The sequence below is a fragment of the Lepus europaeus genome, chromosome 3 (genome assembly GCF_033115175.1).
Source record: "Lepus europaeus isolate LE1 chromosome 3, mLepTim1.pri, whole genome shotgun sequence".
Lineage (NCBI taxonomy): Eukaryota > Metazoa > Chordata > Mammalia > Lagomorpha > Leporidae > Lepus > Lepus europaeus.
The window spans coordinates 72,109,075-72,230,970 of record NC_084829.1 but is presented as its reverse complement, the minus strand read 5'-3'; the positions used below and the strand labels follow the sequence as shown (position 1 = coordinate 72,230,970).

Sequence of the window (121,896 nt, the reverse complement as noted above, 5' to 3'; positions counted from 1 at the left end):
CTACCTTCACATGCATGTCCATTGTCCAGGCAGGCCCTACCCTCCAGTGGTGGTCCCTGCATACAGTCTCTTGGCACATGCGAGAGAAAACAACTTCATTCATACATCAAGGGTCCAGAGTCACAGCAGGACAAGAACACCAGGTCCTGGGGACAGGAAACTGGACCGTGGCAAACCACAAGCAGAACCTTAGGAGAGAAGAGAGGTGGTCCACATTGGAGAGAAGCCCTGGGCTCAGGAGTCGGTGGGACTAGGCTTCCCAGGCTGTGGCCCCCAGGATGTCTGCAGAAGCAGCACCAGGTCTGAAGGGGGCAGAGGAGCTGCCATCCTCAGTCAGGGTCCGAGTTGAGATGGGAGGAGAGCTGCCCAGCCATGGTCTCATATATGGTCTCCTGCAGGGAACGTGAGGCGACCCTGGGGACTCATTCCCTTGGACTGGATGACTCTCTGCCTGCAGAGCTTGTCAAACATGTTCACCAGCTTCATGGCCTCATGCTCCTTCTGCTCATCTGTGGTTGGAGTTGGGTGGCTTTTCCTCCATCCTCCTAGTCACTGGGTTTATGCTGGCCTTGGCTTCCTTGTACTCGTCTGGGTCCGTTTTCCCAGTACAGGCCCTCAGGTTGGTGTCCTGCTATGAGGCCCTGGCAGGCAGGAGACCAGCAGCATTCCTGTATCCCGTGTACTTGATGATTTGGGGCAGTCTTAGAGCACAGAGCAAACGAGAACTTAGTAGCCACCCTCTTCACGTCCTTGTCCAGGTGTGTCTTGAGGTGGACAAACTTGTTCCGTAGCAGCTCCCCCACCTCGATCCGGGTCCTTACGTCCCACGGCAGGTGCAGCACTGGGGCCATAAGGAACATTTGCATGCTGGAACACTCAAGTCAGCAAGCTCAACACGCTCAGCCCTACCCTCCTTCAGCCTGTGTGGTGGAATGAGAAGGCCATGCTAAGATGGCCGCTGGCAATGGAGCCTGCCTGGCAACAGGCTGTCATTGGATGGCTTCAAAAACTGCCTGACAACAGGCTGTGATTGGTTATGGCATACACTGCCCCTTGACCATATTGGCTGCCTTGGCTATATAAGCAGCTGTAGCAACTGAAATAAACAAGTCTGCAGGCTGCTAGCTTCTGGCCCGCTTTCACCTGCTCTCGGGGTCTGTGTGATGACTGCGCGCCTCTTGCCCCCACCACGCTCCTCTCAGAACGAATCCACAGCAACAAGCCTGTGTGTCTGGCTGAGGCTCCAGGGCGAGCAGGACATCCAGACTCCTGAGGGGCAGGTTCCCCAGCAGGTTCGCTGTGTGGCCACGGAATTCCTCTGTGCGTTCTCCAGTTGCATGCAGTAACCACCAAACAGTGCCATAGAAAGGTCCCCAGGTTCCCGGAAATGGCAGCGTCTTCCTTGTCCACTTCCTGCTAGATGGAGTGTAAGGTGATGTTGAAGAGCACTTTGAGGATCTCCGTGGGCTGTCCGGTCTCCTGGGGAGGAAGGAGGGCAGGCGGGCTCTCTTCCGGGATCACTCTAGCCTTAGCTGCAGCGTAGCGCCGTCAGCAGGAAGAGCAGCTGCTAAGTCAAGGAAGCGGACGTCGTGCGGGAGGCGCGTCTCCCGGCACAGCCCCGCGCGCTCCCGGAGCCTCGCTTGTAGGCAGGCCTCCGCTGCCAGCACCTGCGACGCGGGGCTGATCAGCACGAGGAGGCAGCACAATCGTCTGAGGGCCTCGAGGACAACGTCCATACTGCGCACTCCGGGATGCGCCCCTCGGAGGGGACGACCCCGGCTTAGCGGGCCAGGGCCGCGGGCTTCAGGCAGCTGCGGCCCCGGACAAGATGAGGACACTGCAGCCAGGTGACGCGGTGGGTGGCGGGCGAGCCCCGCTCCAGGACTAAGACCAGCAGCTCCGCGAGTCTCTGGTGAGGCGGTGAGAAGAGCATTTGCACCTGCCGCAGCCCGCACTGCCTCAGTTCCGCACTTAACCTTCCGGTCCTCCCACGGGACGTGTCTGAGGCGAAGGTCTCTGAGTGCTCGCGGTTGTCCACCTTCCACCTGCAGACCTCCACTTCCTCGCCTCCACGGCGTCCGCCATTGCTGGGGCTCCATGCCCGGAAGACGTGAGGTAAACCTCTCCCCGCGCTCCGGGCCTTGTCCACCAGTCCCGCCCTGGCCCCGGAAGCCCGGCCTCCGGAGCGCGCGGGAGGCTGGGACCCGGCATGCCCATAATTCTTTTTTTTTTTTTTTTGACAGGCAGAGTGGACAGTGAGAGAGAGACAGAGAGAAAGGTCTTCCTTTTGCCGTTGGTTCACCCTCCAATGGCCGCCGCGGTAGGCGCGCTGCCGCCGGTGCACCGCGCTGATCTGATGGCAGGAGCCAGGTGCTTCTCCTGGTCTCCCATGGGGTGCAGGGCCCAAGGACTTGGGCCATCCTCTACTGCACTCCCTGGCCACAGCAGAGAGCTGGCCTGGAAGAGGGGCAACCGGGACAGGATCGGTGCCCCGACCGGGACTAGAACCTGGTGTGCCGGCGCCGCAAGGCGGAGGATTAGCCTAGTGAGCTGTGGCGCCGGCCCATTAATTCTTTTTAACTTGCTTTTTCTGTCCACACACAAAAGTAGATTGCCTAAAAACAATATTAGTAATTAATATAGCCAGTATAAAGAACAGTGTGGCAATTTCTTGAGAAAATAAAAGCAGGTTTCCTGTAAGAGTTCCCTATCCTCCTTCTGGGAATTTCTGAAGAAAATAAAGTCAGTGTGTGAAAGGGATACCTGTATTCCCATGTTCAGTGCAGAACTATTCACAGTAGCCGAAATATGGAGTCAAGTGACTATCGGTAGATGCATGGGTAACAAAAATGTGGTATGGATACAAAAAATTTAGTCATAAAGAAGAAAGAAACCGTGTTAGGTGGAGCAAAATGGACAAAACTAGAGGACATTATGTTAAGTGAAATAAGTCAGGCACAGAAAGACAAATGCTACCTGTTCTCTCTCATGTATGAAAATTAAAAAAATAAATATGAATATGAATAGCGAATACTAGAGGCTAGGAAGAGTGGGGAGGGGGAAAGAGGGAAGTTGGTAAAAGGCACCAAGACATAGCCAGAAGTAATAAGTTCTGATGCTTTAAAGTATGGTAGGGTGACTACCGTATACAATAATTATTATTTTTTTTGTGAAGAACTGAAAGGAATTTGAAGGCTCCAAACATGAAGAAATGATAGAAAGGAAAATGATAATTACCAAGATTTGATCAATAGGCACTGCATAAATGCATTGAAGAGTTTGGTGAACCAATTCCTATGGATATAATTAAGATATTATTTTTGATATTTATCATAGATTATGTGGAAGTTCTAATAATTCTTTATTTCCCTAAAACACTAGAATAATTAACTCTATTAGGAAATGTAAATATTTTCTAGTTATTCTGCTGCTATTATTTTCATAGAAAAGATATGTGATAATCATGACAAATGATCTGAAATGAATTTCTTGAATCCCCAAGTGCCTCGGAATCTTTTTATTTATTTATTTTTTTATTTGACAGATAGAGTTATAGACAGTGAGAGACAGAGAGAAAGGTCTTCCTTCCATTGGTTCACTCCCCAAATGGCCGCAGTGGCCGGAGCTGCGCCGATCCAAAGCCAGGAGCCAGGAGCTTCTTCCTGGTCTCCCATGTGGGTGCAGGGGCCCAAGCACCTGGGCCGTCCTCCACTGCACTCCCGGGCCACGGCAGAGAGCCGGATTGGAAGAGGAGCAACCGGGACTAGAACTGGCGCCCATGTGGGATGCTGGCGCCGCAAGTGGAGGATTAACCAAATGAGCCACGGGGCCGGCCCCAACCTCGGAACCTTAAGTTATAGTTTCTTAAGACCTTTTAAATTGTGAGCTATTGTAATTTTTGGATAGCATTTCATTTAAAAAATTTTGATAACACCTACTGGCAATAATGAGCCCTCCAGTATTTCAGCTGTAAGTGAGCACAGAAACCATGTGGTGGTTTCAGATACAATGCATGATATCCAATATGCAGCTCAGCTGAAAGTGATATTGTACCCACCTTAAATACTATGTTGGGTATTGATGTTTCATTGATGTTATTGTTTTGATAGGATTCTAAAGCTTTATCAATTCAAAGAAAATTACTGAAGATAGAGTTTAGGTATCTCTAAAACAGATAAAAGTACATTTAATACAAAAATTTAGACTCATTCTGTAGGTCACAGGACAAACCAATAAGGCAGTATCTTTAGGATTTTACTACGTGCTCAAATTACTACACTGTGATATCATGAAGAGATTTTGGTTTCCTAGAGAAACGGTAGGGTTGGAAGATGGAAACACTTGTGAAAAGATTTGAAGAAATATGAGAAAGGGAGACAGGTGGGCACAGGGGTGGGTTGGGAGTGGGAAACATGAGCCAGGTGATTGAGAAAGGGTCTTGCTGTTAAACTGAGAAGTGCTTGTATTGAGGATGAGTTTGAAATGGGGAGAGGATTAGGGATACTTTGCCTGGAGCATGAGGTGGTCAGAGGGGCTTGTTTATTTAATCTTGGCTCTTTTCCTGGCACAGCAGGAAATTCTGGAATTTTTCTCCTACAGTCATTGGCTAGGAAACAAAAAGAGCCATGAGCCAGAGTGAAGAGATTCAGACTGAGGGCACTGGGTTACTTAAGGATTTTTTTTTTTTTTTTTTTTTTGAGATGACTACTTTCAAAGGGGAGGCAAAATTTACTTTTAAAAGTTCTATCAGGCGGGGCTGGTGCTGTGGTGCAGTGGGTTAAGGCCCCAGCCTGCAGCGCTGGCATCCCATATGGGAGCTGGTTCGAGTCCTGGCTGCTCTTCTTCTGATCCAGCTCTCTGCTGTGGCCTGGGAAAGCAGTGGAAAATGGCCCAAGGTCTCAGGCCACTGCACCTGCATGGGAGACCTGGAAGAAGCTCCTGGCTCTTGGCTTTGGACCAGCTCAGCTCTGGCTGTTGTGGCATTTGGGGAGTGAACCAGTGGAATTGAAGACCTCTCTCTCTCTGGCTCTACTTCTCTCTGTAAATCTGTTTTTCAAATAAATAAAATAATTCTTTAAAAAAAAGTTCTATTCGGCAATTTGTCAACATATGTTTGTACAGAATCAGTAGGCCAAAAGAACAACAGATTTTCTCCATCAGGCATCTGTCTTTGTGCCTTTTGCCACACTTTAGACAAATCTTAATTTCCTAACCATTTCTAATTAGGTGAAAACTCAAGCTCTATAAATCCCAATGGAAGTGTTATATTATTATTTAGGGATTTTTTTTTTCATGTGCTTCTGACTCTGATTTTTATTAGGATTATGTAGATAGACGTTTACCATGAAGCTGCTCACTGTTCAAATGGGCAATTACTCTTCTAAACCTGTATTATCTTAAGGGAAGAGCATAGACAAAAGGAGACAAGAAGATACAGTTCTTGCTCCAGGTACAGCATGTTTTCATTTGAGAATATATCAAGACAACAAACTCAATTGTTGTCCCAGTAATTGATGTATTTAGATTATACTGAAGAATAAGTGAGATTATCCAGACAGCAATCAAACAAAAAAGCTTCTCAATCAGTACTAATGAAAATCCATCTTATAGGTATATGTTATTGTTAAGACATGTAGTACTTCTAAAGGGTACTTCAAGAAGATCATGGAAAAAATGGAATTAAAGTTAAATTTATTTGATGTTAAAATTTTTTAAATCCATGCAGTTTTTCATACTCTGCATTTTCCATTCAATTTTGGAAGATCCCTTGTAGTATTTGTTGTATAAATGATTGAAAAATACACTCCTGATAAATGAGTGACTTACCTTGGACATTTTTTTTGGCATCAAAAATTATATCTTTTAATTTTCCATGAGTCTTTGGAAGTACTCTCACAGAGTCCGCTGATAATTGACAAAGGAAGAAAGGCAAAGTGACGGGGGAAAATAGTATTCTCCCAATAAATGCTGCTGGAAAAACTTGACATTCAGATATAAGATATTAACAATTTAGACAGACATTATACTTTTCACAAAAATTAGCTGAAAATATAGTCCTAAACATAAAGCACAAAAGTCTAAATTGTATAAAAGATAAAAAGTAGAAAATTTAGAAGTTCTTTACCATGGACATTTGATGTTCCCATATAAAGAATAAACTACTAGCATATGTCTCCCCATGGAATTGTCACAGCTTTGGTTAGTTTGTTTTTGCTTTTTCCTGTTTCTGTTTGCTTGGTAGGGAATAGGGAAGATGTAAAATCTGAGGATTCCCAAGTGCAGTTTGTCAATCTTGAGGCCTTTATTTCAATGGAGCACGCTTAAAATATTGTTTTGTTATTAGTTTATTCAGAGAAACTATGCCTTTTTTTATGGTAAATTTACCTTTTTTATGGTAAATTGATTAGTAAGACACACCATGCTTTTCACAGGTTATCAAGACATGATACTAGTACAGGAAAATAGAAAATGTGAAAGTAATACAATTTGGAGCACAGCAGAAATAGTAGCCAATTAATGGGCCCCTTTATCTGGAGAGTTCTCATGTGTGGCAAATCTAATTATTTCCTGTCTGTCTATAAGCATCAAATTTCTCCTTAGAAAAATGTATTTCTTTAATTACCTTAGCTCATTCTTTCTTGTCACTTCTTGACAAATGAAGTGTTCATTGCTTTCATTTCCTTCCCATCAATTCAAGCCATGACTCTGGCTGCATTCCCATGACTCTGCTCAAATAGCCCCCTCCAATGTCAACTAATGACCGCTGTATACACAGAACTTTTTTTCTGAACATTCTCTTTGCTATTTACTGTATAAAACGTTTTTGGTCTCCCTCTCTTTCTTAAAACATTTGTTTGTTCTCACAATGTTAGCATGTTGCACTTCTGTTACCTGAATGGTTGTTCTTTCTTGTTTTTGATGGTTCTACTCTCCTTTGTTTCCTAAATATGTTGACACCCACAGGATTGTCTTGCTCCCTGTTTCTGTTCTTCAGTTTGGATCCAACACCTTGCAGGGTTCCCTTCAGACCATCAGCTTGCATCTCACCCTTAGCCATGCAGTCCTGGAGGGGCTGACCTAGTTCACTGATTCCGAGGCACAGCACCTGGCTTTGTGCTGTCCATGTAGCATATTCCATTCCATTCCTCCCACCTCACTATTGACACAGTGATTGGTTGAGTAATGGTTATGTGGCCTCAACTGAACAAATTAATATCAACCCTGGAATATTTACTAGAACTAATGGAAACAAAGTTTTTGTTTTTGACAGTGATGACTTCTTAAAATACAAATACAGGTGTAGTTTTATCTTTACAGAGGAAGTGAGGTATGTTTTCACCTATGAGGAAGGTGCCTCGAGTCCAGAGAGAAGAATATATCTGTGTAGAGTGTCAGGTTCAAAGAAAATGAGTATATACTCAGAGTTGTACTGGCTTGGACTGGGGTGTTTAAGCCTAAATCATGAGCTTTAAGTATCTTTTATCTTAATGAAATTTATAAGGATTGTACCTTCATATAATTATGATACAATAATATAATGAAAATTATGTGCAAATTATACAATGAGAATTTAAAAAAAGGATAAAAATCACAATTGAAGATTTAACAATGATTCATGCCTCTAGTTTGAATATCTGTTGATGTTTCTTGGCTGAATTAATTAGTACTGTGTAATTTTTACAATTCAGTGTTCCTTCCACACTTATTGGTTTGCATTCTAGTCTACAGAGAAACTTTATTTATTTATTTGTGTTTGCTTATTAACTTATCCAGTCATTTATATTAGCGTGGACTCATTGATACTCATTTTGCTTACTGAATTTATAATCCATTAATATTGCTTTTTGATGCTCTAATTGTCCACAGTGTGGTGAGTGGGAGGCCCTTCAAGCTGTCCTTAATTGCCTTTTAGGCTATATTCTTGCTTCTTTTCTTCTAAGATTTTAGGATCTTCTAAGATTTTAGTTACTTTCTGTTAACAACAAGAACATTCTCTGCATGCTGACTTATTGTCTCAATCTTTGTTACCTCAATGTATGTGACCACTTTCTTATTGTCACTGTTTCCTGTAACATGGTAATGTTTCTCATTTGAGCCTATGTAGTCCGCTCCAGGCCACTGTAACCCTGTACCTTCTGCTTTTCTGCTTGGACCCTAAACACCCTGTGTGGATTTGCAGCTGTCCTTGTCCTCATGAACAGATGCTGTCCTTACCCTGCTTGAGCTCTGACACTCTCCTCTGCTTCACTTCCTCCTGTACAGACTTGCACAGTATGTATTTTATGGTTTGTATATTTTGGACCTGAGTTCTTATAACTTTGTTGAGGAATTTTGCATCTATGTTAGGAATTGGCCAACTATATAGTAAACATAATGGACTTTCAGGACATAAGGTTTCTAGCATATATGCTGTGCTCAACTCTGCTGCAGCAAATGGATGGATATGGCTGCATTCCAATTAAATTTTATTTATAGAGGGCAAGCCCAAAGAGTCTAGCTTGCTGAAGTCTGTAGTTCTGGTCTGTAATTTTTCTTGGTTTATGTTCATGAGGTCTGTTGTTTTGGTTTGGAATTTTCCTTTACTGTAATGTCTTTGTCTATTTTTGTATCAGGGCAATGCTGGCATGATAAAGTGAGTCGGGAAGTGTTACTCCTCTTTTATTTCCTGAAAAGATTAGACAGAAATGGTATAATTTCCTTCTTAAATATTTGGCAGAATTCATCAGTGAAACCAGCTGGGTATAGGATTCTCCATCAGTTCACTTTAAAAAATTTATTTGAGACATGGAGTTATAAACAGAGAGAGGAAGAGACACACAGAGAGAGGTGAGAGGTCTTCCATATACTGGTTCACTCCCCAAATGGCAGCGATGGCCAGAACTGGGCCGATCCAAAGCCAGGAGCCAGGAGCTTCCTCTGGGTCTCCCACACAGGTGCAGGGGCCCAAGGACTTGGGCCATCTTCTACTGCTTTCCCAGGCCATAGCACAGAGCGGGATGGGAAGAGGAGGAGCCGGGACACAAACCGGTGTCCATATGGGATGCTAGTGCCACAGGCAGAGGCTTAGCTTACTACGCCACAGCACTGGCCCCCATGAGTTCACTTTTGACATTGCTTTCACAAACTGATCTTTAGAGACCAGGAACTCCTAACAACCAGGAGAGATGCTTCAATGATAATGGCTTTCTAACCAACTTTTTTTTTTTTTAAACAAGTAATTGACTACTGAAAGTTTTTTTTTTTTTTTTTTTTTTTTTTGCATACAGTATGAACTTTTCTCAGAAATTCCTAGATGGAGATTTGGTTCATTTATCAGAAATAAAAAGGCAATTTTTTTCTTTTTCTTGTTGAAAGAGTAGCATAAGAAAAGACTATGTATAGGGTATATATACACACACAAACACACCCTAGTGAAAAGACAATATAGAATATATTCTGCTTTAATTATATGACACTATCAGGTTTTAGGTTAACATCTTGGACAATGTATGTTAACGTCTTGTAGTGACATATCATCACATAATCATGAGAGTAGGATGTCAGTTGAGACTATTTTTGAAATATTCCATTGAAAGGAAAGGCTGATAGTTTGTCAACGGCATACACAGAAAAGTAATTCTTCTTGGACTCATGGAATAATTATTGATTGAAGTGGAGAAAATCACAATACTCTTACCTACACGAGTAGCAATGTACATCCACATGCTGAAAACAAATAATGTTTAGATCACACACACATGATCTATAATAATACTAAGGACATTCAACATCCCTGCATTATGCCCATTCTCAGTTAATTTTCTGTCAGCCACCACAGTGAAAGCAGATGAGGAAATGGGGATACAAGTGTATGTTGATCTTGCAAATGTGGATGCTTGTGGTGTACTTGTTTTCCAACAAATAAATTATGAGAAGCAAATTCCAAAATTAATGATCCTTCTGTTCTTGTGAAGGATACATTCCCTAGCAGTGAAGGAATCCCTGTCTTTTGATCTCACTGCCAAAGGCGTGTTTATGCTGTTCCGTTTGCGATCTGAATGAAACATTTTTGTTCTGTGGACTATGTGAACAACAGATTCTGTGTGCTTTCTTTACTTTTAAATATCATCATCTTAGCCTGTGGCAGCCATTGAGTTTTAAGACAGATGTTGCACTGAGTGTCTTACATTTGTCCCTCCATTGTTACTCTCACTCTCAACTGTATTCCATGCCAAGCAAGCTGACCTTTTAGCAGTGCATTAAGGGTATCCCTTTCTCTCTGTCAGTTGGATTTGGCCAATAGGGAGGTACCCACAGAAGGTCATAGTCAAGAAGAATCCCAGACTCCTCTTGTGTATTCTTAACTGGTTGAATATGTCCCTCAACTGAAGATCACAGCTCCTTTAAGGTGATCTTTTCCATACAGATCTGAATTAGTTAACAACTGCTTCCCCTTTCTTGCTTAGGAGTGGTAACTGGAATTTCTGGCCCTGAGGCTCTGTGGTTTCCCTATACCCTGCCCGCATGTCTGTAAGCAGCTGTTCTGTTAAACTCCTTCCATGTTTCTGTATTTGACTGTGACCTCTGTTTCCTAGTGAGCCCTAAACTGATACAGAAGCATCATTACAACAAATCTCTTTTCAATCTTTATTTCTCTGCTGCCACATTGCAATACTTCTTAGCTTGACTTTTCTTGATGGAAGTAATTTCATTAGAGAACTTGCACAGGCAACAGAAAGCTATGAAGTCAATCACAAATTTCCAGTAGGAACTTAGCTCTGTGTATCGGTAAAGATAATTGAATACAAGCTGCTTACATTGTGTTTTCCCAAGATTCTGTCTGTAAGTTTTTGGAGTTCTTCTTGTCTGTGGCTGTGTTCTAAAGCAACTTACTGCCACATTTGACCTTCACAATCTAAGTAGAACAAACTTCTCTCCTTAACGATATTACCCACAAAAAGAACTAAGTGAGGAGAGTCTTCTGAGCTACTCTGTGTGCGAAAATCTAGTTCAAATCTAGGGAATATTCAGGAATGGTGGTGGTCATTTGATTTTTAAGAATTTTTAAAGATTTATTTGAAAGAATAACAGAGAGGGGGGAGGGAGAGAGAGAGAGAGATAAAGAGAAACTCTTCAATCTATTGGTTCATTCCCTAGAAGGCCAGAGGGCCACAATGGCCAGGGGTAGGCCAGGCCAAAGCTAGTGGCCAGGAGCTTTATGGGGTCTCCCACATTGGGTACTTGGGCCATCTGCTGCTGCTTATCCCAGGCTATTACTGAGAGCTGGATAGGAAGAGGAGTGGCTGAACCTGTGCCCGTAAGAGGTGGTAGTGTTGCAGGCAGTGGCTTTACCCCAGTATACCAGAATGTTGGCCTCAATGATTACTTTAAAAACAGGGTAAACATGGGGCCGACTTTGTGGCTTAGTGTGTTAAGCCACTGCCTGCAGTGCTAGCATCCCACAAGGGCACTGTTTGGCCGCTCCACTTCTGATCCAGTTCCCTCAGAAAAGTAGCAGAAGATGGCCCAAGCACTTGGGGCCCTGCCACCCATATGTGAGACTAGATGAAGCTACTGGCTCCTGACTTCGACCTAGCCCAGGCCTGGCTGTTGTGACCATCGGGGGAGTAAACCAGTGGACAGAGGATCTCTCTCTCTCTCTCTCTCTCTCTCTTCCTCCTTCCCACCCTCCCTCTCTCTGTGTCTCTCTCTGTCTCTCCTTCTCTCTCTGTAAATCTGCCTTTCAAATAAATATTTTTTTTAAAGAATACAAAGTCTCTTTTCATGGGCTTACATTAGGAAAAAAATCATGTAAATATAACAGTTACAATAAAACATTTTTGACATTTAACCCATCCAAAGGAAGATCTTGTATTTATGTCAACTACAATACAAACCTTCTATTGGTTTTCTTTTTTTTTTTTTTTTTAATTTTTGACAGGCAGAGTGGACAGTGACAGAGAGACAGAGAGAAAGGTCTTCCTTTTGCCGTTGGTTCACCCTCCAATGGCCGCCGCGGTAGCGCGCTGCGGCCAGCGCACCGCGCTGATCCGATGGCAGGAGCCAGGTGTTTATCCTGGTCTCCCATGGGGTGCAGGGCCCAAGGGCTTGGGCCATCCTCCACTGCACTCCCTGGCCACAGCAGAGAGCTGGCCTGGAAGAGGGGCAACCGGGACAGGATCGGTGCCCCGACCGGGACTAGAACCCGGTGTGCCGGCGCCGCTAGGCAGAGGATTAGCCTAGTGAGCCGCGGCGCCGGCCTTCTATTGGTTTTCTTAGGGATCACATGATACTGGCTATTTTTTCCCTCATTCTATTGCTCTAGGACTTGGGGTAATGTCTCCTATCACTGCTCATTACCTCTAAATGTGTCTACTGCTGGTTTCCTTCTGGAGGCAAAGTGCTGTTCAGATCAAAGATTTGTTGATGCCTCATATTCTCCGTGTCGTATGGAACTATTAATGTTTCCATTTACAAATGGTGTTTACCTGCTCATTTGTCACAGTTCCTTCCCCTAGAATTTAGATAATGAAGTAAAAACTACTCTTTGATTAATACATGGTTCATTGTCCTTGAATCAAACATATGTACCCTAAGAAGGTGGGGATTTTGGCATCTGATTGGGTACCATTTTATAGTTTTTTTTTTTTTTTAAAGAGTTTTTAACCTCAGCTTCTTCACTTATAAAATAGAGCATATAATAATATTTGCCAAATAGAATTGTGATAATAAAATGAGATATGAATATGAAGAGCTTAGCAAATATATGACACAAAGTAAACTTTCAATAAATGTTAATAATTTTTTATCATTACAAAAGTGCTTAAAATTTCAAAACTTTTGCCCGCACTTGGGAAAGTAAAACTTTATGTAGAAAAATACTCACATGTCAATGGATGTACTTTCAAAGAATAATTTGGTAAATAACTGAGCTGATTTGAGATACCTTTCCTCCAGACCTACATTTTTGTAATGAATTAAACACTCCAATCACAGATTATTTTCTGTAATTTCTCAGAACTAAAATACCAGAAGTCTGGGTTATATCTACTCCCATTTATTAAATACTGATAAAATATTTTTATCACACTAAGTCCTAGAACTATCAGTTTATCTGTGAGTGACCTGGTTTATCTATGAATTGACAGTGGTAGGAACATGTATAGGCCAAAGGAGTAGGTGAAGCTTAGGATTCAGGGTTCTCTAAAGAAACAGAGCCATTACAAAAAATTTATTTTGTGGGATTGATTCACATAATTATGGAGGCTGAGAAGTTCCATGCTCTACCATCTGCGAGCTGGAAGCCAGGAAAGCTGGTAGTGGTGTTCTAGTGCATCCCTGAAGCCCCAAAAATGTGGGAATCAAGTTCTAAGTTCCAGTTTGACCTGAAAGTCTGAAAACTAGAAGTACTGATGACCAAGGATAGGAGAAGTTGGATATGATCTAGTTCAAGAAGGGAGTGTGAATTCACTTTTTTTTCACAATTGTGTTCTGTTTGAGCCCTCAAAATGTTAAATGATGCCTGCTACATGGGTGATAGTGTACCTTGTTGATTCAGTCTTCTGATTAAACTGCTGTTATTTTCCAGTATGATCCTTATAAATCACATCAAGAAATATAGTCATGAGCTGCATAAGGATGTTTTAGTCAAGGACAAGCCACTTAAACCAAGATAGTCCCACAAGATTTTAATGAGGCTGAAAAATTCCTATGACCTAGTGATGTCATAGTCATAACAATGTAGCATAATGTGTTACTCGTGTGTGGGCTGATTCTGTGTCATGTAAAAGTATAGCACATCTGATCATGTATAGTGCATAATACTTGATGTTGACAATAAATGACTACTTAATAGGCTTTTTATCATTATCATGGAAGGTATTCTTTCTATTTAGAAAAAAATGTTACTGTAAAACATGCTATGTTATACCAGCAACAGCCTTATACATTTTGTGCTTACCTTATCAATTACATAATTCTCTCTTGTGCTTGATTTAATCTCATTTTGTCTTGTTTATCATGGTCCTGGGAGCAATAGTCTACCATATAGCCTGTAGCATCTGTTTAAGAGTCATATAATGATAAAATCACTTAATGGTACATTTCTCAGAATGTATTCCTGTTGTTAAGTGTCACATTACTATATTGTTTTGTATCCACTATCTAGAAAATTCTTAGTCGACACACAAATTAACCCTCATGTAAAAATTTAGATGGAGAAAGCAACAGTGAACAATGACACTATATCACATTTAACATATGCCTGAGTTTTTAAGTAATGAGTTTTTAAGTATCAAAGTAATGATGCAGCAATTCAAATATTGGCTTTTTCTTCTCTTTCCAATCTGCAGTTCTTCTATCTCTGCTCTTTGACATTAATGTTAGCCATTTGACATATGTAGTTCCATATTTTTATGCTTATCTGCAAATGTACCCACAATATAATGAACCATTAAAAATTGTACTATACAAATTATTTGGTACCCTTCATTTTAACATAAAAATAAGCAGTGAGTATATTTTCATGTCATCGCATATTTATTAAATTTATTATTTTTAATGGCTACTACATACTCCATAGATCCTCTGGTATGATTTTTACTATGGTTTGTCCAGCTTTCTCAATTGAAGAAGCTGGAGGTTACGAGCTTTTGGAACATATTCATGAACATTCATCTTTAGGTATAGATCATCTAATCTCTATGGACAGAATTGCAGACATAGAATTGCTGGAACAAGGGTTATTCACTTTTTAATTTTGATAAATATGCTAAGTCACCTTTTAAAAATATGTCAGCTCACATTTTCACAATTAGTATAAAACAACCTTTGCCAATACTAGATGCTATCAATTCTGAATTTTTCCCATTGGTCAGTAAAAAGATGGGCTTCATTGTTGTTATTTTGTTTTTATTCTTTGCATTTTCTAGACTCCTAGTGAAATTGAACATTTTTAATATATTTATTGGTCATCAGATTTCATTTCAACATACTGTCTCTTATCCTTATTCTTCTAACTACTACACAATTTGAGGGGCCTTTGTGTATAGCTATTTAGTGAAGGTTAATTTTAATGGTTGAAAATTTTTTCTTTCAGTGAGAGAAAATGTAACCTTTACTGCAGGGACATTTTATATTTTAGTGAAGTTACATTTATCTATTTTCTTTTCTGAGAATTCTGAGTTTTCTTTGAAAATGGTCTACGCATACCTTGAACTCTATTTTAGCATATTTATGGATTTAAAATCTAAAGCTTTGATTCATCTGAAATATGACTTTGTTTTTTTCTAGATATGTGGCAATTGTGTCAATACATTCAATTAAAACATCTATTAAAATTTAAATTCCATTTTTTCATATATTAAATATTTCTTTGGATTTTCTACTCAGCTTCATTTATTTATTTGTCTATTTCATGTCAAATATATTTTTGATTATACTGTCTTTATGTCAGTTTTAATATTTAGTAGGGCAAGTCTTTTTTAATTGCTTCTTTCCCATCACATAAAATATATAATTGTTTTAATAAATTCCAAATAAGGTCCCATTGGGTTCTAATTGCAGTTTTCTTAAATTTGTTTTATTTTGAGATAAATTGACATTTTAATAATAATAAACTGTCCTTTTAAGAGATATGGTATATCCTCTCTGTTAAATCATTCATCTTATTTTAAAACCTTCAAGTAATCCTTATGAAGTTATTGTAATATATTTGTTTTGGTGAAGATTTTTTATTTATTTGAAAGGCAGAGAGAACAAGAGCAAGAGAGAAAGTGAAAGAGAGAGAGAGAAATATTTTCCATCTGCCAGTTGACTCTCCCCAAGTGGCCACAACTGCCAGGTCTGGGCCAAGCTGAAGTCAGGAGCCAGGAATTTCATTTGGGTCACCAAACTGAGTGTCAGGGGTCAAGCACTTCAACCAATTCCATCAGGTCTTCCATATGGATAGCAGGGACCAAAGAACTGCTTTCCCAGGCACATTAGCAGGGAGCTGAATCAGAAGCACAGCATCCAGGGATTGAAGTGGTGCTCCAATATGGGATGCCAGCATCTTAGGTGGAAATTTAACACACTGTTTAACACACATTGTGTCACAATGCTGGTTCCTTCAGTATCATTTTACAACTTGGAAATAAATACATGAAAGTCATAATTTTTTGTTAATTAAATAATGTTAGAAAGAAGGACTGATATTGTTTTTTCAGAATGTTGTGGTTTAGAGATTGTTAGATGATGGTGTGCCTGTGGTGCCATATACTTAATTAGTCATAAGCTTTTTCAAAGTGTAAGGCCAGAGATGAAGTTCATTTCACTGGAAAAATGCTTACATCTCTGATTCTGAATGGAATGCTACGTTTGCCTAAGGACTGTAGAATGCCAACTTTTGATGTGTGTTTTTTGGAAGAAGAATGAATTTCTTCCACATTAATTCCTTTTCAGCAGGACTTTTTCCTGTCTGGTTGAATATTTTTTGGGTACATTTATTAAAAGCCAGCATGTTCTATTTATTTACCAGTTAATATTACTTGGAATATAAATCATTTTTCCAGCATCTACTTATGGTAATGGTTTGTAAGTTTGGATCTAAATAACAAAGTGTTATATTTTATGGACTTTTATACTTCATAATTTCATATACGTTATTTCTTTGTCATATTTCTTTTTTTTTTTTTTTTTGACAGAGTGGACAGTGAGAGAGAGAGACAGAGAGAAAGGTCTTCCTTTGCCGTTGGTTCACCCTCCAATGGCTGCCGTGGCCGGCGCGCTGCGGCCAGTGCACTGCGCTGATCTGAAGCCAGGAGCCAGGTGCTTCTCCTGGTCTCCCATGGGGTGCAGGGCCCAAGCACTTGGGCCATCCTCCACTGCACTCCCGGGCCATAGCAGAGAGCTGGCCTGGAAGAGGGGCAACCGGGACAGTATCCAGCGCCCCAACCGGGACTAGAACCTGGTGTGCTGGCGCTGCAAGGTGGAGGATTAGCCTAGTGAGCCATGGTGCCGGCTCTTTGTCAGATTTCTAAGAGGCAACCATTGCTGTGACATAAAAAGATTGTAAGAGATCTCAACCAGGAAAATAATTTCTCCTGTGAGAGTCATTCTCATACATAGAATGAACTATGCATTTGTTCTTTTTAAAAAAATATAGGATAGGGAGAGATTTTTGAGCACTTAGGTTTGTGGGGTAGCATCAGCAACACTTCTTTTTTTTCCCTCAAATTATGAATATTAGTTTAAATTGTCCCAAGCCATTGCAAAATATTCCTGAGTGTGCCTTCTTTACTATTAGAGACATGGATTTGCATTGCTTTTTGCAGTCACATTTCCTCAAGGCATGTGTGGTTCAAACCACACATGTAGAGTTTTATGGATTATTTTAAACAACATGAGGAAGTGCTTACACCAGCCCAGTTATAAGACCTCATTTATTATAATAGCAACAGTAACCATCACTTTCATTGAAAACACTTTCTGCTCTCCATAATCATGAGTTTGTCAGCATCTTTATTAATGCTATTTAATGTTTTTTTTTTTCCTTAAAGTCTTAGATAATTGAGTACTGAAGTTGGTGGACCATCTCTGCATTTAATTAAAATAGTTGCTTTATGAGACTGAGAACTTAAACTTAGACTATTGTTTGGGGTCTTTAGGGGATTCTTTTAGTTTTGTGCAGAGCAAAAACCAGCTCCAGACATTTGTTTCCATTTTCTTGGGAGAGTGTATTTACTTTGTCTTCTTTAAATTAATGAAATCCTTGAACTGGATGCTAAGCTTCCTTTTCTTAAATAAGTACCTTTACACAAAGTATGTCTTATACATGTATCATATATTATTTAAGAAAATATTTGGTCCTGACAGTAATCAAGACACTCAAATTTCATAGACTTAAGTCATCAGTGTTCTGAACAATATTCAGATAAAGAAGTGTTCAAAATATTGTTAAAATATGTTAGAAACCTGTTACCAGTTAACTCAGGTTTCCATTGCAACTTATGTAACTGATGAACAATCCATGGTCTTGATCTAGCAGATAGAGTGTCTCTAGTAGAAATGAAAACACTTTTCACCAGGGCCTATCCACCTCTGTTAAGAATTTATGAACCAAATAACAAGAGAGTTTTCCTTTGTTGAAGTTGTTGTTGGATTTGATTGGCCAGAATTTTGCTGAGTATTTTTGTGTCTGTTCATCAGGGAAATTGGTCTGTAGTTCTCTTTCCCTATTACATCTTTTTCGAGTTTAGGAATTATGGTTATGCTGGCTTCATAGAAAGAATTTGGGAGGATCCCCTCCCTTTCAATTCTTTTGAATAACTTGAGAATTGGAGTAAGTTCTTTAAATTTCTGGTAGAGAATGAGCAGTGAAGCTATCTTATCCTAGGCTTTTCTTTTTTGAGGTCTTTATTACTGATTCAATTTACATCTTTGTTCTGGGTCTGTTTAGGTTTTCTATGTCTTCATGGCTCAATTTAGGTAGGTTGTTTGTGTCCCAGAATCTATCCATTTTTTCTAGGTTTCCCAGTTTGTTGGCATACAGCTCTTTGTGCTAGTTTCTGATGTTTCTTTATTTTCCCTGTGGTGTCTGTTGTTACATTTCCTTTTTCATCTCTAATTTTATTGGTTTGGGTCTTCTCTGTCTATTTTTTTTTTTTTTTGATTAGCTGTGCCAGTGGTGTGTAAATTTTGCTTATTTTTTCAAAAAAGCAGCTCTTCATTTTGCTGATCTTTTGTATTTTTTTGGTTTCAATTTTATTGATTTCTTATCTAATTTTAATTATTTCTTTTTTCCTATTGTTTTGGGTTTGGTTTGCTGTTGTTGGGGATGTCAGGAAACGGGACATGTATGGCGATACTGCCCAAACGCTGACAGACGGGGCAAGCCCAAAAAGCTGTGTCCCAGAAGTAAAAAAGGCTTTCATTGGGCAAAAGATTGCAAGACCAAGTCTTTAAACTCCCAGTGGGGCAGCCCTCAGCCCATCAGGTAAGAGGGAGTCCTACCACCATTAACTGGTCAGTGCCTATCTTCAATCTGAGGCCAAAATTGATCCTATATTTAGATGACATTGCCTTTGTGGGTTTAATTGAAATGGGGGCAGATGTCACGGTCTTAAAAGCTAGGGACACAAGGAAAATGCAACATTGGAAGACAGCGCCCAGGCCCAACCTCCAAGGCATTGGAGGATTAAAATTGGCTGATCAGGTCATCACACCTGAATCATTTACCCACTTGGCCACAATGCTGGCCCCCTAGTGTTGGATTCTAATAAGCAGAGCTATAAGATAATAAATTTGCTTCCTTAAGCTTCACATTTTGAGGTAATTTCTTAACAGCAGCAATAGAAAATTAACATAGCCAGCATGAAAGTACTGCTGTGTCTACTTTTTTTTTCTATAATCACAATCTTTTCATTCCTGATGGTGAAAGTAAAATTGTTTATGACTTTTTTCTGATCCAGAACTCAGAAGGTCAGAATGGAGAGAGGACCAGGTCAAAAGCTGAGATATTTGGGTTCAAGTTCAGGTTCTGCTACTTGGTAATTTTATAATGTGGTGTTTAAAGCCATCTGGCTCTCATTAAAGTTGACAATATGTTTGGACTAAGATAACCTCTAATTCCTTTTAGTGCAGGCCCTTGGTGATTTTTCCGAGTGCCTTCCTCATTCTGAGTGTCAATGTTAATGGGAGACTGTCTTTTCTGACTCTATCTACCAAGAAGTGGCGTTTTAACCAAGGTTCTGTGAATAAGAGTTTTATGCATTGTCTTTAATTTTGAAAAGTAGTTTTCTTTATTAGACAGAGTGTGGATGTTTAAATGTATTTGCTACAGGGAAACATATTACCCTGATTTTTATGAATCTTTAATAGGGAGTGAGAATCAAGCATGTGATGTGAGAGGATGAAGATAAAATCTGGAACCCAAAACTCTCATTTTAATTTTCAGCATAATATAAATCACCTATTTTACAGTTATCGGAGGGTAGAATTAATTGATTACATAATCTTCTTTCAATATGAAATACATATTCTTTGATAATGTATTTAAAATTTTTTTTTATCCCATCAAGAGTTTTGCTTTTCAGGTTTGTAAAGTGATTCTCTTGTTTACTTAGAACATTCTATGTTATATTTTTGATGTGTAATCTACTTTATTCTGCCTCATAAACTTTTTATTCCTTTGATTACTTTCATTAACATATTTACTTATAAATTAGAAAACCATTCAACAAGACATAAACTTATGTCCTTATTAGTTATTTTGTTAATAACAATAAGGCCTGTTAAATGATATGTTTATTATATATTAGATAAGTTTGGTTACTGAGATAGACAAAATATGTTTGTTTTTAAATTATTTTGCATGTCAGTTATAAAACCTTTACTTTGCAATTCACATTCTGCTTTATTGTCAAGCAAATGATTAGGTGATTATACACATTAGACAACATTTTCACTTTATTTTTTCATCTGAAAATCAGAAATTTGTGTGAAAATATGCCTTCAAGTCAAGCTGAGTTGTGTAAACTGATACGTAACTTTCAAGAACACATATCATAGAATGTTAGAGTTAGAAGGGACCTCAAACTATTGCTATCATCCTTGTCCTCTTCGTCCTCATCCTCATTATTGTTACTTTAAAATTTTTCTTTTACTATGGTAAAAACAGTTAACATGGTATCTAATATCTTAAGATTTTTAAAAGTCTCAAATTGTTACATGTAGGGACAATGTTGCATAGCAATCCTTTACAACTTCTTACTCATTGCAAATAATTGTGATTTTATGCCCCTTGATTCTCAACTCCCCATTCCCCCCTCCTTTGAACTTTGCCAGTCACATCCTACTCTGATGAATTTGATTATTTTGGATACATCATAGAGGTGGAATCAAGTCAGATTGGTTCTGTCACTGGCTTATTTCTCTTAACCTAATGTTCTCTAGGTTCATTCATGCTGTCACATGTTGCAGGATTTCCTGTTTTTCTTTTTTTTTTTTTTTTTGGCTTGTATTAAGTGTGGTTTTATTATTTATTCAATTCCTTCCTTCTCCTGAAATGTTCGTTTCTGAGAGCAGAGATGATGTCTGCTTCATTCACTGCTGCTTTTCCAGCCTCTGGAACTTGGCCTACCTCAGTGTGTGCTCAGTAAGTGTATGAGGAAGGTGTGGCTCTGTGTTGAGAATCCACTGAAGGAAAGACAGACTTGGTCTGCAACTTCTATAAGTGTAGCCTCTGATGAGGTCTTTGCTGTTTTTGTTCACTGCTATGCTGACCCATGACCCTTGAAGATGTGATTCCCACTCACAGTTGGATTTCTGTGATGCAAGGTATAAATGTATACCTTATTTGAAAAGATTTGATTGTTTAGGATGATGCCTTTCCATCACAGAGGATGAAGACAATGCTGGAGGGTAGGCACAGTGGAACAGGTTACTGGGGATGAGCACATTGGACTTCTTCTGGATGTCAGCGCCTCGGGGTGCAGGAAGATGCCTGAGGCTTGGCATCCATGAATAACATTCCTGAGCATCATGATCTTGCTCTTGTGGATAGTACAGGTTATAAGTCAGGTTCCTGAAGTTGTTACGTTGTTGTTGTCTCCCATCTCGTTACAGCTGTAGGAGCAGATGAAGATGCCTCCCTTCCAGCTGTAGAAGAAGCACTTGCAGGCAAGGCAGCTCTGCACAGAGCTGGCCAGTGCCATGGCCTCCTTGTCTTTCTGTAGCTCCTCTTTCAGTGAGTTCAGCACCCAGGCAGCTTTACAGCTTCTCCTGGGGGTGGGGAACCCAGAAATGGGTTCCTGAGCCTGGGTCAGAAATGAGTTGCTGGCCCTGTACTGGGTAGGATAGTTTGTGTGAGCTGGTCCTCATCCTTATCCTTGCTGCTGGGGCTCAGGCCTCCATGGCTGATGCCTGAGGTCTGGGCTGCTTTGTCTCATCGCTGCCCCTCTCTGGCTCCTGGGAGCCAGCCTTGGAATCTGGCTTTGAGAAGCTGGTGCTGGGCGGGCAGGGCTCTGGCGGTGAAATGTCACAGGTCCTTGGGCTCAAAACCTGATTCTAATTCTCTGGGTCCAAGGACATTAGAGTGAGAGCCCTGTGTAGGGGGCAAATTCAGAGAGGACTTGATCAGTTCTCTATCAATTTCTGCTCTAATCTTTAGTGTATTCTTTCTTCAGCTAACTTTGGATTTAGTTTGCTCTTATATAATCCCATTAGGTATAAACTTAACTTATTTGAGGTTATTCTTTTTTATTATAGGTACATACTGTTTATAAATTTCCCTCTTAACTACTACTTCCATTGAATCCCACAAATTTTGATAAGTTGTATTTTTTTTCATTTATCTTCAGGTTTTTTAAAAATTTCTGCTTTGTTTATGTCCTCTGACCAGTTGGTTGTTCAGGATTATGCTATTTAATAGTTATATCCTATATTTGACAAGCAAATGCCAAAATAAATTTCCTAGGACAAGGTTTTCCATTAACTCCCATAATAATAAAACTTTTTGAAGATAGGAGTCATGGATAGGGTTAGATTACAGCATTAGGAGCTTTTCTGCCAAACCAGAATACTCCCTGGGCTGAGTCTGAGGTCACCAGACAATGTTTAAAGATAGCCTGATATCTAGACTGCTTCCCACACTGGGGTATTCTTTCCTTTTTAGCTTGTATCTATTATTAAACACCTGAAATGGTATTTCTACTACTCCTTTTCCAACTATTTCAAACTCCTATTTGGATTACCAATTATGGTGTGGGCATGAGTATATTAATTTCCAATCTAAGTTCTTGCCTCATGCAGAGGTAAGAATTTCAAGTGGAGACTAGTAATGTGCAAATAGGAACAGGATTTCTTTAACAGTGAGGGAATTAGCATACCTTTATATGTGAATTTGAGCTGATGCCCCAGTTGGGGAAATACCTATCACGAGTGGGCCAGAGGGTTGCCATGAAAGGGGGAGAGAAAGAAAGAATGGTACCTGTAAATGTGGTTCATGATGAAGAAAAACTACTTCCCACTCTCTTTTTATAAGGTAGGGTATTGTACCAAAATTGGATATGCAAACAGAGTGGGTTCTAAGTATATGCCATGGTCCCAGCAGAGACAGTGCATCCTGGGAAGGTGGGGGTATTAAGCTGACAGTTAAAGAGATCAGTGACAACTAACTGAACACCTAAAAGGAAACCTGTTGAAGTGAAAGGGAAACTATGAGAAACAATGACTTGATCAGCCCTTGTCCTGACTGTCGAGGAACAACTTACTATTTTATTCCTTTTAGTATTTTTTTGTTCTACTTAATACCATTGGTTGAACTCTTTAATTAACACACAAATATTCTTAGGCATTTAAAATTAACTGAAAAGTGATCCCTGTTAAATATAAGAGTGGGAATAAGAGAGGAAGGAGATGTAAAGTTTGGCACATGCTCACTCGGACTTACTCCTAATGGTAGAGCTACAAACGTGCCAGAGGATTCCAATTCAATCCTGTCAAGGTGGCATGCACCAATGCCATCTTACTTGTTAAAGTGATCATTTAAGTTCATAATTGATAAAAAAGATAGGATTGAGTGTCAGAGGGATTATATAAATAATATCAGTGTCTGAAAATAATAATTGATATAATTAAAAAGGAGAGAATGATCCTACATGGGAAGCAGGATACACAGCAGACTCACAGAATGGCAGATGTCTTAAACAGCACTCTGGCCTCAGAGTCAGCCCTTAGGGCATTCGGATCTGGCTAAAAAGCCCATGAGGCATGGAAAGTCAAGATACTGTGGCAAAAAAAAAAAAAAAAAAATGACCTAAATGAAAGATCTCTGTGAGATCCCAGTGGAAAGAACAGGCCATCAAAGAAGGAGTTACCATTCTCTGAAGGGAGGAGAGAACTTCTACTTTGACTATGGCCTTATCTAAATAAGATAAGAGCTGGTGAACTCAAGAGGCTTCCATAGCCTTGGCAGCTCATGACAAGACTCTCAAGTGATTACTGATTTCCTAAATAAGAACGTCAATTGTTAAATCAACAACAGGAGTCACTGTGCACTTACTCCCCATGTAGGATCTCTGTCCTTAATATGTTGTACTGTGCGAATTAACGGTAAAACTGCTACTCAAATAGTACTCTATACCTTGTGTGTCTGTGTGGGTGCAGTCTGTTGAAATCTTTACTTAGTATATACTAAATTGATCTTCTGTTTATAAAGAGAATTGAAAATGAATCTTGAAGAATGGGATGGGAGAGGGAGTGGGAGATGGGATGGTTGCGTGTAAGAGGGAGGTTAAGGGGGAAAAAGTCACTGAAATCCAAAGGTTGTACTTTGGAAATTTATATTTCTTAAATAAAAGTTGAATAAAAAGAGATAGGGTTACATTGCCATGTTGTGAGAATTCCAGCTTGCCTGTAATTTTACTAACTGCCTAGGTCTAGCATGTCACAGTTGCCTACAATACTGATTTCCTCACAGTTTCTATTATTTCACATAGATTTTTCTTTGAAAATATGTTGCCACTGAGCTATTATATTTTAGAAATTATAAATTGATGGTATATTTTATGTATACTTTTATGAGTATAATGTGACAACTCATGTTTTTGTAAAATTAGTTCTTTCTATACTTGATCTTAGCCAAAAGGCTGAGAAGTGATTAAAAATTAGTTCTTTCTGTCAAAGAACATAAAATGAATTTTCATTTGCCTACCTATTTTAAAAATGACTTTTAGTCAAAATTACATTTGTTTCATATATTTCTTGCAATAACTTTTTTCATTTTTCTTTTTTTTGCAATTACTTTTTAAGTATACTTTATTTCTTTATTAGATTTCTAGTAAGTCATTGTTCAAAGGCCAACCATTATACTGAATACAAGTTTTCCTTTGGTGCATTTCAAAGCACACAATGAAACTATACACAAATAATAAGTTATCTTTTATCTTCCAATACTGTATATATATATATATATACATATATATATTTCCTTTAATATTAGTTCAAAAGCTAAGACTTTCTTTACACTGTGGAATAAAAGGTGAGAGTAAACAATCTTCCATTTCCCAGACTTCTTGAATTATATCTTTTGCTTCATAATTAAATATAGTATTTGCCATACTTGTAGATATGTTTTGAAGTTAAGAACACTTCTTTCTGTATTAAACTTAGTTTTTTAAAAAAGATTTATTTATTTATTTGAAAGGCCAAGTGACACTGAATGAAGGTGAGAGAGAGTTATTCTGCCCACTGATTCACTTCCCTAGTGGAAACAGTAAATAATTCTGTGCCAGGATGAAGCTAGGAGGCAGGAGCTCCATCCTGGTCTCCTATATGGGTGGCAGGGGCCCAAATACTTGGGCCATCATTTGTTGCCTTTCCATGTGCATTAGCAGGGAGCTGGATCAGAAGCAGAGTAGCCTGAACTGAAACTGGCACTCCGATTTAGGATTCAGTCATGGAAAGTGGCAGCTTAAACCACTGCACCACAACCTGGGCCCTTGAACTTAGTTTTTCAAATTGGAAAATCAGGATTGATTAATATAGTTTATCAGTTTATCTATTTTTAGCATTTATTAAAATGATTGAAGGTTTAGATATTTTTCCTTTTAATTTCATTTATAGTTTTACCCTATATGATATATATTTATGCTCTATATATGAATGTGTGTATATAAATATATGTATATATATACATTTACGCATTTAAAAATTACTGAACTTAGGGACTAGTTTTGTGGCATAGCAGGTAAATCCATCACCTGCTACAAAGCATCCCATATGGGCACTGGTTTATGTCCCATATGCTCCACTTCTGATCCAGCTTCCTGCTAATGACCTGAGAAAAGCAGTAGCAGATGACCAAGTGTTTGGGTGCCTGCCATCCATGTGGCAGACCCAGATGAACCTCCTAGCCCCTGGCTTCGTCTTGCCCCAGACTGTCCATTGTGACTATCTAGGGGCTGAACCAGTGGATGGAAGATCTCTCTCTCCCTCTCTGTCTTTGTAAGTCTGATTTTAAAAATAAATAAATAATTAAATATTTTTTAAAAATAAAAAGTAGTGAACTTAATCTTCTAGTATGCTACATAGTGATTTTTATAGTATGCTAACCATGAGAACAGAATATAATTGTAGTACTTTTCCTAGTGTGTGTGTAGTACTTTTCCTAGTCTGGCTTTGGTGTAATGGTTATATGACCCATTGTGAAATGTTGTTTAGATGCCTTATGTATTTTAATATTATAGAATGGTTCAAATAACACCTGATTTGTTTTACAAATATTTAGTGGAAATTTCTCATATGCTTCTGGGATTACTGCATTTTTTTGAAAAGGGAAGATTCTTGACTAATTATTTATAGTGTAATAGATTGTCTACTGCTTTTTGTGTCAATTTTGCAAATTTGTACTTTCATCTTGAATCTTCAATTTCATTAACATGTTCAATATACTTATAAAAAGATTTATATATTTGTAATTATTACAATTTTAAAAAGTCGTCTTTGTTTCTGTAGTTAAATTCAATATAGTGTTGTTTTTACTTTCTTATTCTCATCTTTTTCTCTCAGAGACCTGCCAGATTTATGTCTACCTAATTTTAAAATTTGATTTTAGCAACCATTTCTCTTTCTTTTTTCATTTAGTTTCTTTTATAAACTGTTTACATTGTGCTGCTTTCATTTTTAATCATTCTTTTATAACAAAAGATATATGGTGATACAATTTTTTCTGTGACTTTATTCTTCATAGTTTTTGGTCCTGATGTATTTATTTATCTACTGCTTTCTCTCATCTTTCAGTGTTTTTTTTTGTCTTTATTGTTTTCATCTCTTCTGCAATATGAATAAATGTGGACTTTATTCTCTGAGTAAAGCTTGGGTGGCTCCTTCAGTTTGAGGAATCATTTCTTTTTTAAATTGTGGGACATTCTTTGCCAGCATTCTGCTGCTTTTCCAGTCTAGTTGGCAGAAATTGTATGGTTCTCATTTTATGGACAAACTTTCCCCAAATTCCATATTTAGTTCTAACATCTCTACTGCCATATTCCTATGGCCTTTTCACCTCTCTCAAGCTTATGTAGACTTATGAGACCTCTGTGAGCTGTTTAGCTTCTGTTCCTAATGGGAACTTATCTGGCTCCTGTAGATTTTTTCCTTTTTGCCTTTGAACACCTTCCCTCTGGTATTTATATTTGTTTCTGGTGATGGGATTGAGCTTTCTGCTCTGCAGTAATGACTAGATGCTCTATACTTTTTAACTCTTTATTTCAAATCACCTCTTGTTTTTTCCTGAAGATGGAGAAAATCAGCTAAATAAAAATAAAGGCTCATATGAGGATACTATCATGGGTTAGTAGGACTTGTCTCCCCAGAACTAATGCAAGACATTTAAACTATTGTTGTCTTAATGTAAAGAGTTGATGCATTAAGAGTACAGATGATCTGAATGTTGTGGGAGGTTTTAGGTATTGGAGGTATGTCCTTGGAGGGTGATTCTCATGAGAAGGTTGATTATTTGACTATTTGTGTTAATTTTTAGCCAGCTGTTCATCCTTTCCTTCCTGACTCACTATATGAACATGCCTCTGCACCCACCATAATCAGCCTCCACCAGACACTGGACTCTAGGAACACTGAATCTTGAACTGTAACTTCCAAACTGTGATATGAAGTAAATTGCAATTCCTGTGTGGACTTTCATAATATACAGTTTTCTTGAACTTTTTGAAGTATTCTTGAATGTTTTTTAACTAATCTGTCCTGGAAGGAAGCACATTTCTCCTTGGAGATGTTTAAAAACTTTAATCAATTAAATAATTAATTTAGTTATTTTTAAAGATTAATTTACTTATTTTAAAATCAGAGTTACACACACACACACACACACAGAGAGAGAGAGAGAGAGAGAGAGAGAGAGAGAGAGAGAGAGAGAGACGTCTTCCATCTGCTGGTTCACTCCCTAATTGGCCGCAATGGCCGGAGTTGCGCCAATCTGAAGCCAGGAGCCAGGAGCTTCCTCTGGGTTCTCCCATGTGGGTGCAAGGACTTGGGCCATCTTTCACTGCTTTCTCAGACCATAGCAGAGAGCTGGATCAGAAGTGGAGCAGCCAGGACACTAACCAGTGCCCATATGGGATTCTGGCATTGCAGTAGGTGGCTTTACCTGCTAAGCCACAGTGCCAGATCCTAAAAGCTTTATTTTTTAAAAATAGTTATTCACTTATTTGAAAGGCAGAGTTAGAGAAGGAGAGATGGAGAAGGGGGGAGAGATAAAGAGAGAGAGAGAGAGAGAAATATCCATCTGCTAGTTCACTCCCCTAATGGCCGCAATGGCTGGACTGGTCCAGGCTGAAGACCGAAGCCTGGAATCCATCTGGATCTACCATGTGGGTACAGAGGCCCAAGTACTTGGGCTATCTTCTGCTGCTTTCCTTGGTGCATTAGCAAGAAGCTGTATTGGAAATGGAGCAGCCAGGACTCGAACTGGCACTCACATGGGATGCCTGCATTGCAGGCAGCAGCCTAACCTGCTGTGCTACAATGCTGACCTAATCTAAAAGTTTTAATCACAGTCAGGTGTACTGGAAAATGCATGGTCTTTGAGAAGTTTAAAAATTTGAATTTTTTTTCTTTTTTTATTTGACAGGTAGAATTATAGACAGTGGGTGAGAGAGAGACAGAGAGAAAGGTCTTCCTTCCGTTGGTTCACTCCCCAAATGGCCACTACGGCTGGTGATGTGCCAATCCGAAGCCAGGAGCCAGGTACTTCTTCTGGTCTCCCATGTGGGTGCAGGAGCCCAAACACTTGGGCCTTCCTCCGCTGCCTGGCACCCACATGGGAAGCTGGCGCCACAGGCGGAAGACCAACCAAGTGAGCCACGGCGCGGGCCCCTCTTTTTGGCTTTCTAACAGCTGTTTTGTTTCTTGTTAAGTACAATTGATTTCTCTTCAAAGGAGGAATAAAACAGCCCCTCCGCCCAGTTGTTGTGAGGATTAATGTTCATGTATATGAAATAGACTGGTAAAAAGGAAGCACCTGGCTCCTGGCTTCGGATCGGCACAGTGTGCTGGCCGCAGCTCGCCGGCTCTGGCAGCCATTTGGGGGGTGAATCAACGGAAGGAAGACCTTTCTCTCTGTCTCTCTCTCTCACTGTCTAACTATGCCTGTCAAAAAAAAAAAAAGTGTGTACTAAATACCGATAGCTGCTATTTTCATTTCTGCCCATGAGTATGATAGTGAGCCCCTTTCCCTAATACCTTTGATGTATAGTTCATCAAGCCTTGGTAACTTTCCTTTATCTTGCAGTTTCTCTATCTTCAGTTTGATGATCACTAATCATCTGCTTATTAAAGATTAACTCACTAAATTAAGACAATGGTGCATGTGTAAGGCTAGTCCCATGAGATGCCATATCAAAAGACTCAGCATTTAATTATCATCTCTATAATTAATGTCTTAACACTAAAATCCATTTTGAGATGCTTGTAAGGAACTCCAGGCATAATTAAAGAGGGCAGTAGTCATCTACCTATAGAGCCCAGACTACTGGAGCTCACTTTGCTATCACGGAATTCTCAGTAGGACATATCAGTGTCACTATCATTGACCAAGGAAAGGATATGGATATTGTGAACTAACTAGAGATCTGCACATGAGCTGATCATATATTGGTCAATACTAATCTGATCGACATGATTCACCATCCTTTTTTTTTTTTTTTTTTTGACAGGCTGAGTGGATAGTGAGAGAGAGAGAGACAGAGAGAAAGGTCTTCCTTTTTGCCATTGGTTCACCCTCCAATGGCTGCCGCGGCCAGCGCATCTCGCTGATCCGAAGCCAGGAGCCAGGTGCTTCTCCTGGTCTCCCATGCGGGTGCAGGGCCCAAGGACTTGGGCCATCCTCCACTGCCTTCCCTGGCCACAGCAGAGAGCTGGCCTGGAAGAGGGGCAACCGGGATAGAATCTGGCGCCCCAACCGGGACTAGAACCTGGTGTGCCGGCGCCGCAAGGCAGAGGATTAGCCTGTTAAGCCATGGTGCCGGCCGATTCACCATCCTTAAGCCCTCAGGGAGTGCTAGAATTCAGCCAAGGCTGCTGGACTCTTTGTGCTATGTATTACAAGATAAACACCTATTTTGTTTCACTGCACGAGTGTCAGTGATTGGCTTGCTGTGTATCAGGAGAGCAGACACAGGTTTTGGAGTTCTACAACAATGATGAGACTCAGGCATGTGTTACAACTTCCTTGTGTCCCCAGTTTTATGCTACTTAAAGTTGATGGGGGCGTATTTATGTAATTGTGGTATATGTTGGGACTCAAAAATATTTAAGCAAAATTTCTTAATATTTTCTTTTGAAAGAACACCCAAATTCATTGTGTTACATAGAAGACTGGACAGTTTCCATGAGCTGTATATCATGAAGAGCAAGAGTAGCATTTGTGGGGGTAAAGAAGAAGAGATTCAAAGACCAGTTTTGAGGGGCAGACATTTGGTTCAGTGGTTAAGATGTCTCTTGGGATGCTCACATACCACATTGAAGTGCAGGGATTGGGTCCTGGCTCTGATTCCAATCCAGCATCTTGCTAATGTATACTTTGGGAGGGAGCAGGTGATGGTTCAAGTACTTTGGTCCCTGCCACCCATTTGGGAGATCTGAATTAAGTTTTGGCCTGTCTCAAACCTGGCCCAGGTTCAGCTGTTGGGGCACTTGGAGAGTCAATGAGGGACTGGAAGATCTCCCATTTTCTGTCTCACTGCCTTTCAAATAATATTAAAATAAATAAAACAAAGATCAGTGTTGATGGATTACTATCCTCATTTCTATCTGGTTCTGATTTTTGTTTAATGTCTGATGTCCCTTGCTATCCTTGACATCCCTTTCAGCACACTGCTCTCCCTGGCTCACATTATGCTCCATTCAGCTGGGCTATTGATTTCTGGAGGAAAACCATCAAGGGAGAGCTTTCACTCAAGATTTGCCTTTTAAACTTCAAAAAAGATATTTTATAAAAATGACACTAGAACAGAAATTTTATTTTCCTTTCTTTAAACACAGCCACTTTAAACAGAACATACTTTAGCTGATGTTTTCTAAGAGTACATCCTATTTATTTCATGTAATAGGAAAAATAATGTAAGTAAACTTTTTTTTTTTTGCTGTTGATAGACACTCCTTTCTTTTTTCTTTTTTTTTTTCATAAATGTGAATTTACAAAGTGCAACTTTTGTATTGTTGTGGCTTCCCCCCCAACCTCCCTCCCTCCCGCGGCCCTCCCCTCTCCCACTCCCTCTCCCAACCCGCCCTTTATTGAGTTTCATTTTCAATTACCTTCATATACAGAAGATCAACTTAGTATATACTAAGCAAGGATTTCAACAGGCTGCACTCCCACAACCGCACAAGGTATAAGGTACTATTCGACTAGTAGTGTTTTTACGTTTCGTAGTAAAACACATTAAGGACAGAGATCCTATGTGGGGAGCATGTACCCAGTGACTCCTGCCTGTTGTTGATTTAACAATTGGCACTCTTATTTATGACATCAGCAATCACCCGAGACTCTTGCTATGAGCTGTCTAGGCTATGGAAGCCCCTTGAGTTCACCGACTCTGAACTTGTTTAGTCAAGGCCGTATCACAGTGGAGGTTCCTTCCTCCCTTCAGAGAAAGGCGCCTCTCTCCTTGATGGCCTGTTCCTTCTGCTGGGGTCTTATTCACCAGGATCTTTCATTTAGATTGTTTTTTGCCACCATGTCATGGCTTTCCATGCCTGTGAGAATCTCATGGACCTTTTAGCCAGATCCGAATTAGACACTCCTTTAAAAGCTATCTTTCTTTCATTTGCTCTAATTTTCATGCCACACATTATATTGTCACATTGGTTGCATACTAATTGAACTAAAGAATGCATTAAAACAGCAGATGCTGATTGTTTATAGAATCCTAAGAGTTTTATGAACCATTCTATTCCATGGTTTGAAAAAATGGTTTGTAGGATATAAATGCTTAGTCAATCCCAAGAAACCTAGCATCCACATAAAGTGATGGAATTCTTAAAACTTATTTTCTTTAAGATCTTTGTTGGAATGCTTTATTATTTGACCCGATATGCTAATTTCAAGTATTGATTTACCCATTTCTCCCCTCCTAAAGCAATGAGTACCTGTCATTAGAATTATTCAAGCAGAGAACAGAAAGTTATATAAGGAGTGTAATGGATGTCTTTAAACTTACGTATGAAAACATTTTTTGAATTTCTCAATCAGTGAACAAGAAACTAGTTAAGAAGAGGGCTAAAACTTCACTGTCCCAATTTGTTTAAAATGGTCCTTTCCAAGGTTAAAATTTAATATTTGAGCATTTAGTATTTTTCTTCTTAATATGAAAACTTAAATTGTTTTCTTTTTTTTTTTATAGAGGCTGACAGAACCAGCTTTATTAATTTTTTTTTTTTTTTTGACAAGCAGAGCGGACAGTGAGAGAGAGAGAGAGAAATTCTTCCTTTTCCATTCACTCCCCAGTGGCCGCTGCGGCTGGAATACTGCGGACGGCGCAACACGCACTGATCCGCTGATCCGAAGGCAGGAGCCAGGTGCTTCTCCTGGTCTCCCATGCGGGCGCAGGGCCCAAGCACTTGAGCCATCCTCCACTGCACTCCCGGGCCACAGCAGAGAGCTGGCCTGGAAGAGGGGCAACTGGGACAGAATCTGGCGCCTCAACCGGGACTAAAACCCAGTGTGCCGTCGCAGCAGGTGGAAGATTAGCCTATTGAGCCATGGCACCAGCCAGAATTGATTTCTATCTAAATGCCAGTCAACCCCAATTCCTAACCAGGTCTTAGATCCCAATGTTGCAGCCAAGATGGAGGATCTCTCTCTCTCTCTCCCTCTCCCTCTCTCTCTCCCTTTCCCTCTTTCCCTTCTTCCCTCTCCTTCCCCATATCTCTGCCTCAATAAAAATGCCTGAAATTTTAGCGAAGAGATTTTGGAAGTCCTTTGGGATGTGTAAATTCAGTTCAAATTCTGGATAGGGCCTATATATTAACTGAGAAACAGGTGTCAGTTTTACCATCTGTGAAATGAGTATAATGATACCTGTCCTACTGGGTTGCTGTAAAGATTAAAGGAGGTAATGTACATAAAAGACCATAGCAAGTTCTGGCACAAGGTAGATAGTGAACAAATTCTAGGTTCTTCTTCTCATATTGTGTTGGAGTTGAAACAAATTTCATGAAAAAACCCTTTATAAAAAAACCCTTTATAAAATCTATGTTGACTATTAATAGAAGATGACTTACTTATTCTTGACATTCTTTAAGATTGTGATAATTCAAAAAGAAAGTGGTTAACTGTGAGCAAAGTTAGAGCTGAGGGAGAAATGGCTGGATGTGTGTGCATTTTGTTTTTATGAATTTTAATTATAAACCTAAGAATGTTCCTTTGGTTAAATATTATTATAAATTTCCTTGAAAAGATCTTTGTTTACTGACTCTTGAAAAGTAGTTAAATAACTGGTATTCCACATCTTGTAATAAGCTAAACCCCTAGCGAAAAGTACTCTAAGAAGAAAATCATCTACGAAGTGATTGTGTGGTGAAGTTGGCATATAATGGATAGATCCATTTCTTAGACATCTCTCAGATGCTCCTCCAGCAATAACTAGGTTGTTTATTTAGTTGAAGGGTTTAGGCATCTCTGATATCTAAATCTGAGGGCTATGAATAAAGAGAAGTGCAATTAACTCAGTGAACTTGAAACCACATTCTTCCATCTGTTGAGCCCAGTGTCAGACTGCGAAGAAGCCAGTGCTGTGGTAATAGGGGCAAACAACAGCTCGTGGAGAAATGTGCCCTTCTTCTTCTACCACTGCCCTTTAAAACAGTTTAGCTTGAGCATCTTTAGCATATCATGCATTTATCTGGATTGGATACATGGAAAAAAGTCAGCATCGTGCTTTGTGAGTCGCAGGCTGTGGGTTTGGCAGGACACGGGCATGGGTTCCCAGGCCACTTAAACCCACGTGAATAATGGTAACGGGACCCCTTTTCCATTTCCCACCCATAAACAAAATGAAAAGACTAAACAAAATGTTCTTTTTTTTATCCTAGTCAAAAACAAATACAAGAATGAGTGGAAGAAGGATCTGGTCAAATTTACTGTAAATGCCTCCAGTAAATGAGAAACCCTTTGTTCCCATTTTTGAAATGTCAGTACACTTTGAGTGCATATTTAACCTGTAAACTTTCATTTGCTGTTTTAGGTAAGAGGTGCTGTGGTCACAGTTGTATGAGGCTAGTCCATAAGGAGCTTGAATTTTTTTTTAATTTATTTACTTATTTGAGAGGCAGTTATAGACAGAGAGAGGGAGAGACAGAGAGAAAGGTCTTCCATTTGCTGGTTCACTCCCCAAATGGCTACAATGGCCAGAGCTGTGCTGATCCGAAGCCAGGAGTCAGGAGCTTCTTCCAGGTCACCCACTTGTATGCAGGGGCCCAAGGACTTGGGCCATCTTCCACTGCTTTCCCAGGCCATAGCAGACAGTGGGATCAGAAGAGGAGCAGCTGAGATTAGAACTGGTACCCATATGGGATGCAGGTGCCGCAGGAGGAGGCTCAGCCCACTAGGCCAGAGTCGGCCTCTTTTTTTTTTTAAAATTTAAATTATTTTATTTCAAATCGTATATATTTGTTTTCTGGGTGAATATGGCAGAAGTTAAGACCAGTGTTTGTATTTTTTCCCTTTCAAAACTCTACTAAAACACCGGTAAGATAATAAAACCAATATAAACTCCAGAGGAGATATGACAGAAGGAGAAGGTGGCAGTAGGTGAGATATGTCAACATGTTTTTGGATGCTAGGAAGTACACATTGGGGTAGTCACATGTATAAAAGAGCTATGCTGCTAAAGTGTCTAAAGAAGGGATATGTAGGAGAGCAGGATTTCCCTTTAAAAATCTAGAAAGGCTCAGAAGCTGGAGGCACCTAAATGGATGCAAATGTCAGTGGTGGCTAAAAACAGGGCATTCAGTCAAAAATTTGTAAATGAAGGTAATTCCCAGGTCTTTACTCCACCTGGAGCATTGATGAGTACTCCTCCTCTATTAATGTGGAAGCCTGCTGGTTTATTCTCTGCAGACAGTAAAATCCGATTGGTTCTTGATTTAGGGAGAGAGGAACGGCAGGACTGAGTTTCTAGGCTGAAAAGGGGAGTCAAGTGGTCATTTAAAAATTTATTTACTTTCATTATTTGAGAGAGAAAGGGAGAGAGGAAGGTAGGGAGGTAGGGGGAGAGGGCAAGGGTGAAGGTGAGGCAGAGGGAGAGGGAAAGAAGGTTTCTTATCTGCTGGTTTATTCCCCAAATGCCTGCAACAGCTAGGGCTGGGGTGCAGACAGGAGCTGGAACGCAATCCAGCTCTCCCATATAAGTGGTAGGAACTCACATACTTGAGCCATTACTGCTGCCTCCTAGGATCTACATTAGCAGGAAGCTGGAGTCCGGAGTCAGAAGTGGGAACCAAATCCAGGCTCTCTGATATGGAATGTGGATGTCTTATCCAATAGAATGAGTATACTCTCCTATCTCTCTCTCTCTCTCCCCCAAGTAATTTATAAATATGTTTATTTATTCATTTATTGGAAAGGTAAGGAGACAGAAAAGAGGAAGAAACAGATAATTTCAAATAACTTCAATTGGTTCAATTGATCTCAGGCACTCCAATATGAGATGCAGATATCTTAACCGGTAGGCTAAATATCCCTCACTAGTTGATTATTTTAACCAAAAGTTTGATAAGATTATATTAGGAAGATGGGGTAAGTGAAGTAAGGTTGTTATTGATGGTGGTGTAGAGTGATAGTTGCAGTATAATATAGTCTTCCTGTTTTGGGATATTAAGGAGCAGTGTTAAAAATTGATACACTAAGGGACTGACATTGTAACACAGCAGGATAAGCTGCCACCTATGGAGGCCAGTAGCCCATATCAGAGTGCTGATTCAATTCCTGGCTACTCTGCTTCTGATCCAGCTTCCTGTTAGTGTGTCATGGAAGGCAGCATAATGGCCCATGTTACCCAGGTTGGAGACCTGGACGGAGTTCCAGGATCCTGGCTTCATTGGCTCTGCCTGCTTCTTGTGGCCATTTTGGAATGAACCAGTGGATGGAAGATCTCTCTTTCTCTGTCTCTCCCTTTCTCTGTCATTCTTCCTTACAAGTAAGTATTGCAAAAGAAAAATGGAATTAAAAAATATTTAATACTTTATCCCTTTTAGTATTTTTTTCTAGTTAATACTATTGGTTGAACTCTGTAATTAACACACAATTATTCTTTTTTTATTTAATAAATGTGAATTTACAAAGTGCAACTTTTGTATTGTTGTGGCTTCCCCCCCCCCAACCTCCCTCCCTCCCGCGGCCCTCCCCTCTCCCACTCCCTCTCCTATCCCACCCTTCATCGAGTTTCATTTTCAATTACCTTCATATACAGAAGATCAATTTAGTGTATACTAAGCAAGGATTTCAACAGGCTGCACTCACACAACCGCACAAGGTATAGGGTATTGTTTGACTAGTAGAACACACAATTATTCTTAGGTGTTTAAATTTAACTGAAAAGTGATCCCTGTTAAATATAAGAGTGGGAATAAGAGAGGGAGGAGATTTACAATTTGGGACATGCTCAATCTGACTTGCCCCAAATGGTGGAGTTAGAAATGTGCCAGGGGATTCCAATACAATCCCATCAATGTGGCATGTACCAATGCCATCTCACTAGTTCAAGTGATCATCTTCAGTTCACAGTTGATCACACTGATAGGTCTAAGAGTCAAAGGGATCACATAAACAAGACTAGTGTCTGCTAATACTAACTGATAGAATAAAAAAAGAAGAGAATGATCCAACATGGGAAGTGGGATACACAGCAGACTCATAGAATGGCAGATGTCCTAAATAGCACTCTGACCTCAGAATCAGCCCTTAAGGCATTTGGATCTGGCTGAAGAGCCCATGAGAGTATTGTAGGCATGGAAAGCCAAGACACTCTGGCAAAAACAAACAATCAAACAAACGAACAAAAAAAAAACACCTAAATGCAAGATCTCTGTGCATGAGATCCCAGTAGAAAGAACGGACCATCAAAGAAGGAGGTACCTTTCTCTGAAGGGAGGAGAGAACTTCCACTTTGACTATGACCCTGTCAGAATAAGATCGAAGTTGGCGAACTCAAGAGGCTTCCATAGCCTTGGAAACTCATGATTAGAGCCTAGGGAGATTTCTGACACCATAAACAAGAGTGTCAAATTGTTAAGTCAACAACAGGAGTCACTGTGAACTTACGTCTCATGTGGGATCTCTGTCCTTAATGTGTTGTCCAATGTGAAGTAATGTTATAACTAGTACTGAAATAGTATTTTACACTTTATGTTCTGTGTGGGTGCAAACTGATGAAATCTTTACTTAATATATACTAAACTGATCTTCTGTATATAAAGAGAATTGAAAATGAATCTTGATGTGAATGGAATGGGAGAGGGAGCGAGAGATGGGAATGGTGTGGGTGGGAGGGAAGTTATGGAGGAGGGGAAAAGCCATTGTAATCCATAAAGTGTACTTTGGAAATTTATATTTCCTAAATAAAAGTTAAAAAAATGTTAAAACACTAAGGAATAGCAATGGAAGCACATTGTTTAGTGTTACAGAATTGAGTATGATAAAATTTGCTAAATTCATGAAGTAAGTTTCTTCTGGGGAATAGAGCTGTTTTTGGTAACAGTGAGGCAACATCATTTTTTTTTACAGCTTTTTGGCACTATTAAAAATTTTAAACTATGTGCTTGTATGAAATTTAAAACATGTATAAAACATTTGTATTATTGTTTGGATAGACTAAGTTATGTCACAGTGACAAACTAGAAAATTTTAATAGCAAAATGTAAGCACAGTATATTTCCTATATGTGTTTCATGTGCTAATGTGGGTTAGCAGAAGTCTGGTTTCTATGCTTCTGTAGTCACTCAGAAACCCAGGCATGGAAGCTCTGTGTCAACTGCATTGTCACAATCGTTGCAGCCATTGGAAAAGGGATTTTGGAGGTTTCTAGTTGGCAGTTAAGTGCTGTGTCCCAGAAGTGCCACATTGTTTTTCTGTTCACCACCGATATTACAGAACGACTCCCAAGATTCCACTCAACAAGAATGCAAAGCAGTTCGGGAGTTCATGGACACAAAAGGTGAGGAGAACCAAATATTGTGGAGCTGAATATGTATTACCTGCATCTTTCCATATTGCTTTGGTCTTCCCTTCCCACTGTCTTTCTTCTCTCAAAAATCTGTAATCTACCTCTCAACTACAGAAATCAGCCTTCATCCAAAGATTGTCTTTCTACCCTTTATGTCATAAAAATGCAGCCATAGTCTCATATGTTGCCCTACATTTTGCTCTTGTTACTTAGCAATATCATGTGAGTATGCTCCAAGGGCGACACATGTTGATCTTGTTAACTGCTACATAATGTAGCATGAATTAACTGAAATTTATTTAATCAATCTCCTATTAATGAACATTTGAGATATTTCTGGACTTTGTCACAATAAGCAGAACAGTAATGGACATTCTTAAGTCTTTATATATTAGGACTTTACCCTTTAAGATGATTCATAGAAGTAGAATTACTGCATAAAAGGGTAACAGAGATTAACGCTTTATCCAAGAAATTACTTTATTAACATTTTTTGATTAACATGCAACATTCATATGATTTATGAGATCTAGTGTAATATTTTAACACTTATATACAATAGAAACCAGTCGAACCAGGCAACTAGCATTTTCATTTCTTTATCTTTTGTTTGCACTTGGAGTTTCCAGCTCTAACTAGTTTCCTATAAAGTGATAAAGATCTATATTTCTACCAGTAAAAATCAGATCGCCAACTTATAGGCATACTCATAAGCACTATGTAATCTTTCTGTTTCTGAAGTGGTGGATTTCCAATTTCATTAAGAAAGCATAATGGGGTGCGGTGGACATTTGGTGCTGGGGTTAAGATCCTTGGCACACCTGTGTCCCCTATCAGAGTGCTTGTGTTTGAGCTCCAGCTCTGTTTCTGATTCTAGCTTCCTGCTAATGTACACTTTGGGAAATAGTAGTGATGGTTTAAGTATCTGGGTCCATGCCACCCACATGATGGACCAGATTGAATTTGGGGCTCCTAGCTTAGATCTGGCCCAGCCTTGGCTGTTGCAGCCATTTGGGAAGTGAACCAGTGGATGAAGATTCTCTCTCTCTCTCTGCCTATGCTCTTCAAATAAAATGAAAATAAATAAAAAAAGATATGATAAATGTACTTGAAGTGACAGATTTTTAAGAGAATATGTAAACTGGATAAAAATTGTCAGGGTAATAAACAATTTTTGATTAAGAAGCAGCTCTTGAACCAAAAGGAAGTCTACAATCATTCCGGAAGAGAAGAACATAAATAACCTCCAAGAAGCATGGGTGCTGCTGCCTAGTTTTCTGAACATTATGACTCACCCACTTAGAACACACATGGGACAGTGGTGGAAAAAATGTTGGGCTGGTTAGATTGAGAGAGGACAGAGCACGCATTCTGAGACTTGGAATGGAATACTCGGATGTCTTTACAGAAAAGTGATGTAACAGAAAGAGGTGCTTCAAAGAATATTTTGGTATGAGACTTCAGGTACATTAAGTGGAGATGTGCTGGATGCTTGCTGGAGTATCAGGCATAATGGTAGGTTTAAATGTCCCAGTCAACATTTTCTTATATTTAGCAGACACAATTTTGCTAAAAGTAAGAATATAGTAACAGAGTTTTTCTTTTAAAATCCTTGAAAAGTTGGAATGGTGGAAAACAAGATGTGAATGTTAAGAAAATAGAAGCTGTATTTACAGGTAAAGGAATGAATAAAACGAAATCACACCATGGGATTATGAATTGAAAAGAAAACAACTTTAGTCAGCAAAAGTTGACAAATTTGGCAGATATCCCTCTGGGCAAACACAGCTGTCAGAAAACGGGAGAACTTGAAGTAAAAGTATCTCCTAAGATGAGTAACATAATGTACAGCTGCCACATGAAGGAAAATTTTAATGTAGGTTACATTTTATACATATTTTTACCTATATATAACACTACTATAATTTGTTTGTGATTTAGATTGTTTAGATTTTTACAATTGCATATTTTTTTGGAAATTTTATTTCAGTCTATGAGGAAAGTAGGAATGCTGAATTTAAAATGTGGAGTTGGGGGTGGGGGGTGCTGTGGCATAGTGGGTAAAACCACTGCCTGCCATCACTGGAATTCCTTATGGGTGCTGGTTCATGTCCTGGCTGCTTCACTTCTGATCCAGCTCCCTGCTAATGGCCTGGGAAAAAAGTGGAAGATGGTCCAAGTGCTTGGCCTCTGCACCCACGTGGAAGATCTGGATGAAGCTCCTGGCTCCTGGCTTTGGCTTGGTCTAGCCCTGGCTTTTGTGGCTGTCTGGGGAGTAAGCCAGTAGATGGAAGAACTCTTTCTCTTTCTCTCTCTGTCTCTGTCTGTCTGTCTCTCTCTCTCTCTCTCTCTCTCTGTGTGTGTGTGTGTGTGTGTCTCCTTTTCTCCCTGTAGCTCTGGCTTTCATATAAATAAGTAAATATTAAAAAAAGAGTATAACTGAAGACTGGTTAAAGAAACTATGGGACATGTACACCATGGAATGCAACACAGTGGTAATAAAATAGATGAAATCCTGCCATTTGCAACAAAATGGATGCAACTGGAGAACATTCTACTTAGTGAAATAAGCCACTCTGAAAAAGGCAAATGCCATATGTTCTCCCTAATCTGTGGTAACCAACAGAGTACCTAAAAGGTAATCTATAGAAGTGAAATTGACACTTTGATTTTGAACAGCCCTTGTCTTGACTGTTGAGGAATAGTTTTTTTTTTTTTCATATTATTTGTTGAACTCTCTACTTCATGTAGGGTCAATCTTATATGTATAAAATTAATTGAAAATAGATTTTAGTAAAAAATAATAATAGGAATAGGAGAGGGAGGAAGAAGAAGAGTGGGAGAGAATGTAAGGTGGGAAGAATCACTATGTTCCTAAATTTTTATTTATTAAATGCATGATGTATGCATACCTCAAATAAAAGGTTTCTAGGTAAAAAGTAAGAGTGTAGAGTGGACAATAAAAAATAAACATAATCATTTTAAAAGCTAATGGGAGCAAATAGAAAGACAGATGGTATGTAGAGTTTATTCATAAAGAGGTGTATCACACGGGAAAATACACACAGAAATTCCCTCTTTGCTAATGAAGTACCCAAGTCACTCGGGCCAATAAAACTTGAGAAAATATAAAAAATGCCACAAAATCATGTTTTATTTAAATCTGAAATGTGCCAAATACCCTTTTGGAATTTCTTCCAGTTTTCTGCGTCTGTTTCTGCAACAAAACAGGAGGGATCATTTTGACCCTCACGTTTCACATTGTTGAGTGACAAGGACATCCTAATGAAAATTTCCCAATGAGAAATTCATTTTAGTAGGTAATCCTGAAAAGATTTCTTTGAATATTTTATTGCATTTTTTAAAATGGTAATGTAGTGTTTTCAATGACTATGTCTGGCTTTCCTTTCCCTGGACTGGTTTTATCTGCTTGTCTGGCCAGTGGTACAGGTAACATAGTATTTATTGCTTTACTTTCAGAACCCACATTGGAGGCATATTCTCCCTCAACATGTAGCACCTTGTCCTTTTCCATCCTTCTGCCTCAGTGTAATGACAGAAAATAAATGCTATACCGGTGCAGTTTTGTCATCCATCAGTTCATGCTCTAATTTTTGACAGTGGCATTAAAGGATACTTGGTGGAAAGCCATGCTTCCCTCCAAGGCACCAACATCAAAATATTAGATATTTAGGTTCCAAAACTAAACTTCCCCAAATATATTTTGATATTGCTCCCTGTAATTTGAGTATTCATGGCTTTATATAAACTATGTAGGTAAAATGCATAATCTGCTAAGAGAAAAAGGACAAAACAGAGGAACTTAACTTCTTTTCATTTCCCATTTTTGGTTCAGATTTTCAGAGTTAAAGTTCATAATTTTTTGTTTGTGTGGATAGTTGACTTTTATATAGGAACTAGGGCATTTTTTTAGATTATTTTTAACCTTTTTTTTGAAGGTTTTTATTTAATGAATACAAATTTTCATATGTACAGCTTTTAGGGATATAGTTTTTTTTTCCTTAACATTTATTTAATGAACATACATTTTCAAAGTACAGCATATGGATTACAATGGCTTTCCCCCCCATAACTTCCCTCCCACCCACAACCCTCCCCTTTCCCTCTCCCTCTCCCTTTCCATTCACATCAAGATTCATTTTCAATTCTCTTTATATGCAGAAGATCAGTTTAGTATATATTAAGTAAAGATTTCAACAGTTTGCACCCACATAGCAACACAAAGTGAAAAATACTGTTGGAGTACTAGTTATAGCATTAAATCACAATGTACAGCACATTAGGACAGAGATCCTACATGAGGAGTAAGTGCACAGTGACTCCTGTTGCTGACTTAACAATTTGACACTCTTGTTTATGGCATCAGTAATCACCCTAGGCTCTTATCACGAGTTGCCAAGGCTATGGAAGCCTTTTGAGTTCACCAACTCTGATCATAATTAGACAAGGTCGTAGTCAAAGTGGAAGTTCTCTCCTCCCTTCAGAGAAAGGTACCTCCTTCTTTGATGACCCGTTCCTTCCACTGGGATCTCATGTGCGGAGATCCTTCATTTAGGTCATTTTTTTTTTTTTTTGACAGAGTGTCCTGGCTTTCCATGCCTGAAATACTCTCATGGGCTTTTCAGCCGGATCCGAATGCCTTAAGGGCTGATTCTGAGGCCAGAGTGCTGTTTAGGACATCTGCCATTCTATGAGTCTGCTGTGCATCCTGCTTCCCATGTAGGATCGTTCTCTCCTTTTTTTATTCTATCAGTTAGTATTAGCAGACACTAGTCTTATTTATGTGATCCCTTTGACTCTTAGTCCTATCATTATGATCAATTGTGAACAGACTAGTGAGATGACATTGGTACATGCCACCTTGATGGGATTGAATTAGAATCCCCTAGTAAGTTTCTAACTCTACTGTTTGGGTCAAGTCAGCTTGAGCATGTCCCAAATTGTAAATCTCCTCCCTCTCTTATTCTCACTCTTATATTTAACAGGGATCACTCTTCAGTTAAGTTTCAACACTTAAGAATAACTGTGTATTAATTACAGAATTCAACCAATGGTATTAAGTAGAACAAACAAAAAAATACTGAAAGGGATAAAGTATTAAGTTCATCAACAGTCAGGGCAAGGGCTGATCAAGTCACTGTTTCTCATAGTGCACATTTCACTTCAACAGGTTTCCTTTTTGGTGCTCGGTTAGTTGTCACTGATCAGGGAGAACATATGATATTTGTCCCTTTGGGACTAGCTTATTTCACTCAGCATAATGTTTTCCAGATTCCTCCATTTTGTTGCAAATGACTGGATTTCATTGTTTTTTATTGCTGTATAGCATTCTATAGAGTACATATCCCATAATTTCTTTATCCAGTCTACTGTTGATGGGCACGTAGGTTGATTCCAGGTCTTAGCTATTGTGAATTGAGCTGCAATAAACATTAAGGTGCAGACAGCTTTTTTTTGTTTGCCAATTTAATTTCCTTTGGGTAAATTCCAAGGAGTGGGATGGCTGGGTTGAATGGTAGGGTTATATTCAGGTTTCTGAGGAATCTCCAGACTGACTTCCATAGTGGCTTTACCAGTTTGCATTCCCACCAACAGTGGGTTATTGCCCCTTTTCCCCCACATCCTCACCAGCATCTGTTGTTGGTAGATTTCTGAATGTGAGCCATTCTAACCAGAGTGAGGTGAAACCTCATTGTGGTTTTGATTTGCATGATCGACCTCTGCAGCTCATGCTCATCTCCTGCTGGAATCTGGCGTTTTATGGAAGATATTCTAAGAAATACTCACTTTATGCAACCTTTCTTCAGGCTGGTGTACTCAGGTGGTTTGTTCACAGCACGTTGTTCATACATCTTTTCCTTTCTTTATATTGCCACTCATTTTCAATTTCCAAATTCAACACCTTATCTAAAGCCCCAGTCAAACTTCTTCCACATGGTCTTTCTTATAGTTCTAACCATGGTGGTCTCACTTTCTCTGAATTCCTAGACGCTTAGCATCTGTTTCATTGAATTCACACTTCATTATTGGACAGGGTCTTACTGAACTCTGGATATGTCGTTAACATGAATCTTCTGACTTAGCATGCAGATCTTTGAAAGTGGAACCATTTTGTGGTAGAAATTCTAGGTACATAATAAGTGCATGATTATTCAATATTTTTTAAATGTTCAATATTTTCACTTAACCTCTGGAGCTATTTCAGATTTGTTTGGGATAGGTTCTAAGTTGCTAACAAGAAGAGAATAATTCTATCTGCCTTCCTAATGATGACTATACAAATTAGAAATGATCATCTTTGCTTTTAAGAGAGTGATTCACACTTTCAGTTAGAAATGACATTTTTGTAATATAAACTGTAGCAATTCTATGATTAAGCATATGGCATTTATACTAATTATAAATTTCATTAAGTATAACCATAGGGAACAGAATATACTCACTAATGTCCTATTTCTTTTGCTTCTTAATTTGATTACTAGGGTGACCTATTTCCTAGGCAGAGTGGAAAATATCTAGTGACAAAACTATTTCAAAATTGACTCATGGCTTTGAAAACTCCTTGAAGGATCATATTGTTTTCTTTTCCTGTTACATAGATATATTCCATTTATAAACTATGGAGAGATTAGAACCCATGTTTTTATAAGATTGGGTATAGCCCTAACAGGTATAATCTTTTTTAGACTAAAGAGTACTCATTAATTTCTCTACTTATTCAGCCTCTAAAAAATCTATTTGCTGTTATTTTGACATTGTCTGAGAAATGTGAATATAGGCAGTAGTATTTTTGTAAAAAATCTAAAATCTGGTTTTAAATGAAAAATATTATAAAATCAAAAATTTAAACAATGAAAAACCATTCTATAATACAGAGCATAAGTGACTTTAGTAAAAATTGTTCTAAAATAGAATGGAACTAGAAACTGGGAAAGTCAGTTAATGAATTGCTCTGAATCCTTGAAAGTGAGATTTACAATGTTAGGGACTAAATGCATGTGTCCTCCCAAAATTGATACATTGAAATTCTGACTTCCAAAGATGTGGATATTAAGAGGCAAAAACTATGAGATAATAGGATCACAAGGGTTGAGTCTTCACAAATGCGATTTGCTCTTATAAGAAAAACTCTGGGGGCTGGCATTGTGGCACAGCAGGTTAAGCTGCCACTTGGGAGGCCACATCCTATACTGCAGTGCCTGTAGTCCAGTCCTGCCCCCGCGTCTGATCCAAATTACTGCTAATGGAGGCAGCAGATGATATCCCAAGTACTTTGGTTCCTGCCTCTCTGGAAAATCTGGATGGAGTTCCTGGCTCCTGACTTTAGCTTGGCCCTGTCCCAGCTGTTGTGGGCAGTTGAGAATTGAACCAGCAGAAGAACGACCACTTTCTCTCTCTCTTTGTCATTCCCTTTCTCTCCAGTGCTCTGCCTTTCAAATCAATCAATCTTTCAAAAAGAAGGAAAAAGCACAGGGCTTCCTGTTTTCTGCCCTCCGCCATGTGAAATACTGCAAGAAGGTAGCCGTCTGCAAACTAGGACCAGGTCTGTCAACACCTTGATCTTGGACTTCTCAGCACTCGGGACCATAGGAAATAAATATTTAAATCCTTTAGTTCCTGGTAATTTGTCGTAGCAGCCTGCACAGACAAAAGTAACCTGAATATTCATTCTTGGTGTTATGTTTGTCCTGGTCTGAGTCTGGTATGCTCTAAAGACCTCTGGTTTTGAGAATTTTTTTTTTTTTTTTTTTTGCCCATGGAACATGCAGTTGTATATGCCTCTTGTCTCATGCTCCACAGCAAAGTGTTCTCTGTACTTCCTCATATGCCCATTCTCACCTTCCACTTGGCAGTGCTAGTCACAATATATAACAATTGCAATCAGACAAATTTTTCACATTCTTCTGGGTTTGACTTTCATACATGCAGAGGTTTCATTTATATCCCCAGTGCCAGATGCTGTAGAGGTAGAGCATCTACTACTTAATGAACCTCATAATCAGTCAACAGAAAATCATAAAACACATGAAGATGCCAATGTAGTGAGTGCTGGGCCAGTGGACTCAAGTGTTATGGAACTGAGAGAAGGGCCAGAAAATACTGCAAAGAATTAGATATTGAGGTAGAAGAGATCAGGTAGAAAAGGGCAGGACCTTCTGGGAAGTGAAAGCAGCACTTGTCAAGGCACCAGAACCTGAAACGTGGTCTTGAACAAAGAGCTGGGCAAAGATATGGGGGAGGGTTGCAGACAATTGGGAGTATTAATCAGAAGTTGAAGTCTTAAATGTCGATCAGATCCTATTTTTTTGTTTTACTATTTGTCTTTTACATATGCATCGGTATTAACTCTGTCTCCCGTAAATTAATGAAATGCCTGTAATTGAGAGATAGATGTCTACTTCCTCTGTATTTCCCTAGTGATCATGAAGCAAGTATTTGTTAGATGCTGATTATATGCACAGTATTATGTTAAATTCAGATTACTTGATAGGAGATTTCACTTCTCTAATAACAACTCTCTTTTAGAATCATTAATTTTCTGATAAAAAGATTCTGTTATTTAAAAATTAATTTTTTAAAAACATTTTTCTTTGTATATTAAGGTGTATAATATGATGTTATAGCATACACATAGATAGTAAAATGGTTGTCATATTGAAGCAAATTAATATCCACCAATATATTCTATTTTTCATTTTTGTATGTAAGAGCAGTTAAAAATCTCCTCTTTTAGCCTGAATTTCACACAGTACACTTCTATTATCTCTGGTCCTCATGTTGTGCAATAGATCTCTGTACTTGTTAATGCCACGTTTCTGCTACTTTGTATCCTCTGACCTACATCTCCCTGTCCTGCTATAATGATTGCTTTAGTCTTTATCTCTGTCAACAATTTTTATGTAAATAATTAGAATATTTTACTAGTAATATAATAACATGTAAATGTGTATTGTTCTTGTATATTTAAATTTGGAATACTCTTTTGATACCTAGGACAGGCAACTTTTATAATTTTGGAACATATTTTTTTTACTCATCTCAATCATCACAGTACTTGTTATTGTAGTCACGGTTTAGAGTCAACATGTAAATACTTTCCTGGAATATGTAATTATAGTGATTTAAGGAGACAGTAGTTTAATACCACTATGTAATATATATTATTTATGTATTTCAGAAGTGTAGTAGTTAACTCATGTTTTGCTAAATCAAAGTTATTGGAAAAACTTAACAGAAGTAAGACATTTAACAGGCTCATAGTTGAATACTTTTGTGAAAAGTCCCTCTCCATTTGGCATTTTTGAAAACGTAGATTTTTTAAAAAATATTTTATTTTTATTTATTTGAAAGCCTCACAGAGAGAGGGAGAGAAAGAGAGAGGGAGAGAGAGAGAGAGGGGTCTTCCATCTGCTGGTTCACTCACCAAATGGCAGTAGCAGCTGGAGCTGAGCCGATCTGAAATCAGGGGCCAGGGGTTTCTTCTGGCTCTCCCACGAGGGTGCAAGGATCCAACTTGGGCCATCCTCTGCTGCTTTTCCAGGCACATTAGCAGGGAGCTGAATTGGAAATGGAGCAGCTGGGACTTGAAGTGGTGCCCATATGGGACGCTGGCACTGCAAGCTGGGGCTTTAATTTACTGTACCACAGTGCTGGCCCAAGAAAATGTAGATTCTTGTCAGTTGCAATGGGTGGATGGTGCATATCCTCTTTAAGGAGAATCCGAAAGATTTGTCATGACAAAACACAAATTATATTTTAACTTTAGGATGTAAGTATACAGTGTATTTCTTTGGCAGATAAGAGTTGCATATCTTTATAGGATACAATGTGGTGTTTCAGTGCCTTTGTTAATTGGATATTGATCAACTTGGGGTTTTCCATCATCTCAAACATTTATCATTTCTTTGTGATGGCAATTTCAAAATTCTTTCTTTAGCTATGTTGAATTTTACAACACAATATTGCTGACTATAATCATCTTCTGCATAATAGAATATCAGAATTATTCCTTTTGTATGGCTATGACTTGGTACCTAATATTCCATCTCTCCTCATTCTCTGCCTCCTGCCCCTAGTCTCTGTTAACCAATAGTCTGATTTCTACTTCTATGAGCTCAGCATCTTTAGTTTCCACATGTGAAGGAAGTCATACAGTATTTTTAAAAAAATATTTATTTATTTTTTAAATTATTTTGTTTTACTTATTTAAAAGGCAAGTTATATATATGTTATATATACATATATACACGTATATACATATATATACATATATATGTATATACATACATACATGTATATATACATATATATGTATATACATATATATATATCTTCCATCTGCTGGTTCATTACCCAGATGGCCACAATGGCCAGAGTTGGGTTGATCCAGAGCTAAGAGCCAGGAGCTTCATCTGGGTTGCCCATGTGTGTGCAGGGACTGAAGGACTTGGGCCATCCACTACTGCTTTCTCAGACCATCATCAGAGAGCTGGATTGGAAGAGGACCAGCCAGGGCATGAACTGATGCCCGTATGGGTTGCTGGTGCCCCAGACAAGACTTAACCTAGATTTAATTTAACCCCAAATAATACTTAGCACTGGCCCCAGTATTTGTCTTTTTGTGCATGGTTTATTTCACATAACATGTGATCTCCTGATCTACCCATGTTGCTGCAAATGATGGGGTTTTGTTGATGGCATATAGACTAAATCCATTGTATTTATCTAAAATAAATACAGTAGAAATTATTGCTCAGATGCAGTTTTATTAATTTTTCTTTTATAAAGTTTTACTTATTTATTTTCAATTCATTTGAAAGGTAGAAAAACACACAGAAATCTTCTATCCATTGGTTCACTCTCCTAATGTCTACAACAACCAGGGCTGAGTGATACTGAAGCCAAGAGTCCAGAGCTTAATTTTGGTCTCCCACATGATGTCAAGGACGCAATTACTTGATCCATTATCTGCTGCCTTTCAGGATATGTATTAGCAGGAAGTTGGATCAAAATCAGAGGAGGGGAACTCATATTAGGCACCCTGATATGGGATGCTAGCATTCCAAATGGTGCTTTAACCATTGTGCCAAATGCCGATTCTGATTCTTCTCAAATAGATGTAAAAAACAAAAGACCTGAGCATCTCAACTCTAATGATGAGTTGATTAAATAGGTTGAACTACAGAATGTGATGAATTGTATTGCCATTTTCTGCAGCTGATTTCCATTTAAAAATCCTCACAAATTAATAAAATTAAAAATAGAATTAACAGCATGATGCTTTTGTTACCTATGTGCTTGACCTCCAAGAATAAAAGTCATTTGTCAGCCAGATGAACATTAGAAAAGATATTAAAAGTAATTGTTATCTGTGCAGAATATATAAAAAAATTTGTTTCACAAGTTCATTGATAATAGGGCATATTCAAAAAGTGTTTATTTTTGTCTGTTTATCTTTTTACCTACATATTATTACTATCAAATTAATTTTCTGAGCCTCTGTATGCTTGTTGAAGAGTAACTGCGTGGATGGATGATCCACTTGGTTTCTAGCTGTCACATTGGGAGTTTTCTTTGTGTGCAAGTTTTTTTTTTTAAACTAATTTATTTATTATTTGAAAGGCAGAGTTAAGAGATGCAGAGAGAGAGCGAGAGGAGAGAGCGAGAGAGAAAGAGAGAGAGAGAGAGAGAAGAAAAGAGAGTTAGAGATGTCTTCCATCCACTGGTTCACTCCCCAAATTGCTGCAACAGCTGGAGCTGAGCCAATCTGAATCCAGGAGCCAGGTGCTTATTCTGGGTATCCCACATGGGTGCAGGAGCCCAAGGACTTGGGCCATCTTCTACTGCTTTCCCAGGCCATAGCAGAGAGCTGGATTGGAAGTGGAGCAGCCAGGACTTGAACCGGTACCCACATGGGATGCCAGCATTGCAGGTGGTGGCTTTCCTTGCTATGCCATAGCGTTTACTCATTTTGAATTAGATATTCAATATATTCAATAGATATACAAATATGTATGTATTCTATTTCTTATATAAATTTTGGTCATTTTTCTAACTCCGTGTTTCACTTAACTAGTCTAATTTATTGACATGAAGTCAGATATAATATCTCATCTTTTTAAAGATATGTAGTTATAATTCTCTCTTTTGTGATATTGATAATTGTTCTCTCCTGGTATGTGTGTTTTTAATACTTTTGTCAATGGTTTATTTCAGTAGTGTATGTAAGAATAAATACTTGCATTGATTTTTCTCTGGGGTATTTTGTTAATCCATTTATCAACTTCTTATCTTTTTTGCCTTCTGTCCACATTTTTAAAAATTTATTTTCTGTTCTTTTTTAAATAAACTTGCTGACATCAGTTGTATATAACTGATTTTTGCCTTTCTTCTTTTCAAATATAGTCAGTTAAGGCTATCAAGCAGTTTCTAAATAAGGCTTTAACTGCAATTTACAAGTTAGACTGCGTTGTGTTTCCATTATTGTTTAAGTCTTTTTTTTTTTTTGGTGATTTCCACTGTGATTTTTTTTTTTGACAAATATTTTAGAAGTCTATTGTGGGGCCCATGCTGTGGCACAGTGGGTTAAAGCCCCAGCCTGCAGCGCCAGCATCCCATATGGGTGCCAGTTCGAGTCCCAGCTGCCTCTCTTCCGATCTAGCTCTCTGCTATTGGCCTCAGAAAGGAGTGGAAGATGGCCCAAGTCCTTGGGCCCCTGCACTCGCCTGGGAGACCTGCAAGAAGCTCCTGGATCCTGGCTTAGGATCAGCTCAGCTGTAGATGTTGTGGTCATTTGGGGAGTGAACCAGCAGAATGGAAGTCTTCTCTCTCTCTGGCTCTACCTGTGTCTGTAACTCTTTCAAATAAATAAAATAATTATTTAAAAAAATTTTTAAAAATGGAAGTCTATTGTGTATTGAATTAAGATTAATTTTAAAATTTACATTTCCTTTATTACTAATGTATATTTAGTTATATATTCTTTTAGTTGTTAATCCAGAGTTAAAAGGTTTCCTGCATTTTTAGTCTAATATCAGTGAATACATTTGTCAGATACTATGTAATGTTAAAAATATAAGAAATCAGCTTATCATCTGCCACTTTTTAAGCTATTGCTGCTTTTTGTTATTGTCTACTTTAATTCTGCATACATCTTAAATCCCATACAACATTATTGTTACTATTTTCTACCATCATAATGATTTAGACATTCCTCTTCTTTAATTGCCATATTTCTGGTGCAAATTATTATCTTTTTACCCAAGGAACTCATTCATCTTTTGTATTTTGTTTTGTTGTGATTTAAAGGTAACGTTTTCAAATATGTAGGTTTATGTGAAATATGACTATTTTCGTCCCATTTTTGAAGGCAATGATTCCTTTATTTTCTGGCTTCAATCATTTGTCTTATCTGGGATTCAGTCTTACTGTGGTTCCTTGGATATAATATTTTTATTGTAGTTTTAAAAGTATATGGCTGCTTTTATAATTATCCTTTCCAAGTAGTTTTACTAAGATGTGCTTGGACATTGTCTTGATTGTGGAGTTTTTTATGTTATTACTTAGTAACTTTCACTGTTCACAAAATTATTATCTGGTACTTCTTCAAATATTGCTTTTGTTCTACTAATTCTTTCCTGCTCTTAAATTTTCTTGACATATATGTTATGCTTTAAAAAATCATATACTAGGTATACTTGTATTTTCTATCCTCTTTTCTGCTCCATGCACCAGTTTGTATAATTTCTACTGAATTTATCTGTTTCCCATTTCTCTTACACTCAATCTGTTTTTTTTTTTAAATTTATTTGACAGGTAGAGTTTTAGGCAGTGTGAGAGAGAGACAGAGAGAAAGGTCTTCCTTCCATTGGTTCACTCCCAAAATGGCTGCTACAGCCAGCGCTGCGCCAGTCCGAAGCCAGGAGCCAGGTGCTTCCTCCTGGTCTCCCAAGTGGGTGCAGGGGGCCAAGTACTTGGGCCATCCTCCACTGTCCTCCTGGGTCACAGCAGAGAGCTGGACTGGAAGAGGAGCAACCGGGACTAGAACCCAGCACCCATATGATGCTGGCGCCACAGGCAGAGTGATCCACGGCGCTGGCCCTACTCAGTGTTTTTTTTTTTTTTCATAGGCAGAGTGGACAGTGAAAGAGAGAGAGAGAGAGACAGAGAGAAAGGTCTTCCTTTTGCCGTTGGTTCACCCTCCAATGGCCGCTGCGGCTGGCGCGCTGCAGCTGGTGCAACGCGATGATCTGAAGCTAGGAGCCAGGTGCTTCTCCTGGTCTCCCATGGGGTGCAGGTCCCAAGCACTTGGGCCATCCTCCACTGCCTTCCCGGGTCGCAGCAGAGAGCTGGCCTGGAACAGGGGCAACTGGGACAGAATCTGGCGCCCCGACCGGGACTAGAACCCAGTGTGCCGGCGCCACAAGGCGGAGGATTAGCCTAGTGAGCCACAGCACCAGCCATCAATCTGTTTTTAAAACACTATTATTCATTTGTCTTTTTTATAGTTCCAATTTATAATCAACTTCTCTATCTTGTTACTTATTTTCCAATAAATCAGTTACGATTTTTTAAGTCTATGATAATCTAATATATAGTTCATTTTGATTGTATTCATTTTCTTGGTTAAATTTTTAGATATTTTTGATAATGTTTTGCTTAATAACTGATTTTATGTATTCGTGAAAAAATCATAGAAGCTCTGGAGACTATTATCTTATTTCTGAGAGGATTTATTTCAGCTTCTTCTAGGTGCTGAAAATAATGGAAATTTATCTTTATATAATAATGAGCCAATTCAAGCCTGAATCTAAGACTTTAAAGCCTTCCTCTGTTTATAATTAGTATGTAGTCTTAAGATGTCATCCTTTACAATTTTTTTTAAAGATTTATTTATTTGAAAGGCAGAGTTACAGAGAGAGGAGACAATCTTCCATACTCAGGTTTACTCCTCAGATGGCTGCAGCAGCCAAGAGCTTCTTCCAGATCTCCCACATGGATGTAGAGGCCCAAGCACTTGGGCCATCTTCTGCTGCTTTTCCCGGGCACATTAACAAGGATATGGATTGGAAGTGGAACAGCTTGTTTTCTAACCCATGTGGCCCATATGGCATGTTTGCATCACTGGCAAAGGCTTAAACTGCTATGACATAGCACCCCCCTCAAGTTTTTTCCCCCCAAAGAAATAATTTATTTAATGAGTACAAATTTCATAAGTACAACTTTAGTAATACAGTGATTCTTTACTCCATACCCCACACTCCCACCCCCACTCCCACCCAACCTCCTCCTCCCTCTCCCATTCCCACTCCCATTCTCCAATAAGATTAAAAAAAAGATTCAATTTCAATTAATTTTATATACAGAATACCAACTCTAAACTAAGTAAAGATTTCAACAATTTGCACACATGACAAAAACACACACACACAAACTATTTGAGAACAAGTTTTACAGTCAGTGACTCCTGTTAATTTAACAATTAACAGTCTTGGGGCTGGCACCGTGGTGCACTAGGTTAATCCTCTGCCTGTGGCCCCAGCATCCCATATTGGCACGGGGTTCTAGTCCCAGCTGCTCCTCTTCCAGTCTAGCTCTCTGCTATGGCCTCGGAGGGCAGTGGAGGATGGCCCAGGTGCTTGGGCCCCTGTACCGGCTTGGGAGACCAGGAGGAAGCACCTGGCTCCTGGCTTCGGATTGGTGCAGCTCTGGCTGTTGGGGCCATTTTGGGAGTGAACCAACGGAAGGAAGACCTTTCTCTCTGTCCCTCTCACTGTTGGTAACTCTACCTGTCGAATAAACAAATGAAATCTTTAAAAAAAAATTAACAGTCTTATATATGACATCAGTGATCACCAGAGGCTCTTGATATGAGCTGCTAAGGCTATGGAAGCCTTTTGGATCCACAATCTCTGTTAGCATTTAGACAAGGCCATAGCAAAGTGGAAGTTCTCTCTTCCCTCTAACGAAAATACATCCTTCTTTTACGGCCACTTCTTTATGCTGGGGTCTTGCGCACAGAGATCCTTCATGTAGAACATTGTTTTTGCCACAGTGTCTTGCCTTTCTATGCCTGAAATTTTCTCATTGGCTTTTTAGCCAGACCAGAATGCCTTAAGGGATGATTCTGAGGTCAGCGTGCTATTTAAAGAGATTGTTATTCTCTGAGTCTGCTGTGAGGACTGCTTCCCTTGTTGGAACATTCTGTCCTTTTTAATTCTGTCTATTATCATTACCAGACACTTAATTTTATTTATATGATCCCTTTAACATGTAATCCTATCTGAATGATCACTTTAACACTTAATATGGTCACTTTAACACTTAAGATGACATTTTCACCTCCCGGCTTAAATGGTATTTGGGGTACTATGGCAAGTTTTTAAACTGTACCCTTAGAAGTATATCTGTAGGAATGTATGGAGAACTATGCAGCTTTACAGGTACAAACTTCCTCCTCCCTTTCTTATTCCCACTCACTTTTTACTGAGATGTATTTTCAGTTGACTTTATACACGTATGATTAATTCTATGTTAAGTAAAGAGTTCAACAAATAGTATGAGGAAGAAGGAAAAAACTATTCCTCGATAGTCAAGACAAGCACTGTTCAATTCATTGCTTCTCAAAGTGTTAATTTCACATCTACATATTTCCTTTTAGGTGCTGTATTAATTATTACAGATAAGGGAGAACATATGTTTGTCCCTTTGGGAATGGCTTATTTCACTCAGTATGTTGTTTTCTTTTCTTTTCTTTTTTCTTTTTGACAGGCAGAGTGGACAGTGAGAGAGAGAGAGAGAGAGAGAGAGAGAAAGGTCTTCCTTTTGCCGTTGGTTCACCCTCCAATGGCCGCCGTGGCTGGTGTGCTGTGGCTGGCGCAACGTGATGATCTGAAGCCAGGAGCCAGGTGCTTCTCCTGGTCTCCCATGGGGTGCAGGTCCCAAGGACTTGGGCCATCCTCCACTGCACTCCTGGGTCACAGCAGAGAGCTGGCCTGGAACAGGGGCAACCGGGACAGAACCGGCACCCTGACCAAGACTAGAACCTGGTGTGCCGGCGCCGCAAGGCGGAGGATTATCCTAGTGAGCTGCAGCGCCAGCCCAGTATGTTGTTTTCAAGATTTATCCATTTTAATTGCAAATGACTGGATTTCCTTTCTTTTCTTTTCTTCTTCTTTTTTTTTTAACCATTGTGTAGTATCCCATAGAGTACATATCCCACAATTTCTTTATCCAGTCCTTAGTTGAAAGACATTTAGGTTTATTCCATGTCTTAGCTATTGGGAATGGAGCTCCAGTAAACATGGTGGTGCAGATAATTCTTTTATTTGCTGTTTTCATTTCCCTTGGGTAAATATCCAGGAGTGGGATGCCTGGGTCATATAGTAGGTCTAAATTCAGTTTTCTTAGGTATCTCCAAACTGTCTTCCGTAGTGTTTTACCAATTTACTTTTCCACTAACAGTGGATTAGGGTACCTTTTTCCCCACATCCTCACCAAAATTTGTTGTTTGTTGATTTATGTATGAAAGCCATTCTAACTGGGGTGAGATAAAACCTCATTGAGATTTTGATTTGCATTTCCCTCATAGCTAGTGATCCTGAACATTTTTTCATGTGTCTGTTGGCCATTTGGATTTCCTCTTTTGAAAAATGTCTGTTTAAGTCCTTTGCAAATTTCTTAACTGGGTTGTTTGGTTTGTTTTTGTTGAGTTTCTTGATCTCTTTTTATATTCTGGTTATTAATCCTTTATCAGTTATATAGTTTACAAATAAATTCTTCCATTCTTGCCTCTTCATTTTCCTGACTATTTCTTTTGCAGTACAGAGCTTCTCAGTTTGATGTAATCCCATTTGTTAATTTTAGCTTTTGTTGCCTGTGCCTCTGGGGTCTTTTCCAAGAACTCTTTGCCTGCACCAGTGTCTTGCAGGGTTTCTTCAATGTCCTCAAATACTTTGAAGCTATCGGTTCATAGATTTAATTCATTTTGAGTGGATTTTTGTGTAAGGTATAAGGTAGGAGTCCTGCATCATACTTTTGCATGTGGAAATACAGTTTTCCCAGCACCATTTGTTGAAGAGACTGTCCTTGCTCCAGGGATTGGTTTTAGCTCATTGGTCAAAGATAAGTTGGATGTACATGCTTGGATTGATTTCTGGTATTTCTGTCTGTTCCATTGGTCTGTTCATCCGTTTTTATATCAGTACCATGCTGTTTTGATTACAAATGCCTAGCAGTATGTCTTGAAATTTCATATTGTGATGTCTCCGGCTTTTTAACAGAACTTTTGTAGACTTTACCAGGATCTTGCATGCCGTTAGGAATTGGCATATGCTGCTACAGAAAAAGAGTTTTTGGGCCAGTGCTGTGGCACGATGGATTAAAGCCCTGGCCTGAAGTGCCAGCACCCTCTATGGGTGCCAGTTCTAGTCCCTGCTGCTCCTCTTCTGATCCAGCTCTCTGCTATGGCCTGGGATAGCAGCAGAAGATGGCCCAAGTCCTTGGGCCCCTGCACCCATGTGGGATACCTGGAAGTAGCTTCTGGCTCCTGGTTCTGGATCAGTGCAGCTCCAGCTGTTGCAGTGATCTGGGGAGTGAACCAGCAGATGGAAGACTTCCTTCTGTGTCTCTATCTCTGTAACTCTGTTTTTCAAATAAATAAAATAAATCTTTAAAAAAAATCAGAAGAAAATGAGCTTCAGAATATCAGGTACTGTTATTTCCATTAGCTGAACTTTTTTTCACCTCAGATTTTCTTGCCTTGGCAGCCTTGAATTCCTATTTTTTCTTTTCAGATGGTGGTACTGTGGGAAGCCCTGGTTCCCCTCTCAGTTTTTTTTTTTTTTTTTGGGGGGGGGGAATTTTATTCAACAAAGAGTGCATTATTGGGAAAGCAGGTTAGAATTTTAGTGTGTTATCAGTGTATTGACCGTTTCCACAGGGTCTTTTTTTTTTTTTTTTTTTTGACAGATAAAGTTAGACAGTGAGAGAGAGAGACAGAGAGAAAGGTCTTCCTTCTGTTGGCTCACCCCCCAAATGGCTGCTACGACTGGAGCTATGCTGACCCGAAGCCAGGAGCCAGGTGCTTCCTCCTGGTCTCCCATGCGGGTGGAGGGCCCTGCGGGGCATGAGGGTGGCAAAGAAGGTGTGCTCTGCCTCTGGGCGCAGGTGACCTGAGGGCTGTGACCCTTCGTGATGATGGTGCTGAGGCAGGCTCGGCTCAGTCTCGGGCTGCGGCTTCGTGTCTTCTCCTTGCCACCCTGAACAGGAGGAGGAAGCCATTCCTTTGCATGCCCGCCCTGCTTGGCTGCGTGCCGGGGCTGGGCCGGGGGGCTACGGGGCTTCACCACCTGGTTGGACCTGCCCGGGGTGCCGATGACCCCGTGGATGATTACCATGAGCCCCCTGGCAGGGAGACCATTGGGGACTGGATGGGGAGGAACCGGGCTGCTGACAATGACAGCGAGGGCCTGGGCGACACCAACCACGGTGGGTTCAACGGCTATGCCGGCAGCCTCTTCTCCAGCGGGCCCTGCAGGAGGGATGATGAGGAGGCGGATGCCATCTACGCAGCTCTGGACAAGAAGATGGCGCCGAGAGGAAGTCAGATGGGTAGAGTCTGAGTTGTTTATGAGGAAACTTGATTGGGCACAGGCATCAGGAGAGATGACGTCAGCGCGTGGATTCTATGGAAACCGAGTGCACTATAGGGTAACCTTTAAAACGATTGGCTGGCTTCTCTTCCCCTCCCCTATAGCTTTGCGGTTTTTTGCTTTAAAAGAGGCTTACTGCACAATAATAAATGAGTTCCTTCTTGACTCGATTCCCTGCGGTGTCTGATTGTCTCTGGGATCAAGGGAGGCTGGGGAATGGGTGAGCGGTGCGCTTACCTTTCCTCAGACCCAGTCCATCCTCATTCGGGTGGACTAAGACCCTGCAGGGTGCAAGCACTTGGACCATCCTCCACTGCCTTCCCAGGCCACAGCAGAGAGCTGGACTGGAAGAGGAGCAGCTGGGACTAGAACCCTGTGCCCATATGGGATGCCAGGGCCTCAGGCGGAGGATTAACCAAGTGAGCCACGACGCCGTCCCCTCTGTAGGGTCTTGACCTGTTGAGTCCCTGCTTTCTAGGTATCTCTGTGTGATGCCTCCAAACACTGTGCTCATGGATTCTCTCTGGATGTATTTGGTGAGTTAGTCAGTCATTAGCATATGCAAAAGATGTGTCTAAATCTTTTTGGTATGTAGTACTGACGAAACATGGAAAAATTAAACTCTGTTTCCTTAGTCTTGGCTGGTACATTTTCTTTCAATTCACAAAGTTTATAATAGAAAAAGTAGGTCCCTACTCTATTACTTTTCATCCCATTCCACTTCCAGGAGGCGGCTACTTTCGATTTTTTTAGTTGCTTCTTCAAGAATTTACCTCTGTAATTCTAGATAATATATATATATATAGTGCTTTCTCACAACACTTAGAGATTGATTTCCTATTATAGTATCTAAAGATTTTTAAACTATGTTGCATCTCATTTTTTCAAGTATAGTCCACATTACAGAATTTGATTAAGCATTTTTCATTCTTGTTACGACAGGGAATATTGTCTGCTATTCAAATGATTAGTGAATATGATTTTGTCCTCTTTCTTTTACTGCTATGTATACTTCCTGGATTTAATTATTGTCTCATTTCTTCCATTTTCTTAGATTTTTTTCCAATCTAAAATTAAGTCTACCCATGTCATCCAATAGCTCTTTAGATTACCACTGTATTATTTCCTGTATGATAAAACTTGGCAGTTAATATGTGGCTTAAATTTTCCCTTCCTGTAGATTTTTCTTCTGGTGCCTTCACATTTCTTCTAGATTAGCTCTGTGAAATGATAATTGTTGTTCTCAAGGCTGGCATTGTGCTGGAATGGGGTAAAGCCACTGCTGTGATGCCAGCATCACATTTGGCATTTGCTGGGTCAAGATCCAGTTGCCCCACATCTGATCCAGCTCCTTGTCAATGCACCTGGAAAAGCAGCAGAAGATGGCCCAAGTGCTTAGGCTCCTGCACCCATGTGGGAGACCTGGAAGCACCCATGTGGGAGACCTGGATAAGCTCTGGGCTTCTTTTATTAGCATGGTCCAGCTTTGGCCTTTGTGGCTATCTGGGGAGTAAACCAGTGGGTAGAAGATCATGCTCTTGCTCTTAGCCTCCCACCTCCAACTCTGCCTTTCAAATAAGTAAAAAAATAAAAACTTAATAATAAAAAAATTGCCATTCTGCTATTCTCCTTTTAGAAGTTTCAGGAATTTTCTGTACATTGCTGCTATGCTTGATTTTTTTTGTTGTTGTTTAAGACTTGTTTTATTTGAAAGGCAAAGTTACAGAGAGAGTGAGAGAGAGAGAGATTTCTGCTATCTGCTTGTTCACTCCCCAAATGGTCTAAAGGCCAGAGCTGAGTCAGAGAGAAGGCAAGATCCTGGAATTCCATGAAGGTCTCTCATATGAGTGGCAGGGGCCAAAGTACTTGGGCCATCTTCCACTGCTTTCCCAAGTGCATTATTGGGGAGCTGAATCTGAATTGGAGGAGCTGGGGTTCTAACCAGAGCCCGTATGGGATGCTGTTGTTTTGGACAGAGGCTTAGCTTGCTACACCACAATGCTGGCCACTCCTGTGCTGGATTCTTATTTCTTATATCATGCTTTTTTTTTTTTTTTTAAACTACTCCCTCATTTTGGTGAATCATATGCTCCAGTAGCTTTCTGAGAAGGGTTGCACAGGAAATAAGTATTTGGAAATCATGATTGTCTGTAAGTGTCTCTATTCTATGTTCATACTATAGTTACATCTTAGTAAGACAAATGCTACATAGAAAATGCTTTTGCCTAGAATTTTGAAGGTGTCACATTTTATTTTCTGGTTTCCAATATTTTCATTGAGAAGTTCAGTAACACTCATATTCTCAATTCCTTGTGGTAATTATTATTAAGCTCATAGAATCTTCTCTTTTCTCCTAAAAATTCATAGCCAGGAGTCTTAGAATATTTTATTCTGTACCTTGGTTTCAGTTAGAAACTTTGTGTGTTTTTCAGTTTTGCAAAAATTTTTGCACTATTTTTTTTCAACTCTTCTGAAGTCCTAGTGGGTTTTGACATCCTGGACTTCATCATCTTCTTTCTCTTTGCCTATGTTTTTTGTTTTATTTTTAGGAATATTTTATCTCCCACTTTATGATATTCACTTTTGCTATTGTGTTGTCAATTTCTAGGATCTAGTTTTTAAGTTTCTTAATGTTCTTCAAAAGCAACATCTTGTTCTCTCATTTTATAAATAGAATGTACTTTCTTATCCCTGAGGATGGGTAATATAGTTTTAAAAAATATCCACGTCGCTATGACATTTGTTGGATTTGTATATAAACATAATGTTTTCTGGCAGGATATGAGCTCCCTTTGCTTGGAAAGTACTGTAGTCCTTTTAGTCTCCCAATGAAGCTATAAACTTCTTAATAGACACTTTATGCATATTTGGCAGCACTGATTTAAAAAGTAGAGTGAATAGCAAGAATAGGAATTTGGAGTATTAGAGGTTTTGGTGATAGTAAAAGTAATGTATGTATAGAATATTTTATATAAAACAATGATTTGGGGGAAATTCATACTTCAGAGCAATGAAAACATACCTTTCCTTCCCAGATCTACCAGTGAATTTTCACCTATGCTGTCCTAAGATACACCATGCTGGTGTAAATCCAAATAAGTACTAATGATTGAAAATTTATAAATTTACATAAATTAGTACTACATGGTCCTAAATCAATTCATTAGGTTAATTCCTATGAGAAGCACTTCCATTTTGACTATGCAGGCTCAAAACGTGCCTCCTCTTTCATCTACTCTGCTTTTGCAAATGAACCTCTCATTCTCCAGTCTTTGCATATCTTGCAGTAGTACTTTGTCTAAACTTTTATTTCATTAAATCTAGGATAGTAGAATAGCCTCTGAAATAGCCTTCACACTTGATGGTTTCAATAAATCTTGAAATATTCCTGTCAAACTTAGCTTGATCAAGTGGAGCTCTGACCAGATAATCCTCTGTAAAGAATAAAAATTCCGTAGACAAAGAGATCACACAAACAAGACAAGTATCTGCTAATACTAACTGATAGAATCAAAAAGGGAGAGAAAGATCCAACATGGGAAGTGGGATACACAGCAGACTCATAGGATGGCAGATGTCCTAGACAGCACTCCGGCCTCAGAATCAGCCCTCAAGGCATTCAGATCCGGCTGAAGAGCCCATGAGAGTATAGCAGGCATGGAAAGCCAAGATATCATGGAAAAAAAAAAAAGACCTAAATGAATGATCTCTGTGAGTGAGATCCCAGTGGAAAGAACGGGTCCTTCAAAGAAGGAGGTACCCTTCTCCGAAGGGAGGAGAGAACCTCCACTTTGACTATGACCCTATCGGAACAATATCAAAGTCAGCGAACTCTAAAGGCTTCCATAGCCCTGGCAACTCATGACTAGAGCCCAGGGAGATTACTGACGCCATGAACAGGAGTGTCAAATTGTTAAGTCAGCAACAGGAGTCACTGTGTACTTACACCCCATGCGGGATCTGTCCCTAATGTGTCGTCTAAAGCCAAGTGATGCTAGGACTGGTACTGAAACAGTATTTTTATACTTTGCGTTTCTGTGTGGGCGCAGACTGATGAGGTCTTTGCTAATTATATACTGAAGTGATCTTCTGTATATAAAGAGAATTGGAAATGAAAAAAAAAAAACAAAACAACCTGGTGTTAAAATGGAAATGGCATAGAAAATTAATTATTTTGAAAAAAAAATTATGTAGGATCTCTGTCTTTAATGTGCTGTACATTGCTATTTAATGCTATAATTAGTAATCCAATGGTAGTTTTTTCACTTGATGTTGCTATATGGGCAAAATGTTGAAATCTTTACCTAGTATATACTAAACTGATCTTCTGTATACAAAGAGAATTGAAAATGAATCTTTACATGAATGGAAGGGGAGAGGGAGCGGGAGGGGGGAGGGTTGCGGGCGGGAGGGAAGTTATGGGAGGGGGGAAGCCATTGTAACCCATAGGCTATACTTTGGAAATTTATATTCATTAAATAAAAGTTTAATAAAAAAAAAAGAATAAAAATTCCTTGGTAGGCAACTAATTGTCTACCCAATTAAATGCTAATTCTTTTTTTTAAAAAAAGATTTATTTATTTGAAAGGCAGAGTTAGAGTTGGAGTTAGAGTTAGAGTTAGAGAGAGAGAGAGAGAGCGAGAGAGAGAGAGAGATCTTCGATCCTCTGGTTCACTCTCCAAATGGCCACAACTGTTGGCCCATCTGAAGGCAGGAGCCAGGAGCTTTTTCTGGGTCTCCCACATGGATGCAGGGCCCAAGGACTTGAGCCATCCTCCACTGCCCTCCCGGGTCATAGCAGAGAGCTGGATGGGAAATGGAGCAGCCGGGACTGAACGGGTGCCCATATGGGATGCTGGCAGTGCAGGAAGCAGCTTTACTCACTGTGCCACTAAACCGGCACCCCTAGGTGCGAATTCTTTTTTTTTTTTTTTTAAGATTTATTTATTTATTTGAAAGTCAGAGTTAAACAGAGAGAGGAGAGGGAGAGGGAGAGGGAGACGAGAAGGAGAGAGGTCTTCCCTCCGCTGGTTCACTCCCAATTGGCCGCAACAACTGGAGCTGCACCGATCTGGAGCCAGGAGCCAGGAGCCTCTTCTGGATCTCCCACGTGGGTGCAGGGGCCAAGGACTTGGACCATCTTCTATTGCTCCCCCAGACCATAGCAGAGAGCTGGATCAGAAGAGGAGCAGCTGGGACTAGAACTGGCGCCTATGTGGGATGCCGGCACTGCAGGCAGTGGCTTAACCCGACACGCCACAGCACCGGCCCCAGTGCAAATCCTTAAACTTGCCATTCAATCATTCTTTTCCATTTGTCCTCTGATATTTTTACCTAATATATTCTGGACTCCAATAAACAAAATTATCTGGCATTCTTTTGCAAATTCGTATTACCCCAGGATCCAGGCAGGGAAGGTTTTTAGTGAAGTAGGTTTAAACATATTTTTTTCCTTGAGGTATAATTGACATATAGTCATTAAAGTACACATTTTGAGAACTTGCATCCTACGCATACATTCATGAAGTTGTAACTACAATCCAGATAATGAAAATATCTCTCATCCCCAAAAGTTTTCTTACAGCACAGGAAGGTGCACCACGGGCTGGCCCAGAGGACCAGAAGACATTCAGGGTGTGAATCCCTCCTCTATGGGTCGTTTTTAAGCCTATGATTCTGCCTATATGACTTAGGCCATGAAATAGAGTCCCAGCCAACAAACATCCAACAGATGCAGCCAAGTGTTTGACTCTCTTCTGAAAAATGGATTTCTTTTTCTTTCACTTATTGTCCTCAAAGAGTACTTGTTTCCTGCAGCCAAAACAAACACACTTGAAGATGATGATATGTATTGTACCCAGGTACAAAAGGGAAAGGATTATCTGGCACAGAACCAATGGTTTTGACATGCTCCCTAGTTTCTGCCAGCACAACACACCTGATTAACTATGAGGATCATCCCATAAACTATGAACGTTTTTCTCTCTTTCATTCTCTCCTTTTTTTTTTTCCCTCTCTAGTATGAATCTGGGTGTGGATAAAGTCATTCCAAATGGAAGACCTAAATAATGAGTCTGTATGATTGGAGATTATAAGGGCTTGAATTTACATGCAAAGCCCTGGGGTATGCGGAACCACCCAGTCTACTGTAGATAGAGTACAAATCCTGAAGGGACTGAGCAATAACTGATTTTGGCATGAATATCAGCCACATCCATGTGCAAACAATGTTAATGGTTCCCACTCACACCCGTTTTCTTTCTAAAGGCAATATACATAAACACATTGCTCTATTTCATAATTTTAATCAGAGAGATTATTATTTCTTATCTTCTGCTATGGGGTGTAATTGAGAATCAAACATTGTTACATTAAATATATAAGAACAACCAGGCCGGCGCCGTGGCTTAACAGGCTAATCCTCCGCCTTGCGGCGCCAGCACACCAGGTTCTAGTCCCGGTCGGGGAGCCGGATTCTATCCCAGTTGCCCCTCTTCCAGGCCAGCTCTCTGCTGTGACCCAGGAGTGCAGTGGAGGATGGCCCAAGTCCTTGGGCCCTGCACCCCATGGGAGACCAGGAGAAGCACCTGGCTCCTGGCTTCGGATCAGCGAGATGCGCTGGCCACAGCGGCCATTGGAGGGCGAACCAATGGCAAAAAGGAAGACCTTTCTCTCTGTCTCTCTCTCTCACTATCCACTCTGCCTGTCAAAAAAATAAATAAAAAAATTAAAAAAAAATATAAGGACAACCACACTTCAGATAGTTTTGAACTAGGAATACCTTGAGCAGGGCTGAACCCTGTTCCTGAGGAAGATGGTACTAGAATTCAAATATAGGCTTTTGAAGCAGAGGTCAAGGTCTAGTAGCCTGAGGCTATTTAAGGACTGCTTGCAAGTTTGATTTACCAAAAGGATAACCTAGGATACCATTTAAGGCGTTGCAGGGATCACTGAAAATCTTCCATTTGTGAAATTGTGAGTGAATAAAATATCATTGCAAATGAACACTATGTTGGCACTTTTAAGGTAAACTTATGATGGGAATATAAAAGTAAACAATTAGGAGTCTAGCTGGATGAATTTTCATAAAGTGCATATACCTGTATATCCTCTACCTGTATAAAAAAAATTGACCATAGTTATTCCTTTTTGCCATTACTCAATAAGGTAACCAGTGTTTTGGTATGCAACATTATTGATTAGTTTTATTTGTTTTGAGGTTTATACAAATGAAGAGATAGAACATTTACAATTTGTACTTTTTTATAGGTTAAAGATTTATCTATAGTTTGTGTAGGAATTGTTTATTTTCTTCATTGCTGAATAATATTCCATCTTGTAAATATGCCATGGTTTATTTGTTCTGTTGGTAGATATTTGATTTTTTCAATGTCTGCTTGCCTCTAATAGTACTACTCTTTACATTTTCATATATGATATTTGTTATATATAAGTATGCATTTCTGAAGGGTGAGATTGTTAGTTTGTAGGATATGCTTATGTTCAGATTAGTAAATATGACGAAAGGACAAGTACATATTTACACTTTCCATTGTCTTCATTCTTCCAATGCCTCATCTGGGATTGTTTTGTTTTCCTTTTGTCTGAATAATAACATTTATGATTTTTTTCTTAGGCCTCCTAACAAATATTTCCTACTGTTTTTGTGAATTTGGAAGCATCTTTATTTCGCCTTCATTTTTAAAAAGTATATTTCTTTGGGTGTAGAATTTTGGACAGTATTTTTCTGCTCAATATTTTAAAATTGTGATTGCATTTTCTTTTGGTATTCATTCTTTCTGTTCAGAAATAGGATGTCAATCTTAATATTGCTCTTTTAAAAATTGTGGCTGATTACACCTTTTTATCTTTGGTTTTTAGCTGTTTTATGCTGAAAACATGATTAGGTATAGCTTTCTTTTCAGTTTTTTTTCCTTTTTTATTTCTTGAATATATGGTTTCTATCTTTCATTAATTTTGAAAAATTCTCACTCATGATCTCAATAAATTGCTTGATTTTCTTTATATAAAACCATGTTTCATGAGTAAATATGGCTTGATTCCTTTTTAACCTGGAAATGTGTAAATAAGATTTGCTTGTTATTTCTTTTTCTTACCTAATTGTCCTGGTTATAACCTCTAGTACAATGTTAAATAGGAGTGATGTGGGCAAATATATTTGTTTTGCTTCTTTTCTTAGAGCAAAGCGCTCAACCTTTTACCATTAAGTATGGTGTTAGTGGTAGGTTTTCATAGATACCATTTATCCAGTTGAAGAAATTTCCCATTTCTAGCTTGTTGAGTGTTCTATTGTAAAAGAGTGTTGAAGTTTTTCAAATTTTTTTCTTTGTACATTGAAATAATCATATACTTTTTGTATTTATTGTATTTACTGTGCATTATGTTAAGTTTTGAAAATTAAACCAACCTGCATTCCTGAAATAAATACAATCAATTTTATATACTGTATTAGATTCAGTTAGAATTTTTCCTTATGCATTTACAATGTCTACTGATTTTTAATTTTAGTTTTGCTTGTTTTATCTTCTCAAAATTTTTTTAAAAAGATGTTTGTTTATTCAAAAGGCAGAGTTGCGGAGAGAGAGGGAGAGACAAAGACAGAGATAGATAGATAGGTAGATAGATAGAGAGAGAGAGAGAGAGAATCTTCTATCCACTTGTTCATTCCCCGGATGGCTGTAACAATTGTGGCTGAGCCAGGCTGAAGGCAGGAGACAGAATCTTCTTTGAAGTGTCCTATGTGGATTGCAGAGGCCCAAGTGTTTGGGCCATCTCCCATTGCTTTCCAAGTCACATTAGCAGGCGGCTGTATTGGAAATGGAGCAACTGGGACTTGAACCAACAGCTATATCAGATGCCATTATTGCAGGTGGGGCTGAACTCGATATGCCACAGCATCAGCCCTTACTTGTTTTATCTTTCTTTGGTTTTGTCATCAGGGTAATATATTAGCTTCATACAATGAGTTGGGAATTGTTCTTCTCTATTTTATGGAAGTGTTTGTGATTTATATTGATTATTTTTTGAATATTTGCAGAACTTACCAAGGAAATTATTTGGGTCTGAAAGTTTATTACTAGTTGAACCTCTTCACTTGTTGTAGATCTCTTAAGAGTTACTATTTTTTCTTTTGTTAGCTTTGGTAATTTATATCTTTCTAGGAATTTTTCATCTAATTTTTAGCATGCTGTTGTTCGTGATATTATCATGTAATCCTTTATTTTCTGAAGACCTGTATTATTAATTCTCCTTTTTCATTCCTGATTTTAGTAATTTAAGTTTTCTGTTTTCATTTTGTCCAATCTACACAGAAATTATTGCTATTTAAAAATTATTTAAGGACATATTTTTCTCTTTTATCCTTCAAGGGCTCAAATGAAATATATAGGCAGTTTCACTATAAGGCGTGATTCACATTCTGTTCTACATTTTCTATTGTTTTCTCTTCAAATGTTAGTTTGGAGATTTTATTACTATCTTCTAGTTCACTAATTCTTTCTCCATCTTTGGCTATTCTACAGGTGAAACTTGCAACACTCTTAATATAGTTATTTTTATCTTTTAAATTTTTATTTACTTATTTTCATTTTAGTTAGAGAGAGAGAGAGAAACAGTGAAAGAGAACAAAAAGTGAGATCTTCCACTCACTAGTTTACTCTCCATATGCTCACAACAGCCAGGTGTGAGCCAGGCTAAAAGCCAGAGGCCCAGAGCTCAATTTAGTTCTCCCACATGGGCCAAAGGAACCTATGAGCTTGAGCCATTATCTGCTGCCTCCTAGGATGTGCCTTAGCTGGAAACTGGATCACAGAAAGAGGAGCTGGGACACAGACTGGCACTCTGATATGGGATGTGTGTATCCCAGGGGACGGATGTTTTAAACATTATGCCAAATGCCCACAGTGATGATTATTTTTAAATTTTAGAATTTATATTTTATTTTTTCTTGGAGATTTAAAATCTTTGGTTAAGTTTTCAATTTGTCATACTTTTCCTTAAAGATATCATTCACACTTATTTTAGAATCCATGTCTGGGGCTGGTGCTGTGGCACAGTGGGTTACCACCCTGGCCTGAAGCGCTGGCATCCCATATGGGCGCCGATTCTAGTCCTGGCTGCTGCACTTCAACCCAGCTCTCTGCTATGGCCTGGGAAAGCAGTGGAAGGTAGCCCAAGTCCTTGGGCCCCTGTACCAGTGTGGGAGATCGGGAAGAAGCTCCTGGCTCCTGGCTTCAGATCGGCGCAGCTCTGGCCATTGCAGCCAATTGTGGAGTGAACCATCAGATGGAAGATCTCTCTCCCTCTCTCTCTGCCTCTCCTCTCTCTTTGTAAGTCTGACTTTCAAATAAATAAATAAATCTTTTTTTTTTTTTTAAAAGAGTGCATGTCTGATAACTCTAAAGTCTGGAACAACTGTGGATCTGTTTTAGGCTACTTCTTGATCTTATTTAGTGAGAAAACTGGTAATTACTGATTGAATGCCAACCAATCACAGATGTTTTAGATGATAATATCTTACACCTCATGAGGAGACTTATGCTTGGTCAGGAGAGTAAAGACAGACTGCATCAATCCAGGATTATGCTCCCTTGATACTGGGTCATTAATTATAACACATTTTGGAAAATTAACCCCTCTATTTTAGAGGCAAGAGGCTTTGAATTTTAAGATACAATCTAGGAAATGAATCTTTGAGGATTTTACTTCAGTATCTGTGACTGTATAAATGCCAACATATTTCTTGGTTAGGAATGATCAATAGAAATAAAATAAGCTGTGCTTCTTTTAAGCATGGAGGTTCTTCATACTGGAACACTGCAGGATGTTTTCTTCACTGTCCCTCAGAGTAGTGGCAGTTAGCATACCGCTTCTCAGAGTAAGTACTAAATAATGCTTTGTCATTAATTTGAACACCAGAGGTGTTTGCTTTGAGTGTCCCATTTCAAAGATTGTTAGTACTAATTGTGGAACCAACCAAGTAAAAACACTCATAAAATTCAGTTTTGTTATGTTTATGACTATCTGTTAATCCATTTTAAAACTTAGTAGTAAACATACTCTTTCCTCTCCTTCCACTCTTCACGTCTTTCCCCCTCAACGCCCCTCTATGCCCACATCCATTGTTGTCTGTCTATGTTACTCTGGGCTCTGGGCACTGGATCTCCCTTTAACCAACATTCTGTATCGACCCCATTGCAATGATTGATTATTCAGCATCATCGTGGGCATATCCTATACAATACTTAATTTTGGGGGGTCACCATAAATCTTTCCTAAGTGCTTATCTTAAACCTCTTTCCTGAATGTTACTTGAGAAGAAACTATAGGAAGCTTTATTAAATAAGTCAGTCCCAACAAATTCTAAATCACTGCTGATTTCTCAGAAGTTTTGGGTTGGTAGCATGCACTTCACAGTTGTGGGCTGATCAAACCAAAGCATTAATTATGGAGAAAAAAATGTTAAATATGGCTTCAGATATTTCATGTTATATCAACAAGAGTTGAGAATTGGATCATGAAAGGGAATTTTATTTCGAATAAACTTTTTTTAAAGAATGAACAAAACTAATTTTCCTTGAATTCTTTTGCAAATAAAATGAAGAGAAAATCATTGAGTTCAATTAAATAATACTGTAATTTTATATTTTAGTTTATAAAACTAAGTATTGTTTATTATAGTACCTTGAAACACAGAGGGCACAAACCTGTCAGATAAGACAAAATGTTGACTTTCTATAATAAGACAAAGGATTATTTTCAATGTAAAGCGATGTTAATGTTTTTAGATGGAAAAACTCATTGGAATATGAATTCCCAAGTTTTTTTTATAAGAAAGCACTTTAGTAAGCCAGTGTAGAATGCTGACATTTGGCTCACATGTACATAGTGAGTCAGTGATGTGTTTAGACTGGAATAATTTAAGGGAAGAGAAATTTTAAAGGCTGTGCACTGGCCAATGTAGTTGAGGAAGTGACCTGGCAAAGTCTAAGCATGCAGCTTAGTGATATCCCAAAAGGCATTTATTAGTGCTACATTGTGATTAAAGAAATGTATCCTCAACAGAATGGCTGTGAATGTACATTTTTTTCTCTCTTAAAGAAATCACTTGAGGCCACTCCTTTGAGTCATCATGAAGTTGAGAGTTATACATTTCCAGTAAGTAATCATTGTGTTCCTACCTCTTTCCAGGAAGGAACAGCTTCTTAAACTCAATTCTCCCTGCCAAAGAAAGATTTCATTTGTGAGAAGTGATTTGAAAATTGTGTAGGAATTCCTATTTTGTGCTCTTTATATTAAAGCAAGGAACATAGTCAAGAGAAACAGCAGTGTAAACACAGTTAAACTTATTTTCACAAGACTAATTAGTAAGCCCAACCAATTCTGTTAGTTTATGAAGATAAAGTGTTCCTAAATTAGATTAAGATTTTATGACACAAGGAATAAAAAGCTAAGGAGAAATCCACTTAGTTTATTGTACTGAAAATTTAGACATACTCCATCTGAAAGTTAGTGATATCTTTTCAATACACAGGTGAGGAAGCTCTGTATGGGAAGATTATCTAGGTCCACTGTGACTGTGTCATCAGATCAGGTATATTTACCAGGAGCCTAACATCATTTTGAGAGGTTGGATTGGCAGCATTTTTTTTTTTTTTGGACAGGCAGAGTGGACAGTGAGAAGGAGAGACAGAGAGAAAGGTCTTCCTTTTCCGTTGATTCACCCCCAAATGGCTGCTGTGGCCTGATCTGAAGCCAGGAGCCAGGTGCTTCCTCCTGATCTCCCATGTGGGTGCAGGGCCCAAGCACTTGGGCCATCCTCCACTGCACTCCTGGGCCACAGCAGAGAGCTAGACTGGAAGAGGAGCAACTAGAGCTAGAACCCGGTGTGCCAGTGCTGCAGGCGAAGGATTAGCCTGTTGAGCCATGGTGCTGGCCCGCAGCATTTGGGATCAAAGACTTGTACCTCCTAAATATGTTTTGGGAATTCAATGTGGGAAAAGATTCTGCCTTTGGGAAAGTAAAATAACAGGAAGCTAGAATTAAAGTAACATAATCTAGGTAATACTGTGCCATGCACCAAAGCTACTTTAAATAGTACTCATCAAAATGTAACACTGTTAATACCAGAATCAATAAACAGATCAGTGAAACAAAGTAGAAACTACAGAAGTAGATTTTAGTAGATACAAGAATTAGTATATTATCCATCAACATGGTTGAATGGTAGTAGAATGGGTTATTGCATTATAATTTTTAAAAATGTGCTGTGATGATTGGCTGATATTTGGAAAACATGAAGTTAGAATTGTATTAATTATTTGATAAACAGAGATATTGGCAAGAGACAGAAAGAGAAAGGGAGAGAGAGGGGGGCAGAGAGAATTTTCATTTACTTGTTCGCTCCCCCAAATGCTCCTAGTGACTGGTGATGGACCAGGACGAAGCTGGGAACAAGGAGCTCAATCCAGATATCTCAAATGGATGATAGGAACTCAAATATTTGAGTCATCATTGGCTGTTACCAGAGTGTGCAGTAGCAGGAAGCTGGAATCAGAAGCAGAACTGAGATTCAAACCCAGGTACTGTGATATTGGATACAGGTATCTTAAGTTTCATCTTGCTAGGCCAACTGTCTTCCTCTTTACCTTGTTTTATATGACGAAGTAAATTATAGATGGATTAAAAAGTTAATTATAAAATATAAACCATGTTTTATTTTGTTCTACAAGTTGTTTATTAATTTCAGAATGAAAAATGGTAACTTTCCAGAGGAGAAACTTGGTAAATAACATTCTCATAGTGATAAAGGTTAAAATCACCAATAATGAAACTAACTGCATCTCATCTGCTGTGAAGCATCTAGGCAGACACAATATTGAATTCTCTTCCATAAAGATCATTATTGATGTGTAAATGCTTTTTCTGGGGTCAGCTTTGTGATGTAATGGGTAAAGTTACAGACTGACACCAGTATCACATATAGGTGCCAGATTGTGTCCTGGCTGCTCTGCTTCAGATACAGCTCCCTGCTAATGAATCTTTTTGTATCATATTTTCCAATTTTTATACCCTTTCTTTCTTTGTTTTTTAATTTACCTTTTTAAAATTTTATTTAAGATATATAAATTTCATGTATTTCCTATGTAGAGATTCAGAAACATAATGATACTTCCCACCCTACCCTCCCTCATGCCCATACTCTCACCGTTCTTCCTCCTCCTACTCCTATTCCCATTCTTAACTTTTGCAAAGATCTATTTTCAGTTAACTTTATATTTGTAAGATTAATCCTACACTAAGTAAAGAGTTCAATGAATAGTATGAAGAAGAAAACAGTGTTCCACAATAATCAAGACAAGGACTGTAAATAATCATCGAATCACAAAATATCAATTTCACTCCTATAGATTATGTTTTAGTTACGCTGTTATTTACCATGAATCAGATATTTGTCTTTTTTGGGACTGACTTATTTCACTTAGTATATTGGTTTCCAGTCGCATCCATTTTGTTGCAAATGATAGGATTTCATTCTTTTTACTATTGTGTAGGATTCCATTGTGTATATATAATATAATTTCTTTATTGAGTCTTCAACTGATGGATATCTGGATTGACTCCATATCTTAGCTATTGTGAATTGAGCTGCAATAAACATAAGGGTACAGATCATCCTATCATAGCTGATTTCATTTCCTTTGGGTAAATTTGAGGAGAAGGATGGCTGGATCATATGTAGGTCTATATTCAGATTTCAGAGGAATCTCCATACTGTCTTCCATAAGTTATCCCCACCAGTAGTGGATTAGGCTATCTGTTTCCCCACATCCTTTTCAGCATTTATTGTTTGTTGATTTTGCAAGAGAGACATTCTAATTGGGATAAAGTTAAACCTCATTGTGGTTTTGATTTATATTTCCCTAATGACTAGTGATCCTGAGCATATTTTCATGTGGCTGTTAGTCAGTTGAATTTCCTCTCTTGAAAAATGCTTGTCAGGTCCTTTGCCCATTTTTAACTGGATTATTTGTTTTGTTGTTGTTGAATTTCTTGAGCTCTATATAGATTCTGGATATTAGATCTTTATCAGTTGTATTGTTTGAAAACATTTTCTCCCATTCTGTTGTTTGCCTCTTCACTTTGTTGAGTGTTTCTTTTGCAGTGCAGAAGATTTTCAGTTTGATGTAATCCCATTTATCGATTTTGACTTTGATTGCCTGTGCTTATAGGGTTTTCCAAGAAGCCTCTGCCAAAGCCAGTGTCTTGCAAAGTATCCCCAAAGTTTTCTAGTAAGTTGATGGCATTGGGTCATAGATTTAGGTCCCTGATCCATTTTGAGTAGAATTTGTTTAAGGTGTAAGGTAGGGTTCTTGTTTCACACTTATGAATGTGGAAATCCATTTTTCCCAGAAACAGTTGTGAAAGAGACTGTCCTGTCTCAGGGATCGATTTTAGCTCATTTATCAAAGATAAGTTGGTTGTAGATGTGTGGACTGATTTTTGTAGTTTCTATACTGTTACATTGGTCTATTCATCTGTTTTTTTTACAAGTATCAGGCTGTTTTGATTATAACTGCCCTTTAGTTTGTCTTGAAATCTGTTATGGTGATGGTTTCGTCTTTGTTTTTGTTATATACAATTGCTTTAGGTATGTGGGGTCTCTTGTGTTTCCATATGAATTTTAACATCATTTTTTCTTTTGTAAAAAATCTTATTTATTTATTTGAAACTCAGAGTTACATAGAGAGAGAAGAGGCAGAGAGAATGAGAGAGAGAGAGAGAGAGAGAGGAAGAGAGAGAGAGAGAGAGGGAGAGGTCTTCCATCCACTGCTTCATTCCCCAATTGGCCACAATGGCCAGAGCTGAGCCAATCCAATGCCAGGAGCCAGGAGCTTCTTCCAGGTGTCCCACACAGATGCAAGGGCACAAGGACTTGGGCCATCTTCTACTGCTTTCCCACACCATAGCAGAGAGCTTGATAGCAAGTGGAGCAGCCAGGTTTCACCATTTGGGATGCTGGCACCTCAGGCCAGGGCATTAACCCACTGTGCCATAGCGTTGGCTGCAATTTAGCATAATTTTTTTTAGATCTGAGAAGAATGTTATTGGTATTTTGATTGAGCTTGCATTGAATCTGTAAATTGCTTTCAATAGTCTGGACATTTTGTTGATATTGATTCTTCCAGTATGTGAATATGGAAGATATTTCTATTATTTTTATATCTTCTCTATTTCTTTCTTTAATCTTTTGTAATTTTCATCATAAAGAGCTTTGACATCCTTGATTAAATTTATTTCAAGGTATTTTGATTTTTTTTGTAGCTATTGTAAACAGGATTGTCATAAAGTTCTTTCTCAGATGTGATGTTCTCTGTGTTTACAATGCTGTTGATTTTTGTCTGTTAATTTTATATCCTGTCACTTTAGCAAACTCTTTTATGAGTTCCAATAGTCTCTAAGTGGAATCTTTTGGTTCCCATATGTATATAATCATGTCATCTGTAAACAGGGATCATTTGCCTTCACCTTTTCCAGTTTATATCTCTGATGATTTCTGCTTCTTGCCTTATGGCTCTGACTAAAGTTTCCAAAATTATATTTAATATTAATGATGAGATGGGAATTCTTATCTGGTTCTGGTTCTAAGTGGGAATACTTCCAGCTTTCCCCATTCAATAAAATGCTGACTGTGGCTTTGTCATAATTTGCATTGATTGTATTGAGGAATGTTCCTTCTATACCCAATTTATTTAAGGTTTTCATCATGAAAGGATGTTATATTTTATAAATGCTTTCTCTGCATCTATTAAGATAATCATATGGCTTTTGTTCTTCAGTTTGTTAATGTGATGTATCACGTTGATTGATGAATCATCCCTGTGCAGCAAGGATAAATCCCACTTGATTCGGATGAATGATCTTTCTGACATGTCTTTGGATTTGATTAGTATTTTGTTGAGGACTTTTGTGTCTATGTTTATTAGGGAAATTGGTCTATAGTTATCGATCTCTGTTGTATCTTTTTCTGGTTTAGGATTTTGGGGTGATTCCCTCCATTTTAATTGTTTTGAATAGCTTGAGAAGAATTGGAATAGTTCTTTAAAAGTCTGGTAGAATTTAGCAGTTAAGCCATCTGGACCTGGGCTTTTCATTATTGAGAGGGTCTTTATTACTGATTCTATCTCTGTCTTGGTTATTGATCTATTTAGATTTTCTGTGTCTTCATGACTCAATTTTGGTAGACTGTATGTGTCCAGGAACATATCCATTTCTTCTAGATTTTCCAATTTATGACATAGATTACTTTTTAGTAATTCCTAATGATTCATTTTATTTCCTTTTTCATTTCTGATTTTTATTAATTTGGGTCTTCCTCTTCTTTTTAAAATTTTGGTTAATTGGGCCAAATTTGTATCGATTTTATTTATTTTTTTCAAAAAAACAGCTTTTAGTTTCACTGATCTTTTGTATTTTTCTTATTACAATTAAAAAATTTGTTTTCTCTAATTTTAATTGCTTCTTTCCTCCTACTAATTTTGGTTTGGTTTGTTGTTATCCTAGGTTCCTGAAATGCATTGATAGCTCATTTATTTGATGCCTTTTTAATTTCTTGATGTAGGCACTAATTTCTATAAAATTTCCCTCTTAATACTGCTTTTGCTGTATCCCCTGAATTTTGATATGTTGTGCTATCATCTTTATTCATTTCTAAATTTTTTTTTATTTTTTAAAAGATTTTATTTATTTATTTGAAAGGTAGAGTTATAGACAGTGAGAGGGAGAGATAGAGAGAAAGGTCTTCCGTTCGTTGGTTCACTCTCCAAATAGCCACAATGGCCAGAGCTGTGCCGATCCGAAGCAAAGAGCCAACTCCTTCCTCCCACTCTCCCACGTGGGTGCAGGGGCCCAAGGAGTTGGGCCTTTTTCCACTGCTTTCCCAGGCCACAGCAGAGAGCTGGATTGGAAGAGGAGCAGCTATGACTAGAACCGGCGCCCATATGGGATGCCTGTGCTGCAGGCGGAGGGTTCACCTACTGTACCACAGTGCAGCCCCTAAAAAATTTTGATTTCTCTTGATTTCTTTTGTGACTCAGTGTTCATTCAGGTGCTTGTTGTTTGGTCTCCATGTGTTTGCATATGTTCTAGTGATTCTTTTTTTAAAATGATTTATTTATTTATTTGAAAGGCAGCATTACAGAGAGGCAAAGGCAGAAACAGAGGGAGAGAGATCTTCCATCCGCGGGGCACTCCCAAATGGCTACAACAACTGGCATTGGGCAAAGAGCTTCTTCCAGGCTTCCCATGTAGGTACAGGGACCCAAGGGCTTGGGCCATTTTCTACTGCTCTCCCAAGCCATAGCAGAGAGCTGGATCAGAAGTGGAGAAGCCAGGACTCGAACCAGCACCCATATGGGATTCTAGCACTGCAGGTGGTAGCTTTTTCCTACTACAGAATAGCACCAACCCCTTTGGTGATTCTTTAGTTGTTAATTTCTGGCTTCATTCAATTGTGGTCAGAGAGAAGATAATGATATAATTTTGAGTTCATTCATTTTGCTGAGACTTGTTTTATGGCATAACATATGGTCTACCCTAGAGAAAGATCAATGACATGATGAGAAGAATGTGTGTTCAGAAGTTTTGAGATGAAAAGTTCTGTAGATGTCACTTAGGTCCATTTGGTCCATAGTGTCAATTAGCTCTGTTGTTTTCTTTGTTGTTTTTCTGTCTAGTTGATCTGTCACTTGATTCATGTAGGGGGTATTGTGTCTCCCTTTAGGTCCATTAACATTTGTTTTAAATAGCCATGCACCGTGGCATTGGGTGCATATACATTTAGTATAGTCACAACTTACAGTTGAATTGATACCTTAACCATTACATAGTGCCCTTCTTTATGTCTCTTAACAATTTTTGTGTTGTCTATTTTGTCTGATAGTAAGATGGCTACACCTTCCATTTTTTGTTTTCTGTTAGTATAGAATATCTTTCTCCATCCTTTCACTTTTAGTTTGCATGTATCTTTGTTAGTGAGATGTGTTTCTTGTAGGCAGTGAATAGATAGGTGTTGTTTTTCAATCTATCCAGCCAGGCTGTATCACCAGTGGCAAGATTTACTGTAGTTTGATCTAACCTTACTTTCCAAATCTGGTAATTTTTCTGGCTCAGGCCTCTGGGATTGTTGTGTCCATGCTTGTTGGCTGTACATCTGCACCTTCCACACAGCTCCAGCATCTCTGCTCCTTCTGCAGAATCTGTACTACAGTTTTCCCTCCAATTCTCCCCTGAGAATGGTCTTTCTCCATTTTTTCCTCTTTTTCCTATTTTCCCCTGGCCTATTACCCTTTACTATTTTCCACCATCATGGAATGTCTCCTTGATGCCATTTATTTCCTTGACTTCTGTATTTGATATTGCTAATACTTCTAATGATATATAGAATAAGAGTGATCAAAGTGGTCATCCTTGTCTTATTCCAAGATCTGAGGGGAAATGCCTTCAGCTTTCCCCCATTTATTGTGGTGGCTATTGGCTTATCATACATAGGCTTTATCATTTTGAGATATATCGAGGGTTTTTTTCTTTTATGATTAAGTGATGTTGTATCTTATCAGATGCTTTCTCTCCAACTATTGAGATGATCGTACAGTTTTTGTTCTTCATTCTGTTGATGTGATTTAGTATGTTGATTGATTTGTGGACATTGAACCATCCTTACATCCCAGAGGTAAATCACACTTGATTGTGATGTGTGATCTTTGTGATGTAGTGTTGGGATTGGTTTGCTAATATTTTGTTAAGAATTTTTCATCATTGGTCATCAAGGGTATTGGTCTGTAATTTTCTTTTTGTGTTGTATTTATGGTTTCAGTTTCAGAGTAATGTTAGCTTAATGAAAAGGGTTTGGCAGAGTTCCATATTTTACAATGTTTTGGAATAGTTTAAGGAGTATTGGAGTTAGTTCTTTTTAAATGTTTTGTAGAATTCAGGTATAAAGCCACCAGGTCCTGGACTTTTCTTTGACATGAAACTTAATTTCTTCTTTAATATTATTACTTGTTATGGGTCTGATCAGATTTTCAAAATCCCCTTAATTTAATCTTGGAAGATTGCATCAAGGAATTAATCCATTTCCTTGAGGTTTTCCAATTTTTTAGCAAATATGTATTTTATATAGTTTTCTTTTTAAAAGATTTATTTATTTATTTGGAAGGCTGAGTTACACACACACACACACACACAGATCTTCCATCCACTGGTTCACTCTCCAAATGGCTACAATTCCAGGGATGGCCCAGTCCAAAGTCAGGAGCCAACAATTTCTACTGGATATCCCATTTGGGTAGCAGGGGCCCAACCCATTGGTTCATCTTTTGTTGCTTTCTGAGAAGCATTAGCAAGGAGCTGGATTGGAAATGGAGCAGCTAGGACATGAACCAGTGCCCATAATGGGATGCTGGCCCTGCAAGCTGTGGCTTAACCTGCTGTACCACAATGCTGATCCCATGGTAATTTCTTATGTTCATTTGTATCTCTGTGCAACAGTTTTTTAAGATTTATTTATTTATTTTACAGGCATAGTTACACAAACATTTTATATGGAACATGCTGTTAATTTTGTAAAAATTTGTGTTGGTGTATATCTGCAAGTATACATGTGTTTATGAAAAAATTAGTTGGAAATATATTAAAACGTCAGTGGTATTTCTTCTGACTAGTAGGATTACAGAAATTTTTTTTGCTTTACAATTTTTACAATTTATACATGGACATTGATTTAGTTTTTAACTATTAGAAAATAGTGTTATTTTTTTTCCCCTACAGGCAGAGTGGACAGTGAGAGAGAGAGAGAGACCAAGAGAAAGGTCTTCCTTTGCCGTTGGTTCACCCTCCAATGGCTGCCGTGGCTGGTGCGCTGCGGCCGGTGCACCACGCTGATCCGAAGGCAGGAGCCAGGTGCTTCTCCTGGTCTCCCATGGGGTACAGGGCCCAAGCACTTGGGCCATCCTCCACTGCACTCCCGGGCCAGAGCAGAGAGCTGGCCTGGAAGAGGGGCAACCTGGACAGAATCTGGCGCCCCAACTGGGACTAGAACCCGGTGTGCCAGCGCCGCAAGGCAGAGGATTAGCCTTGTGAGCCAGGAGCCGGCCGAAAATAGTGCTATTTTAAAGTTAACATTCAGTACTTGCCTCAATAATGTACTTACCTCAATAATGAAATCAATTTACTTGGAATTTTTAAACTTACAATGTTTTGTGAACTATGTGAAGTTGACTAATGTCTTGATGAATATCTCTGACTCAAACATTGAATACATTCCTTACAAGTGTTAGCAAGCATGTGATATCCGTACTCTTCTTCCTCCGTGTCTATTTCCTCACCTTTAAACTGTAGTAAGAGTAGTGGAATGGTGGATTTCTTTATGTATATGGAATAATAAAAAAATCCAGACATTCCACGTGGGATTTGTCACCTTTTTGTTCTTGGCTAAGCACTCATGGTTCGCTAATAGAGCAGTTAGTCACAGGGTGACAAATATTTATTCCCTCTGGTAAAACAACATTTATTTCCTAAGATGGGAAAACTGGCAAAAGGGTATGATTGGGAAACTAAACCCATGTGCATTCTTTTTCTCCCCTTGATTAGCAATATACTTTGACCTTCTCCATTAGATCTCTTGAGGAGCTGCTCTGCATCCATGTCCCAATTTCCTCAGCCCTTGCCCAGCCACTTCACTTCAGAAAGGAAACTCATATACTTCCTGTTCTGAAATTGCGCTCTCCTTTGAATCCAGTGCCCAGCTCCAAAAGAGCTTGCCCTCTTTTTTTTGTCTCCTTGACATGTGAAACCAATTATCTGTCTTTATTTTAAAAGTCTCTTCTCTTGCCCCTTTAACACTGCATTATCCATGTTATTCAGTTTCACTGCACGATTTCACTGGCTCTATGTACTTTGATGTTTGCAGTCTGGGATGAGCAAGGCAAAATTAAATTTTCTTGTTTTAAATAAAACATCCGTAAAGATTATTAGTTTTAAAAGTTTACCCACAAACAACAACCCTATGTACTATGTACTTAGCTGGGAATTAGATATGTATGCTTATGTGTGTGTGTGTGTGTGTATGTGTGTATATGTATATACACATATATATAAAATGAAGGTGCATTTTATATATGATATTTATACATTATCATATGTATTCATATATATGCAATTGCTTATTATAAGATTATTTAATGATAAAGGGTATTAATATTTAAAGTCCCTTTTGTATATTAAATAATTTCTTTTCCAAATAGTACTATGAGGTAGAGGCTATTATTTCCCCCATTTTTTCAAGAGGAAAAGCAGGCACAGTGTTTAGTTTTCCCAGATCAGGGAGATGATAAGACTCAAATCCCAGATAGTAAGACTAAAATCCAAGAATCCGTGCTCTTTACCCTCAACTTTAATACTGCTAATGCTGTTTAAAAAATTCATGATCAAGTGGATGGACGTAGACAGCTACCAAAAACCACAGCAGTGTAGTGACTGTGGTTATAAAATACACAACATACTAGAAGTATAAAGGAGTATCACCTACACCATCCTGGGGACATAGGGGAGCCTTCTGAAGCTGAGTTTGCAACATGAAGTTGGGTAAAAGGCAGAGATGAACAAGCAGAGATTACTGTATGTCAGAGATTCACATGTGGTGCGAAGTAAGACTTTTTCTTGTGAGAATTATTGTAGGCAGGGTGATCCAGGTGAGAGACTAGAGGGCCACAACAAAGATATCTGCATTTAGAATGGAGGAGAGGGTCAGACAAATCTGTGGGAGGTAGAATCCACAGAAGTGGTGTTTGATTGTATATGGGGAAAGATTAAAAGGAAGAATAGGTTTTAGGAGTGACTTTTGTGCTATATGCTGGGGTGGAAGGTGATCCCAATTACTAAAATGAGGACTAGAGTAGAAGAAGCAGGTGTATTCATGAACGTGAGAATTTTGGTTTTTGAAATGGTGGTTTACAGTAGGTAACAGAAGATTGAAAAGAAATCTGCAAATGTGAAACTTGAGGTAGGACAAGTTGTCACAGAGTATGGATTTGGAAGCCTGAATATGTGAAGTATAGTAGTTGGTATATCTTGGTAGAGCAACAAAAGGAGTTAGGCAATAGATTCCATAAAAATATGGCTATGCAATGGAAGAATTTAGGCAGGAAAAGCAGCAGAGGCGTCAGAAGAACTTGTAGTAGGGCTGGCATTGTGGCACAGTGAGTTAAACTGCTGCCTGTGATGCTGGCATCCTGTATGGTCTCTGGTTCAAGTCCTGGCCATTCTATTTCTGATTCAGCTCCCTGTGACTGTGCTGGGAAGGCAATGAATTATAGGCCAAGTACTTGGGCCTCTGTGGGATACCTGGAGGTAGTTCCTGGCTGCTGGCTCTGGCTTGGACCAGCCCTGGATGTGGCAGTCATTTGGGGAGTGAACTGGCATATGGAAGATCTCCCTTTCTCTCTCTCTCTGTAATTCTGCCAAACAAACATACAGAAAGAACTGCTAGAGAAGTTTTTAAAGTTTCTCTCCTGTTTATAGAAAAGAAGTCTAAATTACATGAAATCCTGGTGGGAAAGTGTGTCAGGGGAAGAAAAACTAGAGGTGATGAGTTTGGCTTTCTTGCTTTCTCTTGTTTTCTAAGTGGCTTGGAATAGGCTACTTTCAAAGGATAAACAAGAAGATCCACATTGTGATGTCCAGTAGTTTTGCTGAACTGACCATGAGAGAGAGAAGAACTGAAAACAAAGATAAATAATGGGCTTGTCTGAAATGAGAATGACAGTTTGGGGACAGGAATCTGGCCACTTTTTTCTTGATTCCATGTTTCCAAATATCTTTTTCTTGGATTGTTTTTCAATTTGTATTTTGTTATTTGAATCATGGAATCATATGATACAGCAATTCCATGCCATTCTCCTAAAAGAAACAAAAATATATACCCTATAAAGGCTCAGAAAGTGTTCATAGCAGTGTTTGTTCCACAAGCTAAAAACTAAAAACGATAAAAAATATCCCCAATTAGTGAATGGATAAATGAAATGTGATATATCCACAGAGTAGAAAATTTTTAAGCAATAAATAGGAAGGGACTTGGTAAGGTTTCGATATTAGTTTGGATGTGTAATATCCTCTATAGGCCTATGTGATAAGAGCTTGTTCCCAAAGGTGGTACTATTTAGGAGCTAGTGAAACTTTTGGGTGGTAGAACCTGGTGAGAAGTCCATTGGGAGCACTGCTCTCAGAAGGTAATTCTCCTGTGACCTCTTTAGTTCTCATCAGATGGTTGATATATAAACAGAGTTTTGGTCCATCTGCTTCCTGGCTTTATAACATGGTCCTTCCTCTGTACATGCTCGGCCATCCAGCATGGGATCTTTACCACAGCTAAAGCTCGTGCCATGTCTTTTGAACCTTGAACCCCCACAACTGTGTGCTTCAGATACTTTGTTATAGTTTTAACAAAGCTGACTAGTATAAGGCTATTAGATATATGCTGTAACGTGAATGAATCACAAAAAAGTTGAGGAAAAATTAAACACAAAATATTATACATTGTATGATTTCATTTACATACAATTTCTAGAAAAGGCAAATTTATGAAGACAGAGTTAAAGTAGTGGTTTCCTAGAGGTAGGGCTGGGAACAGAAATTTACTAAGGGACTAACGGAACTTTTCTGAGTGATGAAATGTCCTAAAAATCTTTAGATTTTTTTTTACAATGATCTATAATGTGTGAATTTACAATGGGTGAACTTTGCAATCTGCAGATTATGCTTCTATAAAGATTTGTATACCATAAATTCAGAATCATTATTTTATTGCTCAAAAAGATGATCTATCCAACTGATTTTGTCACAGATTCTTCTAGTTGTTTCCCCTCTTATTTCTAATTGTCCTTCTTACTTCATCAAGAAGCTTCTACACATGATAATGCTTATCCTTTATTTGGTCTGGCTAGGAGACATAACAGATGATAGACACTTTCAGATAAGTTTAAACCTTGTAGTCATCTTTTAAAATGATTAAATCTCTTAGTTTAGTGACTGACATCTTTGGAGTTAATATTTGCAAATGACAAACAAGTAGGTTTGCTTGGATTTCACCTCCAGCACTAGGGACAGGATATTTAAAATGATCAAAATCACTGGGGCTGGAGCTGTGGCACAGTGGGTTAAAGCCCCAGCCTGTAGCACTGGCATCCCATGTGGGCGCCGGTTAGAGTCCTGGCTGCTCCTCTTGTGATCCAGCTCTCTGCTGTGGCCCGGGAAAGCAGTAGAGGATGGCCCAAGTCCTTGGGTCCCTGCACCCATGAGGGAGACTTGGAGGAGGCTCCTGGCTCCTGGCTTCGGATCAGTTCAGCTCTGGCTGTTGTGAATGGAAGATCTCTCTCTTTCTCTCTCTCTCTCTGGCTCTACTTCTTTCTGTAATTCTGTCTTTCAAATAAATAAAATAATTGTTTTAAAAAATAAAATGATCAAAATCACATTCTGAAGATTGGTGCAGAACTTATTTGGGATGGGAAAGCTTATTCTTCTTCTTAATTTTTTCATTTTCTTCTTTTGTTAAATACTGAAACTTTTTTTTTTTTTACTTATTTGAGAGGCAGAGTTATAGACATGAGAGAGAGACAGAGAGAAAGGTCTTCTATCCACTGGTTCACTCCCCAAATGGCCACGACAGATAGAGCTGAGCTGATCCGAAGCTAGGAGCCAGGAGCCTCTTTAGGTCTTCCATGAGGGTGCAGGGGCCCAAGCGCTTGGGTCATCTTCAACTGCTTTCCCAGGCCACTAGCAGAGAGCTGGATTGGAAGAGGAGCAGCTGGAACTTGAACCGGTACCCAAATGGGATGCCACGCTGCAGGAAGAGGATTAACCTACTGTGCCACAGTGTAGGCCCCTGTCATTCACTTATGATTCTTTGGGCTTATTAATGATACACATAGGCCAGAGGCTAGGAATTGGTTTAAAATTCTTAAGAAGTATGAAATATTCTTCAAAGATTTAATTCTATTAACTTACTACCTACTTCTTTCAAACTCTCTGCTCAGATTCATATTTAATTCCAACTAGAAATGTTCACTTGGAGTAAATGGGCATCACTTACTCCCAAGGTCAAAAATTAAAGTCAATATATTCTCCAACAGAAATGATTGTTTATGATTATGTGTTCTGTTGACTGCTAAATTAGAGCTCCACTAGGTGCTGGTTCTGTGTCCTTGTATAATTAATTTAAAACTTTCATTTTAGTTTACTTATGTATGAAGATTATACGAGTATTCCTTTGCTTTGGGGTACATGAATGAAACAATTTTTTAAAAGGGTTTGCTTGTTTTATTTGAAAGGCAGAGTTACAGAGAGGGGGTCAGAGAGACAGAGAGAGAGAGGGAGAAAGAGGAGAAAGAGAGAGAAATATTTTTCATCTGCTGGTTCACTTCCAAAAAGACCCCGGAGATGGGTCAGTCTTAAGCCAGGGTCTAGGAAATTTTCTGGGTCTCTCATATGAGTGCGGGGGTCCCAGCACTTGTCCCATCTTTTGCTGCTTTCCCAGGCCATTAGCAGGTAGCTGGATTGGAAGTGGAGTACCCATATGGGTTGGCGTCACCATAGGAGGTGGGTTTATGTAGTATGCCAAAGCACTGGTCCCAAAATACTTACTTTTTAAGAAAGAACTATAGACTGAATGGTTTATCATCAACAGAAATTTATTTCTCATAATCTTGGAGTCTGGAAGTCCAAGATCAGAGCACACCTGTGTCCAAGTTCTCATAAGGGCCTTGTTTTTAGTTGCAGACTTCAGACTTCTCATTGTAGTCTCACAGGGTAGGAGAAAGGTGACAGAGTTTCTGGGTTGTCTTTCATAAGGGCACAAACTCTCTTCGTAGGACTCCACCCTCATGATCGAATTATTCTAGAGATTTTTCACTTGCCACTGCCATCTCTGTAGGGGTTAGAATGTCAAATGGGAGATTTTGGAGGAAGAAAATCTTTCAGTTCCCTGCAGGTGGCTTCACCATATCAGCTCTGTGATATGACATCGATTCTTGATATGCACTGAATATTGATCCTGTCTCTATGACTTTCATTCTCAATTTTCCAGCCTTTTTAAAGAGCATATAATTTAGACTCTTTAAACGAATTCTTCAAAAAGTTTTTGTTTGTAGATTTCTGTTGCCTCAGAATAATAATTTTAAGGGATAGAGTTGTAGAAAACTTTCACCATTATGGAAGCTTACCTGGAATATTAAATGTATAAAATGGTGGGTTTTTTTAAACAAGAACATCCAAGTGCAGGTAAGCCAGATGACTTGCTTATGGGCTTGTAGCCAGTTGGTCTGAATTTTATGGTGATTTTGGGAGAAGGAGTTGGTCTAAAATACTGGAAGCTGTCAGGGTCCTCTGGGTCAGAACATGGTCGTGAGTGACTTATGCAGCTGTTGCCTCCTGTAAGTGATGGATAGAGATTAATTTAGATTACTTTTTGAGTTTTCCCAAGGAAAGTCTGATTGCCTGTTATGTAGACTTCAGGAGGGTAATTTGTAGGCTTCATGTTTGGAACAGTCCCTTTGTGGAATGCATATGTTGGGAGTGAAGGTGAAGAGGCATGTTTAGAAGCTGATGTTGCACAATTTGTTGTAGTCTACCTTTCTCAAATAGGTCATAGAAATAGAACACATGTCCTCACGTTAAATACAGAGAAAGGCATCAGGCTTCAGAGTTTAATGAGATGATTCAGGTGCCAGGCCAGACTCAGTCTTTGGAAGGAGGGTGTGTATTCACTATGCCTTCTACATAACAGATTGCTTGATAATTATAGCGTATAACTGGTTGCATTTTATACCACAGAGCAAGAGAGTCTCTTTTTACCAAATTATCCAAAAGTATTCACCAAAAGTCATGACAGGTGTCTTTATTTGACTTGCAGACTTCTTTGAAAAGGTCTTGGTATGAATAAGTTTTTGTCATGAAAACTTAACCTGGAGAGAGTTCTAAGTTGCAGAGAGCCTTTTCTAAATTGGCTAATAAAATTCCTCCACCTCTTTCATTATGAACCACATCCCTCTGTCTCCAGGAATTTCTTATTTTGAGAGGTTGCAAACTGGATCACATCAACATCTGCACACTGAGAACATGATACGGTAACTTTGAAGCTTTTAGAGGCCGAGGCTATATGTACATATCTTACCTTGTTACTTCCACATGGAATCTGTGCCTTCATCTCAGATTCTGTAAGCTTTCTGCCTTGGTCACACTGAAGCCACACTTCTATGGGATACAGGTAGTAATAAGACTTGCTTATAACATCAGCCATGGTGAGTTCATTGTGAAGTGTCTACAAGTTTCTTGCTCAGCTCTTTGGTCACTGTTCTCTATGTGACATTACTTCCATTTTTTCCAGATTCCTTTCTTTTTCTTCTGCATCATTACCACTCCTAATGGTGGCAGGAGGGAACTGTGTTCACCTTGCTTTCCCTTTTCTGTTATGACTTTCACAGTTCTGTTATATAGAAGCAGAAATGTAATTCACTATCTTTCATGCACATGCTCATGGCCTTGAGCAGCACAATTCTCTTAGGACAACTTGCACGTGATGAAGGGTCACAGCTTGGTTATGAAATGTTTGGGGCTAACGTTAGGGACATTTTGAGAAACATTCACTGTCTCAAGGGAGACTCTCACCTACTTCATCTATGCAGCATCTTTTCCAATGGGAATTTTCTAACCTTCTCTAGTGTCTAGTTCTTAAGAAAGTATGTCTTCTGTCAATTAATATGGAGTGGAAAACTTGGGTTCAATTCCAGGTCAAATTGTAGTGGTTGGTTTGTTAAGAATTCCTTGGGCCTGCTTTGAACAAACTCTGCTGAACACTCATAATAAGATGACTTTAGACCTGGCCAACCTACAGAGATTTTTATGCTGGATGTGCAAAGACAAAGATTTAACTCTTGGAATGTGGCCTCAGAGGGAATACCCCTAAAGTCAGGATAGAAATTTGAATAATTTCTAGGGGTGTAAAAAGCACCTTCTTTTCCTTAAAGATCACTGTGGTATTCAATTAGCACGAATCCTTCTCTTTCCTGTATTCAGGGAAAGGGAACAATTACTCAAATTCTTCTTTTAATAGCTATTGACGTGTACAGTTGTGTGAATCAAATTGTGAATACAATAGGAATGTAACTCTTATTGTTTATGAGCTGGAAAGCCATTGCATGCTGGACCAAACCCAGTTACAACTCAAGATGACAAAATATGTATTTCACTTTCTTAATCTCTATGTAGCCCCTGTCCAACCTTTATTAATATTCTTTAATACTCATTTCTATATGTTACATCTCTTTCCTGCTCTCTCTTTGAAAAATAAGTATTCAAGAAAAGATGGTGAATACATCCATACTATTCATGGGTAGCTGGACTAGAATTGCTGAATAAAATAAATTACAAAACTTTCTGTTAAATTTCAATCTATTTATACTATGGGCAATAATGTTGTATGCAGCAGACTCTACTTTATGGAAATTATACCACAGAGGCCTTGGAATATAATTTTTGACCTGAAACTAACCTAAATATTTTGAATGATTCTTATGGGATGATAAGATAAAATACTTGTGATAGAGATTTTCCTGGAAAAAAAATCAGGGCACAAGAGTATCATAATATCTCATAAATTTTATTTTTACTATATCAATTCTAGGTCTTTTTTTTAAAAACTTTTATTTAATGAATATAAATTTCCAAAGTACAGCTAATGGATTACAATGACTCTCCCCCCCCCCATAACTTACCTCCCACCCGCAACCCTCCTCTTTCCTGCTCTTTCTCCCCTTCCATTCACATCAAGATTCATTTTCAATTCTCTTTAATCCAGCTTGTCATGACCTTCTTATTTTTTTATTAGCTGTTAGTTAATAGTAAATCTAAACTATTAATATCTACTCTGGAAGTTGGGCAAACTTAAGTTATGTTGATGGGAAAACTAACACATTATTAAAAATTCTTTGAGATCACTTTTTCTTCAGTAATACTCATAATGCATGCCTTGTATAAGTAAAATTCAGGATATTACTGCTAAATTTATTCAAAAATCATTTCCAACAAACACAAAATCCACCATTTCTAAGTAATTTTTTAAATGGGCTGCCTTCAGACATGGAGGTGCACAAGAAGGAAAAGGAATGAAGTCAGTATTTATTTATAGTCTGGAACAAATTGTAACTTTTTTCAAGTGTTTATCTAAGTGACCATATACAAAGCTATTTCTGGAGTAAACTTGTTCAAATAAGCCTATTTGAAATATAGCTTTTTAAAAACTCCACATTTGAGGACAGAACCTTTGATCATAGTTTAAATAGTTGATTTGTTTTTCATTTTTATGTTCTTCACTAATTTTCAATATCACTTTTTTAAAAACATTTATTTTATTTATTTGAAAGACAGAGTTACAGAGAGACATAGAGACAGAGAGAGAGGTCTTCCATCTGCTGGTTCACTCCCTAGGTAGCCACAATGGCCGGAGCTGTGCCAATCCAAAGCCAGGAGCCAAGAGCTTCTTCTGGGTCTCCCATGTGGGTGCAGGGGTCCAAGGACTTGGGCCATCTTCCACTGCTACCCAGGCCATAGCAGAGAACTGGATTGGAAGAGGAGTGGCCAGGACTAGAACCGGTGCCCATATGGGATGCTGGTGCTTCAGGGCAGGGCTTTAATCCATTGTGCCACAGCACTAGTCCCCACTTTTAATGATGGAATACATTTTTCTTCTGAGGGGGAAAAATATATATTCACATAAAGAGTAGGAATATAAAAGCTGTCTTTTATAGATATGTTCCAGTATAATATCCTGAAGGGTAGGGAAGAAAGATCTTTTTTAAAAAAATTAATTAATTTTTTTTGACAGAGTTACACAATGAGAGGGAGAGAAAGAGAGAAAGGTCTTCCTTCCTTTGGTTTATCCCTCAAATGGCCACTACAGCTGGCACGCTGTGCTGATCTGAAGCCAGGAGCCAGGTGCTTCCTCCTGGTCTCCCATGTGGGTGCAGGGCCCAAGCAATTGGACCATCCTCCACTGCCTTCCCAGGCCACAGCAGAGAGCTGGACTGGAAGAGGAGCAACCAGGACAGAATCCGGTGCCCCGACCGGGACTAGAAACCAGGGTGCCAGTGCTGCAGGAGGAGGATTAGCCTAGTGAGCCGTGGCGCTGGCCCTAATTAATTAATTTTTTAGGAATACAACATACCCATGTTCCCACCTACACTCCTACCCCACCTCCTTCTCCCTCTCTATTTCCTAGTTCTATTCTCCATTAAGATTTATTTTCAGTTAACTTTGTACACAGAAGACCAACTCTGTTAAGTAAAGATTTCAACAATTTACACACACACACACACACACTAAACTTTTTGAGAACTAGTTTTACAGCTAACTCTCATACTAAAACTTATTGAGGACAGAGGTCCTGCAGGGGAAGTAAGTGCACAGTGACTCCTGTTGTTAATTTAACAATTAACATTCATGTATGACATCAAAGACCACCTGAGGCTCTTGACATGAGTTTTCTAGGCTATGGAAGCCTTTTGAATCCACAGACTCTGTCAGTATTTAGACAAGGACATAAGCAAACTGGAAGTTCTCTCATCCCTTTAGAGAAAAATACATCCTTCTTTGATAGTTAGTTTTTTCCTCTAGGGTCTCACTCACAGAGATCCTTCATGTAGAACTTTTTTTGCCATACAGTCTTGGCTTTCAATGCCTGAAATGCTGTCACATGCTTTTCAGGCAGACCAGGAACCCTTAAGGGCTGATTCTGAGGTCAGAGTGTTACTTAAAGCAATTGTCATTCTATGGGTCTGCTGTGTGGACTGCTTCCTATGTTGGAATATTCTCTCCTTTTTAATTCTATCTATTGCTATTACCAGACACTTGATCTTAATTATATAATCATTTTAACACTTAATCCTATCTATATGTTCACGTTAACACTTAATATGATCACTGTAACACTTAAGAAGACATTTTTACCACTCAGCTTAATAGTATTTAGGGTCCCATGGCAAGTTTTTTTTTTTAAATTTTATTTATTTATCTAATTTTTTATTTTTGACAGGCAGAGTGGACAGTGAGAGAGAGACAGAGAGAAAGGTCTTCCTTCCATTGGTTCACCCTCCAATGGCTGCCGTGGTAGGCGCGCTGTGGCCGGCGCACCGCGCTGATCCGATGGCAGGAGCCAGGTGCTTCTCCTGGTCTCCCATGGGGTGCAGGGCCCAAGCACTTGGGCCATCCTCCACTGCACTCCCTGGCCACAGCAGAGAGCTGGCCTGGAAGAGGGGCAACCGGGACAGGATCGGTACCCCGACTGGGACTAGAACCGGAGGATTAGCCTAGTGAGCCACGGTGCCGGCCCCCATGGCAAGTTTTTAAACTGTACCCTTAGAAGTAAATATGTAGGAATGTAAGCAGAACTATGCAGCTTTATAGTAACAAACTTCCTCCTTCTTCTCTTATTTCCACTCATTTTTTTTAAATTTTATTTTATTATTTTATTTTTTGACAGGCAGAGTGGACAGTGAGAGAGTCAGAGAGAAAGGTCTTCCTTTGCCGTTGGTTCACCCTCCAATGGCCGCTGCGGCTGCAGTGCTGAGGCTGGTGCACCGTGCTGATCTGAAGCCAGGAGCCAGGTGCTTCTCCTGGTCTCCCATGGGGTGCAGGGCCCAAGCACTTGGGCCATCACCCACTCTTATTTTTTACTGAGATTATTTTCAGTTGAGTTTATACACATATGATTAATTCTAAGTTAAGTAGAGTTCACCAAATAGTATGAAGAAAAATAAATGAAAAAACAAAAAAATAAAACTGAAACTGTTCCTCGATAGTCATAACAAGGGCTGCTCAAGTCATCCTTTCACAAAGTGTCAATTTCACTTCTATAGATTTTGTTTTAGGTGTTCTTTTGGTTCTCACAGATCGGGGAGAACATATGGTATTTGTCTCTTTGATGCTGGCTTATTTTATTTATTTATTTATTTTTGACAGGCAGAGTTAGACAGTGAGAGAGAGAGACAGAGAGAAAGGTCTTCCTTCCTTTGGTTCACCCCCCAAATGGCTGCTATGGCCGGCACACTGTGCCAATCTGAAGCCAGGAGCCAGCTGCCTCCTCCTGGTCTCCCATGCGGGTGCAGGGCCCAAGCACTTGGGCCATCCTCCATTGCAATCCCGGGCCACAGCAGAGAGCTGGACTGGAATAGGAGCAACCGGGACAGAACCAGCGCCCCAACCGGGAGTAGAACCTGGGGTGCCAGGGTCACAGGAGGAGGATTACCCTAGTGAGCCGTTGTGCCAGCCATGGTGCTGGCTTATTTTACTAAGTTTAATGTCTTCCAGATTCATCCATTTTGTTGCAAATGACTGGATTTCGTTTATTTTATTGCTATGTAGTGTTCCATCGTGAACATATCCCATAATTTCTTTATCTAGTATTTGGCTGATGTACATATAGGTTCATTCCATGTCTTAACTATGGTGAATTGAGCTGCCATAAACATGGGGGTGCAGATATCTCTTTTATTTACTGATTTCATTTCCCTTAGATAAATTCCCAGTAGTGGAATGCCTGGGTCATATGTTAGATATGTTTCCATATTTCTGAAGTATCTCCATAACTATCTTCCACAATGGCTGTACCAATAATGGATTATTGTACCTTTCCCCCTACATCCTCTCTAACATTTGTTATTTATCAATTTCTTTTGAAAGCCATTCTAACTGGGTTGAGGTGAAACCTCATTGGGGTTTTGATTTGCATTTCCTTGATAGCTTTTGATCCTGAGCATTTCTTCATGTGTCTGTTGACCATTTGTATTTCCTCTGTTGAAAAATATCTGTTCAAATTTCTTAACTGGGTTGTTTGTCTTGTTATTGTGGAGTTTCTTGAGCTTGTTATAGATTCTGGTTATTAATCTTTTTTTCTGTTGCATGATAAAACTTTCAGGAGTATGTTGGATAGCAGTGGTGAGAGTGGAAATTCTTGTCTGGTACCAGATCTCAGTGGGAATGCTTCCAACTTTTTCCCGTTCAATAGGACACTAGCTGTGGGTTTCTCATAAATTGCCTTGATTGTGTTGAGGATTGTGTTCCCTCTATACCTAATTTGCTTAGAGTTTTCATCATGAAAGGGTGTTGTATTATATCAAATGCTTTCTTTGCATCTATTGAGGTAATCATATGGCTTTTGTTCTTCAGTTTGTTAATGTGATGTATCATTGATTTGCGAACATTGTACCATCCCTGTAAACCAGGGATAAATCCCACTTGGTCTCAGTGGGTGATCTTTCTGATGTGTTGTTGAATTCGATTGGCTAAAATTTTTTTGAGGATTTTTGCATCTATGTACATCATGGAAATTGGTCTGTAATTCTCCTTCTCTGTTGCATCTTTTTCAGGTTTAGCAATTAAGGTCATGCTGGCTTCATAGAAAGAATTTGGGAGGATTCCCTCCCTTTCAATTGTTTTGAATAACTTGAGAAGAATTGGAATTAGTTCTTCTTTAAATGTCTGGTAGAATCCAGCAGTGAATCCATCTGGTCCTGGGCTTTTCTTTGCTGGGAGGGTCTTTATTACTGATTCAGTTTCTGTCTTGGCTGAGTCTATTTAGGTTTTCCATGTCTTCATGGAAAATTTAGGTTGGTTGTATATGTCCAGGAATCTATCCATTTGGGAAGAAAAATCTTTAATCCCATACATAATGTTTACTCAGTGTAGACAATCAATTTAAAGAACAGATGAAAAAACCAAATTAATGACCAATTTCAATGAGAGTGTTTTATTAAAATAGAGCATGAATTTATAGCTTTATTTTTAAACTTTTTTTAAAATATAAGGATCAACTTTTAAGCAACAAACAGTATCTGCTGGTGACACTACTGTATATAGAGATAATACAACATAATCCAAAAACAAATACAAGCTTATAAGAAAATTAAACAAGACTACTGGGTCTAAGATCATCATATACAATCAAGAGGATTGCTATGTACAAGCAAGAAGCAAATAGAAACAATTTTAAAGAAAAAATACATTTAGGAAACAAATATCCATAAGATGATTGAGACAACGAGACAAAAAAGGGTTAATCTATGTACTATTTCATTTTTATTTTTCATTGTTATATATTTAAATTCTTTTAAAGTTTAGAGTTAATGTTTTTAACAGATTAAATGTGATTTGTATATACAGTTTTAAGAACATAATGATATTCTTTTCATTCTTTCCCTTTTCTCTCCTTCTTACACCTAGTTTTTGAAATAACATTTTAAATTTACATTACAGTGAAAGGTTTAATTCTTAACAGTAAAAAACTATAGTAGTATATAATTTCTATCAGTTTGCTTGAAAAAGATGTAAAATCAAGTTTTCCAAAATGATGTATTTGCAGCAAAACTGATACAAGCAATTCTTTCTTTTTAAAATTTTAGCTCCTGGCCTGCACCGCGGCTCACTAGGCTAATCCTCCGCCTTGCGGTGCCGGCACACCAGGTTCTAGTCCCGGTCGGGGCACCGATCCTGTCCCGGTTGCCCCTCTTCCAGGCCAGCTCTCTGCTCTGGCCAGGAGTGCAGTGGAGGATGGCCCAAGTGCTTGGGCCCTGTACCCCATGGGAGACCAGGAGAAGCACCTGGCTCCTGCCATCGGATCAGCGCGGTGCGCCGGCCGCAGCGCGTCTACCGCGGCAGCCATTGGAGGGTGAGCCAACGGCAAAAGGAAGACCTTTCTCTCTGTCTCTCTCTCTCACTGTCCACTCTGCCTGTCAAAAAAAAAATTAGCTCCTATGTACAAAGGGGAAAACATAGTATTTGTCTTTCTGTGTTTGGGTTATTTCACTCAACATGTTGTCTTCTAGTTCCAATTATTTTGCTGCAAATGACAGAATTTCATTCCTTTTTTGGCTGAATAATATTCATACATGTATGTATATATATCACATTTTCTTCATCCATTTGATAATGGACACCTATTTACAGTTTGTTAAAAAATCCCTATACAGTTTTCCATAATGGCCTATCAATATTGTATGAGAATTCCACTTTTTCTACATCCTTGCCATTATTTGTTGCTCTCTGTCTTTTGGATAATAGACATTCTTACGTGGATGAGGTGGTATTTCACTGCCATTTTGATTTGCATTTCCATGATAGCTACTGATAATGAACATTTTTTCATATTTTTGTTTGCCATTTGTATTTCTTCCTTTGAGAACTGCCTATTCATATCCTCTGTCCATTTCTTAACAGGATTGTTGCTTTGTTGCTGGTAAGTTTTCTGAATTGCGATACCTTCTCAATATTAATCCTTTGTTGGATAAGTAGCTTGAAAATATATTTTTCCATTCTGTCAGATTGTCTCTTTGCCCTATTGAGTGTTTCCTTTGCTGTACATAAGCTTCTGAGTTTCACATAATCTAATTTGTTTAGTTTTGCCTTTGTTGCCTGTATTTTGGGGGTCTTATCCAAGAAATCATCTCCTATACCACTGTCTTGAAATAAATCCCCTACATTTTCTTCTAGCACTTTCATAGTTTCTGGTCTTAAATTTAGGTCTTTGTGTATTGTGAGAAGCAAGCATCTAATTTCATTCTTCTAAATATACATGTCCAGTTTTTCCAACACCATATATTGAAGAGAATATACTTTCTCCAATACTTGTCCATGGTACTTTTCTCAAATATCAGTTGAGTGTATATATTTGGATTAATTTCAGGGCTCTCTATTTTGTACTGTTGATCTATGTGTCAGTTTTTATGCCAGTACTAAGATGTTTTAATTAAAACTTATAGCTTTAAATGATATCCTCTAAAACAGTTTAAAAATAAAGCTGTAATGGAAATCAAAACAAAGTCCAGATGTAATTCTTATAGTCAGTCTACCACAGAATCTTGGAGGGAATCCAAAGACAATTATATAGCCAATGTTTGGACTGATATTGATAAAATAATGAGCTATCCTAGTTACATTTTGCCACATCAAATTCCACATATTTGAAAAAATTAAAGACATGTACTTCACTCATCAGTCTCTTATATACACCCAGAGGATGAATCAGCTAGAAATCTAGGCAAGTTACTCTTACGTTTTTGGAACAGAAAAAAATAGTTTTCTATTCTCACTTTTCTTTTAATGAACAAATGAAGCTCATTAAAGTAACAAGTATATCTAGAAATGTCAACTCCCTGGAAGACTTCCAGGAAATCTGTTACTCAGTCAAAACCAATTTATTAGACATAATGCAATATGGAAGAATGCAGGACCAGCGTTGTGGTACAGCAGGTTAAGCCACCATTCCATATGAACACCAGTTCTAGTCAAAGCTCTTCCACTTCTGAGCCAGCCACCTACTAATGTACCTGGAAATGTAGCAGAAGATGACCCAAATGCTTGGGTCCCTGCCACCCACATGTGAGATTCAGGCGGAGTTCCTGACTCCTGGCTTTGGCCTGGCCCAATCCCAGTTATCGCAGGCATTCAGGGAGTGAATGAGTGGATGGAATGGAAGATTCTCTCTCTCTCTCTCTCTCTCCCCTCCTACTCTCCATCTCTTTTCCTTCTCCCCCCTCATTCTCTACCTCTGTCTTTCAAATTAAAAAAAATCTAAAAAAATAAGAATGCTTTCATGATCATTTAGAAGTGTTCAGATGAGAGAAGTCATGGGAGAATATTTATAAGATATTAGCATCCAGCTTCAAGTAGGTTAAGGCTTATATTTCAAAATGGGAAACATGTTATTTACTTGGATTGTGTCAAGTCCATGATGTAATGGTTTCAGATTGAGGAACAGATCTTAAATGGATCTTAATAAATAAAATGTTTCTTGGGCAAATTGCCTGTATTTTTTTTGTTAGCATATTGGGGAATTTTATTTATTTATTTATTTGTTTATTTATTTATTTTTAAACTTTTATTTAATGAATATAAATTTCCAATGTACAGCTTATGGATTACAATGGCTTCCCCCTCCCATAACTTCCCTCCCACCCCCAACCCTCCCCTCTCCCGCTCCCTCTCCCCTTCCATTCACATCAAGATTCATTTTCAATTCTCTTTATATACAGAAGATCAATTAGTATATATTAAGTAAAGATTTCAATAGTTTGCACCCGCATGGAAACACAAAGTGAAACATACTGTTTGAGTACTAGTTATAGCATTAAATCAAAATGTACAACACATTAAGGACAGAGATTCCACGTGAGTAGCAAGTGCACAGTGACTCCTGTTGTTGACCCAACAAATTAACACTCTAGTTTATGGCACCAGTAACCACCCTAGGCTGTCGTCATGAGTTGCCAAGGCTATGGAAGCCTTCCAAGTTCGCCGACTCTGATCATTTTTAGACAAGGTCATAAAAGACAGGGTGAGGATAGTAACCAATGATCCTAAGAGTGGCATTAACCAGGTTTGAACAATTATACAGCATTGAGTGGGGAAGAGGACCATCAGTACACACAGGTTGAGAGTAGAGCCATTGGAGGTAGAGTAGAGGTTATGATTACGAAGGAATGAGGCCCAAGTGCTCTAGACAGGGCCTAGAACAAAGGACAGAGTCATTATTAGAGGAGCTAAGAAAGGTGCTGTCTAAGCTACAATTAAGTTTTCTGATTGAGAGGCAAATAGAACCTGACAGAAGGGGCTTGATAATAATCTGTTGGGCTTTAGGCCTTGTAAGTTAAGAGGCCCAGACCTATCTATCTGTTCACACGGGGTACATCCTAAGGGAGGTGTGAACCTCCTAGGGGAAGGCACTCTGTTGACTTTCATTACTTAGCTGGCCTGGGAGGAGAGCTGGCCAGGTAAAGGCAGGTGGCATCTCTAACAAGAAATGTACAGTTCTGCCTGCAATGTTGCTGACCCTACTTGACCATACCCTCAGCTGCAGTGGTCACTTTGGAAGTTGGGCTGAGTGAAGGGCTTTTCAGCTTAGAGCCAGTAAGATCTGTGGCTCTGACCTGGGCATCCTTCGACTCCAGGGCAGGTCCATTTCCAGTGATCCAACTCTTGGCAGAGCTGCCAGGGCTCTTCACAAGTTGACTTCTGCTGAAGCCCAGGCTTACCACATTGAAAGCCATTGCAGTAGACTGGCCTGTTGGGTCTCCTTGAGGGCAGATCACTGTACAGATCAGCCATTAATAGGCCTGCCACCCATTGCTTCTGATGCCTAGCTTTCTTTTCTTCCTGGTTTGTGTTAAAGCAGACCAGAGGATGCAAGTCAAGGGAGTGCCCAAGTCCCATCTCTAATCTTCGGTGGCCTGAACTACAAGTCTATAGTCACAGGCATGTTCTGTAGTAGTTTTTCTAAGGTAGACAATGCCCATGAGGAAAATTATATTCTCACTTTAAAACTTTCTTTCCCTTTAGTCTGAAAGGGAGATTTTTTCTACTTACTGTTTACTTTGCTGATGGCGAAGTAAATCTAGCTATGAGATTATTATTTAAGTTCTTATTTTGGCTATGCTATCACAGAAAAATGTTAGTGATCTCTTTTATAAGGTCTAAAGTTTAAATTGTGCATCCTACAGATTCCTTCATAATAGAATTAGTTTCCTACCTTGAAGAGAATAGAGAAATGAAAGAACAAGTTGGGCTTAGAATAGAGAAATGAGGGAGCAAGTCCTAGATTGCTTGCTGACAATAGCAATATTACATGAATACTTAGCAAACAGTTTCAACCATTAGATATCACCTTAAGAAGACATTTACCATAAGGTCCAATGCCTTCTATAAATTTTAAGAATCATGTATTTGAAAACACCTCTTAAATATCTAACATGGTGTAGTTTGTTTAGCCAGTAAACTTAAGCACAACCATATAAAATGATTTTAGTTTCTTTCTACTAACAAGTATAAAACATATGATGCAGAGATTCAGGTCACATGAATTAAAATGTATCTTTGATTAATTTTAGCAGCTTACATTTATGGACAATCTTATCTATAAGCCAATTAAAATAAAATTCTTAATAAAATTTCCCCATGTGGACATACAATATGTACACACATATAACATAATAGGCCAATATAGCAATTTTAATAATAGCTTTTAAAATCTTTAACTCTTTTTGTAGATTGCCAGTTGAATTGCTTTTTGTTTTTAGTAACCTCAGTTAACCATACTTTCTCTCAGTTGGTACTGTTAATATATTATTGGCTTCATCTGTTTACAGAGCCGTCCCAAAGTACTGAATACAATAGAAGTGGCTGGAAAAAGTCCATAGGAACCTATAGGAGGACAGCTAAACACAGAACCAACAACACTTTAGTTTTATGAGCAGCAAATCATATATAACTGTGGATGACAAAAGACTTTAAGTTGCCATGTTTAAAATTGTAAACTCATCAACCAACAAGAGGCACTTGCTTACTTCACAGCATTTTTGAAAGCACCTGCAGGATTTTACAAGTATTTAACCCTTTAGGCCTCTGGGGCTTTCTCATTAAGATAACTATCATGCCTAGTAACACAAGATCATTAGACTTTTTAATTCTCAAACATTTGTATTAATAGCATTTTCCATTATAGAAACTTAAAGTTTGGTACCACGTCACATCTTGACAGTACTTCTAATATAATGCAAATAGCCTGATTAGTTGGTGTCTCTATAAGATGAGAGACATAGGTCCTTTGATTTTTTCAGTTGGGCCCAAACTTGAAAAACCAAAGTCCAAGATTTACTGGAAATTTTAGAGTCCAGATAGTTTGGAACTTTGATTTTTTGACTCCCTGTCAAGAATGCCAAGAAGGCCAGCGCTGCAGCTCACTAGGCTAATCCTCCACCTTGCGGCGCCGGCACACCGGGTTCTAGTCCCGGTCAGGGCATGGATCCTGTCCCAGTTGCCCCTCTTCCAGGCCAGCTCTCTGCTGTGGCCAGGGAGTGCAGTGGTGCAGTGGAGGATGGCCCAAGTCCTTGGGCCCTGCACCCCATGGGAGACTAGGATAAGCACCTGGCTCCTGCCATCGGATCCGCGCGGTGTGCCGGCCGCAGCGCGCCTACCGCGGCGGCCATTGGATGGTGAACCATCAGCAAAAAGGAAGACCTTTTTTCTGTCTCTCTCTCACTGTCCACTCTGCCTGTCAAAAAAAAAAAAAAAAAAAAAAAAAAAAAAAAAAAAAAAAAAAGAAAGAATGCCAAGAAGGCTCAAAATCCAAAATATCTGGTTGAAATAAGATTCCTTAAAATCATAACATAACATAGTTTATTTTTTGATAAACTGGTTTGTAAGAATTTACATCCTTTACAAACATTCTTTAATAATGATGCTGGCAAAGCTTCCTGACTTTTCTGATAATGAACTGTCACAAGTTAGACAGCAAGGTGGTGGAGGATTACCTGTTCATCTTGAGACAATTAAAGCTGAGGTAAATGGTGTAGAAATAGGAAGATTTCTGGTTGCAGTTCATGCTGTGGGTTCAAATGGGCATAATCTGTTAGGAAAGGAAGCTGTCTAGGGGGTGGTGTTGGAGGATTATTTCCACTATGTTTACACTATGTTTATCTGTACCACATGGGAATATGGAAGACATCAGGCATTGGATTAGGAATAATTAACCTGATCCTCAGATAGAATTTTGACTGGAGCTCAATTGAAGAATGAACCAGACCAATACCTGCCTCCTCCCCTTCCGCCCTTCCCCCTCAAATCCCAATAAATGTTGATAGGGATTTACTTATTTGAGGATAGATATACAGAACAAAGCTTACATCATTTGATGTAGTGGTTAAGATGCTGCTTGTGAGGCCTGCATCTTATATTGGAGCGCCTAGGTTTGCACTCCACCTCTACACCTGATTCCACCTTTCTACTAACATACACTCAGGGAGGTAGCAAATACTGACTCAAGTTGTTGGATCTTTGCTACTCACTTGGGAGACTTGGTTGAGTTTAAAGCTCCTGGCTTTGGCCCTAGTTAGAAGACATTGCAAGCATTTGGGGAATGAAATAGATGAGTGATTTCTGTCTCTCAAATAAAACAAAGAGAAAGTTAAAAATAAGTTGCTGGAGCCTAATTTATCATTAAAAATGGATGGACATTGTGGTACAGAGGCGCAAGTTGCCACTCAGGACCCCCTGATCTCATATCTGAGTAACAATTTGAGTCTTCACACCTTTGCTTCCAGTCTACCTTCGTACTAAAGCATCCTAGGAGGAAGCAGATAATGGCTTGAGTGCTTGGGCTACTGTAACCCTCACAGAAGACCTGTGTGATGTTTCAGAATCCTGGTTTTGTCTTGGTCCAGCCCCATTTCTTATAGCATTTGGATGAGTGAACCAGAAGATGGAAGATCCGTTGCTCTATCTTCCAAGTAGTTGAAAATAAATAAGCAGTTTAAAAAAGATTAAAAAAACTTACATAGGCCAGAAGAAATCAATAGGGTATGATAAAGCAAAAGGGATTAAAGAGAATGAAGAAATACTATGAGATAAATGGGACACCATTAAGTGAACAAATGTTTATGTTGTAAGGATACCTGAAGGAATAGAGAAGGCAAATGGTATTGAGAACCTACTTCATAAAATAATAGTTGAAAACCTTCCAAGTCTAGAGAAAGATTTTAACATACAGATATCAGAAGCCCAAAGGACCCTAACCAGACTCAACAAAAAATACCATCTCCAAGGCATATTATAGTCAACTTGTCAAATGTTAGAAAATGAGAGAATCCAAAAGACAGTGAGAGAAATATGTCAAGTTTCATATCAAGTAAAACCCATTGGACCAGCAGTAGATTTCTCAGCAGAAACCTACAGGCCAGAAGAGGATGATATATTCAAGGTCTTGAAAGAAAAATTCTTAAAACTATGATTATTACTATATCGAGTAAAGCTATCCTTAATAAGTGAAGGGGAAATAAAATATTTCCTAGACAGGAGGAAACAGAGAATTCATCATCATCAGATGAGCCTTAAGAAATTCTAAAGGAAGTCCTTAATTAGAGTAACCATCATGAAAACACACAATAGTACAAAGTCCACTATTAGAGCAGATACAATGAGTAATCAATCAACAAAATTACAAGAGATAGTTCTTATCTATTATTATTGATCTTTAAGGTAAATGAATTAAATTCTCCATTCAAAAGTTGCAGGTTGGCTAAATTAATAAAAAATAAGACCCAACTATATGTTGCCTATAAGAAATTCATTTCACAAATGAAGATACACAGACTGAAAGTGAAGGGCTGGAAAAAGATATACCATGCAAATAGAAGCAAAAAAATGAACTGGAGTAACTAGACTTGTATCAGATAAAGCAAACTTTAAATCAAAAACTGTAAAGAGAGCCAAAGACATTATATGTTGATTAGAGGAGCAATTACACAGTTGTAAATATATTTAAGTTATAAATATATATTCTCCTAACACAAGACAGATATATAAAGCAAATATTACTTGACTTAAAGGGAGAGATAGATAGATCCTAATACAATAATAGTGGGAGACTCCAACACCTCACTATCATCAATGGGACAGATCATTCATACAGAAATCAACAGAAGTACATCAGAGCTGAGCCACTTTATAGAGCAAATGGAACTAACAGACATTTACAGAACATTTCACCCAACAGCTTCAGAATATACATTCTTCTCATCAGCACATAGAAAATTTTCTTGGATAGAGCATATATTAGTCCAGAAATCCAGTTTCAGTCAATTTAAAAACCACAGAAATTGTACCATGTATCTTCTCAGACTACAAAAAAAAAAAAACCCTAGAAATCAACAATAAGAACGATAGGAAATTTACAAATACAAAAAATTGAAGAACATAGTACTCAATGATCAGTGGATCATTGAGAAACTTAAAAGAAAATAAAAAAAATTCCTTTAAACAATTGAAAATGAAAACACAACATCTAAAAACCTGTAGGATACAGAGAAATCAGTATTAAGAGGAAGTTTATAGCAATAAGTTCTTACATTAAAAAAAATAAAAAAACCCTAATAATACATATCAGGGACTTAGAGAAACAAGAAAACACCAAACTCAAAATTAGCAGGCGGTAAGAAATAATAAGTAAAGAAGAAATGCATGAAATGGAAAATAAAAAATACAAAAGGTCAAAAATTAAAGCTTGTTTTTTTAAATTTTTTATTTTTTTCATTTATTAAACTTTTATTTAATGAATATAAATTTCCAAAGTACAGCTTATGGATTACAATGGCTTCCCCCTCCCATAACTTCCCTCCCACCTGCAACCCTCACCTTTCCTGCTCCCTCTCCCCTTCCATTCACATCAAGATTCATTTTCAGTTCTCTTTATATATAGAAGATCAGTTTAGTATATATTAAGTAAAGATTTCAACAGTTTGCACCCACACAGAAACACAAAGTGAAAAAAATACTGTTAGAGTACTAGTTATAGCATTAAATAACAGTGTACAGCACATTAAAGACAGAGATCCTACATGATATTTTTAAAAAATTAATTAATTTTCTATGCCATTTCCAATTTAACACCAGGTTTTTTTTTTCATTTCCAATTATCTTTATATACAGATCGATTCAGTATATAACTAGTAAAGATTTCATCAGTTTGCACTCACACAGAAACACAAAGTGTAAAAATATTGTTTCAATACTAGTTATAGCATCACTGCACATTAGACAACACATTAAGGACAGATCCCACATGAGAGAAGGATCCAACATGGGAAGCGGGATACACAGCAGACTCATAGAATGGCAGATGCCCTAAACAACACTCTGGCCTCAGAATCAGCCCTAAAGGCATTTGGATCTGGCTGAAGAGCTCATGAGAATATTGTAGGCATGGAAAGCCAAGATACCATGGAAAAGAAAAAAAAAGAAGAAGACCTAAATGAAGGATCTCTGTGAGTGAGATCCCAGTGAAAGAACGGGGCCATCAAAGAAGGATGTACCTTTCTCTGAAGGGAGGAGAAAACTTCCACTTTGACTATGACCCTATCGGAATAAGATCAAAGTCAGCGAACTCTAAAGCCTTGGCAACTCATGACTAGAGCCTAGGGAGATTTTGTGAATAATTATAGTAAAATAAAAAGAAAATAATGATCATATGGTTAAATCACTCTGGATGAAACAACATCGTGAAACAAGTTAGTTTTTTGCAGAATTATATACATATTTTAATATACTATTGTGATTATTAGATTCCAAGCAGAGCTATTTTATAAGCAAATTTTGGAAATAAAGAGCAAATGGGCCTTCCTGGATTCTTTATAAAATCTATTTTAATGCAATCCAAACTTTCTGTCCTGGGGTGCAGCAGGAAGATCGTATTCTATTAAATCTGGTTACAGAATGCCAGATTGCATTACATCAGAAATAGCACGTGGTTAGTCACTTTGTGACTGTGTTAAAGAAAACCTGAATGGATATATGCATTACTATTTTTAAATACTGCAGAACTGGCATTTCCTTTGGGAAATAACTATCATACGAGGTCTTGATGTGAAGTAGTTCCAAGTTTTTTTTTCTCCTCATAGAATAATCAAGGAGGGATCTTATTCTTCTATTTGTCCTGAGTACATTCAGGATGTGGGCAGCAGACTGACACTGTACCACTCAGACAGACCCCAGGACTTTAGAGTCTGTCATAGCAGAGAAGGGGTGGCTAGAGTTCAGATTATCTCAAGTATGTTATTCTAATCTGGAAAGTTTCCTGAAAAGTTATTTATTAATAATTATCACCTTAGAATTTTTATGAGCATTATCATTAATACAGTTCACAATTATCATTTTGAGATGAGGAGTGTTACTGATGTCACTACACACATGGCAATTTTTTTTTTTTTTGACAAGCAGAGTTAGTAAGAGAGAGAGAGACAGAGAGAAAAGTCTTCCTTCCATTGGTTCACCCCCCAAATGGCCGCTACGGCCGGCGCACTGTGCTGATCTGAAGCCAGGAGCCAGGTGCTTCCTCCTGTTCTCCCACGTGGGTGCAGGGCCCAAGCACTTGGGCCATCCTCCATTGCACTTCCGGGCCATAGCAGAGAGCTGGCCTGGAAGAGGGGCAACCGGGACAGAATCTGACGCCCCAACCAGGAATAGAACCTGGGTGCCAGTGCCTCAGGCGGGGGATTAGCCTAGTGAGCCGTGGCACCAACCACATGGCAAATTTGAATACTCTTCTTAGCACTTTATAGCCTTCTCTCCTATTTGCAGGCAGTACTCCACCTGGAAAATTTGGCTAGACACAGTGAAATAGCTAAAATGAGTGAAAGAGGGAAAATTCAAGAATACATAAAAATTATTGAAACACTGTATATCTTGCCAAAAGTATATTTAGTCTAACAAATATTTGTTTAGTATCTAGATTCTGTTATAGACACTCTCATAGACATGCTCATCTACATTTTTCAAAACTAAATATTTTTTTAAAGAAATTTACTTGATGTATTTATTTTGTAGGTGTGGAATTAGACTGCAAGAGATCGAATGTTTCCCCTAATCACAAAGGCTGGGTAGTGAAGAGCCATAGTGAAACTCAGAAATAAGAGCGTCTAATTCTGGGACTATTACTATTCCAATTAGGTTTTCCTTAAGTATTGTTCTCTTTGTGTACTGAAGACCAAGGGATGAGTGTAGACCAGACTGGATGAAAAGGAGGATTTGTCAGTGGGGGCTGTCATATAATCCTGTGAATCTTTGAATTTTTTTTTTTTCTGGTGGAATGTAAATGAATACTGTGGTTCATCTCTGGGAATTCATTTACTTACAGGTAGCCAGTTGAGCTGTTCCCAAATTTAGAAACCAAGAGCGTTGACCTGGAGGTGAGAAGTGTAAATACTGCTCTGTGAATTTAGGAAGTCAAATAATTGCACTGCAAATGTGTGTGTAGAATATGTGGAGCCAAGGTGCCAGGGTATGCTGTGGGTGCACAACCTCTGTAGCCAGACTCCCTGGGTTCAAATCCTTGTTCTTTCACTTCCGTGTTATGTGACTATAAGCACATAGCTTAATTGTTTATGCCTCAGTTTCCTCCTTGTTAAATTAGAATAATTATAGTACTGGGCTTATATGATTTCTATATTAAAAACCATGAAGCTGTTAGTACAGTGTTGTACTAATACTAGTAGTGTGGCTCTAATTATTACTTGATGCTTGGTAAAGTTACTTCAAGCTAAGCAAGGTCCATCTATAACACAGTGTGGTACAAATCTATTAGGATTATTGACCGAAGTTCAAGAAAAAGCAGAACATATACACCTGAAAATGTGGAGAGTTAATTTAGTCATGTTTAAGGCTTCTTTTTCGAATGTCCTTTTTGTGTCTAGCATGGCATTGAACAGATCAGGTGACAAAAAATTGGCAAGAATAATTTGAATAACACGGGTCTTTGATTTCTGATGCTTGCTATTTCACCTTATTTTCACTGCACATATCAGAAAAGTGTGAGTCAAGGGCAGAATCAATAACCTATAGGGAAATCTGAGGTTTCCTATGGAAATTTTGAGCAGTCTTTACTGTTCTAAATTGTCATCTCATTCTTGTAAAAAAAATCAGACACACATATGTGGTTTTTAAAACACATAAGTTGTCAGAAGCAGTGTATTGTGAACATGAATTCTTCCTTAATTTAATTTCTTTTTCTGAGTTAGAAGTCATTAAACAACGAATACCAAGATTTTCTCAGCTCTGTGCTATTCTCTGTTTGCTGGCACATTTAGACACCTAGATGAAAACTGCTCATGGTATCCACTGAAAACTCCTTCAGTTGTGCCAGCAATGTGGAGTGGGAAGCCATGATTACTGCTGACAGTTCCATCTTGGATTCACAGTCTCCTGATTGTTGGACTTTTCTGATGGGGAACTTTATTTTTGTTTTCAGATTTAGCTCTAATAATTTCTTTGCCCAGAACCAGTTGTTCCCCAACCCCCTCAGATGTGTGGAGCTTGTAGAGCCTTGTTTTTTTTTTTTTTTTTCAAAGTAACCTTGGAAGACTCTAACATAACACTTTGACTAAGCTTGAGTCACAGGCCTGTGGTGCCACCCTGCACTGAGTTTTTCTTGCCCCTGAGGCCTTTGGCAGCATCCTCTCTGATATGAATACCATTTGTAGTTTGTCTACAGTTTTAATAAAACCTTTTTGCTGGAATCAGCATTGCTCCTTCCAAGTTCCTGCTTGCCCAAGAAGGCAGTGCCCATAAGTGCCACCATATGAGAGAAAAATCTCTTGCAAAACTCGTGTCTTTGGTTTTGTGCATAAATGCTGATGAGAAATGTTTTCGCTGAGATCTCACGTTATTCAGGCTCAGCTGCATTTTTTCCGAGTTGAAGCTTGTTTTAGTTTCTAAAGGTCTTTTTTTTTTTTTGTTAGTAAGTACAGAGTTAGAAGCTTATGTAAAAAAATAGTAAATATATTCATTTTAAGGAGACAGTCAATGAGACTTGTAATACCCCTACTTTCTTCCTATCTTGAAACACAACACTGCTATGAAGAGGTTACTCAGATACATTTCTGAAAGAAGTGGATAGATGCTGAACTTCAAGAGATATGTGGAGATCCTGGTCTATTGTAATCCTAATATACCCAGCTTTCTGTCAATCCATTATTTTTTAATCCCCATATCTCTCTTTATCCTTTTGACTAGTGCAGTGGGGTGTATTAGCACAAAAATGCATACTCTCTAGTTTCTAGGGAGTGCATAGAACAGAATCAGTCTAACTCCTCTCCTGTGACAGGACAAATAATTGTAGGTGATCTTGACAGCCTTTATGTTTAAAAAAGCAAATATCATTATTAGTTTCATGACAAGTCAGTTAAACTGATGATTTATTTTTAAAATCCCTGAACTTGGTTTGCTTTAATGATTTTTCTCCTTATTTTCAAACTGAAAAAGATTATATTATTTATTCTAACTGTAAAGTAATATGTGGGTACTTTTTAAAGTTTGTGGAAAAATAGAGTTCAAAGACTTTTTTGGAGCCAAAAATTTGAAATCTATGCATAGGTTTTTCATAATAAGCATTTTTATTAACTTGCTGAAGACCCGTCATGTGCATAGATTTTAAATTTTTTCACCAAAATGAATGTATCTAAATTCCATTTCTACAAACTTTTTGAAGTACTCTTGTGCCTGCTTTTCATAAAACATCTAGATATTAGAGAAATATAACAAAGTAGAAGTTACCTAAGGTTCTAGTATCTGGAAATGACTACTATTATTTTGGTGAATGTCCTTCCATGTTAGTAGTCTCATGTTAGTAGTTTTCCATGTTAGCTGTCTCAAATTCTGCTCTACAGAATCCTGGTCCAAATTATACATTATTTTTTAATTTGAAGAATTTATTGATCAATTAAGTTTGAAAAGTCCTCTGTTCAACAGTGTAAAAGCATGTTTCTCTATTGTAGGTCTTTTTAGAACATTTAATAACTGCCATTGCCCTGAGAATCTCTAAAAGAGAGTTAGTATGAAATACTTTTCAACTTATAAGATTTGAATTCCTTTATTAATAAACAAAGCAAAAAGATCTAGTAAATTGTATTTTGAACAGGTACCCATACAGTAACACATTTCACATATAAATGGGATACCAAACTCAAGTTAGCCTTTATCCTGTTGTCAAATAAATGCCAGTAGTGTGTGATACTCATTTACCCATATCCAGACATTGAGAGCTACCCCAACTTGTTTAATGGTTGTGCAATATTTCACTGTGTTTATGTATAATCTTCTAGTGAACTAAATTCTCTATTAGTAAGCCTTGGCCACCTAACCAAAATTAAAAAAAAATAATACACTAAGTTCACAAAAATATTTGCAAAATCTATGATGAAATCAGGAGACAAAAAGGTGAGCACATCGTTAAGAACCTGTATAAAGAGCACAGCCAACTCATAGGAAGAAATATATTACACTAATACAGACATAAGATTATGTTCAATCTATCTATGTCATGCAAATAAGGACATCAAATTATAATGTTTAATTGAGTGCTTGTGATAAAGAATAGAAAGACCGCAAAATCTAGGATTGGTGTGAGTTTGGGAAAATATATACTTTTATCCTGATAGTGAAAAAATGTAAATTGGTATCACCTTTCTTAATGGGACGATATCTACCAAAATGTTAAATGACCATATACTTGGAAGCAGCAAGTCCATTTTAGATTATTTTTGGCTGAAAAACCACCACTATTTCCTTTCATAAACAATCCCTTTGTGAGATCTTTGTGTGGGCTATATATTATATTTTATTTGTGGGCAAGACAAATCTCTGTTCTCTACTTTTGCTAAAGAAGTTGATGAGATGCTAGTCCAGGTAATCAATTTCAGTTCACAATTGATCACATTGATAGATCTAAGAGTCAAAGGGATCACACAAACAAGACTAATGTCTGCTAATACTAACTGATAAAACCAAAAAGGGAGAGAAGGATCCAACATGGGAAGGGGGAGACACAGCAGACTCATAGAATGGCAGATGCCCTAAACAACACTCTGGCCTCAGAATCAGCCCTAAAGGCATTTGGATCTGGCTGAAGAGCCTATGAGAGTATTTTAAGCATGGAAAGCCAAGACACTTTGGAAAAAAAAAAAAGAAGAAGAAGAAGAAGACCTAAATGAAGGATCTCAGTGAGTGTGATCCCAGTGGAAAGAACGGGGCCATCAAGGTAGGAGGTACCTTTCTCTGAAGGGAGGAGAGAACTTCCACTTTGACTATGACCCTGTCGGAATAAGATCGAAGTCGGCGAACCCTAAAGGCTTCCATAGCCTCGGCAACTCATGACTAGAGCCTAGGGAGATTACTGGCGCCATAAACAAGAGTGTCAAATTGTTAAGTCAACAACAGGAGTCACTGTGTACTTACATCCCATGTGGGATCTGTCCTTAATGTGTTGTCCAATGTGAAGTAATGATATAGCTAGTACTGAAACAGTGTTTTTACACTTTGTGTTTCTGTGTGGGTGCAAACTGATGAAATCTTTACTTAGTATATACTGAATCGATCTCTTGTATATAAAGATAATTGAAAATGAAAAAAAAACTTGGTGTTAAATTGGAAATTACATAGAAAATTAATCAGTTTTTTAAAAAAAATATCATGCAGGCTCTCTGTCATTAATGTACTGTACACTGTTATTTAATGCTATAACTAGTACTCCAACAGTATTTTTTTCACTTTGTGTTGCTATGTGAGGGCAAACTGTTGAAATCTTTGTATATACTAAACTGATTTTCTGTATATAAAGAGAATTGAAAATGAATCTTGATGTGAATAGAAGGGGAGAGAGAGTTTGAAAGGGGAGGGTTGTGGGTGGGAGGGAAGTTATGGGGGGGGGGAAGCCATTGTAATCCATAAGCTGTACTTTGGAAATTTATATTCATTAAATACAAGATAAAAAAAAAAAGAAGTTGATGAGATGTACAATTTCAGCAAATCATACTCACAAAGAAACCACTGGGTTTTTCTCCATAAACTTTTGAATACCTAATCAACATAATATATTTGAATAAAAGCATGGTTGTAACACTGAAATTAATCAATCCCTTTCAAAATAGAATATTTCCATTTTCAGTAATGATTAGAAGCAAGTTTATATTCCCAGAACTTCCTGGCAAATTTGGTAACTGGAAATTCTTCTAGTGGGTATAAGTTATTGAAGGGCTGGTTTAAAAAATTAGAATGTTATACTCTGAGACTTGCTGGGTGTCTTTTCCTTCTCGAACATAATAACCCTTTTAATTTCATCGTGTTCCCCTACTTCAGTCACTGAGTGGTAGCTTTCTTCTTTGGAAAAATAAATTCTGGTGTAGAAGGAGAATTCAGCTGGATAAATAAAATAAACCCATTCAGCTAGGAGGTTCTTGAGAAAATGGACTGTTTAACTCACCACAGTATCCCTTGTCCCCAGTACCATTGCCCAATCTATTGGGTGGGCTTAGTAAATACTTGTTGATTGCAATTATGTTGAACTCATGAAAAGTGATGTTGATGAACTCAGGTCTTTGAAGGTGAGTTCCATATGGAAAATCTGTCCATGATATCCACTATAAGTACTCTTGATGAAATTGTTGGGCAGGGATAATAGAAGATTCATGGTCAAATGGAAACGTAACTCAATAGGAATGATAAATTTAGAAATTCTCCTTATCTAAAGCAGACTGAATCATAACAAAGGAGTATCAATAAATAAGTATTTTAATAAACATGAAAATCAAAAGGAAGAAGGAGCAAAGGGTATGGAGATAAATATGTTTACTACCTTAAGCATAGTTGGTTGCTTTATGCATATATTGCACTTCTCCCTGGAGTGCTGACAGATTGTTGTTATTGTGCTTATTTTACAAATAAGGGCAGAGTGGCTCTAACAGTTTAACCTGATGAAGACTACCCTGCTCATATTCTGAATAAATTGGAAATGAAATCTGCTGTTCCTTGTTACAAGAAAAAAACCTTCAAACACAGTGATGATGGTAAGTCAAACGAACAGACCAAATTATCAGCTTCATAAACCATGACAGTTTCTCAAAATTTAATATATCACAATCAACAGAGAGCTTGTTAAAACCAGCTTTCTGGCCCCCATCGCCATAGTTTCCATATCGGTAAGTTCTCGCATGAGATCTTATAGTCTGCATTTCTGACTAGTTTGCAGGGACAGCCAGTCCAGGAACCACACCATGGGAACCATTGGAAGACAGGAAATTTGTTATTACTATCTGTCCTGACTTAGCATTGAGAAGTCTTTTTTGGATGTCCTTTTGGTCAAGATTTTTCTGGTATTAATATATAATTAATTTATTCATTCAATAAACAAGTCATTCAACAAACTGTTCACTCAAAAAGAATAATGATGAAAACCGTGTGTGGAATTACAACTGAAATCTGTCCTGAGCAATAAAATATGATTTAACAGGAAATAAAGGCAAGTTATTGTCATAAAGTCAATACCTAGTTAAAAAGAAAGAGCTAAAAAATTCCTAATGTTGCCTCTAGATACATTAATATGGGCATAATATACCAATTATGGGAAAGAATTTCATTTACATTGGGTTGCCATTTCAGGTTGAAGTCTGGGTTGGTTAAAGGACTATAAATGGCATACAGAATGCCCACATGGGAAATTGTGATGACTAAAATTACTTAAGTGGTGGAGTACCAGCTGCTACATTTGTGATGAATTGTATGAAGTAAACTCTTCTTGTGATTCAAAATCAGTTCAATATAGGATAATGATGTTGTAAAGAAAAAAAAAAAAGGTATACTACAATGGAGGAGGAGGAACCAAGCACTACAATGTTCTTGTCAGAATTGTGCCAGGAAGGAACAAGGAACTAGTAGATAGAACCATTGGTATTTGGTAAAGTTTCACAGAGATGCTACATCTGTGGTAGGTCTTGAAAAAATACTAAAATTTCAAAATGTGGGGTTCATTCAGTTCAACCAGTGTCTGTGGGGTACTCACTGCAAGTGGGTATCCAGTGGAAATTCTTCTAGTGGGTATAAGTTATTGAAGGGCTGGTTTAGAAAAATTAGAATGTTATACTCTGAGACTTGCTGGGTGTCTTTTCCTTCTTGAACATAATAACCCTTTTAATTTCATCATGTTCCCCTACTTCAGTCACTGAGTGGTAGCTCACTGGACACAAAGGTCAGTGAGATATGGTCTCTGCCCTCCAGACTGATGACTATGGGACATGTTGTGCCAGCTGCTGGGTATGAGGGGATAAGACAGAAATACAAAAGGGTCATAAACCTCATGAGGTTCATATTATAGGGAGAAATTTGCAAAACAGTGGGACAGATAGAAATTTTGGAAGATGGTGGGAAGATACTTCATGGAAAGAGAATGAAAAGGAACGCAAGCGTGGTTTTAAATTTGAGAGGTCCATTCATTGAGTGAGCAATCCAGTGGGGTTGGACTTCTGGGCCTGAAGACTGAAAAAAATGCAGTGGGCAAGTCATAATGCAGACAAAGGAAGTGAACCTGCTTGGTGAAATGTGGGCCTTATCTTTCAGGTAACAGGATTTTTATGAAGGATACTAGAGTATGGGGTGATTTTATCCAGTCTGTTTTGAGAGGCTAACTGATGACCACAGGGATCAATGTGAGAACCAAGAGGTTGGTTGTGCGGAAATTAGTGAAAATCACTGCTAGGAATCATGTGGAAGAGGAGAGTTTTCATTTCATCCTGTTAAGGAGTTCATTATGTTAAGAAACTTGAATGCAGATTAAAGACATTTGTAAAAACTTGTTTATTTTTATTCTATTTGAAATGGAGAGGGAAAGAGGGAAGGGAAAGAGAAAGAGAGAGAGAGGGAGAGAGAGAGAGAGAGAGAGCAAGTGAGCTGTCTTTCATCTAGTAGTTCATTAAAATGGCTACAACAGCTGGGGCAAGAGCAGGTGAAAGTCAGGAGCCTGGGACACAGTTTAGGTCTTCCACGTGGGTGGCAGGAACACAAGTACTTGAATTATCACCTGCTGCCTCCCAGGGTGTACATTAGCAGGAAGCTGGACTGGAAGCAGAGGTGGCACTTGAACTCAAATAACCCAAATGAGATGGAAGAGTCCCAAGTGATGTCTTAACTGTTGTGCCAAATGCCCTTCAGCAGGTTAGACAATTCCCACAGGAAAAATTTACCTAATGCATACTTAAAATTATTCAAAGGAGGCATTGTATTTCTTCTTCCTTTCCTCTCTCTTTTCTTGATTAGCCTCTGGCTTTCTCTCTCATCCTGCCCTTCCCTCCTTATTTCTTCTCCTCTAACTTGCCTTCTCCTCTCTTTTTCTTAAAATCTGTTTGAAAAGACATTTATTTTATCATATTTATGTTAAAGTAAGTAAACTTTTGTATGTGGCTGAGAGATTCCAAGGCCTATATCAATAAGTTGATATATCAGTTGGTTGAAAACAAAATCTATATTTTATGGCATTCATTGTAATTTGGACCACAAAAAAGAGTAAATACATTAAGTATGTTTATTTTCTTTTTTGGTATCCTGCATACTAAGACTGTTTTCTTAGTGGTATACTCTACTTTTAATATGTTACATTTTTAGTTCATGCTGAATGTACTGTGCAAAAGAAGGGAGGCTTCTATGCCACTGACTGGTCATTTGCTATCTTATCCCACCATCCCTTCGTTTAGAATGGGGAACAGAGGAATATATAAGTATAGCCCATGCCAACCATTTTCTAGTTAATAACATTTTGTATTTAAAACAAGATAATAGAGTGCTACTAATGAATAACAAACCTCTCAACCTAGTGATAGAATATCACCAAGGAAATATACAGTATCAAAGGCAAATAAAATATAATAAAATTAATACCTGTAGTCTGATTTCAGATTTGTTTTATTAGTAAATTCTCTCATTTTGAATATATTGTACCAATAAAACCAGAAAGAATAGAAGAAAACCTATCTAGCTTGTTGGTAATGAAAATAATGCTGATTAAAATCTGTGATATCATTTCTTTATTTAGAGCTAAGATACTTCATGTGGTCTTTGTGTTATTTCTTTTAAGAAATTTATCAAACAAGTATTTTCAATGGCTGTAGATCCAGATGGCATTTATTTTCACAAAAGATTGATAAGATTACTTCCACTCAACTTGGAATGAGCACATCAGATAATAGAACTTTTTTCTTGGTATGGTGATATTATTATCTTGAATAAAAACTAATATGATTGAGGTAAAGTAATAAAATGATATTTCTGTTTGCTGTTAGGACAGGAACAAGTGATAATTATTGAGTGTTCACAGGTTTTGCATTTAGCAATTAGAAAACAAGAATACATTTCATGGCTGTGGAGTATATCAGTGACAGTATACTCATGCCTGTTTTTGCAACACTTACCTCTTGACACCATGGTTAGAGATGCTACTTCTCAGTGTATAAGGATATAAATTCACAACTACAAAAGGTAATCAAGAAATGGGACTGACATAAAGGGTCTTAACTAAGACTTGTCTAGGGATCTCCACTTTGTAAGCTTGCAACATAGTCAATTTCAGATATTCTTTGAAACTTCTTTCTTCCCAAGACAGTAAGAAAGCAGAAGGCTTGAAACGGTCATGAAGGCACTGCTAATGCCAGTTCTGAACCATTGGTGACATCCTCATAATGAGGCTGGCCTAGGCCATTGTAGTCGATGGCTCTTCTGCTCCTGGGCCAATAGGAGAATGGGAATCTTGGCCTAAGCAGAGAGCCCTGGTGGCTAGGGTTCATCTTAAATCACATAGTCATGCACTTCAAATTATCTCCCTAGAATTCTGGCACTTTATGTGGAATGACTCGCCAATATTCTTGGGATCCCACAGAACCTATTTCTTTCCCAATCTCTGAGAATTCTTCTCTTTTCTCACTCTCAAGATCATTTGTTCCCCAACCCTCTTTTTGAGATATGTAGAGAAGTCTTTAATTAGGACAAATTCCTTAACAAGATTAGAAGAGTGTTTTTATTCAAACTCAAGGAAATACTTGCTGTTTGTTTAGAATGGAGGAAAATTATAAGGCAACCAATTATGTAAAAGTATGATGATAATTTATAAGCTGATGTGTGGACTTCTTACTCTGTTGATGCAGACACAGGGCCTGCTGGTCTGGACTGGTTTGGTCTCTTTATGTCTGCCTTTGCATTATTCAACTTGGAGCTCCCATAAATATCTATGTGCGTGGGCCCCTCTGGAGTCAGGCAGTACAGAACCAGCATGGCAGCACACAGGCTGGTCTTCAGGGCTGACAAAAAAGAATTTTCTGACAAACATGGTGGGTTACAGAGTTAATTCTGCATCTCACCAACTTCATTCCCAACTACCTCATGCTCTTACCCCTCTCAGCCTGTGACTCTTGTATGTTTCCCTATATGTGCTTTTCTATTTCTAAACATTTTGTGTCTGGCAGGACTGGGGAAAGAAAATGCTGAAACTACATTTTTAAGACTATAAACATTTTAAAATAACATATGCAACAAATTAGCTTTTGGGGCACCATTTGGGCAGTATATAGATGCAACTCATGCCAAACTACCTTCTGTGATAGTTTTTTCTCAGAGTAGCTATGGTGTCATTTTCATTAAGGTGGAAGGGCTTCAGGGTCTAACGCATCATTTCCAGTGTGAACGGTGCCGAAACTGTGTTCCAGACTAAAATCCCAAACAAAAGAAACACATCTGTGAAATTCCTGATGTAATTCCATAATCTTTTATTTATTGGTTATATTTTAAATGAGTAAGTGAAATATTATCTCAAATGGAAGCATCCACATTAAATGAAATAGAAGATAAAATTTGAGTCAGTGACCAAGAAATATTTATTTGAGGCTTGTGATGTATCTAATAGTATTTGAGTGCCCAAGAATGCATTGAAGATATATAAAAATCATCTCTGCCCATAAAGGATCATTAATATTAGATATAAAAAACTATGCTTAGAAAGTAACTCGAGATCAATGTATAAAACCAAAAAAATTTCCTTTTGATGAAAAGAATAAGGATAATACCAACCAGATGATAATCCCATCATAGGTTCAGTAAGGAAAGCAGAGCCCCACTGGAACTATCAGAGATAAAATCAAAGAAAATGTTTCCTGTTATCAGGTACAATTGAAGTCTTACTGGTTACTGGAAAAAGGTACACTGATCCAGAGTAGACTTTGGTAAAATACAGATACCACTGGTTATGATGAGAGGTAGCTAACTCCCAGTTGAGATTAAATGTACACTATAGATAATGTTCTATGTTGGAAGTAGAATGAGAAGAAAGATAAAATGGTAAGGAAATTTCTAGATCCAAAAGCATCTGTACAAACTGAGAAAGCTAGGATAGGAACACGACAGATTTATGAAAAGGTTAAATTAAAAATTGCATGTTGCCTTGTTTCTGTGATTCACTCAGGAGTGAAACTATTTCCGTAAGTCCTTTAAAAGCATTAGGCCCATCTCTGAACTCCTGTCCATATATTTTCAAAGCTTTGTTCCTACAGTATTTTCTTGTGAATAGCCAATGGAGGTGTTACTGGGAAGGTGAGATCATAGAATTTCTTGAGACTCTTCCAGAAGACATTAGGGAACCAGACAGAGACCTGAGAGATTCAAACTCCAACAGCTCAGAAATGCTGTGTGTCGAGGAGACAACGGGGTGGTGACTGTGGGCAGTGTTCATGGAGGTTGCAGGGGAGCCCCTGGTAATCAGCTTCTGGCAATGGTTGTTTTAAGAAGTTGTGGATATACCTGATCTACTAGGGTTTCAAGACTAAGCAGAAATTCAGTTATTTGTGTGAAAATATCTCTTACATTTTAAATATTAGTATTTAATTCAAGTTTATCTTAAAAAAATAAAAATACTCTGTAATCCAATAACGTATTTCTCCTTAGCAGCTGCTCTGTGAGTCAGTAGGTTGCAAATTCTGAGATGGTGTGCTATGCTGTGCAAACTTTACTACTTGAAGACTTTTGTGCTTTTGCCAGAGAAAGCCTTTAGGGAGAAAAGTCATCTACCTTTAGGCTTTTTCTAAAAAGAGAGTGGAGCTATTTGGGAGAGAAAGCTTGACAATAGCTTAAAGTTTCAAAAATTTTCCAAGGCCCAATCAGATCCCTAATTCAGATCAATAACATTCATTTACTAAATCTATTTTTGATTTTTCTTTGTTTAGTAGGGAGTAAAGTTTATATTAAAAATTAAGTTGACTTGGATGCATTTAATAAGAAGTAGCATCTTTTAACTTCTTAAGATGTATCTTATATTCTTTCACTTCCAGTCTCCTATCTTCTCATGGAGCACATGTTCCATGTACACTGTTTTTCATCAAATACTTGCTGAATTAAAGAACAGTGACTTTCACTCATGAACTCTCTTTTTATGTTCTTTGTCCCACAGTGTTCTTTTAGTTATGCCTAATGCTTGTAGTCCTTATGATTTTAAATATTAAAGAGTGATTCAATTCTCTGTGTGCACTCATTAAATACTAAGGGTTAAGTTGTTTTTACAGTGTGTCCCTTTCAATAGAGACATGAGTGGTTAAGAAGATTCTGTGTATTTTTAGTATATTTTGATGCTCAGCAGCTTCTAAGTGACTCAAATGAAAACTATGTTATTTTGGTTATTTTGTGTAAGAAGAAGCTACTGACTCAGTGACTGGAGAATGTCTTTTTTTTTTTTTAATCAAAAAAGCTATCAGTTTCTGAGTCATTTGCAATCTTCAATGGGAAGATATACTGGGAAGTGGGGTTGACTGGATGAGTTTTACTTATTGAGAATCTCAGGGTCTAAATAAGGGCAACCTCAAGTCAATGCTGGTTCTTTCTTACTTTTGACAATCTATCCAAGTTTGTAAGTTGACCTACATAGTGCAATGACTCATTCAAAACAGGTTCTGGCTAATGCAATCAACAAAGTAGAAATAGAATTGATACTGCTTTTCAGGCTTGAAACTGACTTATGAATGTCTTTGCTATCAGAATATTGTTAGTATGACACTCTCACAGGTTCAAAATATGGTATAGTATAAAGCAAGGCATATATTAAATTCGAATTAGAGGATAAACAGCGTGGCACCAAGAAAAAAAACAGTGTTTTATTTTATAGTAGCCATACAATTTTTTCATAACTTTTCACTGCCACATGTGTATACAATAAAACAAACTGTATATTAGTTGTCACAAATCAGGGAAAACATATGATGTTTGTCATTTTGGGACTGGCTTATTTCACTAAGCATAATGGTCTCCATTGCATACATTGTGTTGTGAAAGACAGGGTTTTATTCTTTTTAACCGCTGAGTAGTATTCCATCATGTGTTTGTGTATACCACAATTTATTTTTTTTTTAATGTTTCTCGCCAAATTTTCTCTTTATCTCTATCTTTTTAAAGATTTGTTTACTTGGAAGGGAGAGTTACAGTGGCATGGAAGGAGAAGACAGAGAGAAATCCTCCATCCATTGGTTTACTCCCCAAATGGCCGCAATGGCTGGGGCTGGGCCAATCTGAAATTAAGAGTCAGGAATATACCACAATTTCTTTATCCAGTCATCAGTTGAGGGACATCTAGGTTGATTCCATATCTTAGCTATTGTGAGTTGAGCTGCTGTAAACATGGTGGTACAGATGACTTTTTCATATGCTTTCATTTCCTTTGGGTAAATTCCCAGGAGTGTAAAGCCTGGGTATTGCCCTTGTCTATACTCTTGAGGAACAGTGGCTTTTCCACTTACTATTTGTTGAATTCTTTATTTAGTGGAGAGTAAAGCTGGTGGTTATAAAGTAAATTGAAAGTGTATCACTGTAAAAATTAAAAGAATAACAAGATAAGAAGGAGAAGAGAGGGTGAAAGTAGTGAATGAGGATAGGGTATGAAAAATATGAAATTTACTCCCTTTTATAAATAAAAAATTAAATATTTAAAAAAATCTCTTTTTAATTCACACTGATTTAAAATTATAAGCATTTTCTGGACAGTTTATTACTTTCATGGGACTTTACTATATTGTCAGAATATCTTACATTTAAATCCTAAAATAACTATATATTCCAGCATAAAGAGAGCGGACTCGGGTTTATTATGTGGCAAAATGCTAATATCATCTGTTTGTAGAATGTTCTTGAATACATAGTTTCTCTCTCTCTCTCTCTCTCTCTCTTTTAAAAAGATTGATTTATTTACTTTAAATTTAGAGCAATAGAGAAAGAGAGAGAGTGAGAGAGAGCGATCTTCCATTCCTGATCTACTCTCCAGGTGACTGCAATGGCCAGGCTGAAACGAGAAGCCAGGAGCTTCATCCAGTTCTCCCACATGGATGGAAGGGACTAAAACACTTGATCCATCTTCCTCTGCTTTTCCCAGGCCATTAGTAGGGAGCTAGATTGGAACTGGATCAGGTGGGACATGAACTGGTGCTTATATGGGATGCCAGTATTTTAGACAGTGGCTTTATCAGCTGTGCCACAGTGCTGGCCCCGATCAGTTCTGAAGCCATGTTTAAATTGAAAACTCTGACAAACAAAATTATTTGCATACTTTTCTAGTTAGGCAGAAAATGTAGTATGTACATTAGTATATCTCCATGAATTATAAACTTAAACTTTTTTTTTAAAAAAAGCAAACAATATTGCACATGTTGTTGCAATACTGTGAATCTGTCATGAATTCATTCTTGGACCTGCTGCCTTTTCTGGATGAGGTCAGCATCTTTGCTATCCAATAGTTGCCACCAAGCATAGGGGGCTATTAAGCACTCATATTATGGCCTCTAAGAACAAGAGATAACTTTTTAACTTACTTTAATTAATTAAAATTACAATTTAAGTTTAAATAGCCATATGTGACTAGTGGCTACAATATTGGTTAAATACAACTCTACAAAACAAAAGAGAATTCTGAAACTTCGGGAACTATCTCTGATTTTTATTTTGGCTAGAATTTTGTTAGTACATTGCCATACATAGTAAATTTGGTCTCTTAGATTTTTCTAGACTGAGCCGCATATCCAAATTAGATTTTCACAACAGTTAGTGACACAGAAATGGTGTATATGCTCACTCAAGTACTTATTACTAGCATTAGTAATGTTACTACATAAGCCTCTTCCTTCCTAGTTCCTTGGTTGTCCAAGAAATTTACCCCATATTCTGTATGTGGGAGAGCAGCTTTGATGTGAATTTCTCTCTCTCTTTTTTTTAAACTTTTATTTAATGAATATAAATTTCCAAAGTACAGCTTATGGATTACAATGGCTTCCCCCCCATAACTTCCCTCCCACCTGCAACCCTCCCCTTTCCCACTCCCTCTCCCCTTCCACTCACATCAAGATTCATTTTCAATTCTCTTTATATATAGATCAGTTTAGTATATATTAAGTAAAGATTTCAACAGTTTGCACCCACATAGAAACACAAAGTGAAAAATACTGTGTGAGTACTAGTTATAACATTAAATCACAATGTACTCTCACTTCTCTCATCTGAAATTCACTCACTGTTTTTTCCAGGTGGTATCTTCTTTGTGTTACCTATTTGGGCAAAGGAATGAATGGCCAAGATTATAGCCATATCTTACATCATTCCTTCTGGTTGTAAAGGTTGAAGGGCTATATAAATATGATTTGTATTATGCTTACAGAGACTGGAGGATAAAGCCACAAATACATGTCACAAAGTATAAAAGCTGAAGGTTCTTCTGATTAAAAGCAGGATAAAGTATTAGAAGCCTAATGAGCCAAACAAGTCCTGGAATAAAATATATGCACCTATGCTGGTTTTTGGGTAGAAGACATAGGGTGAAGAATTTGACCAAGCGATGTGTGTAGTTATATGATTTTACTGGTGAAACTTACAAAGAGTCATGGCAACACCTTAAGCAATAGTGAAGTGTACCCCAAGAGGATAAATGATGTGACTCAGATTACACGCTTGTGGGAAGAGAACTCTGTTAGGCCAGAGAGATGTTTCTTACTTTTTAATATGCTGTAGAGAAGCCAGCTCCTGAATTATTTCTAAAGTGAATCTGAAAGACAGTTAAGAGTCAGTGTACAGCAGGAATGCCTCTTGTGTATCCCCTCAGTACTCTCTCCAGAAGGGAAAATCCCCAAACAAGTCTTCAAGTATGAGCTTTTTAGCTACCCATAGCAACATATAATTTCAAGCCTTTTAAGGTCATTCTGGGAGAGAGGTTTAAGAAGAAAGAGTTCTTTTTCCTTTTGAAAAAAGAGACCTTTGGTTTTCCAAACATTTCATAAACCTCTGCAACTCTTTGGATTGAGCCAGATGTGGAAAAAGTAACTGGAATTTTTTTGGGAAAAATTAGAAGTAGCCTCTGAAAAGAGCATTTATCAGTAACCCAGACAGTGAGAAAGTTTCGACATTGCTGAATAGACAGAATGTGGTCAAAATTGACCAGACTTGTGTCATTTCTGGTCAGATAACCTGGTCTAGAAGTTGTATTAGTTTCCTTGGGCTACTGTTGGGAAGTGCCACAAACTGGGTGGTTCAAAACAAAAAGTTTATTCGTTCACAGTTCTGGAAGGTGGTAGTTTAAAACCAAGGTGTTAGGCAGGCCATGCTGTGTGAGGGCTTTGGAGGAGAATCTGGTTCATTCATTTTCTTAGCTGTAGGTGCTGTTGACAATCCTTGGTGCTTACTGTTTTTCAGGCACATGTGCCAAGCTTTCTTGTCACATGATGCTCTCTCGTGCAGTGGGTTCTCTCCTCTTCAGTGTGTGTCAGTCTTTTTTTTTAGGATTTTTATTTATATTTGGGAGGTGGAGTTATAGACAGAGAGAGGGAGAAAGAGAGATCTTCCATCTGCTAATTCATTGCCCAGATGGCTGCAACAGCTGGAGCTGGGCCGATCTGAAGCAAGCAGCCAATAGCTTCTTCTGGGTCTTCAACATGGGTGCAAGGGCCCAAACACTTAGGCCTCTTCCACTGCTTTCCCAGGCCATAAGCAGAGAGCTGGTGGAGGCTTAGCCTACTATGCCACAGTGCTGGCCTCAGTATGTGTCAGTCATATACAGACATATTCACTCACACAAAGTGGTATCTAGTGGGTCAGAACACAGAATACTGAATTCCCTTCCATCCTGGAACCCCCTGATAGTTTGACACAGTAAGCCCATGCGTTTCCAGGGAATTTTTCTCTTGCTGTGATCTATCAATATGGAGTGAGGCTCAAATCTGTGAGCATGATAGATATAGTTATCCATTAATTTATTTGAAAGTCAGTGCAGGTTTTTTGATGCAATAGGTTAAGCCACAATTTGGGGCATACACATTACATATCAGAGTGCCTGATTTTTGTCTCACCTCTGCCTCCCATCCATCCTCCTGCTACAGCACACTCTGGGGGCAGTAGATGATGGCTCAGGTGCTTTGGTTCATGCCATGCATGTGGGAAATCTGATTGGAATTCCTGCTCTTGGCTTTAGCCTGACCTTCCCCTGGTTGTTGCAGGTATTTGGGGGAATGAACCATTGAGTGGAAGCTCCCTCTTGTTCTTGGTCT

At 38.4% G+C, this 121,896-nt stretch overlaps 1 pseudogene; it reads right to left on the bottom strand.

Annotated features, from left to right (window-relative positions):
- Positions 1-329: 329 nt before the first annotated feature.
- LOC133756574 (synembryn-A-like) lies at positions 330-86,237 on the bottom strand (annotated as a pseudogene).
- Positions 86,238-121,896: the final 35,659 nt, after the last annotated feature.